Raw genomic sequence first — 103,853 nt, forward strand, 5'->3', positions numbered from 1 at the left:
AACGGCTTACTCTTACGTATATGGTAGGCCAACTTTGTCACCTTTAGACAGTCAGGCTAGCTGTTTCCAGCCTTAATGCTAAGCTAAGCTAACTGACAGTAGCTTCATATTTACAGTATAGACATAAAAGTGTTATGGATCCTGTCATCTAACCCTTGTATAATAACATGATAATTATTTATATGGTACAGACTTCAAAAAGAAAGATCAACTCAATTTCAACTATGTAGTTAACACATTTAGGTTCGTTAGGGCAGTGTGGATGGCCTTTGTTTTAAGCTGATTTAATACACAAAAAACAAAATCAACTGTGGTAATGGAGGTGAGAAAAAAGGCTGTAATGGTTGCTCACACACAGATTGTTGAAATCAAAAGCAGAAGGTAAGAAATTAGATGCAACACTAAGAAAACAAACCGGACAAAAACAAATATTTTGACTACCCATGATGATGAATCATCTCTGAACTCTTCCACATGTTAATCTGAAGTCCAGTGCACTGCACTAATGCATCGTAATGGTAGCAGATGTTCATACACCGGGTCTAACAGGAGGTGTGCTTGTCGGAGAAGAGGCCTAATCCAGAGACACGTGGGACATTAGATCATATCCTGTCGCCCCTTCTTGGCAGGCTGCTCTTCCACTTTTTAATTTATTACTGGGATATTTAGGACAACTCATCTTTCTCTTCCCCAAATGAAAGTTATCTCAGAACATGATTTTTTTAAGCTATGTGTAACATCTTTTATCAATAATCTCCTCGCTGTTATATCCAAAATATACACACCGAATCTATTTGAAGTGACCAGGCCTCCCATCTACAGTCTATAATTATCTCACTTTAATAATGTGGGATTTGGAAAGTTCTTTTGTTGAATCCAGAGGAAAATTGCCCAAGTTATCACAACTCAAACATGTTACACTATAACTGGAAAGACCTGCTACAGTGAGGGGAAAAAAAATCAATTCTCGGGGAAAAAAAATATAAGAAAAAAAGGAAAGAATTTGTGTTTTTGGCTCCCGCTCAGGTCAGAGCTGTCTCTCTTACTCACTCCCTTCCTTTTCACTCTCGCCTGTTCCCCTTCCTTTGCTTTCTCTTAACTTTCCCTCTCCCACTCCCACTCTCTCTCGCTCACATCTGGAGGGTATCTGGTGTGGCTGTGTGACTCCTCGCCTGCTATGGGACAGCCTGTGTTTGGACTGGACGTCAGACTGCATTGTGTTTCAGCAAACGTTGGTCGGACGGGGTAAAGTAGTGGACCAGAACGTTGCTTTTGCAGACTTTGCTGCTGCATGTTTTATGGGCGGCTGTTATGTTATGTAGACTGAGCTGTGAGTGTCATTCATCCGTGCATGGCAATGTGGCATGTGGGTTACAGACAATTCAGACTACTTAACAGTGCAGTAAAGCCACTTCACGACCTCAGCCCAGCTGAGGAAGAGCGTGAAAACAAGATGAGTTTTAAAATGCCTCAGCATCTCTCTGCTAATAAATACTGTTCTCACTTCAAGACTTTATAAGGTAACATGAGAGAGCTGTTGACTTAGTCGAGGCTTTAATGTCCTCTCTGACGCGCTGTGCTGTTTTTATTCCAGCCAGGGTCTACATTATACAATAAGTGCGGTAACAGGCTTTTATTTTTCATTTTCTGTGGGTGTATGCATGCTGCGGTGTAGACTGTGTGTGTTTGTGCTGATGGACATTTGCCTTGAGAGCTGCCTTGAGTGCCCTCTTGGAATACTCCTATCAACATTGGTGGAGATGATTAAAAGGTTTTTTCTCTGGCTTTGCCAAAACACCAGCCTTACATAAACACTGCTGTCCTCATATGCTTGTCAGATAATTGCTAAAGGCTAGATTCACATGATGTTATTTCGTCTCTACCTGAAGATTTTCATATAATTGTTGATTGTTTTTGTGAATGCATGCGTGTGAAATGATTGGAAAGCAAAGATGTTGTTCTTTTCTTTTTTCAAATTAGCCCTTCCACTTGGTGAGGACTGAAGTTTCAGACACAGGAGAGAAGTGACACAGAATCACCTGTCTTTTGTTGGTGACCCGGTGCGTAAACAATGCAAACCCTCCATCAGTTAAAGATATATTCTAGGTACAATGATAAAGTGTTTTTCTATACATCAGCCAGAAATGGCCAAGCACGGATTGCACCAATCAGCCACAACATTAAAACCACTGACAGGTGAAGGAAATGATGACCGTCGATCATTTCGATACAATGCAATGTTTTGCTAACCTCGGTTCCTGGCATTCATGTGGATGCCATTTAACATGAACCACCCATGCAAACACTGCTTAAGACCAAGTACCCTCCTGCATAGCAATGGCCTCCTTAGCAAAGCAATGCGCCACAAAAACTAATAAGTAATTTCCCAAGGAATGTGACAAATGGTGCATTCCATTTATCTCGGAAGTCAGAGGTTTGGACTTGGAATGACTTCACGCCCATGTTGATTGTGTTCCATGGGGCAAGTTGGAAAATGAAGATGTCATTAGCAACACCAATAGGGTGACCATATTTTGATTTCCAAAAAAGAGGACATTCGGCCCGGCCACGAGATAGCCTACTTAAATGATACTCGCAGTTTACTCAAAGATGCCTTATGATTTTTATATATTTAAAGTTTATATGTATGGATAGAAAATTCAGTTATATTACAACATAATATCTCTCAAAGACAGAAATTCAGATAGGCCCCAATAGACAGGGGACACATACACACACTAGAGTGTGGCTACCCGATCTGAGCCCGACCGGACCGAGCCAGTTCGGTCAAAAATGTATAAATTGTATTTGGGCTCGGGTCGGATTCAGTCAGCTTTCAGTGAACATGTAGTGTAAAAATAAATAAAATCCTATTGTCTGTCCTGTTTAGGCTATTCCTTGGGTACTGTTATTTACGTGACAACACCTGAACAGAACACACCCACACATTGGCTGTTTGTTTCTACCTCTCCCCTCGCTGGAAGTCTTGGACCTCCAGCCGTCCGCCTCCGCCTTGATTAAACGCTGAAAATAAAATAAAAGAGGGAGACGGGTTTTTCCTATTTTATCTTATTTTGTTATATTTCTCCCTCTCCTCTCGCTGGAAGCCTCGGACCTCCCGCTGCCCGCTCCTGTCTCAAACACGGAGGTCTCCCTCCAGGCGCACGCCCGGCCTGTTAAATAGCCTTGATTCCACACATAACAACTGTGTGACACAAACTCAGTGCTTTAGTAATTAAATAATGTCGGGCTTGGTTTGGTTTCGGACATAACAAAACAGAATAACATTAAGAATGACTGTCAGGTTCAGACAGAAATATGTGGCGCATGCCACACTCTAACACACACACACACACACACACACACACACACACACACACACACACACACACACACACAAGGAAAACTGGACATTATCATCAATTTATAAACACCCCCCAGACGCCCCGGACAGGTTGTGAAAAGTGGACATGTCCGGGCAAAAGAGGACGGTTGGTCAGCCTAAACACCAACTCAAGCCAAGTTGGCCATTGTACCAATACCAGTTGATAACACTGTAGCAACATGTCCACAGATAGAAGTTGGACAGGTCTGTGTGTTGGACTGCTTTAGTGAGACACAAATAAGACAGATGTGTTAATAAACTGTGTATTACCACCAGGCTTCATGAGCAGAGCAGCCATATTGGATTTTGAGGTTGAGGTTGGTGAGGTTCCTATGACTTTCCAAGTTGGAAATCCGACCTCAGGGAGCTTTCCAGTTGAAATTTCAGACTGGGAACTTGGAAATTCCGACTTTCCAGTACAAATGGAACTCACCAAAAGAGCTCAAGGCATCGACCCGCCCTCCAAATATCCCAGATAGCAATCTGATGGAGCATTCGCTGTATGTGCCAGTGCCCCAACTCACAACCCACAGGACTCAAAGGATCTGCTGCCAACGCTATGATGCCAAATAGCGCAGGACACCCCCAGCAGTTTTGTGTTCATGCATTTACAAATCAGAAGACCCACCCTGGACCAAAGGTTTCTCAGCAGAACATTGCCTTGTAACAAGATGATCAATATTAATCACTTCACCTGTCAGTGGTTTTAATGTTGCAGCTGATGACTGTAGTTACACTGCACATGAAATCATTGCTTGCTGTAAAGGGGCACTACAGTTATATAATACTTGGTTAGGGCACTTGGGAGAAAATGATTATAAGGAGAGGAGAAATATTTTGAATTTTAATCCTCAGTGTGGGTCAAGCTCCAAAAACCCCTGGATCCAACACTTAAGGCTTTCATTATCTGCCTGAACCCGACCCGCCAAGTTCAGCTAGGCTGTAATTTCTCAGCATTCCCCTGGCTCGGATCAGGTCGGGTTGCAGCAATTTCCTTATTTCTATATGAATTAATGAATGGTTAAGTTTCACTTTCACTGCCCTTGGCACGCTGCCGGTCCATCTCCTCAGACAGAGTGTATGTGTCATGTGGTGTGGAGCAGGGTGACCCACCGCAGGAGACTGCTAGCAACAGGAACTCGAATAAAAATCACTTTTTATTCAGAGATGATCAGGAAAAAGCAAACCAGAAGATCACATCACAAAACAAAGAATCAAACAGAGACTGAGCTGAAAACCAGGACTTATATACAACCTAATCTGACGAGGGGATGAAGTGCAGGTGGAGAAACGGGCAGAGAAGCTCAGGTGAGGGGAATACAGTGATTAGGCAGGAGAACAGGCAGGGAGCTCTTTGGTTGGGAAAAACTCTGGAGCAGGGAGGGACTAATGAGACTGATGCAGGGCAGGTGTGTGGATTTCTCCCTCGAGGGAAAGGCAGCACAAGAATATAGGAAAGGGGGGAAACAGAAATCATAAAACCCAGAAAACACAATTCACTTATTAATAGACTCTTTTCAGACGTCTTTCAGTTGCTAGGAAACATTATGGTCGTTCCACTTAGGCCTCCAGTCCAGCCACTACCGCATGGAAATGGCATATGTGAAACGCTGAACTTTAGTCCTCTTGAACTGAAACACACACACAAATTACTTTCATGACCTTTCATGAATGGTAGGTTGTTCCCTTCAACAAGGTACAAACATGATGTCAGAATGGAAAGGGGCTCAATAAGGCTCCAAAATCAGGCTTCATTTTGGCGAGGGAACAACTGGCATGGCTGTTTTTACAGAGGTTCTTTGAACTCTCACCTCAAGTTATCTGAATGAAAATGGATTCTATGAGTACCCCTAAACCTGAGAAGGCTTGTTCCTCATAAATGTTTCCTGACCGTATCCAGTTCTTTCATTTGACCGCTGCAATCTACGCTTTGCGCTGGTTGGTTCTGTAGGAAAGCGGCAGACTTTTATTTTGACATCAAGTTTGTACCTTATCAAGGGAAACAACCTACCATTGAGCAGTGAGGTCCTAAAACTAATTTCGCCATTTCCCACAATGTGTATTCAGTGTTTCATATGCTTTCTTTATGCAGTGGCTGGACCGGAAGTCTGAAGCCCAGTTCAGACCAAAGATTAGCAATGAGATGAGTTGAAACAAACAACAGCTTGCAATGTGCCGTTCTGCAACTTGCTGGTTCACACCAATGCAACTAGATGAGAGGAGTATAGCCCCCTCTGGCCTCCCCTTGGAAATGCCGCTGAGTGGTAGACCATCTCTTGAGGCATGCTGCGAGCGTGGCCTAAGAGTCTGGCAGTTTAATAATATAAAGGTAATGAGATATGTTATTTATACCTACTGAATGAAATCGTGGCTCAATAAGTTGTCTGAAAAATAGAGTAAACCTATAGCTATGTTTCCACCCAAAAGTGATTCGAATCATTGGGAAATGCGCATCAAAAGAAATATTAATCCTGTGTGTTTCCATTAAATGTACGGACTTTGGTGAAAACTACAAACTTGCGCGAGTTTTCCGCAGAACCGGAAACAAAACAAGTCTCACATTCTTCTACGCTTTCTGGCGGTTGGCAACCAGCTTGTAAATGCATTACCGCCTTCCTGACCCGGAGTGTGGATATCACCATGGAGAGAGGTGCACTACGTCAGACTTAATTCGAACATAACTGTTTCCATCCCCCGTTTTGCGAATCAACATTTTTTCGAATCAACCAAAACCCGGCTAAAGCGAATGTATTTTAGTTTGTGTGAATCAGGGGATTTTAATTCGAATTTTGGCGTTTCATCATAATTTTCTGATGTGATACTTCTAGATGCGCATCTAAACAGGCTGATGGAAACATGATTTATAAAACAACTGTCTTCTTCTGTTAGCTGTATATAATGTGTATTTTTCAACTGCAGACAGACTCTCAGGTGTTAAATGTTCAAGTGTCCCAGTAAGTCAGACCCTGAAAATGGAGCCACTAATCAAATCCAGCCATCTCAAAATGTATTTCATGAAAAAAGTAAACTGAAAAAAGGCAATCAGCCACTCAGAGGCCTAATTTTCCTAATTTGTCTGACCCCAATTAACAGTCCGTGCTTTCACTTTGCTGCTCTGACAACAAAATATTGCATTATTTTAACTACGTTTTTAAAAAAACTAATTTTAATTCACCACCATAACTCAGTATGCCAGCTACGTACTAGACTGAAGGAGGTGGACTGCATCATCTGTAACACCTGCATTATGCTGAAACCTTGGGCTTTTGATTGAACACTATGCTGCTGAAATAATAAGAGATTAATGAAACAAACAAGTCAGTGTGTGGTCCTCCTCCTTCAACCAGATAAAAGTTTCAAGGCTACCAACACCAGCACAAAGTTGACAGAGTGTCTGTGTCCCTCCGTATTCTCTGTATCCTTCAGAGCCATAGAAGACATTGTGCAGCTCCCTCTGACTCACGAATGGATCTACGCACAGAAACCTTGCACACTGATTTTGATGCATTTGAGACAAAATGGAAGACACGTTTACAGTTACCTATCTGGCTGTTACCACTCCCTCCCTGTCTTGCATTTGACACTGCAGCTGCATGAAGTGTGCGGTCCACATCCTCCACCTCTTCATCATCATCATCGTCATCGTCCACCTGAATATTACTATCTGACCTGTTGAAAGTGAGCTATCTGAGTTATGATGATGATGATGATGATAATGATGATGATGCCATGTTCCTCTGTCTTGTCCCACTGCCACATTTTCCTCATTGATTCTTGTTCAGTCAGGAGAGACTCATTTTTAAAAAGATTTTTTTTTTTTCATCTGCACATAAGAATGAAAAATGTGAAAAGTTTTTGGCAATTAGACCCCATTGTGATAGTATGATTTCAGGAGGGTGATGAATCTATAGTCAAATAGGGAACCCCCCCGGGGTCTAGATGTTGGTGGTGGTAGATGTGTTAAGGATGCGATGAGAAGAAGATGGAGAAGTGCTGATGATCTTGATGAGTAGAGGAATGGGCCTTTGTTGAGCTCGTCCTGGACTCTGGATACGATGGCTAGACGTGAACAGGGTGGAGGAGGACATGACAATCCTGGCTAAAATGATGGCTGACAGCAGCAGAAGAGAGAGCAGATTTAAAATTTTGCAGCAGCAGCAGCATCCTGATGCAGTAGCATCGTAGCGAAGTTTGAATGGATAACTAGAAGAGTGAACATCAATAGTCAGCAATTAGAGGAAGCAGTGGGAACGGAAGGGAAGGAACTGTGAATGGATGAGCACAAAGAAAGTCTTCCTGATTTTTCTTACGCTGAGCTTCATGTCAAACAGCTCTCTAAAGGCTCTGACGGATGCGAAAAACACTGAAAACTTAACCGAGAACAGACAAGTCTTGGACTCATTGTGCAAACATGATTGACACAACATGAAGTCATATTTACTTTTAGACATGTGACAAATTCGTACAAAAAAACAGACTCAACGGCAAAGGCCTTTACTGAAGATAATCCACCAACCTTGTTTTGAGCAATTTCATGTTGGAACTTATTTCTTTCTATTGTAAACCACGCCTGCCAGCTGTATCACTGCGCAGAAGGAAGTGTGCATCTACTCATGGAAGAGGGACTCATGCACATTAATGGTGTCCTCCTCGGCTAAGCTATAACATTAGCTAGCTCAGTGATGCTAGGTGAGCCAGCAGTGAATGCATGCTTCCTTCTGCATGGTAAAACCCCTGCATGGAAGCACATATTGACGGGGGAAAAGTCTTTGACGCAACACTGGTGTGCCAGGTGCCTTAAATCTTCAGTGTTCAATGAACGTGCCATTGCACAACACTGCACCCAACATATAATTACTCACGAAGTTTCAAAGTATAAAAAAAGTTATTTTAATGGGTAAAAAGTAGCAGATTGTAGCTTTAACAAGGTCTTGTTTCCAAAACAAAACACTCCTGATGTTTTTAACTTCCCCGACCATGTGCTTGTGCAACAGGAGAGCTCAGCAGTGGACATGGCCTTTCCCAAGCATTCCATCCTGCAGGCCCTGAGTGTGCTGCTCTTGGCCTGGGTGTTGGTGCGTTGCCAGGCCCCGATCGCACTGGAGGAAGAGGAGGAGGAAGAGCCACTGAAGGAGACCAACATCGCAACAGTGGTGACGAAATCAGAGCCTTTTGAATGTCCGCCCGAGTGCAGCTGTACAGCAGAGGGGGCAGTGGATTGCGCCGGTGTCGACCTCACAGAGTTTCCCGCTGGGCTGCCGGATAAAACTCGTCAGCTCTCTCTGCAGGTCTGTCGCACATATGCACACACAATGAAACACACATCTACATTTTGTAATTCTGCTCAGGAAAATGTGCAAACTCTTGTCTGCATTGTATTTACTGTCTGTTTTTCATCCTGTGATGCCAGAACAACAAAATCGAGGAGATAACAGTGGAGCACATTTCTCATCTGCATCAGCTGGAGACGCTCAACCTGCAGAACAACTGGCTCACCACGAATGGTAAACACTGTGAAACCAGTTTAACAGCAGGCGTGTGGTGTACAGTAGGGGGGGCAAGGGGCAGATTACAGGCGTGTTGCAAGGTTTTTTTGTGGGACAGACAACAGTGGGTCTTTAAATCTCAAGTCAATTTGGTGCCATTTTAGTTTGATTAGTAGTTTTCATGCCTGTGGGAGTTTTCTAAAGGAAAGATGCTGTGTGATGTGTGTATATGTTGAGTCTGATTCATGTCTTTAGAAGCAAAATGTTATTTTATTTTTTAATTTTTTTTAGCTTTCTGTCAGTTGTTGCCCAATTCAACTGTTCCTATAAGCTTTGCCTCCAGATAACAGCCACATCTAGAAAAGGGAGGGCAATTAATGGAGAAATCAGAGTCATTTTCTTAAGAATGTGGCTGTTATTCAGCGATAGTTCAATAATCTTGCATTTTAAAGGTCCAGTATTTAGGATTTAGGGCAGGGGTCAGCAACCTTAACTATCAAAAGAGCCATCATTTGACCAAAAATAATAATTAAAAAATGAAAATCCAGCCATTATCTACTCACCCATATGCCAAGGGAGGCTCAGGTGAAGTTTTAGAGTCCTCATATTGCTTGCGGAGATCCAAGGGGAGAGGGGGTAGCAGCACAACTCCAGCTAATGGAGGCTTAAGGCGCCCCAGATTCAAACGTCCAAAAACACATAATTGAAACCACAAAATATCTCCATACTGCTCGTCCGAAGTGATCCAAGTGTCCTGAAGCCTCGACATAAAAAGTTGTTTGGAAATATGTCATTTGAACTCTGTTTTTAGCCTCACTGTAGCCTGTAGCTCAAACTGCCTCTCTGTGCACCGCGCTCATGCGTGTGCGCTTGCGCAAGACCGTGAGACATGGGCACCGCGTTCGCTTTCACTGGTCTCGTGCGCAAGCATTAACATGGCAATAACAATCATTTCCCTCCCCTGTTATATGGCGGCTGATCTCGCCCTCTGCTCAGAGGGTAAGGAGCCCCCAGACCTTGTTGTTTTTTGCGGACATTTTTGGTCGCTGTTTTTCTTCTTTGAATTAGCTGCTAACTGCTACCACCTGCTTTTAAAATGTCCCGTGGTGGGTCGCACGCATAACACTTCTGCCCATGAACCCGTCCTGCTGGCTGTCACGTTTATACAGACATTGTTTCATTGCTGTTACTACCTCCGTTCTAGGTCCATAGGTTAGACAACTCTGTCCCACGTTTTGCGATTGTACCTTTTATAAAGAACGATGAGGCGACATAACAGCGCAGTATTCCCGCCTTGGACAGGCAGTGTATCAGCGGCTGCTGTGTTTTCATTACCTTTGAATGAGCCATTTAATGCTACGTGGGGAGTGGGTCCTTGTCTATGGAGTCTACCATGTTGCCCCATGTGTTTCCACAGTAGCCCAGAATGGACATTGCACACTGTTCCTTCAAAAGGCAGAAAGAAAAGCTTTGAACTGTCAAAGATAGCTGTGCTTTATCAGTGTACAAATAACACTGCGAGCAGCTGTAGAAAAGCTACTTTTATGTGAGTTTGAGAGGGTCAGATGACACAATTATTATCCCTATTTCAGATAATCTATGACATCATAACACCTGCAATCACACAAATAATTTGCAGCCTTACACCAGCAGTTAGTGAACCATGCAGCAGACATCTGCCCTCTTGTTCCCACTGACTTCGGTTACTCCTTTGTTTGTCTTAAAGAAAATGTCAAGCCCCAGTTGTAGGTCCGTTACTCACAACAGCATCCAAAACACATGTCAAAAGGCAAAACAGACGTCAGATCTCTTGCTAACATTAGAATGCTCCTACTGTGGCTGAATGCCAGGTAATTATTGTCATTCTGGAGAACAGTGCTGCCAAGATGAACAGACAGCTCGATGGATTTTTGTCTTTCTGGCCAGCTGAGACCACTGCGAGCTTGTGTTCCCTCTGCTTCTCTTTCTTTGCTTCCCATATCATTGTGAATTAAGCATTTAGTTGTAATGGTACCCACTAACAGACCAATATGAGACCAAAATCCTCCATGGGAAAAGATTTTATGTGAGATGTAACGCCATATGGTGAAACTGTGAAGCTGGCAGTAGTGTATATATGAAGAGGAAATGACTAGATGTATTTTACAACAAGCTATAAAACATCTTCTTCAGACTTTTTTCCCATCTGTCTCAAACATAACAGATGGGTGGACTTCAGAACCTGCCGTGTAGTTTGCAGCAGAGTGTTTTGGTCAATGCTTTCTTCTTTACTGAAGTCTTGAGAGGTAGATGCCTAGAGTGTGTTTAAAAAATTCTTTCCATCATTCCCAACTGAGTCTAACGGTTTAGTGTCTATTCAACCGGTTCTCACTCCCAACTCATCAAATACAGACGCATGATCTGTGGCCCTCAGCATCTGACACCAACGTACCTTTTGTGTATGTATGAGACGCACCAGGCATCGCCATTGTTAAATGCTCAGAGCAACTGCATGGGGAGGAGGTTGAAGTGGACGGATGGGTCACTGCATCGGTATTTGACGAGATGGGAGCAAGATGGGGTTGGCTAAACTGACTGAAACTTTTTAAAGTAGTACATTTGTATGTAATTTGCATCTCTAACTGGTGGTTCGCAGGGTCCATTCTGAATGGACCACAAGTGAGGTGCGAACATGTCAGGTTTTTCATGTCACCTTATTTTGAAGATGTTACTTTGAAGTGCCATTTCCTGCTGTAGAGTAACTGACAAGCGGACAGCCTCTTGACAGAGACAGCAAAGTAGCTGGACGACATGGCCGAACATAAAGTATGACGTTGAACATATTAAACTGTGTGGACCTTGAACTAATGACTGCATTATTCCATTTCAAGTCAGATGTTAGAGAGTAGTATCACTTCAGTAATTTGCCATTCCACAGCTAAATCGAGGTAGAGCTTTAAAAAACATCAGCTTGTTTATCAGCTTGTGATTAAATAGAGTAAATAGTTTCACTCTTCAATGTGTTTTTCTCTTTATAGGCCTCGAAGATGAAGGGTTTGAGATGCTTGAAGAGCTGGCTTATTTGTACTTGGCAAATAACAAGGTGAGTCACACACCAGACTTGTTGATTCTCAACGCTGACCCCAAATCTGGCAAATTTATCTTTTCTGCATCCACCTCACAACAATTTTACTCCATTCTTTCCTAATACACTCACACAGAGCCAGCTGGCAGAGAGAGGTGGCAGTCTCCTCTCATACACTCTATGCGAGCTTATGCTTGTAATCACTTCCAGTATGGCTGTGCCAGCTGGTGGGAGCTAAAATGTTACTGACCCTTTTGGACACAGAGCGAGTGAGAGAGAAAGGATGGACAGATTTGCTTGTGCCTTCGCAGGGATGAATAGGCAAACGGGATACAGAAAGAATAGGGGATTTTTAAGTGCTCACTAAGCCTCAAAGACACCCATGCTGCTTTAATCCATAAACCATGTTATAAAGGAGAGAGCTCTAAATGAACATCTAATCTCACCAGTGCTTCTCGGATTTGCTATTTTGTACAATGTGGTGCTGGTAGCAGCAGCAAAAGCAAAGAAAAACTTGCTTGTATGAAGGTACAAAGCTTGACAAAAGCAGTTCTGCGTTGTAGAACAAAAGTTCTCAACAGGAGGTTTGTTGTTGCCTTTTAAAAACACCCACGTGTGCCTGTCACAAAAATTCATGTGAGCATTTCTATGCCACAACTATGGTAATAAGGGTTCTGGATAAATTTGGGCAGCTAAAGGAATAACTCACTCCCCAAATGACCATTTGTGTATCAGTTACTCTGTGTCAGGCTGAATTTGTGAAGACAACTTTGCTTTTCTCACACCCCTCCACTGTAAACCAAGAACAAAAAAAGTTTTATCTCATAATGTCACCAGATGTAAAATCAGGGAATCACAGAAGTCATTAGAATACCATACATCCTCAGAGAACCACGAATCTAACTAGTCCATACCCATTGAGTGCACAGTTGCCCACGTGCAGTTTCACATGGTGTGTGTTTGAGATACAGGTCATAGGAAATTGCAGATTAAATAGTCAGCTGAACCCATTAAGAAGAGCAATGTATTCAGACAGAGTTTTTGTGAATTTGATCGTACGATTGCTTCATTGAAAGTACAGTAGTACCATTGCCAATAGTGGCATAGTTAGTGGGCTAAAACTGTACATTAGTAGTTGGGGTAGCATGTTGAAAGGCAGATAGTTAAAGTGTTTATATGTTGTATTGACTTAAAAGTAGGGTGCACTGGTAGTTCACATGGGAAAGGTGCGGCTAGCCCTTGTTGCAGCGGTGGGGGTTGGAATCCGGCCTTCGTTCATTGCTGCATGTCTTCCTTGCTCTCTCTCTCTCCCATCCTTCCTGTCATGCTTCACTGTCCTGTCAAATATAGACAAAAAATGCCCGCCACCCCCCTCAAAAAAGAGGCATCCTTTTCTACATATCTACCAAGTTTAGTAAAAATCGATATGGCGGTTCGGCCTAGATAAGAAATTAGCTCTCTAGTGCCCCCATTTTGTTTGATGGGGTCAATAATGTAGGGGTCCCCTCAGATTATGTGTGGTCATATGCCTACAAAGTTGCATGGTGATGGGTGAAACCCTTGAGATGTTATACACCTTTATGTGATGAGCCACGCCCTCCGCAATATTCATTGCCTTATAGAAGCTCAGTTTTAGTAAGTTTTCCAACTTTTGCCAAGAGGGAACTTTAGATATTGGTCCCTAGATTATGTTCACCCAGTTTCATGCAGATCGCTCAAACTTCCTAGGAAGACATCGATTTGAAGTGTTTTTCAAAAAATTCAAAATGGCGGAAAATCTACATAACCGGAAGTTATGGGTTCTTGGGGCAAATTTGTTCCTCATGAGGAGAGGCATCTCTGTGCAAAGTTTCATGTCTCTACAACATACGGGGCATGAGATATGCCCATTCAAAGTTTGCAATTTCAATCGGTTGCTATAGCGCCCCCCTTTGGCCAATTGATGTAATATTGCTTCATTCGCATCCTCCCATGACCCTCTACCACGGAACCAAATTTCACATGGATTGACCAAGTCAGTGAGGAGAAAAAAAGGAGTCATTTATCTTGTGTGTTTCACTGAATAAGTGACTCTACAAGCACTGACCTGATGGTGGAGGAGGAAAAGTCAGCAGATCAACAAAGTCATTAGGCTACATCATTTGGGGACCATGATTGTTGTACAATATTTCACAGCAATTCCTCCATCATGATTGAGAGAATTCACTCAGGACGGACTAATCGACCAAACAACCGGTGGACATTGCCATCTCCTCGGCCCTGCTGCGAGTGCACCTACAAATTATATTAAATATTTTGGGGAAGACGTAGCCATGTTTGAAAGCTGCAAACATTGAGTGTTGACAGGACACAGGATGAAAACTGTTGACTCCATGTAAAAATCACATACACTTTGAACACCCAACATCCACCCTGGCCTGGAGATTTTATTTTATTTCCACCTTTGCCTTTGAAAGAACATTCATTATTCGCACATCCACTCAAGGTTGCTTATCAAGAAAACATCTCATTTATAATGCTATTATTTTTCTGATGAAAAATCACATCCTCCCTACATCAATGGAATACAGTTATTATAACAATGTTCTGTTTTTGTGCTTTCAGCTCACCTCGGCACCGAAAGTCCTCCCACCCTCCTTGGTTAGCGCTGATTTTGCTGCTAATCAGCTGACAAGGATCTACCTATACACATTTGGCCAGAAGCCAAAACTGAAGTACGAACGTGTGTGTTTGTGTACATTTACCTCTCGTTCTTGGAATTATGTCCACTTACACATAGCACTGTCCCTTGATCATGGCTCCTAGGTCTGTGTATCTCCATAACAACAAGCTGACTGATGCAGGACTTCCTGATCAAATGTTCAATGGTTCTGATAGCCTGGAGATCCTCACCATGTCCAGCAACTTCCTGCGGGTTGTCCCGAAGAATCTGCCCTCCAGCCTTTACCGTCTCCATCTGAAGGTCCAGCGCCTGTTAAGTTTGCATTTAGATTTTAGGTGGATGATAAACATCTTATTCTTTTCATTTATGAATATTGTGATAGCATAAAGATTGCACTTGTTGTTACAGAGTAACAAGCTAGAGAAAATCCCGGCAGGGGCCTTTGACAACTTGCGAAATCTCAGAGAGCTGTACCTCCAGAACAACCTCCTCAGCAATGAAGGCATGGACAACGAGACTTTCAGGTGGACAAACACCCAGAGCTTAAAAGGACAGTTCACAACAAAATCAAAATACATATTTTTCTTCCTACCTGTAGTGCTGTTTATCAATTTAGTTTGTCACAGTGTGGGTTGCCACGTGTTGGAGATGACTGCCTTCTCTTCAACATAATTGACCTAGATGGCACTCAACACGCCTGAGAACTATATTTGAAAAACAAGCAATGTCTTTTTCCAGAAATCATGACCTGGTTACTCAAGATAATCCACCGACCTTCTTGTGAGCAGTTTCATGTAGGAACTATTTTTTTTACTGCCAAACTACACCCACCAACCATATCACCATGCAGAAGGAAGCGTACATCTACTCATGGACAAGAGGCTCGTGATCGTGACAGCACAACATTATAGCACTCTCCTCAGCTGAGCAGTAACGTTAGCTAGCTCAGTGGTGCTAAGTGAGCTAGCAGTAGATGCACGCTTCTTTCTGCTCTGTGATATAGGTGGCGGGTGAAGTTCGGTAGAGAAAAATAGCTCCGACATGAAGCTATTCACAGCAAGGTCAATGAATGTTCTTGAGTAAGTAAAAGAGACAATGCTGCAACACATTCTCATCCCAACTCATCAAATATCGCTGCTTTATCAGTTGACCTCCACGTTAAAATATGACGCTCTAGGTTCCCGTTCTGCATCAGTTTTGGATGTTAAGGGACAGTGTGTCAATTACCTCCATTGTGTCTTTTAAAATACACTTCTGTTTCCTCAGGAAATGTACAGGTTCTGCTCGTTAGATGCGGCCTTTTTCAAAATAAACTAACAACATAGGTAAAATGCTTCATTTTTAGGTTTATTCCTTTTAGTTTAGGCAACAAAAGCACATGGTTAGGTTTTAAAAAACATCATGGTTTGGCTTAAAATAAGTACGGTTGTTACTTATGTCATGTCGCATCATGTGACATATATTACTAGCGTAGCATGCTAAACGTACTAGCATGCTACGTTGTTATTGAAATAACACCAATGAATTTTGGTTTCACATGGAAGATATAAAGCGGGCTCCTGAGTGAAAGTCCAGGGTTTGTTTGACCCATCAACCTCCCCTCCCACCATCCCTATACTCTTCATACTATGGTAGTTGCTGGTGGCGTGACAAACTGCCTCCCAGTGTGTCTTATTCTGCCATAAAGGGTGCCTCTGTGCCGGCGGTGTCTGAAGCCAACATCCACTGACATAGCTGTGATATTTGACGAGTTGGGTTGTTGCTCGCTGTCTCAACAACTGCTGCCGTCCAGTGCGTATCATGCAGCCATGACCAGCGCTTCTGTGTGTCGGTGTCTGACACTGAGATCAGTGACAAAACAGCAGTATTTGACAAGTTAGGACAAGTATTTGATGAGAATGGGCTTGACATTGCTTTTCAGTTTTATTAATGTTTTTTTTAGTCTCCATTATATTGGAGAGAAGGCAGACATCTCTACGGCCAATATCTTCAACACTCAGCAACTCACACTAAAACAGTCTATTGTTGATAAATAACGCTGGAGGTAAGAGGAAAAATATGTATTTTTGATTTTGGGATAAACTGTTCCTGCAACATATTCTGCCATTCTGATGAAATTTCCAATTGTAAAAGAAACCTTAATTTATGTGTTTTCAAGTGTGTACTTGACAAAGACTATGAATTCTCATGTTGCAGCTTTGGAGAAAAACACAGAACTGATTTGATGTCTCCTTCTCTCCTGGCAGCCAGCTGAGCAGCCTGGAGTGTCTGGACTTGTCAAATAACAACCTGAGTGTCGTTCCCAAGGGTCTGCCTCGCAGTCTGGTGCTGCTACACCTGGAGAAGAACTCCATCCGCAGCATCCCTGGAGACGCTCTTACTTCTGTCCGAAACCTGGAGTACCTGCTGCTCCATAATAACAAGCTCCGCTCCCGCTCCATCCACCCGGCTGCCTTCATGGTACGTCTTTCATTTCATATTCTTTTGGATCTTTTACAGGACAGCTGAACTGTCATAAAACATGCATATTTCAGATTGTATTTTCAAGATTAAAAACAGGCTGGAAGAGATTGTAAGCTGAACTGCTTTGTCATAAGCATCTGACAAGTTTTGACATTTTATGCAAAACATTTTCATTTTCACCAGGGCTTGAAGAAACTACACACTCTCCACATGTACAACAACTTGCTGGAGCGGGTTCCCAGGGGCTTACCTAGGCGGGCCAAGACCCTGATGCTGCTCCACAACTTCATTGCCGAAATTGGCCGTAATGACTTGTCCCTGCTGTACACCCTGACTGAGCTCAACCTCAGCTACAACAAGCTGACCAGCCCCAAGCTGCACCGCGAGGCCTTCAGGAAGATGCGTGCACTGGAAACTCTGGATCTATCAGGGAACAACCTTCATTCCTTCCCCATGGGTCTTCCACGCAGCCTGCAGGTGCTTGAAATCAAGAACAACCAGCTGAACACCATACCAGACGGTGCGCTGACGGGCATGGAGAAGCTACGGAAGCTCATCCTAAGTGAAAACCAGCTGAAATTGAATTCAGTCTACCAGGGAGCCTGGATGGAGCTCGGTGCTCTCACAGTGAGTGGCTGGGGAGTGCAAGATGTTTTGGTCCACTGCAGGAACAAACTGTAACCTGAGCTTTTAAGATCCTTGCGAGGCTTGTGTATGAGATTCTTGAGACTTACAGACTTTGCCAGTACAAATATATAACATTAAGACTGGCAAACAGGATGAAGCGTCATGTGAGTTAGGAGAACAGTAGAGGCAGATTTTCCGAGTTGATGAGCGGTTTGGCACTTTTGAGGCCACAGGAGTACAGGGCACACTAAATCCCAGTTCAGACCAAAGATTTGTGATCAGATGAAACCGTTTTAGAGCATTGCATGGAAAGGTTGCAGTGGTGTGAATTGGCCTGTCTCAGCTCGACTCAACCCACCTGATGGTGTCACCTGTGACCCAGCTTGCCAAGTCAGCAATGTCTGGTTTTAGAACGTAAAGTATGTCGCCTGTTTCAGCTGCCAGTTATCTTGTTGCAAGTTCAGCTCGTCATTCAGTTACAAACTGTCAGTGTTTTCGCTTGCTGTGATATTCTCTGCCGGATGAGCCCCAAGTCCATCTCATTTACATCCCCGTGGCTATTGATACATATGTTTGGCTCCATCCATATGGCGTGTCGTGTATAGAGTTGTTTCTATGGAGATGATACACTGTCTCATCTACTGTAAACTCGCAGGTTTTTGGTGACACATCGAAAATAGTTTCAACTCATCTCGTTGCTAATCTTTAGTCTTAACAGAGCTTAGGAGGATGTGGTAGTATTACAGTAAGTGGAAGTCAAGTAATATATATTTCATTATTCCCCTTGGGCATACTTTGGCATATGAGCAGCAGTGCAGCATGTCCAGGAAGTATCAATAGAAAGTGTACGTATGAGTTTGCAATACTAAACACACTCAGTCAATCACCATCACACAGAGTGCTCAAGTTTGTAGTACTCGTAAAACAGTGAAAGCAAACAGTGGCTAAACTTTAAGTTTTGATATGTTAGGTTCCTGCAGTGGGAAAGGAGATAATGCTGTAATTCCATTGCATGGTGTGGCACAGCTTTACTTCACTTTACTCGTTCTGTTTTTTGGTTTTCCATCAGTAAAAGTTGTGGATAGTACCTGGTACGCTTTTCTGGTACCATCTCAGTCAAGGTTCCAAGTGAGCTGAGTCGATATAAGAGGGTGGAGTTAAAACAAAGCAGGCTACTGATTGGCCAGAGAGAATCGTCACTTGCGCAACTCAGGACATCTTGAGCAAAACCCACCATTTTTAATCGGCAAACTACCACCCAAATTTAAAAAATGTTTGTTTCCTGTGTGAAACCAAAAATCAGTGGAGTTATTTTAATAACAACATAGTGTGCTAGTATGTTTAGCATGCTACGCTAGTGCCGTATGTTACATCACATATGTCCCGTGATGTGACATTAGTAACAACCACACTTTATTTTTCTCAACCTAACTTTGTGCTTTGTTGCATAAACCTAAAAACTAAATGTTTTACCAACGCTGTAAGTTTAGCTTGAAAAAGACTGTCAGCACTGAAAAGAAGAGATGCATTTAACAAGCGTAAATATATATATGCCATCCCCGAATGCCCAAAACTGATGAGGGAGGCTACCTTGCGAGTTATATTTTGATGCGTAGGTCCACTGACAAAGTGACTGTATATGAAAATTTGGGATGAGAATGTGTTGGAAAAGCACCTGGTACCAAAAATGAGTCAAGGCGAGCCACACCATGCAGTGGAAATATGGTATTTGACAGTAGTTTATCACTGAAAATGTTTTGATGTGTTCATTAATCATTGTGCATCTTGTATTTTTAGACACTAGACCTATCTGGCAACCAGCTGTCACACATCCCTTCTGACCTGCCTGAGTCTCTGGAGTACATTTACCTGCAGAGTAACCGCATCTCCAGTGTTCCTGCTTCAGCATTTGAAAACACTCCGAACATCAAAGGCATCTTCCTCCGGTAAGGAACACACAGACTGCTTCTTATCAACCAGGAGGCTGTAGTCATTAAACTCATGTTACTGCTAATTGCCTGTACTTTTCTTTCTGACTGGGTGTTAAACTCTTGTCAACACTCCATTTAACCTCCATGATTGTTTGCACAAGTAGCTGCAGGACCTTGAGGCCTTAACCTGAACGCTGCAACGTCCTCAGGGCTTTGTAGAAATCTAGTGGTTGTCTCCTCACATAACTTTCTTTTCCATTTGGATTGATCTCCACTCAGGAAATGATTGTGCAAGTTTGACTGAAAAATGGCTGCGAGGAAATGCTTTTGTTTATACTGCTCTGCACATCTCTGAGGCACAGCTGCAGGCAGGGAGACATACAGCGGTGTTCTTACTCCCTTTTTCAAAACATAAATTTTACAGTCAGCTCAGAGTGAATTTAGGGCCCCTTTATTGTTGTAGAAGTGTCTGAGGAAAGGTGACATAAAGCTCACAGTCTCTGAAAGGAGCATGTTTAATATATGACAGTAGTGCCTCACATGTTTCGGAACTCGATTCAGAGAGTCCAAATTTAAAGGAATAGTTTGACATTTTGGGAAATATGCTTATTTATCTGTACACTATATGAAGCTACTGCCAGCAGCTGTTTAGCCTAGTTTAACATGAAGACAGGAAACAGCTAGAAAGTGACTAAATTTGCCCACCAACACTCTAAGATCACTCACACGCTGACACTTTGTGCCAGACTATTTCTGGGCCAAGTGTATTGATCTCTTATGGCTGGTGGTAACTTCATAATTACCAGACGGTGGTGTAAATTTTCATCTCTAACTCTTGCCAAGAAAGTGAGTAAAGTGTCTTCCAAAATGTCAAACTACTCATTAACAGTTTTGTAACACTGCAGATGACAAACCTGCAGTGGCCCTGAGAGCTCAATGCAGACTGCAGATTAAGAAAACACATCCAAATAGACACAAGAGATGCAGATGATGTGGTTCTGTTCATCACACCGTGACCTCCAGTATGCACTGGGGCGGTTTGTCACCAAGTGTGAAGCGGTTGGGATCAGAGTCAGCACCTCCAAATCTGAGGCCATTGTTCTCTGCTGGAAACCGGTGGATTGCCCTCTCTGGGTTGGGGGAGAGTTACTGCCTCAAGCAGAGAAGTTCAAGTATCTCAGGGTCTTGTTCACAAGTGAGGGTAGAATCAGGGCTGTTGCAACTGGACCGGCAAACTAGGCAATTGCCTAGGGCCCCAAGCTGGAAGGGGGCCCCCCAGAGACGGCTGACATTGGTCCATATCGATGACAATATGATGGAACGCCTATAGACACTGCAACAACGACAACACGTTGGAATCCCCCCTAATGGGGCCCCCTACTAGCTGCTGCTTGCAAGCGGCTAAGTACGGTGACCAGACGCCCTGCACTGTGTGGGACTGCACAGCATTTCTGCCTCTTTTCACGCGTCACGCAAACTGAGACCATGTCCTGCATGATTGGTTGCCACCCGCGCTAGCATTGTTGGAGTCCCGTAGTACTACGGTGCCTCAGGTACCACTACTGTGGGATAAGTTCAAAGTCCAATCGCAAGAGGGTGAATGTCCATGCGCAATGGTGCATGGACACTCACCCTCTTGCACAAGCAAAACAAATCATTCAGCACGCTATGCAAGTACAGATTTCAACCAGCAGCAGAAACGAAAGTCAAATCCTGCCAGTTGTGGGTTGAACAGGGGTCACAGACGCCATATTCCTGTCAAATACGCCGCAAGATAAGGCTTGCTGGCGACGGGGAAGTCGGGCTCCAGGTCCAATAATTTCCTCTTTGTTGATTTCATGACTGCCCAGAAATACCTGAACAGCCGAGCCGTGGCGGCACACAGGTATGTGGCGTGTCAGAGGAGAAACGAGCCGTTCACATTTCTCTTTTTGTGGCAGGTAATGGTCCACAAACCTCACCGCACTTTAGGGATTGTTCTTTACTTATGAAGGGACTGTTCTTTACTTGTCAGGGTTGATTTTTATTTCATTTATTGATTTTATTTTGATCCCCCCCTATTTAATCACTTATTGATGTCGTTTCTGAAGTATGAATAAGTCAATAAGTAATTTATTCCATTGAAATATCATTGATATATTATAGAAAAGTGATTTATCTTTTCATAAATGACAAAAGGCACATCTGCCTCATTTTTGCTGTGGTATCGTGATACTACTCAGAGCTGTGATACTTTCACTGGTATCGTACTTTCACTGGTATCCCTGGGTAGAATGGAGCGTGAGATGGATCTGCAATCTGGTGCAGGCACTGCGCCAGACTGTTGTGGTGAAAAAGCTTTTGATTTATTGGTCCATCTATGTCCCAACCCTCACCTTTGGTCATAAGCTCTGCGTAGTGACCCTAAACCGTGAGATTGGGGATACAGGCGGCCAGAGTTTGCCTCAGCCTTAGAGATAGGGTAAGGAGCTCAAAGATCTGGAGGGAGCTCAGAGTAGAGCTGCTTCTTTTTGTCAAAAGGAATCAGCTGAGGTGGCTCGGGCATCTGATTAGGATCCTCCTGGGCACGTCCCGCTGGCAGGAGGCCCTGGGGTAGACCCAGAACACGCTGGAGGGATTACATATCTCATGTGGCCTGGGAATGCCTTGGGGTCCCCCAGGAGGAGCTGGAAAGTGTTGCTGGTGAGAGTGATGTCTGGGGTGCTTTGCTTTGCCTGCAGTGCATTGAGTTCTCAGGGCCACTGTACAAACCTGACATTATATTAAACCACTCTAACTCCTCACAACATACTGTCAAGTGTGAAAACTTATGATCAATCTGCCAAATGACAGTCTCAGTGTTGTGTGAATGTGATTTTACCTCATAAAAGTGAACCTTGTGATAAAGTTTTATGCAAATATCCCCAGTGTCCTGGTCTGTCACTAATCAACTAAATTTACTACCGAGCTTCATTTTGCAGAGTAGTGCACTGTGCTATCTAATCTCTCCATCTCCTCTAACTTGTGTGCATTCAGCAAATTTTCCACTTAGGTTTATTCCACATAGTGCAGGCTTATACCCACAGGCACAGCAGCTGAAAGCCACGCTCAGACAGCAGAGTAAAGAGGTTTCGGACGAGCGCTTTCAAGGCTTTTGTTCTGTTTGGCTGTCGGTCTGACCTCAACCTGGCTGCTTTATGGCTCGTGTTTGCAGGCCTTGACCCCTTCCAGGCTGCTGTGCTCTTCGTGTTGTTCGTATCAGCTGCTGCCATGTTTCTTTTCATTTTTTTCCTTCACCAAATCCCCCCACAGCTGGGAGCCTTCAGTCTGAGCCAATTTAGAAGCCGGTGGAATGCTTTGCGTCCATGGGGAAAAGTGGAGGGAGGATTTACTTGTGTATTCATTACTAACTGCACTTGTGTTGCATGTTGGCGACTTGTTAAGAGTTCAACATGCAAGCATTTTCATCGATAGATAAGAGCAGATACAGGTGATTCCAGTATATCAGAAGTGCTTTCATGCTAATAAGTGAGTGAAACACCTTTGAGTGTGTTTGGTCCGCTCAGTGTTACATTAGAGTGGGTGCAGGTCAGTGTAAAACATGTACTCAACAACTACACTGATCCCTGAGAGGAGCAAAGCTGCTGGACACTTCACCTGACAGGTTTGTACCTGCTGTCTGTTAACCATCTCTCCTGCCTTACAGAATTTTTGCCTTTAGTCTCTACAATATGTAATTTTTTGTTGCTGTAGGTCTCTTAATTAAAACAATAGCAGAAGATGGAGCAATGCAGTCAGTTTCGCCTGCTTAGAATTCCAGCAATGTTCATTGTCTCAGGGATTTTATCGGAATCCGAATTATTCACAGAGGTCTCTTACTCTCCAAAACATCAGACCAGGGATCTCATTTATAAAACAGTGCGTAGAATCCATACAAAAAATATATGTACAGACAAAAGCCAAAAATGGCATGCACCAAAAAATATTCAACAGTTTCTACAATCAAGCTTCCACCTCACCATCTGCGTCGCCTATTTCTCGTCTCCAATATGTTTGTAAATATGGGTCAAAGTTTCTTCCATTAAGTCTGTTTTTTATCCCAACCTTTGTGTGGGAAGTTTCAGGCCTTGTTTTGAGTGTACGCAATGTTTAGAAATGAGTGATTTAAACCGCAAATCACCGAATAAAGCAGTTTTACATTAGAATTAGTGTCTCTCTGATGCTGTTGGTCTCACTGTGGAGGGGCTGCTAGCCCAGCTTTGACACTGTTTGGCACAGTAGGAGCTAGGGCAGAGCTGCTGCTAACATTTGCCCACCTTTCATCTCTAAAAAATGAAGATCCAGATGTTCAAGTGGGAGCCAAATTATCCGCAGAGGTCTCTTCCTCTCCAAGACAAACATACCAGGTTATTTGAACCGTAAAAACACTGAATAAAGCAGTTTCACTTTAACCTTTCACGTCATGTTGTTTCTCTGATGCTGTTTAACTCGTTGTGTTGCCCAGCTCCTGCCAGAGGTGGGTAGAGTAGCCAAATGTTATACTCAAGTAAGAGTACTGATACTTTAGAACAATATTACTCAAGTAAAAGTAAAAAGTAGTCATCCAAATAATTACTTGAGTAAGAGTAAAAGAGTATTTGGTGAAAAAACTACTCAAATACTGAGTAACTGTTGAGTAACGTCTGATTTATTTGTAAAATAAGAACATGAACGTAATCAATCAACCAAAAATAATAATCTGCAAATTCATGTATTTTAAACAATACCCCTTTAACTAAAACAAAAATAAATTAAATCTTTACAAACATAACATAAATCAAGGCACAAGAAACACAAATATATTCTTATATACACTGTACAAATATATATAAATATGTAATCATGTACTCAGAGGTGGGTAGAGTAGCCAAATATTGTACTCAAGTAAGAGTATTGTTGCTTTAAAACAATATAACTCAAGTAAAAGTAAAAAGTATTTTGCATTAAAACTACTCTGAAAAGTACAATTTATCCAAAAAGTTACTCAAGTAAATGTAACTGAGTAAATGTAACTAGTTACTACCCACCTCTGGCTCCTGCTAATGCCTGCTCACCTTTTTTCTCTGATAACTTAAGATCTAGACACTCAGGAGGTTTTTAATGGGAGCCAAATTATCCGCAGAGGTCTGTTCCTCAGTCAACAAACAGAAAAGGTGATAAAATCTGGTAAAAACACTGCATAAAACAGTTTCTTTTTAAAATTAGTGTTTCTCTGACACTGTTTGGCACGGCAGGAGCTGGAGCATGTTTGCCCAGCTTTTTTCTCTAAAAACTTAACATCCAAATGTGACATCCTAATAAATGTCCTTTTTATAAGATTAAACTGCACATTTCAGAGTGGCCTTTTGTGACCTGTGTAGTAATGAGTCCTAACTAACACTGAAACTTAAACCTTTAAAAATTGGGAGGAAAAACAAGTGTTGCATTTAAATTTTTGTTCAGTGTTATCAAAAACTACCAAGATCTAAAAGGTGTGTTGTAAAAATATGGCTTTAAACTAGATTAAAAGTCAGTTTTCAGAAACCCAGGAAGCCAAAACCCCAATGCATGTGCACCACTGAAGGTGACTGATCAAATGACATGAAGCGTATCTTATCCTTTTTAGACATTTCAGTACGGAAAAGTTGCACATTATTTCTTTTAAAAGGTCTTCCTTATTCTGATTTACTGTCAAGTGAGGAAAACCATCTCAGAAATACCTCTCTTATTTCTTTTCAGGTTTAACCGCCTGTCTGTGGACGCAGTGGATGAGAGCTCTTTCGCACATCTGTCCAACTTGCAAGTGCTGGACATCGGCACAGGAAACACCGACCTCCCCTTTAAAAAAGAGGAGATGGAGCAGGAAACATAAAACGCACTAAACTGAACTGACATTGGACTGCATTGTGTAAAGGACAGAAAGGGCTTTTAAATGGAAATGAACCTGTGAATGTCATTTCCCAGGTCCATTATTGTATTGAGTGGCATATTTCTGGTGCAGGATACCGGATGAAGTTACTTTAGTTTCCTTTTTTTGGGCTGGTTAGCATATCTTTATATCTGAGCTTTAAATATTTGTTTTGGACTGTTGTCATGCAAAATCTGTCATCTAACTGTGTTTTTGTGCTTCCAAAAAACATATATCCACAGAAATCAATGTGAATTTCCCCGTGTAAATGTTTCAGAATCAATACCAACAATTAAGCAGAGTGAAAAAGGACATGTTGTCCACACTGTGTGCGTCTTTCTCTGCTCCATGTCATTTTGTCGATGGCTGCCTTTTTTCTCAAGCTTAACAAAGGTGATTTTACCAGAAATACTGTGAAACAATTTGAAATTTTAACACCAAAGGTTGCAAGATAAGCAGTTTGCCACTAAAACCAACAAAGCCTCAGTAATCTCAAACTGTGGAATGAAACACTGCAAGTACTCTCAAATAGGTCTGCAATTCAGTGTCATTATAGATCAATCTATCACTTATTTTTTCAACTAATGGATTAATTTGTCTATAAAATGTCAGTATTAACTAAAGCTCAACACAAGCCTGACGCATTTTTTAAAAATTGGATAATTTGTTGGATCAGCAATTGGAAAATCTCATTTTATTTATATTGATTAAAAATGAATAGAAGAATAAAACCACTGAAAAGCTTTTAAGTTACAGTCCTTAAAGGGACAGTTCACCCCAAAGATAAATACACATATTTTTTCCTCTTATTCCTCTTAGATGTCTGCCTTCTCTCCAGTATAATGGAACTAGATGACACTCAGCTTGTGGTGCTCAAAGCGCCCAAAAAATACTTTTGAAAAACTCAACAGCAATGTCTCTTTCCAGAAATAATGACCCAATTACTCAAGATAATCGACAGATCTTGTTGTGAGCAGCTTCATGTAGGAACTATTGTCTTTCTACTGCACTACACCCTCTGACAATATCATTGTACAGAAGGAAGTGTGCATCTACTCATGGATGAGAGGTTCATGCTCGTGACAGCACGAGATGTAAACATTAATGGTGTCCTCCTAAGCTGAGCTGTAATGTTAGCTAGCTCAGTGGTGCTATCTCAAATGTAAGTTTTGGTGCTTTGAGCACCACAAGACGAGCAACGTATTCTTGCATTCTATAACAGTTCCAGTGATATCCTATGAATTAGCCCCTACAGATGACATCACATTCTTAACGTAAAGCTACATAAATAAGGTTAAGTTATGGAGGTTAAGTTTAGGACAAGAAACATGTTGAGGATGTACCGTAAAGTTCACAAAAAGTCCAGCGTCCCAACTTGCATCCTTACAAGACTGCTTGGTCCTGCTTCCTTGTTTACTCCCATCAGCGCATTGGTCACATGATTGCAGGCTTTTAAGATATGTGGAATTGTGATGTGATTTAGGTCCATTACATTGGACAGAATATTCCCCCAGTATCCTCAACACTCAGCAGCTGACAATCTAGATCTATAGATGACATTACAGGTAAGAGAAAAAATCTATATTTTTGATTTGAGGGGTGAGCTGTCCCTTTAAACATTTAAGACATCAAGCCCCGTTTTAGAAACGATGTATAGCCTGCAGTTCTAGCATTAGCCACTCCCTGTATTTGCAGTCTGTAATTGAGTTAGTAGGCACAGTAGCAGTTTTTATTGTTGCTGGCGCAGTATGCTTATTGGAATACAAATTGAGAATCAAAGCACAAGCAAAACGTACTGGGCACATCTAGTTGAACATGAGTTCAATATTTCCGTGTTGGTCGACATTGTCTGTTCTTCCGTGAAAATTCTATCAGTCAATGATTTTGTTGAGTGCGCTCCAAAAGACAGACAGCAGCCACTCATGAGTGTCATTTCCAACAGAAGTCTTGGACGTGTGTTATTAAATTGCACTTGTTGGTACCAACAGTTACCACAGCTGTAGTCAAACTGAGGACTGAAATCTTTAAGGGGACCTTTTATTCTTTTCCTTATTTTCTGTCATATCCTCCTGAGACCCTGTGTCCTCATATGAGGACATCACATTTTGGATTTAATGGACCCTCTACTTCATTCTGCTTAACTTATACCTGTTGTCCTCCTTTGTGGACACTTTTTTTGTGCCACTTAGTGGTAATAAGACAACACTACACTAATCCATGTAAAAACAAAATGGCAGCCATCTCTGCCAAGTCAGTCTGCAGCCGATCTCAACACGAAAGTGGAGAATGTACAAAACCTGATCACATTTTATGGTTGAAACTTTTTTATCTATGATAAATAATGTTTGTAGTTTGATATGCCATACAAATTTGACACTGTTAATTAGAAAGTACTCGTTTAAAGACACTAGGAATTTATCATCATCTTCTTTGAAGGACATTAGGACGTTATTCTTATCTTGTTTGGGGACATTGGGTCTTTATTTTCGTTGACAATGTTTAGTTTTTTTTAATACATATTATAGTGTAGATGACCTGGAATAAACTTATTATCCTGATGTGACTTCAGCTAAATGATCTGGCATGATTCTGGCTGAATTTGGTCATGTGAGGAGAAGCAATTGTTCTCGGAGCTGGTTGTCTGAATAACAGGAAAACAGTAGCTTAAGTGACAGGAAACACCCTTAAATGTGTATTAGCTGTAAAGCTGTAGGTGTGTCAATTAATACTGCTTGTTTGTCGGACACTATAAATTGTCATAATGTACCAAATCAGGTCCAACTAATCCAACATCGCTTGGAGAAATTTAAAAATGCATACATGTCCATATTAAACATTGCCAAAATTTAAAAAAAAAAATTGAGATAAACATATGCAATGGTAATCCCTGTGAACAAAAACCTCAGGCAAACCTCAGACCATTCTGATTATTCAGATTCCTCCGTTTTTTTCTACTTTGGCTACATCATGATGTAAGATTGTGATGGATTTCTTTATATGGTCATCTGCTCCAGGCACGCCACTGCACATATTTTCTTTCTATACACTGCTACATTTAGCTACATGCTAACGTCAGGGAAACATAATATCTTCTGATCAATTTTGCCTTCATTTTGAATTATACCTGCTGGAACATGTTCACTTGCGTTTACAAGCTCTTATTGGTGGTTTTTAAGGGGGAAAAAAATGCAGCAATACTCCTTTACAGCCGTTCCTCAGCTGCAGTGATAGCGCAGAGATGCCAAAATAGGGAAGACTTGGAAATGCTGTCCAATCAGAGCAGACTGGGCTCAAAAAGATAGGTGCGAAAACGGAGCATTTTAGGCAGAGGGTGAATATACGTGCTCCAGCACAGACAGCATGAGGAAAATAAATTGTTTTTTGAACATTAAAGCATGTTTATATGTTCTAGTAGATACCCAGTGTGTGAATATCCGCAGTGTGGGATTAATAAAGTCTTATCTTGATAAAGTCTCATCTTAAAATAGAGGTATGAACCTAAAAATAAGCATAACAGGTCCCCTATAAGGATTCAGTCAAAATTCAGAATCAAAATGATCTCATATAAATTTTCTTTTAGACGACTATTTGAATTGAGGGTACTGGAATCATTGAGGAGGTGGTTAAAGTGGCAGATATACAGCCAGTGAGAAACTGGAGCGACAGCAATAATCGTGAAATATCAGTAGTTCACTTACAGTGTGGATGATTGTGGATGTCATCATCATTTTATGTTTTTTCCTTTTTATGCCTGTGAATGAAATATTCCCAACATAAAAGCAATTTCAACATATCTCAAAGCTTCGATCCATGCTGCTGCTACTTCAGTCCATTTCTGTTTGTTTATGTTTTTTTCTCAAAGATAGCAAGTATTTTTATATGATATGGAAAATACTCATCCTATTACACTCACCATATGTCTATGAATACAGTGTCACTTGCACATAGAGCAGTACAGTATTGTCACATATACAGTCACAGCAATAAATTATTTGAAAAGGCTGGAGAAGAGTGTTTCCTCGCATCCACCTGAATGTTTGATCAATATTTCAGTAGGTTCTCCCATGCAGGGCAGCATCACCGCTCTTTTCTCCTTCATCTCATTCATGCAGCTCGTGCTGATATTATGTCCAATATCATGAAATAAAAGCAAGTTGCACAAAACACCTTAAGGTTTCTCCTTCAGTAATTAATTAAACTTAATTTCTCCTTCGCTGAGGGACTTACACAGTTGCACAGAATCCCTTCAAGGGTTTCCTTAGGAAAAATGTTTGCTTATTTATTGTGTTGAAAGAGATTTTACAGCAGTAAAAGTTTCCATGGAGATTGTTTGTTTGCTTGGACTCAGACTTCTGATGCCTGTTTTCATCTCACAAACTTGGCTTATAGTTAGATAGTGGAAAAAATGGCAGAAGCACAGAAGACAAGAAAACCATACTGGTCAAAGGAGGAAGAGATTAAACTTCTGGAGGACTGCAATCATAGAACGCACAAACTACAGAGTAAATTTGATCCCCAAATAACAGAAAACAATTGTAGGAAGAAACTGCCATGAAAATTAATTCAGTCAAATCTATCAAATAAAATCAGAAGTGTATCCATCGGGTTCTCCTGGTCGCAGAATGCTCTTCTCAGGGTGTGTTCGTTTTGCTCATTTATCACCATAAACTCGGACGTGTTTGGCTGCCAAGGTCTTTTGTGTAATGGTCCGGGAATTCCTTAAGTAAAAGATAAAGATAAGAAGAAAACCATAAATACTTAAGTGGACATTTTAAGGAGACCTTAAGGAGAAGACTTAAGGGTGTTTTGTGCAACCAAGTTTATTTTGCTTTGTGCAACAGGCCCCTGATACGGTAGAGAGTAAAAAACACATCTAAGAATACAAAATGTTTTCTTCCATGAGAGAAATGTCAGCCTGGTTTCTGTGCACAGAGCTGATCAGATGACAATATACATGAAACCTTTTTGACCGGAGTAAACTGGAGCCTTAATGTGATGTGTACCATGAAGAAACTGAACATGTGATCATTCAGGTTCAAGGGATAAAGGTTCTGATTTAGCTATAATTTCAGTTGCAGACATATGTGACATTGGCAAACTTGTTTATTTCTGTTTTCATTTATAGCCGTTACGTTCAAAGATGCTGTGCTTAAGTTATAAGCATCATTGTTTCATTTTATGTATGTGACATGGGGGTTTCTACCCAGAAGGTTTTGTAAACAACAATTATGATTCAGTCTATATGTGTGCACATACCTTCTCCCTTTGTTTATGTGATACACCACTATGCCTTGTACAATAAATGCTGCATTCACTAGACTGAGTGTAATTAAACACAGAAAAGTATGAGCTTACGCAGAAAAGCGTATGTCCTGCAGTGGCTGACTTTTAAAAGCTAGAGCCAATCAAAATGCGGGACACTGTCTTAACTGGGGGACAAAAGAAAAAAATGCTTTGCACACATAAAGCAGGACACCTGGCCACCCACGCACAAGTGCCAGCTAACTTAATATTCGCCCCTGATCGTTCCATTTTCTTTATCCTAAGATAATAGTAGCAAGACTAATACTGTCATAACCATAACATGAATAAAAAACATTTGCTTTAGGATTAGTTTTGGAACATGAGACTGATTCATGAGATGACGGTGTAGAGATGGACCTATGTTACTTATTATGTAGTTAAGGACTGTTCTGAATATATCAGAGGAGAGGGCTGCCTAAGGTATGACTTTGTTTTTTTTGTTTTTTTATCTTTATTCTCCCCCGAGCTACAAATATTGTCCCTTGAGCCTCCCTGTGTGACTGGGAAAAAATGCACGATCCTCCCTTCTGCATTTTTTAAAAAAAATATCCACACAAAATGTAGGTTTTGAGGGTTATCATCACAAGCAAAAATCCTCCTTGTAAATCGCATCATCACACAAGATGTGTGTGCACTGCAGCAGAATATGGGTGCATGACAGCCACCCGTCACAAAACCAACAAAATTTAATAAGCCCACACATCACGTATACACACACATCACAGTGCACACACAGCTGGCCTTGGCAACATGTGCATATAATGACTGTTTTTCCAAATAAATTGTACAGAGGAGTAGGAGCAGCAGAACCAGAATAATATCAGTAACTTGGTAGAGCTGCCATTGTTAGATTTTAAAAACATACACTTTGAAGTTTGAAATTTAAAAGTTGAAAACGAAACACTGGAGTTGCACAGTTGTCACTCTTGTCTTGTATGCTGATGTTGTTTCTGGCTGTGATAAATGGTGTAATTTTGGCAATTTTCAAAAATTACAAGCCTTTCAAACGTATTGGCAGGTCAAGGGATTCAGAGGGTAATTAAAGAAAATACAAAATACAACCATTTAAAGTTGCATGTCCCTCCCCTGAGCTCCATTCCCCCCATTCATAAGTACTGAACAGTCCCTTCAACAGAACACTTGTTACAGTAGTCTAATTAAGTTGCTTGAGAAAGGGCCAAATGTCAAGCTCAGCGAAAACAACAAAATTACCTTGTGACATTTTTCTTATATAATAATTCCTATAATAGTCCTTTGAATGCAAAGCTACACACTACACCACCTACACATGACGCACAGTGATGATGAGTCATAAGTGTAAATCTTCTGCTTACTACAGAGCAACTATTGAATGTTTATTATATGCCTCACAATAGAATTGTGACAGCGTAATCACTTCACAGTCAGTATGGGCAGGAATATTGTCAAAGGATCCCAGCCTGACCTTGAGCTGATTGACGTCAGTCTTGTAAATATAGAATATTCAGATCTTGTTTGATTAATTGCAAATAGCAGCAAAATTACCAACTCGCTTCCGCGAACCAGTCAAGCTTCTCTCAGAGTTTACATCCATGTCGGTAAAAACATGGATGCTTCCCACACATCTTCCCCCCGACAGCAGCATAGCAGATCTATACAATCAGCACAGTTTCCAGATGAGTTACCAATTCAGTATCTGACCTAATGTCTCCCCTTCTGTTGTGATGCTGAGTAACGTCCAGAAAAGTGCTTTTGCAGAACATGATGATGTCACAGTGAAGCTGACCATTGACCTTTTCGATATTAAATGTCATCACTTAGTCGTTATATCCTTTTAGACATTTGTGTGAAATTTTGACATAATTAGTGTATGAATTCTTGAGTTATGGGTAAAAATGTGTTCTGTGAGGTCACGGTGACCTCTGACCTTTGACCATTTGTACCAAATTCAAAGAAATTCCCTGGAGGCCTTCTTAAAATATTGCATTCATGAGAATGGGACGGATGCAAGGTCACAGTGACCTTGACCTTTGACCACCAAAATCTTATTAGTTCATCCTTAAGTTGCAGTGGATGTTTGTGCCAAATTTAAAGAAATTCCCTCGAATCCCTCCCTTCTTGAAATATTGCAATCATGAGAATGGGACTGATGCAAGGTCACATTGACCTTATCTCAAGGCAACTGAATTCAACACAACTGGACTTAGTTTTGAAAACTAAACTAAGTCCAGTTGCGTTGGATTCAATTGCCTTGAGATAACTATGACCTGGATAAATGAGAACATCCACAGGCATGTCAGAGTGACCTTGACCTTTGACCACCAAAATCTAATCAGTTTATCAATGAGTCCAAGTGGACATTTGTGCCAAATTTAAAGAAATTCCCCTGAGGCTTTCTTAAAATATTGCATTTAAGAGAATGGGACGGATGCAAGGTCACAATGACCTCTGACCTTTGACCACCAAATTCTTATTAGTTCATCCTTAAGTTGCAGTGGATGTTTGTGCCAAATTTAAAGAAATTCCCTCAAGACATTCCAAAAATATTGTATTTATGAGAATGAGACGGATGCAAGGTCACATTGACCTCTGACCTTTGACCACCAAACTCTTGTTAGTTCATCCTTCAGTCAAAGTGGATGTTTGTGTCAAATTTGAAAAATGAGACGGATGGATGGAAGGACAACCCAAAAACATAATGCCTCTGGCAATAGCTACCCCCGGTGCAGAGGCATAAAATCCCACCTGACCAACAAACCAGGAAAACTCAGTTCATGATGAATTACCAGTGTTTTTTTAGGCTGTTCAAGTGCCAGGAAAGTTTAATTAAATCAAATGCTCCTGAGGCTGTTCAAACAAATCTCTACACGTATTACAGTTCTAACATGTCCACGCGGGAGGGTAAAGTTTCTGATCTTTGTCTTCAGTCCTGTCCTCCCTGTCATCCCGTCAGCCTACGTAGCACCACCAGCTTTGTTAAGGCAAAATAAACAATTTGGGCATTTCACTTTGCCTCCTGATCATGTAGTTCAAGCCGGACACTTGCAGTCCTGTCTTGTCTCTTATATGACACAAACAGCTGGTTGCTTGAAGTAGTATAAAATATAATCAACACTTGTCTTAGTCACATGTTGCACACAGACAAAATAAAATCACAAATGCTATAAAATAGATATCAAATAGAAATCAGTTCATCAGTGTGAGCACTCACACCTCTAATCACAGTCCAGTTCAGGTGTGAGCTCACACTGTAGGTTCACACCAAGGACGAGTTTTATGAATGGAAACAAACAAACAAATCCTTTTGGTGTCTTAAACTCCACTGTCAGTGTGATACTTGTCCGGTCTTACAGAAAGCATTCCCCTGCTATACAGTTTCCCCCCTGTGAGGCTTCCCTCTTCAGGACAGAGTTTTGACCTGACAATAAACTGAGAGATGAAGACGAGCCTGGCCGTGCTGTCCTCCCGCCTGCATAAGTATCTTTTGCTCCGAGGATGTGATCAGCACATCCGCACAGATGATCCGTCAGACTGCAGGAGGAGGCTATACGTTGGTCTCCAGGCCATTCATGTCAATGGTGCAGTGTTCTTTGCTCTTCTTCAGGTGCCTCGGGGGGATCGGAGGCTTCTTCCTCTCTGAAGGCGGCCGGACGCCCTCCTCCAGCTGCATCAGCCGCGCCACGTCCGAGGGGACGAGCTTGTGTTTGACCCCTGAAGAAGGGGGCCGGTAGTTGCCGTTGTTGTTGTGACAGTTCATCAGAGGCGGGGTGTTCATCACGGGTTTGGGCTCACAGATCAAAGGCACCTGGGGGCCAGCAGAGTCACAGGAAGAAAATTAAAGGTTCAGCGTGTAAGATGTATTGATGACAGTGGTTCCTTTTTTAAAAAAATATTTTTTGGGGCATATTTTAGCCTTTATTTGATAGGACAGACAAGTGTGGAAGGGGGAGAGAGAGAGGGAGTGACATGCAGCAAAGGGCCACAGGCTGGAGTCAAACCCGGGCCGCTGCGGCAACAGCCTTGTACATGGGGCGTCTGCTCTACCACTAAGCCACCAACGCCCCAATGGCAGTGGTTCCTAACCTTTGTTCTTATAGGATCCTTTTTCTATCATGGAGTAAACTGACGACCCCTGACTAACTGACATATTTGATGGATATTTCATATTATATTAAATACATAACAATCACAGTACAGAACAACTGAGAAACTGCCAAATAATGAACTCACTGGATGAAGTTTGAGCAGATTATTTCCTGTACATATGAGATCAGAGATGAATTTTCCTGATATTTTATGGAACTTTTTATTCAAAATCTAGAAGACCTCGTGACCCCATGAAGATCAAGCTTTGGTGACCCCTAGTGGGGGTCAGGACCCCCAGGTTGAGAATCAGTGATTTAGGAGGATTTAGTGGCATATAGCAGTGAGGACTGTAAATTGCAACCAGCTGCATATTCTCTTGGTAAAAATTCCTTCTGACTTCATTGTTTAGGAGGTTTCTACTGGGAACTGAGGTCTCTTCCTCTCAAAAACAAACGGACCAGGTGATTTAAACCATTAAAAACACTGAATAAAGAAGCTTCATGTTACAAATCGCTCTTTATCATGTTGGAGACAGGCAGCACGCTCACCACATGCTAATGTGCGCTCAACTTTTTTCTCTGATAACTTTTTTTTTTTTTTACCAGGAACAGGAGGTCTCCTCCTCTCCAAAACAGGACCAGGTGGTTACCTATCGCATTGTATTTGGGTATGAAAGTCCACTGACAAAGCGGCAATGTTCGACAAGTTGGGATGAGAACACAGTGGTGTTTCTTTGATGCTGTTTGGCAGGTTGGAGACAGGTGGTACTCCCAACACCTGCTCACCTTTTTCTCTGATAATTGATTGATGATGATTTTTACCAGGAGACAAATTATCCGCAGAGGTCTCATCCTCTCCAAAACATACAGACCCAGTGATTTAAACTGGTAAAAAACACTGAATGAAACAGTTTCACATTACACATCAGTGTTTTTTTTTTACGCTGCTTGTTGCAGATGAGCTTTTAACTACAGCGACTGCCACAAAAACGTGATCGGCCCTGTTTAGAGCCAGTGTTTGGTTTATCTGTTCTGGGCTACTGTAGAAACATGGTGATCTCTGTAGATGAGGACCAGCTCCCTATGTAGTAGCTTAGATCGGGCCCAAAAAATCCAGCCCGACCCCACCTGAGCCCGTGCATGTTCTGTCTGAGCTGGGCCCATCCCTTTAACTGTAATTATGAGCCTGAGCCCGGTTTGTACCCGACATTTTTTTCAAGGATACGAACGTGGACATTGAAGGCTGACTTTCGTCTTGATTTCCATGGCAAGCCTTCGTCATGTGCCTCTTAAGTGTCGAGGTGCCCATCTTTTTCCTGTCATATACCAGCATTGGGCTGGACTTGGTACACTCGACAAAGCCGACACACATGTTGTCACCGTTGACAACTCACATGTGCATGGCCAGTGGCGCCATCAAGGGGGTGCCGCGCCCACGGATCGGGTCGGGTTCGGGCTCGAGCATAGAATCTAAGTCCTACTATGTAGATATAAACATCTCATTTTAAGATAATCAGGTGATTATACACTAAAGAAAATAACTTATATTCCATTTCTACCAGTATATCCCCCTAAATCGTACATACTGGTCCTTTAAGAAGGGGAAGAAAAAAATGAAAGGAGGATGGAAAGAAAACAACATATTGAAAAGGAGCCACTCAGCCAGTTTTGTATTCTTTTCCTCATAATAAATGTTTTTTTCCAATGATATTTCAGAGGTGTATAATTTATCATCACAGTAATTACAGAGAAACTCATCCTTCCCTCCTAAATGTCTGCTATTATGTTTCGCAAAAGCTCTAACATTTAAAGAAACAGAAAAATAGCGTCATGTGGTTTTCGGTTTCAGGAAGTAGTATTGACAGCACACAGGGGGACCAGCCTTTGATCGTAACAGCTCGATCAATAAAAGCAGCCCTTGCCATGTTTTTATAATACCCTTTAAAACTGCCTGTGTGTAATGCTGCCGCAGTTGTACACGTCTCACGATTAGTTTTATCGATTTCTGTAGTGAATGAAGCCGTGTTTAGAACTCACCCCATCTCCCTCTTTCATGAAGTCTTTCCTGCAGATGTGTGCCATGATGCCTGTAGCCAAAGCATCTCCCATGACATTCACCATGGTGCGGAATCTGTCTCTGTAGGAGGGGAAGACATGTGAGGGAGAAAAGAAACTGAAATATTTTGGCCAAATGAAGAAGAGATAAAGATGATGGGCCTCATGTGTTCTCGCTCTGTTATGATTAGTTTGGATCGTACGATTACTTACAGTGCCCAGTCTACTGCAATGATGAGAGTGATGTCATCAGTTGGCAAACCGACAGATGTTAGCACTATCACCATGGTAACCAGTCCAGCTTGTGGGATCCCTGCTGCACCGATACTGGCTGCAGTGGCTGTGATACTGGAGGTTTAGAGAGAAACCTGATGTCACTGAACAAACATAAACATTAAGAAATGAAAGGCAAGTAAACAAGTGAAGAAAAAGTTCCTGCAGGATGTCTCAAGTCTCAAGGATGTGTTGTTTTCAGTCCTTTATTTTTTTCACTAAAGCAGAGCCGCTGCTGGCTGTGTAGGTGCCTTGAGTGTAACTGCTGTTGTTTTGCTCACACGGAACAAAAGAGAAGTCAAAAACATTTTTTAAACTTTGTACATATGTTCAGAAGAGCTACAGTATAGAACAGGCATCTGTCAGCAGCTGCTGGAGACTGGAGAGTTCTGCATTGATGACAGTAAGACCTTTTAGATGTTCCTGTCCCAGTCTTCAGTTTTGAAGAACTTTGATCATCAGAGGCAGCTGGCTGTATTAACAACTGTAACCTAAAAGTGAGTCGAGCTGGTGCTGCACAGTGTTTACTGAACCATTAACAGTGCAACTCAAACTGCGTTGTGTCTGAGAGGGCCTCAACTGTGACAGTTAATGTGATATACATAATTATGATTAATGATGCTGCTTCGGTGCCCCTCCAGCACTTGCCCTACGCATATCACGTGCTGTGCGTGCCCGTAGCTGGAGCGCTGCACGAATGGCATATCTCCACCCCTCTTTCTGAATGTCTGTCCATCTATTTTACTCTCTGATGGAATTATATAGAAAAAACAAAAGCAAGAACCGCATCACTGAAATCAGGCAGCCAACACACCTGCTCTTCTACCCACACGTTACTTTCCACTGTCGCCTCCTCTTTGTAGGTCCAGTCTCACTGGTCTAACTCTGCTTTGGACAGATTTCCAGCAGCTGAGGCCCTGAGATGAGCCCGGCCGATCACAACTGTTTATCCAATATAGGGCGTATTTGAAACAAAGACCGTAAAGAGGAGCAGCTTTGAGACATTTTTGAAAACAACCAAGACAGCTGCAGCTGATGTGGAGCTGTCTGTTGACGAGCAGAAACAAATAGATACTTCAAATGTTACACGGCATTAAAATCCTTTCAACGTGAGCTATTGTTGTGTGGATCCATTTGTTTCTACTGTGCAAGATATTTCTCAGATCCAGAACCCAATCCACTAGGTACTGGGGTGTGTGTGTCCTTTTTTTCTTGTTTTTTACTTTTTTTATAAGTGACTTTCTGTTGAGGCCACTACTGCACAAGTACTCAACGAAGTGGACGGTATATTTTTGTTAAAAATAAAAGAACTGCACTTAGAGTGTCTCTTGAGAAAAAAAGATGTGTTTGCTGTACTTCAGACAGGATTTGGCAAAAGTTAACTACACCAACTCATGATATACCAGCTCATCTCTGCAGGCTCTTTACATTTGTCCATCGCTTTGTGCCATGTCCTGCCCTAATGTGCTGTGACTGCCATCTACACTAGGCAGACCTGATCACTGGTTGTTCAGTGCAATGTAATCTAATAATCTAATAAAGAATAATCATACAAATTTCTACAAATGAGTTGTACCTTGTATGATTTCATGTGACAAACAACTTGTTGGATTGATTATTTAAAATATTTGAAGGGCCCTCAGTTGTCATTTGAGTGGTGATGTTCAGGCTTTTCACACAAATTTTCTTGTCTGTTTCCTACAAAAAGCAATGCACCCAAATTCATACATCCCATTTATTCTGAAAGGCTGTTATCACGTGACCAATGCACTGTAAACAAGGAAGCAGCCCTGAGCGCTTGTCAGGAGGCAGGTCAGGGTGGAGGATGGGTCACAAAAACCCAGGACTTTCCCCTGGAGTTGTGTGTTTGGATCCATACGAACTTTTTTAAGGTACGTCCTCACGTTCTTTTCCTAAACCTAACCATAGTTACTTTACTTATCTAAACCTAGCCTCCATGACTTTATGGTAATTACATGACTGTACATTGAACCAGGTGGGAGTGGAATCAAACGCACAACTTTACCAGTCTTTACTGGTCAAAAGGTAGGTTCGGTACACAGACAGATCAGTGAGGGCAAACAAATCCAATAGGTATGAGGCAGAGGTAGAGTCACTCGAGGCCAAATCCAAAAAAACAAGAAGAGGACACTGGGAAACAAAAGGCTGGAACACTTGACACACAAGGAGTTACGATGAACTGGCACTGAGAGAACAAGACACACTATAAATACTCTGGTGAGGGTGCTGCTTTTGGGTCCAAATTACACTCGTGACAGAGGGGAAGGATAATGAGACACAGGTGAGGCTAATCAGGGCAGAACAATCAGACACAGGTGAAGTCATCAAAAGGGAGGGAAAACACACACTGTAAAGAATTGCTGTAAATTTACAACAAGATTTCAACAGTATTAAGGTGTTTTTTAAAAATACAGTGCTTTACTGTTAATATTAAAGAAAATCTGTTAAATCACAGTCCATTCACTGTTTTTTAAGAGAACTGTAATGTATTCCTAAAATATGGCACTTTACCGTTAAAGTATCTTAACTAACACTATCATGCAGTATTTTGGGAAGAGCATTTTCTGAGCTGCACATGTGAAGCTAGATACCCACCATTCCTGATCCATCCCCATCTTACTAATTATTTGGTGAGTATAGCAATTTTATTTGATTGTTTTATATTATATATTTATATTATTGCTTTATTTGATTTGATTTGTTTTGTTTGCATTGATGATTACTGCATGTGCACATTATACTATAGAAGGATTTACCAGCAAGCTAAATTTTCAAAGATGATTAATCAAACAACACAAGGAGGAGCACATTTTAATTTCTAATAAGTTAACATGTGCTGACACCTGCATTTTGCCAGTGAATTCATGAAACTTTATGCCTTGTGTAAACATTTTACCATCTGTGTAAGTCACTTCAACAGTTGAATTAGGCTAATATTATGCAAGACTACAGTGCATGCTAATTATTGTGTGTCACAGTGCAGATTCAAATAAAGACAAGATTATTTTCAAGATAATTATTGGATGACAAATTAAGTACTGAAGAATATTTGCTTTGCTGTAACCGTGACTGTTTCTCCACCTTGTGTTGAGCAAGGGACTGTTCATTTGTATTTAGATTGATTTTTGACACATTTCTCTGATATTGCAGATGCAGTAGATGACTTTACTGCTGCCCTACTGATCATAGTAAGTAGCATACTTGCATGTTCATCACATGACACAATTAATCAGTTAATTTTTCAGATATCAAACACTAAAATAAGCAACTATCAGGTGGACTGGCAAAAGGAGCTATTTTTTTTCTTTCTTGCTTCACAGTTTTACAACTGTTGTTTACCGTATATTGAACCACAACAGTCAAGTCTGTTCGGCTTGCAATGATGTTTTCTTGTCAGATCTGTGGACATCAGTCTAGCACCTCAGTGGCCTATTTGAGACATATGAAAATTGACAACAATATACCCAATTTAGTACTGCAGTGTTGTATGCCTAATTGCCAAATGACCTTTCGAAAATGTACAGGTCTAAAAGCACATCTATACAGAAAACACAAGAAATGTGTGATTGAGCCCAGATTGAATATTTCAGTGGACCTGATATGCCATGTTGACTTCTGCACTGCCAAATGTGATTCCTTGACTGAGTTCTATTCTCATCTTAAAGGGCACATCAAAGAAGGACGGACAGCTGCATGTCCTTTTAAGCAATTGATAAGGCATTTACTGTGATATCTACAAAACACAAAGACAGTGGAGAGGGAAATGTGATAGAGTCTATCATTGCAATTCTGCCATTCTTTCTCTGATGTTGTGTTCTGTTTCTGAAACTACATATAAACTGTTTGGATGTTTCAGGTTGGAATATTATGGTTGGCTGTCTGTCTCTCTCTCTCACACACACACACACACACACACATGCAGACACACACAAACTCACACACACACCACACACACACACACACACGGCTACCTATAGGCTGGATTGAGAAACCTGGTGTCTTCGAGTGAGCCGTAACTCTCAATGTTCTTGGACTTCCACACTAACAGTAACTACAGTTTTGTAACATGTACTGTATAGTGATGTTCATTATACTGTTATTTTTTTATTTGAACTGTTTTGCACAGACATTATATTTATACACACACACACCACACACACCACACACATACACACACACACACACACACGGCTACCTATAGGCTGGATTGAGAAATCTGGTGTCTTCGAGTGAGCCGTAACTCTACTGCCAATGTTCTTGGACTTCCACACTAACAGTAACTTGTAACAAGTACTGTATAGTGATGTTCATCATAGTGTTATTTTTATATTTGAACTGTTTTGCACAGACATTTAATTTAACATGCAATTGTTCTGCATGTTTTTGTTTTTGCATGTCAACTACATTCAAATAAAAAGTGAAGTGCAATAAGAAGCTGTGAAGCTTTTTCTCTTACATTGTAATTACAGGATTGAAAAATCAGTAGGTTAATTTTATTATGGTTTTAATATGACAAACAGAGATTTTGTGAAACCTACAATCAGTGACGTCTATTAACATGTTTTTCTTAACAAAAGTGCCTTTAATTGTATGCAATCGTATGACTATTCATGTCTTAATTTAGTTTTTTTTAAATAGTTTATTAAAATGTATAAATAATACAAACTAAATAGCCATTTAATTGTAAAATACTGTGAAAGTAATTTTAAAAACCAGTTCATACTGTATTTTTCATGAACAGTACAAAACTGTAAATTGAGTGACAGTAAAGAGATGTTAATTTTACAGTAACACAATGGCAACCCAGCTGCCAGTTGTTTACTGTTTTTTTACAGGAAAATTTCCAACAGTGCACAGGGACAGGAAGTGAAGTGATCTGAAACCAGAGATGTGAGTTTGAAAGTAAAACAGGAAACAGTATGAATGAATGAAATAAAAACTTGAGCTGTGACGAGACATGCTATTTTCTAACTGCCGTGGGACGAATGAACATGTAAGAGACTGTCCATTTTTTGATTAAAATCACTGTTTTCGGCATCTTCGATTGTCTTTTTAGAAGACATCCTGTGAAGTTACCTCTCTCTGACTCTTATTTCTCTGACCGTTGTCTCTCGTCTCATCACATCTCTCCAGTGTGTGTATATCTCACTCACTCATGTCACAATGCTTATCAGAATGCACAGATTTGATTGGCTGAGTAGCATCATGTGTGATACTACTCAGTCTGTCTGTGACTCTCCTGGTCTGCCAATCCGGTTCAATAAATGCTGCACAAGTTGACATAGAAACGCTCCATCAAAATTTAATAATTCTCAATAATTTACTGCTTATAGGTCTGAGTCTGGGTAGGACAACCTCTGGGTCTGGACCTGTGGGATGCAGAGGGATGGGAGGTTAACAAGGGGGACACATTTTGGCCATTATGCCAACAATAAGGTTGCTGCCACCCCTCAAAACCCTTAATGGTTAAGGGGAAATTCCTGCAACACAATCCACATACTGGTCTTTTTTGGTATTGGACGTCAGCTGCCAGGGTTTCCTAACTGGTTTCAAATATAATTCAACCCTCCTTTAGTGCCACCGTCCTCACAGGCTGAGCTGAGCTGCCCTACTTTCTCTGTGGGCAGCAGCAGACAGCTGGTAGGAGGTTTTGATGAACGTTTGTCGCAGTTACTGATTATGAGAATTTGATGGACACATTCATCGAGGACACTGATTTAATTAATCAAGTGTCTTATTCTCAATTTGTTCATAGGATGGAATCAAAAGACTTCTGTCTCCATAGCAACTGTCTGACCACATATTGATTAGAGGCATCCACTCCGGTGTTTAAAGAGATGAGTGCAGAGCAGTAGAGACTGTGTGGAGAGTGAACGACATGTTAGTGAACATCTGATATCTGCAGATCCAGAGGTTGAGGATGAGATGATCCCACCGCTCATCACAGCGTGATGGTGAGAGATGGTGTGGGAGAGCGTGGGGGGGTGGGGTCAGAGGTCCAGCAGTGGCGTGACTCGGATATGGCAGTTTATCGAGGCCACATGGCTCTTTCCAGAGAGAGATAAGCGGATAGTTTCAATCTACAGTTGCTGTATGGAATTATATAGAAAAACATACAATGGCAAAGAAAGGAGATGCTGACGACTGACAACAAAACACAAAATCATTTCCTTTCTTAACGTTACTAATTTATGACACTGCTCTTTACAGGTGCATATAAAATTATACTTTTGGAAGTCAACTATCACAACACAACAGTAAAAGATTTTTCTTGAATATTCCAGCCACGCCAGAGACCTCATATGCTCCATCAGTATTCATGCCACAGATTCATCGCAATAGTGTTTTCCTCACTGTTTAAACATTAACACATTTTCTGTGTGTGTCTTGGTTATAACATCTACTGTGAAGATCAGAGACAAGAGATACTAGACTAGAAGTTTTATAATAATTCCTTGGTTTTTCAAACTTTCTTACGTGCAGGACGTGTCCTCAATACTGAGGACAGGGTGAAACACATGAGGGTCACTATTTGCTTTACACTTAAAGAACAATGGAGCCTGCCTTCATCTTGTATTGCTGGCACGTTGTAATGCTTCTGACTGCAGATTATTGTTTTCGCACTGTTCCAATTATACATGTGCGTTCTTTAATCTGCACTTCTACCTCGCTATTCCATCTGATCTGTAATGAGTTGTATGAGGACATAATTGCAGCACACAGGAAGCCAGGACAGTTGGTAATGACGCTTAATGCCACAACTCAGTGGGTACAGGACAGTGCACAGTACAGTTCAACACTCCAGGAAAGTCTCTCCACAAAGTCTTTAACAGCCTGGCTGGCCCAACAGTACGAACCTGGCCAGGAAGCAGGTGAGTGGGTGGTGATGTTAGCCCGGACACATGCACAGTAACAGGTAATGGTGACATGTAGGAGCAAGCAGGAGATGCAGTTGTGGAGGTAGAAGATCCGCAACTAGTGAGGTACTCAGTCCAAGCAGATGAACCAGTAGGGGACAGGAAGAAGGTAGATCAAGGCGGAGGATCGAGAAGCCAGCAGGTGAGTACTCACAGGATGCCCATACAATGGCGAGTGTTGCCACACACAGTGAAAGTCTTTGGACCACAGGGAACCACAGGTAATTGGACTGGAACACTCACACTGTAGCGTCGTCATCAGATGGAAACCCCAAACAGTCAAAGGCAAACAATCAAGGATGCAGAAGCAGATCTTATGGTCGGGGACAGAAGACTGGTGCATTTAACAGGAATCAGATGAGGCAGGCAGGGTCAGCAATAGAGTGCTGGAGAGTCTTGCATGAGCGGCGAAAAACCACCACATTCTCACTCTGACCTCATCACATACTGATGTTTGGTCATGGATTTTCCACATCCAGACATGACATGCAAGGTACCCTGGGTCCGTTGGTTGCTGAAGTTCTGGGACACCATGTCATTTTCAGTCTGTTACATGCATTGTGTGTTTTCAAAATATCCTTTCGTTTCACGGGTCACGTGATTCCCGCGGGATTCCCACGGGATGGGAATCAGTTTCACTATTCTTCATGTGATTGGGAAGGGATGAGAAAAAAGCCAACGGGAGCGGGTGGGACTGGGTATCATAATTAGGCCTGTCGCGATATGCGATAAGTCGGTTAATTGCACGGTAAATTAAAAGGGATTAATTGCCATATTCATGCGTGTTTGTTTTCCTCGTCTCTCTCCACCAAAGAGACTGGACGACAAGAGTGTTCACTTCCGTGCATCGTCTGGCAACCAGGTGAGTTGGTTCATTAGCGTAATGAACGGAGGGAAAGGTCTTGTCATCGAGCGTCTTTGTCTCTGTGGGGGAGGCGGGGCTATGGGCTACACACACACACAGTGCGATCTTCGTGAGGGGGAGACGAGGTGGAGAAAGACAGGGAACTTGTTCCTAAACCAAACACAACGGCCACTGTGTGGGAGTGTTTTGGATTTAAACCAAATGACAGAGGGCAGCCCAGTAATGTGGACGAGCCGGTGTGCCGGGTTTGTTCTAAAACCATCTCAACAAAAAGAGTGAATACGACCAAGTTACCTGCACACCTGCCACAACAGTAACATGCTGCTCTAACACTGATGCTTCAGTATTAATAATCTAATGATGCCATACAGTACAGGCCAAAAGTTTGGACACACCTTCTCATTCAATGCGTTTTCTTTATTTTCATGACTATTTACATTGTAGATTCTCACTGAAGGCATCAAAACTATGAATGAACACATGTGGAGTTATGTACTTAACAAAAAAGGTGAAATAACTGAAAACATGTTTTATATTCTAGTTTCTTCAAAATAGCCACCCTTTGCTCTGATTACTGCTTTGCACACTCTTGGCATTCTCTCCATGAGCTTCAAGAGGTAGTCACCTGAAATGGTTTCCACTTCACAGGTGTGCCTTATCAGGGTTAATTAGTGGAATTTCTTGCTTTATCAATGGGGTTGGGACCATCAGTTGTGTTGTGCAGAAGTCAGGTTAATACACAGCCGACAGCCCTATTGGACAACTGTTAAAATTCATATTATGGCAAGAACCAATCAGCTAACTAAAGAAAACGAGTGGCCATCATTACTTTAAGAAATGAAGGTCAGTCAGTCCGGAAAATTGCAAAAACTTTAAATGTGTCCCCAAGTGGAGTCGCAAAAACCATCAAGCGCTACAACGAAACTGGCACACATGAGGACCGACCCAGGAAAGGAAGACCAAGAGTCACCTCTGCTTCTGAGGATAAGTTCATCCGAGTCACCAGCCTCAGAAATCGCAAGTTAACAGCAGCTCAGATCAGAGACCAGATGAATGCCACACAGAGTTCTAGCAGCAGACCCATCTCTAGAACAACTGTTAAGAGGAGACTGCGCAAATCAGGCCTTCATGGTCAAATAGCTGCTAGGAAACCACTGCTAAGGAGAGGCAACAAGCAGAAGAGATTTGTTTGGGCCAAGAAACACAAGGAATGGACATTAGACCAGTGGAAATCTGTGCTTTGGTCTGATGAGTCCAAATTTGAGATCTTTGGTTCCAACCGCCGTGTCTTTGTGAGACGCAGAAAAGGTGAACGGATGGATTCCACATGCCTGGTTCCCACTGTGAAGCATGGAGGAGGAGGTGTGATGGTGTGGGGTGTTTTGCTGGTGACACTGTTGGGGATTTATTCAAAATTGAAGGCACACTGAACCAGCATGGCTACCACAGCATCCTGCAGCGACATGCCATCCCATCCGGTTTGCGTTTAGTTGGACGATCATTTATTTTTCAACAGGACAATGACCCCAAACACACCTCCAGGCTGTGTAAGGGCTATTTGACCAAGAAGGAGAGTGATGGAGTGCTGCGGCAGATGACCTGGCCTCCACAGTCACCGGACCTGAACCCAGTCAAGATGGTTTGGGGTGAGCTGGACCGCAGAGTGAAGGCAAAGGGGCCAACAAGTGCTAAACACCTCTGGGAACTCCTTCAAGACTGTTGGAAAACCATTTCAGGTGACTACCTCTTGAAGCTCATGGAGAGAATGCCAAGAGTGTGCAAAGCAGTAATCAGAGCAAAGGGTGGCTATTTTGAAGAAACTAGAATATAAAACATGTTTTCAGTTATTTCACCTTTTTTTGTTAAGTACATAACTCCACATGTGTTCATTCATAGTTTTGATGCCTTCAGTGAGAATCTACAATGTAAATAGTCATGAAAATAAAGAAAACGCATTGAATGAGAAGGTGTGTCCAAACTTTTGGCCTGTACTGTATATAATAATATCAGTCAGAGGAACCAAACACTACTTCTACTGCAATACTTTAACTACATTTTTCTCTCTCAGAACTGGTTCTTATGACGTGTTGTCTGACCACATCAGAAATCAAATGTGTTTGTCATTCTGAACAGCTTCAAGGTGGAGTGAGAGTTAAAATAATTAGGCAATAAACATCAAAACACAACATTAGATGTCATATTTGGGTTTATAGTCAAATAAGGTAGGCATTGTGTGATCCATGTACTATAGATATTTATTTATTTTTTTACTGTAACTGAAACACCACATGGGAGCGGGATGGGACGGTAGTCATTCTTGTGGGACTGGGATGGGATGGGATTATTTTTGTGGGAGTGGGATGGGACGGGACTGAAAATCCACTCCCGTGTCACCCTCTACTTTGCATACAAATTCAAAATAAACTACGTCAGTGCAACTCTGCAAATTGATGGGGTTTTTTTCTTCAGCAACAAATGCACGTGGTTACATTTAGCCAACACAAGCACATGGTTGGGTTTAGGCAACAAAGGCATGTGGTTAGGTTTAGGAAACAAGAACAGGGTCTGACTTTACAATCTCACAGGAAGCGAACACTGGCCTCCCATCACCTCTCCCGCCTTCCCTACTCAGACTTCCACCACTTTAACTTTCATTGTTGTCGTACCACGTTTCCCCGTGATGGCTTTGTCACTGACCAAGAACCGGTTTTTGACAAATTCAGAGTGAGACCATTTGCAAAGAACAATCTGGCAAAGAGTCTCTGCACGGCTGGGGTATATATACTGGTTGTTTGTAATCAGGAACAGGTGAATGGAGTTGCCTTGATGCGGTGGAGTGACTGATGCTGAGGAGAAAATCAGGTTGAATGGAAAACTACTGAATGGGAACTGGGTGCAGAAATGAGCAGGTGACTAGAAATGCGGAACTGTGACAAAACCACTCCAAGCAGAGGAGGAATCTCCGAGAATACCATATTGATGTATTAGTGAGAAATACCTGCTTTTCAGCACTGAAGAAATTAAAAATTAATGAATCCTTTATCTGTCACATGAAATCATACAAGGTACAGCTGCAGTGAAATGTAATCCTGTCAGTTCCCTCAACTCATGCGCTGTAATTTAGACCTTTTTGCCTCTTCTTACATTGTAGACTGTTGCTCCATGTTTCTAGACTAGTTTCAGTGTTTGTGTTTATGCCATCCCAGAATGGGCCATCAATGTCAAAGAGATTAATAACTGGATCCAAGACACCTAAAGGCATCAGTATGCTGTCTGAAATCCTCTCCCCCCTCCACCCACACCTCCCCTTGGACTTGGCAGGACTGAGTCTGACAATTTTGGGACTTTCTGAAACTGATAACCCAGCAATCACACCCAACCAACTTGTGATTGGCTAAGTGTGCTGAAGACAGAGAGCAGGCGGGATTCATACTTCTCTCTCGAGCACTCTATTTCATTCCTCACATAACCATTTCCAACAGAGTGTAACACCATGGATGTCTTCAGGGAAAGACTGTCTGAAACTGTGTTGTTAGCACCATTTCTACAATGCATCGTGCCTTGCACTTCTTTAATTAGTGTGTTTCTATACATGGAAACAATCCTGAGGCATGCTGAAACTTGAAGTCAGGGTTCGTGTAACTGGAGTGAAAAAGGTTGGGATGCATCATCTATTCCAGCTCTCTCTACTTAAAGCCTTGAAACTGTATACTGTTATCACACTTTCATTCCAGGGATGTTTATCTGATCCTGGCTTCAGGAATAACATGCTCTCAATTCTAATGCGCCTACCTTACTGTGATTTCCCACTGAAGACAATTTGACTGCATAAGGTAAGATATTTATCAATTTCAATTTCTTCTTCCTGCCTCTTTTGAGATATAATCAGTATAATCAGCCATCCTCTTCCTGCGAATCTGTATCTATGGTGTGCCTGCTGATACTTTCTCTACTTCCAGGCACAATTCTTGATTAGAGTGACCCTATTTTAGAGTTTTCTTAGCTGCAATATGTTGGCCTGAAGTATATTAAACAACCCAGTTGCCAGAATAAATGTCACTGTTGTACATTGCTGTAAATTATGGATACATCACATTTGTATGTTATTATGTGGAGGATACTTTAAACTTGACTGTTTCTTTACATTTCCTTACTGTGGTCAACATGTGGTTTTGTTTTGGCACAAAAACGACTTAGTTATGGTTAGGATAAGATCATGTTTTGGCTTAAAACACCCATATTATGTGGCACAAAAGCCACTGGAAACGCCATGATGTGTTACAAAAAAAAAGAAAGTTCAGTGGCACAAAAGCTGCTGAAAATGCTGTGATGCCTCCTTAAAAAAGATACCCATGTTTGGCGACACGAATGCTGCCAGAAACACCGTGATGTGACACTAAAAAACACCAACATTTAGTGGTGCAAACACCATTGGAAATGCTGACAATGCACCACTAAAAATCACCCACATTTGGTGGCACAAAAGTCGCTGAAAACGCTGTGATGTGTCATTAGAAAATTACCCATGTTTGGTGGCACAAATGCTGCTGGAAACGTTGCTGGAAATACTGTAATGTGTTGCTAAAATACACCCAGGTCTGGTGGCATAAACACCTCCAGAAATGCTGCAATGTCTCAGAAATGAACAACCAGTTATGTTTGTTGGTCTCGAACAGTGGTTTGTTGCTTGGCAGGCGTCTTACCCAGGTGTCACTAGAAACCTTGATATGATTCATTTGAAACATACAAATGTAATGTATCTGTGGTTTGCAAAAACCGATAATGCCAACATTTACTTTTGGTGAATCATAGGTCAAACTGCTAATCAAAAGCCTCTGATATGTTTACTGTGATTTCTTGGATTGCTTCCTAGCAATTTCCGGCTCTCCTGCACCTGATTGGATACTGGGCATTCTCACCCTTGTTTAATTTATTTGTGTTTTGACGGCATATTTAGAGAAGACTCAAAAATTGTTCTTTGATGTTCAGCAGTGTGTCCAAAACATTAAGGAAAATCAGATCCATCATCAGTCTTTACTTTCCTGCTTTGCTTGCGTGTCAACTGGTGACAGTTCTCTTACTACATCTGTGCTGCAACTAATCAGGTCAGAAAATCACAGAAAACACAAATTAAAGAGGATTTTTTCAAAGCCATACAGTCTGCATGATGTATTTCTGCCATACAGTATAAAGGATTTATCATGGTTGATATCATTGCTTTAAAATCCCAATAATGTCTTTCCCATGTTAATGAGCTTAGATGCACAGATGGCACCGTCCACTGACCTGATGGTGATGATCTGGCCAAAGTCCAGCTCGTAATTGTTAACTTGTGCGATGAATATTGCTGCCACAGCCTCATAGAGAGCGGTGCCATCCATGTTGATGGTGGCGCCCACGGGAAGCACAAAACGGATGATGCGGCGGTCAATGTGGTTGTTCTCTAAGAGGCACTTGAAGGTTATAGGCAATGTTGCAGAGCTGAGGGAGACAGAGAACAAGACAATGAGCTCAGAATGTTGAAAGGTCAGGCAAAAAAAAAAAGAATTTGTTACATAACCACCTCCTAATTTCTCCTGAGCATCAGTGTAAACAAGTGAAACAAAGAGCTGAAACTCTGATGAACAAGAAGAGACGCAGTAATGTTTGCGATAAAAGGACTGATTTCACAAAGTCTAATGAACCATGCCAAAGTTTTTGTGTGCTTGGACAATTTAAAATCACATAACTAAGCATTGCTGAGCAGCATTTTCCAAAGCACGCTGCTGTGTTTTAGATTTTCACTTTCTCGCTTTCCTACCTTCCAGGCAGCCACTGGTTTCCATTCATTTCTGTAAAATTAAACCATTCTGAAATCTGCCACAGTCAACACAATGTCTGCTAATGTGAGGCAAGCTAAAACGCTGACACTGTCAGTTTTTATTGAGGAACTCTATCCCAAAATATCAACAACATGTGCATGCACACGCACACATGGATAGGTGCCAGTCTAATCAAATGCGTGGAATGCTCCTTTAAATTCCCATCTCTTCCCACACACACCAGATGTTTTCTGATCTCCCAGAGTCCCTCTGAGGCTGTTCATGGTAACGTCTCAGTAAATGGAGAGGAAGGAAAGGATAAGTTGCGTTAGGACTCAGGGATATATCATTTTGATCCACACATGAGAAACTAATAACAAGTCGCTGATCTTTTTACAAGAGATCAACATAAACAAAAAATAAGTTCGAGGTCCAGTGTGTGGGAGTTAGAGGGGTACACTGGCAAGACTGGAATATAATGTAAAAAGTATGGTCTTTTTTGTGTCAATGCAGCTGAAAATAGGATTTGTAGTGTTTTTTGTTACCTTAGAACAGTGGTTCCCAACTGGTGGGTCATGGGTCCATTCTGAATGGACCGCAAGTGACTCGCATTTGTGTCAGTTGTTAAAAACACACTTTATTTTGAAGGATTATGAATTTCCAGCACAGAGCCTTTATTTTGAAGTGCCACATGCTGCTGTCGAGTGAGTAAATGAAGGATAGCTACTTAACCTGAGACAGTAAACCAGCTCGGCAACATGGCAAGTATGATGCTGAATTTATTAAACTGTGTGGACCCTAAGGAGAAATCTGGACCCCCTTGGGTTTTTGTGATAACACACATTATTATTGCAATATTCAACTTGGTTTATGTAAAAAGTTATGAATTAATTTGTAATTGACGGTATCAGTATGTTGTGCGCACTTAGTTCATAATAAAGAAAAAAACTCTACCTAAATAATGTAATTTGATTTAGTTTGATTTAAAAAAACCTTCGCGAACCTATTTGTCGCCATTTGTGCGAAGGAATTATAAGTGTGTGACACATGACATCATCTTACATTATTCCCCGTTTAATTGGATGTGTTATTGGTGCTTTGATGAATTTTAAAAAGTTCAAAATGAATTCTTTAATCATTTGGTTAATGAATATTTCATGAGTGATAGTTGGTTGTCAATTGTTCTTTGATATTAGTAAATAAAAACAAACATTTATGTCATGATAAGAGTGATAACACACATTATAGAGGCTATTATGCACAGACATAGATACAGGTGTGTCTTGAGGTTTTGGCTTTGACCCTTTGGTGTACCTTGTGCACAAAACCTTTGAAAGCCACTGATCTACTGTTCATAGGGAGCAGGTCCTTAGCTGTGGAGATCGCCATGTTTCTAAGGCCAGAAATCTGAGACTTCTGCGGATAATTCAGCTCCCGGTAAAAACCTCCTGAACAATGAACACTGAAGGAATTCTAACCGGGAGAAGTTTCAGCTGGTTGCAAAGTGCAATCTTCACCACTAGATGCCGCTAAATCTCCCTAAATCTTATACAAGGTTCTTTTAATTGAGTTTGTTCACTCTGCGGTTATTTCCCTCACCTGGAAGAGGTTGCCAGGGCGATGAGCAAGGCTTGCAGGATTCCCCGTATGTAGACGATGGGGCTCTTTTTGGTGATGAAGAAGTACATCGCAGGCAGGATGAACAAACCATGCAACACCAGACCAAAGACCACAGTGACAGCATAGAAACCCAGCTTCTTTCCCATTGCTGACGGATCGCTCATCTCCAGGATTTTACCGGCCACCAGGAACACGATGCCAAATGGGAAGTACCTGTCAGGGCAAGGAGAAAAGACAGGTTTCAGCTCAGCCTAGGAAGACGTGTCATGAGCACAAGCCTCTTGTCCATGACTAGATACATGTGGACAAGCAGCCCAGGTAGACTTAATTTTCACTGATCAGACAACAACATGTGAAGTCGTTCACAGTCAGGAGGTCAGTGGGAACACAGCTGGGCTGCAGTCGAGGAAATGGAATACATTTATTTTCTGGGACGCTGCCAAGATATGGAAGCAGTTTTGGACTAGCAGAGTGATTCAAGTAAACATGACCTGAACACTTAGTCTGGACCTCTGTGGGGGGTCCGGGGAAGGATTTTTTTTTTTTTTTAACTAGTTTAGAGACCTGCATTTATTCATTTTTTAAGGGCTGTTATGGGGACGTTGAGCTTCACATTGGTGTACATTTAAAATTATTTTCAGGCCTCGACGTTGAAGCCCTGACAACATGACCAGACGACACTGATGCCTGTAACCATAGTAACTGACTCCTGCCTGCATGAGGGGGACGGAGGGGGAGAGACGCTGTGCTGCTGACTGAGTTTACTCTGAGCAGCAAGTCACTAAAAGGGTCAGACAAATTGCCAAGTCCAACAAAAAAGGTGACAAGTTGTGTTTGTCACACAAGATTAAGTGGTTATATGAGCTCATGGTTCATATTATATCAATGCTCCCTCTGGGTCTGTTCTTTATGTGGTAGCTGGTCCGACAGCACATGCTTGTTAGTGCGTATGAGTTTGTGTGCGTGTGTGTCACTGGCGTTATTTTTTTCCCCAAGAGAGTTCCACCTGGTCTCACCCTACTGCACTGTAGTTGACAAGCACTTACCCTAACCAAGACCTCTTTGACCCAGCTGCTGCTGACGTCAACACGTCACCATAATGAGTACTAGCCAATCACAGCACAGTAGGATGGGACAAGGTGAAACATTCTTGGGAAAAAAAAACTCTGCATCCAACTTCGCAACCTCCCGCTACTGTGGACTGTGGGCCATCATCCTGGAAGTGTAATGCCAGCCCGTTTTCATTCCAAGGTCATCAAATACCACCACCGTCAGTGATTTCGGCAACAGACAGCAATACCAAAAGCCACCTTTCACGGTGGTATGATACCCTGCCAGGTGGTGTCAGTTTGTCATGTGGCTGGACGGAACTTTTCGTGGTGTTATGATACGCCACCGGACGGCACCTGTTGTGGCAGTATGGCATACAAACAGGCGGCAAAACCATGGAAACCATGGACTTTCACCCGGGAGCCCAGTATTCACTTCCTTTATCAGTGTAGAGCCAAATCATGATGCTATTTTCTAAACCTAACCACCTGCTTTTGTTGATGTCCTTGCGCTGGCTGTGGCGTAGCAGCAGGAGGCCAGACGTGGAAGCATAATTAGCACGTAACATATAGATGTGAAAGTCCACTGACAATGCAGGGATACTTGACGAACATGTAGGTAACGCCTGCTTACCGGTTCACCTCCAAGGTTAACACCATTAGCTCCATCAGCCCTGTTGGTAGCATTGTTCATGCCTTTAGCACTGTTAGCTGTTAGTGGGTCAGTCACCTCCATGTTAAAGTCCATGTGCAGGCAATTCTAATGCAGACTCTGAATTAGGGATGCACCGATATATCGGCTGAACATCGGTATCAGCCAATATTCACATTGTTGACTGCCACTGTCCTATAGGCAAATAAGATGACATTTACTGGTGGCAGTGGGCGGTGTTTTTCCCAGTGTTGTGCAACAGTTTTGTGCAAGCTAAAAGCAGGGGTCCAGACTAATGACATCCCATCACCCTGTACAACAGAAAACGTGACTGGGATGAACAAGGACACAGTATTGATAGTGAACAACTGGGGGAGGGGGGCATCTCTGTGACCTGGGCTTATGTCATTTGTGGTCATACTTCACTACAGCTATGGGGAAAACCTAACCCAGGTTTAATGTCTTCTCACCATACGCTGCATACACTGTATAAAATAACGGACATAGCCATCATGACAGCTATTGCTTTGTAGGCTCCCATTTCTAACCTCTAGTTCAGCTCTTGGCCGTCACCATCTTGGTTTTTTGGAGCCAGAAGTGACGCTGTTTGGATGTGAGATTGGAGCCTCATAGACTGCAGTGACACCTCGCAGATGGCCTGTCACTCAAAGTGGCCATGTAAACCTGGCTTCTTAAAGTAAAACGGTTTCTTTTAATGCATCATTACCATATAACAATGGCAACAATTCTTAGGACGGCCTCATTCAGGCTCTGGCAGAAGTTCACCAAGGCGCTGCCATTTGGCCCCATCCTCCCCAACATAATACCTGTGAAAACACAGAGCACAATATTTAAAACAATGGATGAAAGCTTTTTAATTTTCAAAGATAAATTCTACTTGAAGCCAAAACACAAGTCAGAGAAGAATGATGCAGGGTTTTACCCATGGTGGCTGAAAAAATAACAATCCCCAGGACATTCATTCCATCGCTTGTTCCTTCCCGAATGCGTATGAGCACATCAGGGGGTGGAGTCAGGTCAAGGGCGAAGTTCTGGATGTCGGTACCATTATCGTCCTGGATACCGTAGATGAGCGCTCGTCGCGTGGTGGACTCTGATTGACTCACCGTAGGCTTGGGCTTCACAATGTACTCACTATTTGTCCGATACTGTTGCCAGGGAATAGAAACAGAAGCAGAAGAAGACTTCTAATAAAAGCTACGTCTTTGTGTTGGAGTCACGTCTGTGTGTGTTTGTGATGTCAAAGGTCTCACCTGCTGAAATGTGGCTTGGACCAGATTAGCTGGGAACATGTTGCTGCAAGGAAAAGATACACAGGAATTAAAACACTGGTTGACCAATAAGGAAGCAAGCAAAACTTAGATGCTCTATGCTTTTGGGAGTTTTTTCCCATCAATGTAAGAAGTAATAATATCGGTATACTTGTCCTCTGTGTATAATCAGATCCTTCTTCACTACAAAGCTGAAGAGAACTCAGATGTTTCGGAGGTTCTTGCTTTGAAATGGCAATGAAATGGCAGTGAGTCATAGTCAGCAAGATCCAAATATAACATTGCAGCGTTTTGGACAAGCTGATATAACACAGAGCCTGCAGGAGTGAACAGAGCAGCTCTCATGCTGTAACCTCATTCCATGAGAGGAGTTATTCAGAATTATTCACTTTAATACAAAAAAAACAAGATGAAAAACAACATATACAAAATGAGGTTATTCTATTGTGTCTCTGCAATTCAATACGATCCAGTGATTTTTTAACCTCCTGTGTAAACAAACCAAATCATGCTGAAATACTTTGTTTTCATATTGGTGTGTTTGACTGCAGCTGTGCAACACGGCGCCAACTTAGCAGCCGTGACCTCGCATAATGTTTCTGGTGTATTTAGAACAATACTTTCTCATTTTTATGGTACTGAGCAAGAGACAGGGTTCATTTGACTGAAACAAACTGAGGTTTTTTAAACTGTTCAGTCTGATTTATTGAACCATAACGAAAACCTTTCACTAATCTTAACAAATCACCTTTAGTTCTCCAACCTGAAGTTTAACGTTTATCCCACAAAACCGTGGAGCTGCTCTCCAAAAACTCATTTAAAAACCATCTGCACTTCACCCACCAGACGCTCGGCTGTTTTGAGAAGTGCATATAATATGATAAGCTAGATAAGGTCTGACGATCGTGGCCCACACAGACCATTTGATCTCCTGATTTTATTAAAACAACAAAATAGAGGCTAATTGCACACAAACGTGTGATGACTCAAAAATGAACTGTGGATCACTTACAAGAGCCACTCAGGAAAACACTGTTTATAACAGAACACCTGAAATGTAGGTGTTTTATTTAAAGCAGGGTGATGTAACACGCTTATCTTCTTATACATTTAGGGCACTATTTTAGTGCACGGTCTCAAGTGCATTTAGGGTGAGGCCAGCTCCTCTTTGCTAGTTTAACAGCACATAATCTGGGTGCAGGGGGCAAAGGGGTTGTATTTAGACCCTTAATTAACCGTTTTAAACATGGATTTCTTGTGCTGCATTCAGATGCCTTTCACACGCGGCAAGCCTTTAAAATATCTCAACAAACTGGTTTGGTTTCTACAGAAAACAGAAAAAGGCAATGAGCGTTATTAGAAAAGAGTTATGAGAAAATTATCAAAAAATTCTATATTTACAATTGTGTGACAGAAAATGAATAATTTATAAATAATATAAATAATTTATAGCACATTTTTCCAGGTAATTTTCTTGGTTAGTTTTTTTTGTTTGTTTTTGTTTTGTTTTGTTTTTTTTACTTTTCTTTGTTGCTTATTTTCAGGTAATTTTGTTGTTAATTCTTTTCTTCTTTTTTTAAAAAAACTTTTTTGTTGCTTTTTTTCTGGTAATTTTTCTTTTTTTACTTTTCTTTTTTGCTTGTTTTCATGTAATTTTCCTTTTTTAACTTTTCTTTGTTGTTGTTTATTTTTGCTTTTTTTTAGGTAATTTATTGTTTGATTTTGTTTTGTTTTTTACAGTAATTTTTGGGCTTGTTTTTGGGTAATTCCTTAGTTAATAGTTAATTATTAATAACTCACAATATTTTCTTTTTTTTTTTAAATCAAGCCAATTTGCTCAGATTTTAAAGGATTAATCACTGATGTATTTTGGGAGTAACATGAATTCAACCAATTGGAGCGACATTTCTTTATATCTCTATGTGGCCAGTGTTGGGGTTGGCAATTTGGAATATAAGTTGGAATATATCTCTTCATAAAGAATTGAAATTTGTTTCTCCACATCTGACCCATCCCCTGAGGGAGCGGTGAGCAGCAGCGGTGTTGCGCTCGGGAATCATGTGGCGATCTAACCCCCAAATCCAACCCCTGATGCTGAGTGCAAGCAGGGAGGCAATGGGTCCCATTTTTATAGTCTTTGGTATGACCCAGCCGGGGATTGAACGCACGACCTTCCAGTCAGCGGACACTCTACCGCTAGGCCAATGAGCTGGTCATATTCTCTACTTGTGCTACAAAAGACACTATGTAGTATGTAAGAGTAATACAATGAAATACCCTATTTCTAAAATACAAACAAATCATAAAATGCTCACAGTAATCTTAATCACATTTCAATTCGTATTTAAACCACATACACTGGATTTCATAAAAGTAGAAATGAAACATCACAATATAACCTATTTCTTAAGATTCCCAACCACAAAATATTCTGTGACCTTAATCACAGCAACGATGTTAATACAAGAATCCAAATCCCTTGTCGTCTTGTGTTGACTAACTTGTATCCATGTTGAAGTATCTGGATAAAACTGACTGAAAACATCAGAACCACAAAAGAGCTCGAACTTAAATGCAGCACAGATCTTTCTTTACTGTTAAAGTAGCAGTCTACATTCAATAACTCTATCAGCATCCAAGGTTTCATTTCACTAAAGAAAAGCTGAGACAACAATGGTTTCTTTGAAAACACTTGCTGACTTTGAAGAGAATCTGCGCCCATGCTCATCAGATCCGGTAAGATAAAAAGAGCTGTTGAGACTGTGAAGGATAGATTACATAACCTGTGACCTTGTTTTTGTAAAGAAAGATGAATAGCAAAGTGATGCTGGGGTGAGCGGGTGTCCTGTCTCTCAAACTTTCCACCCAGTCTCGCCACCACACAAAAAATGTCTTAAGAAATGTCAATAATTGGTAATAAAAACATAATAGTATCCTCTGGTAGCCAAAATAACCTGGCCCAGAATCGGCCTGAACTCTGCATGCCAGATGAAATTAGCTGGGCCACGTTCAGTCGTCTGACTCGGCTGAGACTTAGCATGAATGATGCCCCAGAATAGGGTCAGATCAGCTGGCCTGATTCCGGTTGCCAACACTGCCATCACTGGGATAGCATCCCATAGAAAACAAAAAAGTCATGGTATCACATGTCGTGGAAAAAGTTTTGGTGTGTGCACTTTTCCTGTAAAGCATATAGACATAGACTGGCTCCCTACATTGGCACACATTCATCAAAATATGAGAACGCCTGACTAAGGAATTTTGTTTCTAACACTTTAAAATTGCCAGTTTAGCTGTTAAGTTTCCAAAATGTTTTTCTCCTGGGCAGAAATTTCTCCTTATTTGGCTGTATTCTGAACATCTCTCAGCACATCATGCAGGTGAGGTCAGGACTTCATAAAAAGGTAGCAACCAGGTACCAGAATATGAGCAGCATGCATCCAAGAGGACATGTCTCCGGGAAATTACGTTATTTCCTACTTATTGTGAACAGCATATATGTTTTGAGGGAACGTAATGCTGAGCAAATTATGTTTGCTTTTTTCACATTGACGAAATGTTACCGTGTCTGGCAAATCGCAAAAATGTTGTTACCGAGCAAATGAGCAAAATGTTTACTAACAACGTATTTCCACCAAAATCGTTGCTCAAACTGAACCAAGGTCTAATTGTTGTCTAAACCAGTGGTTCCCAACTGGTGGGCCATGAACCAAAAGTGTTTCACAGGCCCATTCTGAATGGACCTCAACTGACTCGGAAATGTGTCAAGCTTGTTAAAAAATACACGTTATCTTACTGTCTTACTATATAATGATGAAAACTCTGTCTGTCTGTGTGTCTGTTCCACGTTTTTCTCCTCACTGACTTGGTCAATCCATGTGAAATTTGGCACAGTGGTAGAGGGTCATGGGAGGATGCGAATGAAGCAATATTACATCAATTGGCCAAAGGGGGGCGCTATAGCAACCGATTGAAATTGCAAACTTTGAATGGGCATATCTCATGCCTCGTATGTCATAGAGACATGAAACTTTGCACAGAGATGCCTCTCCTCATGAGGAACGAGGAACAAACAAATGCCCCAAGAACCCATAACTTCCGGTTATATAGATTTTCCGCCATTTTAAATTTTTTTGAAAAACACTTCAAATGGATCTCTTCCTAGGAAGTTTGAGCGATCTGCATGAAACAGGGTGAACATAATCTAGGGACCAATATCTAAAGTTCCCTCTTGGCAAAAGTTGGAAAACTTACTAAAACTGAGCTTCTATAAGGCAATGAATATTGTGGAAAGTGTGTTTAACACACCGGAGAAAACGGCCGGCAACAAAGCAACGCCTCTTGCATTTTTGAAAAGGACACGCCCTCCCGGAAATGTGCGCTCCCCCTTTTCTCGTCCACAAGGAAACAAAGACAGAGAGCTTGAAAATGGATGCCAAGAGATTTAACTCTGTTTTATCAAACATGTGCTCCCTCCACAAGATTGTGGAAATGAAGGACTTACAGCCACTTTGTTTAAAACTTTTAACGCAGTCAGACTTACGAGCAAAAGAGTTCAGCGAGCCACCGAAGGACCGCCCTGCAGATTTACTATTGATTCTGCAACGTAGGGAGTTTTTTTAATCTCTGACATCCGCCCATCTAAACACAGAATCAGGGAGAAAGACATCAGTCTCTAGCTAAGCAAAGCGTCTAAAGACTGACTTGTGAGTCTACTCCATTATTGATCCCATCAAACAAAATGGGGGCGCTGGAGAGCTAATTTCTTATCTAGGTCTAACCGCCATATGGATTTTTACTAAGCTTGGTAGATATGTAGAACAGGACGCCTCAAGGTGACTGGAGAAATTTAACTCTAATTGGCAACTGCGTGGCGCTATAACAACAGAAAAATGCTTAAAATGTGGCCTAATGTTTGTTTGTTTTTCTAATTTTTGGTATGACTAAGTCATGGTATGGTATGCTGTACATAATCAGAGAAACTGTCAGCGTGTCATTCTGTCAGTCAGTCATTCTGTCTGTCCCACGTTTTTCAAAAACTCTGTCTGAATACATTGCTCTTCTTAATGGGTTCAGTTGACTATTTAATCTGCAATTTCCTATGACCTGTATCCCAAACACACACCATGTGAAACTGTACGTGGGCAACTGTGCACTCAATGGTATGGACTATTTTTAAGTACACTGAATTTCCAGCACAGAGCTCTTACTTTGATGTACTTTTTCCTGCTGTAGAGTGAATGACTAATCAACAGGTACTTGACAAAGACAGAAAATTAGCTTGAGGACATGGCCAAAGACAAGTATGATGCTGAATATTTTCAACTGTGGGAGCTCAGACTAATGACTCAGGAGAAATCTGGCCCCAAACCTAAGACAGGAGTCTCAACACCAACCCACTTCTGGTGTCAAGGTCCTGCACTGTGTACTGCCACCATTCTCCTTAACTACCTCCTTGTGTAGGCTACAAGGGACATAAATGTAGTGTTTCGTTACCCGACAGAAATGTTGTCTCTGAGCATTATCCAGTCAGCAATTACGCTGCCACAACAACATAAATAAGAAAGCAGTTTAGTAAGATACAAACATAATTCCTAGGAGATGGGGTTGAAGAAGAAGCTACGAAAATCATGGACACAGTTCCGATACAACGCAAATACACAAAATGCTAAGCGAACACAGCTGAGATTGGTACTTCCTGCATACTGTAGCATACCTTTAATGTAGCTGTAGCACAGTTATAATCTATTTGACCACCAGTATCATTTGTCACTTGTGGGAATTCATTCAGGCCAGGGCTCAATTACGCTTCCAAGCTGCACTAATCAGTGTTTTAATATCAAATTGGATAGATGGATAAAGCCTAAGACCCAAAGATCAGACATGAGCTGCTGCTAATGTTATTTTTCTTTTTGTGCTCAGCTCTCCATAACACTTGAAAACGTACATTTTGAAGCAGTCCCTCTGTGAGGCTTTATTCTGACTGCATTCTTAAGGTCACCTGCTGATCCATTCAGCCTGCCCACACTGTGCTGTGTGATTAATGGCCTGGACTCAAACTCACCCTATCATTTCCACCAACAGCATGATATCAAATGCTTGGATTAGACCTGCAGAGGCGTAGTGTATGACAGGTGACTGTTAATAGTCCTGTTTACTGATGCTGGGGTCTGAGAAACGCAGTCGCATGTCCTATTAAAGAAGATTAAATGTTTTTAGTCAACAATGAAGTCATCCCAGAATACGGGAACTGAAAAGCTTAAGACGACCAATGTTTTTAATCCTGTCTCAGGATTTGTGGCAAATCCAAACAGTCTGAAGAAGGAGGGTGCTGTGAAGAAGATGTCCACTCCACTCCACTGAGGTGTTATTACTACAAATTGCTTTTATGTGAACAAAAGAGGTATGAGATGGACAGTCTTTCCTTCCATTTAGTTCAGACTAGAATAAGATAATATATCACCCCCCTTTGTACAGCCTGAACCAAGTAGTAGAAGAGCTGCCTATGATGCTATGTCAAAAGGATAGGCATCATAAACTTGAGCTTTAGCTTATTTCTTTTCTTTTAATTCCATGATTTATTGTTATTTATTCCTTTTTATGAGCATTTCTTTTGGAGAATTGCTAATAAGGCCCAAAATAAATCGCTACTTCAACTTTTGTAACCAGTTGCCTGATATTCTTGTGCCTTCATGTACAAAGTATAAAACAACCTAATAAAAAGAACAGAATCTTGTCATGTTCTTGTTCCCAGGTCGCTCTCAGTGTCTCTTTGTGATGTACAGGGCACCTTTGAGTGTATTTATGTGACCCACAGCTCAAACACATTGTAACATGTGGTTAATGTTGTCAAACGATAGCAGTTAGGGACTGTTAGTGACTTATGAGGGGGGAGGGGATGGTGCAAAAAAGGCAAGGCATGTCAAATAATATTTAAAGCTCTGCGGAGGAACTCATGGTTTTTATTTTGGCATGGGAAAGGGGCGTATAAATTTAGATGGTTGTATTTTGCATTTATTTTACCACAAACTGCCAAAATTACACCATTTATCCCCTTCTGTAGAATTCACCACCACACCACATAAAAAATGCCACCACATTGTCAGCCCTCAAAGACTCTCAAACCCCACACAAACAAGTTGTATTTCTCCATTTGACTCTTCTCAATTTAAGTCTTTTGTTTTATTGTCTTCAATAAAGAATTTACTGTGTTTATCCTTCACTATGTAAAGCGTCTTTGACTCCAAAAGATGCTATGTAAGTGTGAGTATTGGTGGCACATTATGTGAGATGAATGCTTCCGTCAGAAAAAAACAACAACAACAACAAACAAATCTGAAATTTAAACAGTTATATTTTATTGATGACACTTTATTCTACGTGGCTAAAAAATAATAAGTTAGCACGAACTCATCAGCATGAACTACGATAGTGAAAACCCGAGGCTTTTTTTTAACTCCAGAATTTTGTCTTCAACCTTTAACTTTAAAGCTTTAAAGGATAAGTTTTTAAAAATCTCATTTAGGGTGGAGGGAAAGTCATACATTTCCACCAGTCACTCAAGTTGTGTTACGATAAAATGACACTGACTTTGGGTTTCACATTCACTACGTCAGTCGCTCTCAGTGTCATGTATTGCTTGGATGGGTTTACACTGGAATTGGTTGAAAGCCTGGGCCCTATTTCAGAAAGCAGGCTCAACAAACTCTGAGCTTAATCCCGATCTCTGAGTTGACTGAGCCTGAGCTGAGAAAGTTTTCGGTTCCAGAACAGCTGATCAGAATTAACTCAATCATCTCTGAGTATGTTCAGCCTGAGGGAAGCACGTTCACGGCGAGCACCCAGACCCATCATCAATGGAGTGTGACATGATTTTCAATGGCAGAAAGCAGAGTTAAAAGCAGAGCCACTTATTTCATCCAAAACTGAATCTGAGACTTTAATGACTGCGAATGAAGACTTCGAAAAATGAAAAAAAAAAAAATCTAATGTGGCAGCTGCAGCTAAACAGTGTGAGGTAGGATGGGAAAAAGACTGCGTGAATGTGAAGTGACCTTATGTAAAATGATGCATTAATGCATGTCTAACATACAGAAAATATAGAAACATTTTTATATCTTAATATTGTTCATATATTTAATATAATTTGCTGTATCCTCTTATTCAGCTGTAATCTGATGGGGCCCAAACACACTTGGCAGCAACTCAAAATCAGACTGGTAAAAATTTTGCTTATACTTATGTCATTCTTCCAGTATTAGGCTGAGGTTAATTGAATTGCTAAATTGCCGTGAAATGACTTCCGCTTCACATAATCTGGTGTGAGTCCCTTAAATGCAGGTAATAACACCTGGAATCTTTGAATATATGAAAAGTATTCATACATCATTGCAAAATGTATCCGCTTAGATTAATTTCTTACTAACACGACAAACCTGCAGTTCTGTGGAATGCCTCTTTTGTGATCCTTTCTGATTTATGCCCGGGGAAAACCACAAAAACGGGCAAAAGTCTTTTTAGAGCCAGAGTCACTTTTCTTAGGGTGTCTTGCTGATGTGTTCAGTGCCTGCGATGTTATAAAGAAAACTGCCGCTGCCGAAGAATCAAAGGGCAAGGCATAAAATTTGCTCTGATGATAATGCAAATCCACGATGTGTAATACTTGATATATGTGTGTGGAACAGATTGTTAAGATAAATGAAAGAGTGTGAGGTGAAATTGTATCTTTCATCCAAACAGGGTCTAATCACCTTCTCCTGATGCAACAGCCCCTAAATAATTGTGCCTCAACGTCCACAACTTTTGTGGTGGTACTTAATACATTGCATGATGCTCTTATTTTGAAAGGTTGGTAACAGGAAGTAGTTCAAGTGGAAACTCTGTGTCTTGTCATGTCGGATGAGCAGAGGCGTGATCAATAAAAATGTGGTTCAGTATTAAAGCAGCTCAACATTACACTCGATATCTGTTGCAGTAAATCCTTAATGCACAACATGACAACTTTATTCACAAAAGGACACACCATGTCTGTTCTTCCTGCTACATGCTCATCAGGCGATCAGCCTCAGGCTTAGATGAAGCACGGAGTATATTGCCGTAGTAACTGACTCAGGGTTACGCTGAGCTGGCTTCACTATTCCTGCTTTCTGAAATAGGGCTCTGGTGTGTGTCATAAAGATGCTATTGGCTGCCTTTAGCGTCAATATCACACACTTAGGGGTGTGACAAGAGTTGGTATTTGACACCCTGGGGATGAGAATGGACTATATTCATATTATAACATGGAGCAGTAGGAAAGTAAAACACTAGTGAGCTCCCAAACGTGTTCATTGTTGATGGTCATGCAGAACTGGGAATATAACTAACTAACAGCACTCAAACAACAGAATATCATGTTGTATGTGTCATGTTTGTCACAGTTTGACTCTCTGTCCCTCCACTTCAGACACATTTCTAATTCAGTAACTCAAACCAATGCCATTTTCAGTGTGGACTTCCCCTCCTTTCCCCGTCTTCTGACTACCACACCCACCCACACACCTGTTCCCACTTCCCTAATCAGATCTGCCTGTCTCACCTGTTCCCACTTTCCCTCCTCAGCCCTGCAGTTTACAGCCAGCTGGAGCCTATCCCAGCTGACACTGGGCGAGAGGCAGGGTTCACCCTGGACAGGTCGCCAGATTATCACAGGGCTGACACATAGAGACAGACAACCATTCACACTCACATTCACATGTATGGACAATTTAAAGTCACCAATTAACCTGCATGTCTTTGGATTGTGGGAGGAAGCTGGAGTACCCAGAGAAAACCACACATAACAAGAAATACATACATATGAAGAGCATAAAATGGGATTTCTTTTTCTCTGTGGTTACAAAAAGTTCGTCAGCCGAAGAGAGGGAAGTTTGTCCTTTTTTTGTATTTCATTATCACAGAATAATATAAACTACCTCCATTTTACATGTTCTGATATTGTAACATCTAGTCCCTGAGTATAGTTATGTTTTTCTGTCTCTGTGCATTTTTGGTTACTTCCTGTTTTATTTTGTATTTTCCTCTCATTCCAGATCCTCACCTCCTGTCCTCCTGTGTTTCCCTGCCTTGTGTGATTACCTGCCCCGCCCTGATTAGTGTCACCTGTGTCTCATTAGCCCACCTTCCCTTGTGTATTTAGTCTGTGTGCATCCCTTTGTCTCTGCCAGTTTGTCTTTTCAGTTCTCTGTAAGTGTCCCAGCCTTGTTCCCAGTGTTAGTCTCGTGAGTGTATGATCTAGTTCTGTTTTTTGGACCCTGCCTCTGCCTTGTCTGACTGCCTTCCTGTGTACCGAACCTGCCTTCTCATTAAAGACTTTTGATTTGAACTGAACCTGAGTTGAGTCCTGCTCTTGAGTCCTATCAGTTCAACCTTAACAGATATGGATGGTGGCAGACTGCACGTAAAAGCTTGTGTTGCAACAACACAGTGAAGAAGAGCACTTGTTGTGAGTTTGTTCCTGCCTTCTGTTACCTGAACCATAAATTCAATCTGGGCCTGAATCTGCCTGACCTCCTCCCTGATTCACAGGCTTATGAGTCTCTACCTTCAGACTCTGGATTCCCTCACCTGCACCTTGGTGGATTTATTTGCCTGTAGGCCTTCCCAGTTTCAACCCTCGCCTGCTCATGATTCTGTAAGCTCTTGTAGCCTTCTATTTTTTCCAGTAAAGCCCTGACCTGTCTCAGTCTGCATTTGGGTCCTATCCCTTGTGAACCTGCTTAATGTTGTTTTCCACATTACAGTGTTGAGCTACACCAGTGCTACTGTGCTGTGTGGAATCTCAGGACACTGTTCTGCAAATATCAGAGGACATTATCAAGGGAACAAACATGCTGTGTACAGATTATATGGGGTGTTTTTTTTGTATTATTTTTTCTGGCTCGTATTTAAATGGCTCCTAGGGCCACTGAGTGGAAAATCACAAGGAGTACACAGTACACAGAGTATTCAGAGGAAAAAAATCATACAACCAAAAAGGCTTCATGCTTTCCTACTGTCTGTTTAAATTAATTGCATTTTTGGATGATATTTACACATTATCTTCATAGTCTCTATGTTTATGTACACCGATGAGCCAAAGCATTCAAACCACTGACAGGTGAAGTGAATAACTTTGATTATTTTGTTCCAATGCATTGTTCTATTGGGAAACCTTTGGTTCTGGCATTCATGTGGATACCACCTGACATGTTCCACCCACTCAAACACTGTTGCAGACCAAGTACCCCACCCTCATGGCAACAGTACTCCCCAATGGCAGTGGCCCCCCAGCACTACAAACACTGTTTAGAAATGTCCTGTGGAGCATGACATAAAGCTCAAGGTGTCGACCTGGCTTCTCAATTTCCCAGGTCCCAATCTGCTCAAGGATTCTTGTGATACCGGTACCCCAGATGTACCCTAATCCAAGGTGGCCCCTCCTTGGATCGGACTTGGTTCTGACCTGTCGAGGCATGGACACAGGATCTCTGGGAGTCTCCTGTGGTGTCTGGCACCAGTGTGTTGGCGGCAGATCCATTTAGTCCAGTGGGTTGTGAGGTGGGTTAATGGCACGTGCCACAGATGCTCATTCAAATTGGGATCTGGGGAATTTGGAGGCCAGGTTGACACTTTGAGGTCTTTGTCACATTCCTTGGGCCATTCCTGAGCCATGTTTGCAGTGTGGCATGGCACATTATCCTGCTGGGGGGCCACTGCCATTGGGGAGTACTGTTGCCATGAGGGGGGGGTACTTTGTCTGCAACGGTGTTTGAGTGGGTGGAACATGTCAGGTGGTATCCACATGAATGCCAGAACCAAAGGTTTCCCAGCAGAACAATGCACTGGAACAAAATAATCAGTTATTCACTTCACCTGTCAGTGGTTTGAATGTTTTCTATGATACACAAAAGTGCCAGGGCCCAATGGTACCACCAAAACACAGAAAGTTGTAACTCTAGTCCAATCTACCCAAAGTTTCACATGACCATATTGAGCTTGTTTAGGCCTGGTATTAACATATGTTTTGGTGATCTGAACACAAGTGGACAGCTGAGACACATCGTTGTTCACACCTGTGCCTGTCATGAGTCTCCAGCTGACCACTTGTTATTACGTCCACACTTTTGCTGGCCCTTCTGTAGCATGGTTGCTAGTCATCTCATTGGGTGTTTCAGTACCACTGGAGATATCGCTGTCCACAGAATTCAACACCTCACCTTCCATAGGCCAAAACCAGGGATGGTCATGCAACACTTCATCCAACTCGACATAAAATGGGTAAGTTGTGGAACCTTTTACGTTCTGTCACCAAAACAAGCATCAGGTCTTGCACCAATGATGTAGTCCTTGTCGGAAAGATACCAAGAGATATGTGTTCAAATGCATCCCAGACCACCTCATCAAGTGGTTTGACTGATTGGATCACAATGCATCTTGGTGGTCATTTAGACATGTAAGCACTGTCAACTTGTGATTGGGTCACTCAAGACACACGTTAATACCAGGTCTAATCAGGCTCACTGAGTCAAAGTCACAAAATTTGCAATATGTATAATATAAAAGGTAAAAGCCATACACAGTGTGTGCCTTTAACAGGGATCCACAGCCACGTCAACCGGCGTCCCACTGGTGCCTTTGACAAAGGCACAATGGCAAGTCTCCTACTGTTTGCACCTGCTTTTTCCCATTTTCTATTTCCACTATTACATGATTGAATGTGCCTATTTTGTATCATGGTAACCTACTGCCTGCTTAGAGGGACTGATTGCCTGACAGCTCATGGTCCTCACTGGCCCCACTTGAGCAGGTGATGGCTCTCTGTCTGGAGTCTTCTGTGTCCCCCAGTTTAACCTGATGAAGGTCAGTAAAGTATAGTGTCTAGTAGTCTAGTCTGGACATCGTGAGGCATCCTAGACGTGGCTTTGATTGTCCTTTACAATGACACACTACAAGGGATAAAACGTTCAATTGTTTTGCGCGACACTTTTTGCTATTTAAGATCCAATTTGACGCTGTAGGACTGCCACGATGGACCAGTAGCCCCACAAACTGACGGGCTACAATCAGGCTGATAGCATGTAGTCTGAACCCAGAATAACTCCACTTGAACATTTTGACATTCTTAAATGTCAGTATATACAAGGTGTGTCTGTCTATGTCTGGGTATTTTATTTTTGTACACAAGTGTCTTTAAAAAGAGATTTCAATCTCACCATGAGTCCCTGTTCAAATAAAGGATTAAATAAAAATAGCTAAATGCCACTCTAGATCAGCCTCCTGATACCTCCTCCCCTTGTCGTCCTGTATGTCACTCTCTTCAGAATTCAGCTCTATACATCACCTTACAACACAAATCCTCATCAGCACAGAAATAATCTGTGCGCAGCCATCACTGGGTGTTATTCCTGAGGACGGCGACTCACCGCAGCCCTCCTAAGCCCTATTTGTTCTCTGCTAATCATGCTCTCCTGATGTGCACAAATAACTTAACAGTGCCTGTACTGAAGCCACTCAGTAATGGAACACTTGACTTTTGCTGCAGAGAGATTTCCTTACAGACAACTGAACAGCATGTGCTCCACTTGCACTATTTCAGTCTGTCCAAAAAGTTAATACAATAAATGGCCTGAGGTGAGGTTCACTCACATGTTAGAATCATGACCTCAGTTGTTTATGGTGTGCACATGTAGTCAAATGAATGTAACGGCGGTCTTACCGGATGAGGTCCAGCAGAGCATCAGCAGAACTCATGATTGGCTTGCCGCTGTCCTCAGAGTCCTCCTTCTGTGCCGCACCACCCGGGTGGATGATGGAGACCATGATGATTCCCACTACCACGGCCACAAAGGTGGTCCACAGGTAATAAGACACTGTGATCAGACCGAGCCGACTGGAGCACTTGGCGTCAAGGGCTGCCAGTCCGGACATCAAACTGGAAGTGGATACATCTGAGTTAGATTGATGGTTGGTGCTTTGTATCCATAAAGCCATGTTACAGCAAATGATCAGTGCAATCAGTAAGGAACTAATTCTTTCCTATGCTCCTTACTTTACAGTCAAGTCACGTGAATAAACACTGGCATTGTACATTTCATACATATCACATTACATTTCTGAGCTGACTTTGTCATTAGGAGGTGAAGGGAATGGTTGATTGTGTGACACCTAGGCAAGACCACTGCAAACCACTGGTTGAGACCAAGAAACAAGAAGAAAGTAGCGAGTCACAGGCAGCATTTCCAGACGTAATCGTGCCACCAAAAGCAGGTGTTTTTGAGCAAGGCATTGGCAGAGGCGTTTCTAGCTGTGACTGTACTGTCAAATGTGTTTTTTAGTGAGACATCAGTGGCATGTCCAGATTGTGCCATGTTTGTGCCACCACAGCCAAAACAAGATATTTTCTTAAAAATAACCAAGTGGTTTTTGTGCCTAAACATAACCACACATGAACCAGCATGTTAGAAATGTAAATAAAATGTAAAGTTTCAACATATCTGCTACTTAATAACGTACACATGTTACACATATGTGGTTTGTATTCTTATGTTGCACTTTGACATTCCACTTGTATTGAGGTGTAAAACAATCTATCTTCAAAATGTTAACTTCTCAGCAGCTTAGTAACAAAGGATTTCCGAGTGAAGCCAATGCATTTAGAAATGGTTTTATGAGGCTCAAACCTCAGACGATATTTTTAACCTTTAGAGGAGTAAGTAATCCTTCAATCTGTCTGAAGACTTCAAATGTAAAACTTCAGTCCATCTACAATTTTTGCTCATTTCACTAGATGGTGTTTGCTCAGTTTCACAGAACTGTTCAAATGTATTCTCAAACCTTGTGGTGAGACTGTTTTGCAAACTACAACAAAAGTTAACTTAAAACCTAATTTGAACATACACATACACATAGATGTAAGGCCCTCAACACATCCTTTAAATCAAGCAACAAAACAAACTGTTTGTCCATGTCCTCTAGAATGAGACATAGAGGGATTTTCTGATCTGACATTACTATTGGCAGGACAACATCTGTGACAACATGTTAGTAAAAACTAAGTGTCTATAGCTGTCACGATTGCAGCTATTACTCTTAGTTCTGGTGCACAACTTGACAATGGCGTTAGTCCTGAACGTGGTGCTGAATGGATTGATCGATTTCCCTCTTAGAAAACATGACACAAAGTATACTGATTTTTGCTCTTAGAAAAAAAATGATTCTACTAATCTGTGAACATGGCTAATGAAAATGAATATTTCACTAATATCCTTGCTTGGATTCATCCATGCACACTACGGTTAACATGCTCTAATGTGTTTTTTATTATTATCACATCAAAATACAGAAATGTGGAACAGCTAGAGCCTCTTGTAATTTTGCTTCTTACACCGCTGGTGGACTTGTTTGACCGTGAGAACACAGCCTCCCTCTTTCCGTCCTTTAATCACCTTTTTGAAAAGATCCAAAAATCTGTTCAATCCAAGTGTTTCATTATGTGGAAAAGTAGGAACCTTTCTCTTCTGACCAGAAATGTGCTTTTCTTTTGGGTATGCATCTCAACACCAACCTTACAAACTGTTGACTAGTTGGTTTGTATACAACGTATTCATGACAACCCACAAACAGGCAAGAGGCCCTGTGTTGCAAATTGTGGTAAAAATCCCAAATGAGATGTATATTCCTAACGGGCTGTATACATGCCCAAATAATGCTCTCAAAACCTGAATAATACCCACATATCTTAATCGGAAAATGCTTAATTGGGAAAAAGGCGTAATTTGGAAAATATGTCATATTCTGAACAATTGTGGAATATTAGTTTGCATGTAAATGTAGCCACTGTTTCATTACGTGATGCAGATAAATCAGTAAACTCAGTGGAGTGGATGGACTTAAAGGTGTGGACCTTGGCCATGCGTTATTAGTAGTTTATTGTAGCTACTCTTTTCTTTGTGAGTATGTTTGAGGTTTGACATGATACACTGTCTGTTGGCTCAAATTAATAACAGAAATCACAGTTGAAGGTACCTGATTATTAGACAAGGTAGCTAAGCTGACATGTTGAAAATCATTTCAGTAACACACATCATCTTTCAACACAAAAGACAAAATTTAGTCAACCCACATGAACAAATCTCCAGAGACCTGTTCTACGAGGTCAGTTCAGCTTACCCAGGATATCTTTTTGTTACTTGGCTTGACTAAACCTTTAATATTAAAGCCAACACAACTGTCACACAAATGCTGGCACTCATCATACACAGCATGTTTCATCAGGAGTCATTGGAGATATGAAACTACATACAAAGTAAAACGAGATTCTTTTTCATAAATATTATTGTGCCAGTTCCTTGCTGCCTTTGTCTCTGTGGCATTGCGCTGAGGATGTCTAATACAATTGGTCTTCAGAGGAGACGAATTCAAAAGGTCTAGAATGCTGCTTCGAATCTATTCAGTAAGTCATGTGAATTATTCACATGGAGATAAGGTAAAATGTTTTGTCAAGCATTAAACTCATGTCTGCATGTTAAATGTATGCATCAATAACCAGTAACCACCAGAGGATCCACCAGTAACCACACAGACTGCATTTTAATCACAGCCAGCTGCCGTCACATCAGTGTTAGTGCTGCTTGTTGGATTCCTCTTGTGAATATAAAGATGCTTAATCCCCCGCTGCTTTCACTCAGGGACACTATGCAACACACACACCCTTGTACTTCTATACTTGTGAGGACACTCATTGACACAATACGTTCCCTAAACATCACAACTGACTAACTCTTACAGGAATACATTTCTTTCAAGCACACACTCTTGATGTCTTGATGTCTTTCAGCATTATTACTTTACACCTCAAAGTGCTATCATCATCACCAACAACATTAACTATTGCCGCATCTTAAGAGCTCTCTCCTTTTTTTCCCCTTCTTGAATCCACTCATTGCACTCAATCACATGCTGTGAAATGATGGCTGTCACTTTTTACTCAGAGGCCCAATCTCAGTACACCCCTTGCCCCTAAAGCCGGATTTATACTTCTGCTTCAAATTGGTGAAGGTTACCTACACCATAACCTACACTGGCCTGTAGCCTGTAGCCTGACATGCACCTTCCCTAAAATATAACTACGTGTCACAGCAACACATTCCCACTCTGACCTCGTCACATATTGACGTTTTGGTCATGGACTTCCCACGTCCACATATGATGTGCAAGGTACCCTGGGTATGTTGGTTGTTCACATTCTGGGACACCGCGTCAAGTTACACGCATTTTCTTCTTCTTTTACATAGTCTCTTTTTTAAAAAAGAACACACTAAGTCGGTGCAACACTGCGAATTAATGTTTTTTCCTTCAACGACAAACACACATGGTTGGGTTTAGGCAAGAAAAACACGTGGTTAAGAACAGGGTTTGGCTTTAAAATGTTACGGGACACAAACACCGCTCTCTCGGGTGAAAGTCGGTGTTTGTTGGACCCATCCACCACCCTAAGGACTTTTGCCTTGCCCTGCTGCGTACCCCATGGCTGGGCAGCATTAAACTATAATGGTAACGGACCTCATATCATGCAAAAATTAAAGGACACCTGTTTTCGTTGGTTTCTGACGCAGCAAGTCACTGCCCAAGCGCCAGATTTCGACAACTCTGGAGTGAGACTGGGCTTGTCACAGTGACACAAACCTCCTTTCTATTTTTCTAAGCTTAAACCATTTCCCTCAGTGGAAATGAAGCTTGTACTTTTATTTCACAGATAAGAAACAATAAATTGTGACAACAATAAAGCCCCCACAAAATAACTATTCAAGTCTTGTGTGTGATTTATCCTATGGGGATTTATACTTTGGAATTTATCCTGGCTTCAAATAAGTAGAGGAAATCTCTGCTAGTCACTAGGTTAATATATACAATATAAAATGCCATAGGCTTGTGCTAATAATGTTAGCAGGTTGTATTTAGAATTTAAATGTTGACCTGTAATCATAGATTTGAATTCTCCAACAGGTGTGCCTTCTACTTCAGAGGGAGAAGTCTTAACATGCACAGTCACAACTTTGTAAAAGTAACTGCCTACCTTAACGTTAATTTGTCCCTCAAGTGAGGAGGCACAACTTGGCTGCTCAGGGCATAAAGTGGACGGAACAGGGATGGCAACACTTGATTGGTGATTGTGGAGGTGGGTGTTGTCAGTAGTCAGCTGCAGGGGAGAGCTGCAGGGGGGATTGCTCATGAGAGTAGTACCAGGTGAGTTGATTAACATAGCTGCTGCTGATTTGTCCTGATTACATCTCTTCCTCTTTCATGCAGTACTGTGCTGACCCTTGGAGGACTGTGGCCCAGACCAAGGAGAAGGACACTGCCTGAGTTTTTGCTTTAAGACTGAAATGACTGGAGAGAGTAAAAGTAAAAGTAGTGAGAGTAAAAGCCAATTCAGATCACTCTCATGTGGCGTTTCGCCTCGCTATGAGTGTGTTATTGGTTTTTCCATGCTGTGTCTCTTGGATGCCTGCAGCTTTCAGTCTGGCACCTAGTCGCAACCCTTAAAGCTCTGACCTCAGCAGAACTCTGTGGGGGTTCACGCACATAAACATCCCGAACACAACATATAGGAAGAAAATTAGACTACAGACGAGGGTAGAGTCTCTGCAGAAAAATACACCACCTCACACTTCTAGTGGGTCATCAGGGATGTTTGAGAGGGACTAGTTCTGTATAAGTCTAAAAGTTGTTTTGTTTTGTTTTGTTTTGTTTTGTTTTGGGAAAACCCTGCATAATAGAGTTTTAGGTCAGGCAATGGCTTAACTTGCAAAATGATGGGTATTTATTTGGTGAAAGTAATGACGCATAAATTGCTTTACTTCCACTCAATATCTGCACATCCTGTTAGTGTGTCTGCTCTCTCAAGGCCTAAAAGGCACACAGTGCCTAAATTATGTATTCTAGGATAGGCAGTAATGAATTTGAATGAATAATGTGTTGGTTCCAATTAGATTTTGTTTTGTTTTCTCACTTAATTTTTGAAGAGGTGACAGCCCTAAATGCAATAAACTAATTTACGTGAGTAATCTGCTTCAAATATGCATAACTTGACCCTATTATGTTTACGAATCCAGAGACGAGTGACAAAATATTAAACATTTAAATGGCTTTTTATTGCACTTCCCATCTCCTTGCTTGTTGTTTGACTACAGACCCACACACACAAAACTCACACCAGAGAATTAGTGGCAACTGTTGAGTCACCTCATGTCACCTGTGTCTCAGCCAAAGAGTTGCACTTAAACACAACACAAAGACTACAGCCAACAGCTAACTACCACGTACGTTCTGCGCCTGCACGAGAGGAAATAAGTCACATGGGTTTTGCAACTGCCCCGGCCCTTTAGGAGACTCGCGGCAATCCTTAGTCTATCCATTCCAGTGAGGAAAGTGAACATGCAACTCAGTCTCACACACAAATCATTGAAATCCAGCACTGGGTCAGTGACTTGCGGCATCAGACACTGACAAAAAATTCATCCCTTAATGTCGGTATGATATGCGGCTGGTTGCCATTATAGTTTAATGGCACTTAGTGGCATCAGAGGACACGAACAAAATTGAGTGAAGAAGTGTATTTTGAAAGAAGACAGAACGTCAACATCCAGTGCACCCAATGTACGAGGTCGAAGTGAGAATGTATTGGAACATGAGTGCAGGTTATTATCAACTCTTTTGCCAAGTGAATACTGGACCTAGTTTTCACAAGCCACATATCTTCCAAATATTCTGACACTAAAATGGCATTTTATGGCATATCAGGAGAAAATTAACTTTGTTCAAGACCTGTCTCTGTCTCAGCAACACACTCCCATGAGATCTGACAACACAGAATCTGGAGGACACAATGTCAAGCTCAGTCGCTTTCCAACCTGCCTCCACCCCAGCTCCTCCTTTTTATGCTGTGTCTGACGTATCAGTGTCATCTCTGTTTGTTACTGATGCGCCCTTTGTTCTGTTCACGGAGGTCTTTGTTGCTGCTCTCTCTGCCTTAAGGCTTTCTATGTAGGTGCATGGAAGGGCAGAGAGGTGTGCTCTCTCCACCTTAAGCTTTCTGCGTAGGCCCTAGGAGAGGAAAAGAGGCCCTAGAACAGAGCCCTATCACCAAATACAATGCTGCAAATGGGAATAAAGTTTTCTTTTACTCAGGTGGTGTTGACTGAAATGGTGTTGTGTTATTTTGAATTGGCTCTCATCCATTCACATGTCGTTTACTACACTTTAAACGAGGTGGGGGGGGGGAGCGGGAGAGGAGCCCATACCCAGTTAGGAGACTGGTAGTGTAACCATTTCATACCATTACCATAATTGTTTTGTTATAGAGCATCTGTGTCTGTATGTGTCATTCACAAAAGGGAAACTGGAAGACCAACAGGAAGGATTCAAGAGACTAGTTAGCCAGTTAGCACATTAACAACACAACCTGATGATAAAAGGATATTTAACATGGCATCTCAAGCCATGGCAGTTTCTGCTAAACAGCTCAATAAGTAAAAAAGTAATCTTTTATTTGTTTTGATCTCACAGCCACTTGACTTTAGTTGTTTGTGTGCTTTCTTCACTTTTGATTCTCCTCTCATGAACTGAGCTGAGCTCACAATCAGAGTGAATTCTCTCACTCACAGGCTCTGTTGCTGATTCCATGTACTGAATTGGCTGAAAAACAGCCAACAGGGAATTTGAGCCAATTGGAGGCAATTGGAGGCAATTGGAGCCAACTGTGTGGGAAACACCACAAAAACTACGGCAACAGACACTCACCAACAGCCCGACATTAACCTGTGTCTGGCCACCAGCTTGGTGTGTCAGGGCCCTCAGCATTCTCACAGTTCCTAAGCATACAACTTCCACTCCACCCTGCTGTGAGTCTACAGTATAAGTAGATACACTTACATACCGTAATACCTCACAGAATATGTTCCTGCAAACTCCTAATATGTTAAGCAAATGAGTGGGTTCAAGCTGTGAGGACTGTATAGTACCTTGACACGACGAGTGGCAGAATCAGCATCTTCAGCATCCTCATCAGCAGCTCTCCGGGAAACTGGAAGTACTTCACCTCCTGTCAGGACGAGAAAAGAAGAAATGATGGTCACAGGTAATTTCAGGGAACAGGCATTAGAGAGATTGTGAAAAGGAACTAGATGTTATTCAAAAAAATAATGACTGGGAGCAAGACATTGTTAGGATGTCTGGGGTGCTGCCGGATCTCTCTGACTACAGCATTATGAAGAGCAAAGAATCAATTTAGGCCCATGCCTTGGTAAGAAAATGAGAAAAGCTGAATCATCTCTTGAAGCTGAAGTCTTCAAAAAGCTACTGGACCTTTTTTCTTTATTTTTTGCAGATAAAGACGTCATACGGGTATTATTTGTTAAATTAATCTTGTGAATGTAAGGATCGCTGCCATCTACTGCATTCACACAGGCACAATACACATTTGCATTCATTACACATATACAGTGAGTATTAAAACAGAGCTGAGGCAGCTATTTTGATAATCTTTCCCAGTGTAGCTAATATGTATTTTTCATTTTCCTTGTCAGCATAACACAAAGAGATGCCTTCCTTTTTCCACACAGTAGAGATGAGTCTTTCTTATGGTCTGTCTTTTTTACAGGACTTGGCTGTGGTCATTAAAAGTAAGACTGAAACTGGATTTGTACTTGTGCGTAACTATGACAATTAAAGTGGCGCTGTTTGGCCTGGGCATCCAAGGCTTCAGTCCCAAATATTTTATGAAAAGCCCCAGGTTGTATTTATCATTTTTAAAAATAAGAATACGCCTAATAATACTAATCTTAAAAAGCCCTGATCTAATAATGTGTCATCTTATACATGCATTAAAGGGAGAGCACACCAATAATCAGTTTAATGTTGCAGCTGATAAAGGTGGAGCACATTTTAAATGCTTATTTTACTGTGGGTAGTTTCATCTAAAATTATAACAAAAACAATGAAGTTTTATGGTACGGTTTCAAAGTAAACTAAAGCAGACCAATAAATGTAGTGGAGTAAAAAGTACAATATTTCCCTCTGAGTTGTAGTGGAGTAGGAGTGTAAAGTAGCATAAAATGGAAATACTAAAGTACAAGCATCTCAAACTCTAAATTCTAATAACAGTTGCAAAGTATTCTGTTCCTTCTCAGTACTAAGTGCTACTTATATGTTTAACACCACAATACATAATTTATCTGGAAAAAAAAGAATAAAAATCATTTTTAAGGGTAAATGCCAGAGGAAAGTACTGTAGATTTCTTTTTGCCACTTGGGTGCAGAGGACTCAGATCGACAAGCTGAAAATCAAGATATATTTTCTGCTCATGAAGATGATATGGCTAATGAGTTAGCAAACAGTTGTCTGTTTACACATCCAGCAGACACAGAGCAACATTTATTTGGGGTCGTGTTTATGGCCACCTGACAAATACCTTCTTCTTTCTTTCTTTATTTGGATCCCCATTAGCACCAACGTAAGCATTGGCTGTCCTTTCTGGGGTCCACACATGAAGTCATACACACATATACACATATACACATATACACACTAACACATAAACACAACAAAAAAACAGCTTATCTTTGGTTTTATCTGGATTAACATTAAGTATAGAAAAGAAAAGAAATGATTTGTTTCCTTTTAACAAACATGAAGCCAAACACAAAGTTATAAATCAATCACATTTTCTTAAGGATTCATAGCAGACTTGATTTTTGATCATCACACAAATAAATAGTATATAAATCCTTGTCTGACTGACCTTGAATTGCATATATATCCATGCTGTGTTTTCACACATTTAATTCCTAGAAAACAGGATATTAAAATAAAAACTCTCATTCTCTTCCAAGGGGGATTTCTACTATGACCCAACTTTACATTTGATTCTTATGACATTTCATAATATACAGTTCGCTGATAGTTCCTGAAATGTTTGGACATACTGTTTTAACAACATTTTGGACTGATCCTTAATATTCTCTTAAATAAAATCCACTGGTAATGAATTCCACCTGACTGTGCTCTGTACACAAGCTGTCGTCTGCACCATACTTGTTTTTGCCTTAGGCAGCATGAACCTTGTTTCTGTTGCATATCATATCTTATAATTGCGTTGAGCAAAGAATGATCTTTTACATAATGTCCTTGGTGGTCATATCAGTAGTATATTTCTGACTAAAGGCGGATCTCTGCCTTACAGCTGGCCATGTCACTCTGGCTACTATTCTAAATAGTCTTGTGTTAATGCTCCTTTTGGCTCCAATTCAGGGGCGAAAATCCCATTTCATAGTTGGGGGAGACAATAAAGAGTAAAATTTTAGAGAATGATTCCAGGGGGGGACAAGGAAAAAAAGTTGTAGCCTGTCTTTTATACAGCATCTTTTACCGCAATTTGATGCTTTAATCTAAACTATAAATAAAACTAAACGTTTCCTGCAATTAAACTGGTAAACTGGTTTATAAACAGTGTGCTGTGAGATCTGCCACTGTGCACCTCACAACCGTGCGTAATAGTCGCACGTAATGACCGCTCCTCGTCTGCACGTCTTTGATGTTTGTCTCACTGACAGGAGGAGAGCCTACAGACAGGTACCCATACGAGCTGCTCCGCCACAACCGTGTGTAGGAAAGAGTGTGGGATATACCACTACTAGGAATGGGAGGGGGGGACTAAATCTTTTAAGATTTAAATAGCACATTATTGCGCTTTTATAATGAGCACCGCTTACATTGTGCTTTCAGTAAAGACTACTGCATTGTTCAAAAATTATTAATTGTGTCTCAAATGATTCTAGGGGGGTACAGCTTTACTGAAGGGGGAGTCATGTCCCCCCTGTCCCCCCCGAGATTTCCACCCCTGCTCCAATTATTACAGAAGCTGAGAAAGGCTGTGCTTGCAAACAAAGCTCGTTAATCTATGTCAGTTCTTGAGAAAACAAGATGACTTATCATGAGTAAATGACTTTTATTTTCTCAAGATCACTGGATAATGATAGAGAAGAAAAAACGAGTGTCAGGTTCATTTAATCACACCTGATTTCAGCTTTCAAGATCACTGTCATGACTGTTGTGGAGAGTTCTTAAATAACATGGACTGATCTGAATATTCTAACAAAAAGACATGATATTTTTGACTGTGTTAGATTTTGATTAATGTACAGTTTGATGTGTTGATCTGTAAGGGGTACTTCTTGATCTGACATTTTCTGCTTAAATCAGCTGCTGCAGTGATCAGGACACCATCTAGGTATGCTTGCATGGCACTCCTGGTTTCTGATCAACTTTATAAGTCTAAAACAAAACAAACATTGTTTTTTTCATGATAATGTGTTGATTATCTTGTTATCTTGAGATAAAAGCTTGTTTTCGCATGATTACGGGTTGTTTATCTTCGGATAAAACCCTGTTTTCTCGAGATAGCAGGTTAATTATCTTGTTAAAATAAAAAGCCTGTTTTCTCGAAAGAGCAGCTGAATTATCTTGTAATCTCGAGATAAAAGCTTGTTTTCTCAAGATGATGAAGTAATTAACTTGTGATCTCAACACAACAACATTAAAAAAATTGCAAGCATAACGGTTTTTGTCCTCTGTAGATTTAAATTCCAGCAACACCATAATGTGTTCCAGTTGGTTTCTAATATTGTCTGCCAATACGAGGAGTTAAAACTGACCTTTTTTTTGCTGAAAACAGCTGCCAGCTGCTAGAAAATTGAATTTGTGAACCATAATAAGGAGTAAAAATGGCCCAAATCCTCTGAGCTGAGCAGAAGTGCAGAGTGATTCATAGCAACACTGATATAAAAATGTTGATTAATTGATAACCCTGATTGATTTGATGATTGCACATAAATAAAAAGCTACAAGGAAAACCTTCCCATTATGCATTATATAACAAAATGAGTGATACAAAACACAATACAAACTGATGTAGTATGATATGCCCATCTAGTTAGTAAGTTGGTTAGAAAATAAAAGGTCATAGAGCTGTAACAGTATTCACTTAATGCCATTAAAATGTCATTTATTTGTCAGAAAACAGAAGCACCACGCATGTGCTTTGAAACTTTTTAAAGATGATAATTAGATTGTATTTTTGTCACAGGCTAAAGGTGAAATGGGCTAAACATTGGGTCTCTGAAGTGGAGCTCAGATGTCAAAATTCTGTCAGGAAAGATATTAATTGCATGGTTCATATGACCTCTCTGCATTTGCCAGAGAAAGTCAACAGCATGTATTACACACATAAAGTAATTTTCTTGTTTTCAGTCCACCACGGCACCACTATCTGCTTTTCATGCTACATATAAAGTATGTGATTGAGGCTACCAGCTTTATAGACTAAAACATGGGGCAGCTCTGAGAGACTGAAAATGTTGCCTTGAATAAATATTTCCAAATAATTGATTATTAACAATAATAACATGTCTTCTGGGCCCCCGTTGACAGCAGCATCACCAGACGACATTCGTGATCTCATTCTGTGTCATGACCACAGCCAGTCAGCTGTCTCTCCCTTGTGCTTCCTTGTGTCCCCACTAGTCCTGTGTATTTAGTGTCCCCATTTTGCCTCTATGTGGGCGTGTGTGTGTTTGTCATGTTTCTGTCTTGCCATCTATCTGTGGACCCTGTTCTCCAGCACACCTGTCTGGAATCAACAAATCAAACCCAGCTCCTCTCCCACTCATTGCCAGATTATCTCAACTCTGTGGTAGCTTTGCTCAGGCCAAGTTTTAGTAATCTTAGTAAGTATTCCTTGTTTATTCCTTCTTGTTTCCCAAGTTTAATGCTCGTTTGTTTGTCCCTGTTCTGCTTGTCTGATGCCAGCCAACTTTCCTGCTTGCCAACCTGCTCTCCCTTGTTTCCTCTACCTGCCACCCTGCCGCTCTCCTGTCCAACCCATCTGCATCAACAGTAACACTCTAATAAACCCGTTGGCCTTTACCTGCATCCCAGTCTGTATCCTGCAATTTGGTCCTCCTTACTAAAATCATAACATCCTGTGCTTACGTCATAATCAATGCTTGTTTTCGCAAAAACACTGTCAGCAGATGAGCAAAGTTTTCCGCCTTAAAAACCTGCCTTATCTAATGGGGAAAAATAGCTTGGTTAGGAAAATAATCAAGAAAATATCAGGCCACTCAAATGGCCTTATATAATGTGTGATTAAGCAAAATATGAAGCAATTTTTAAATTGTTATTAAAGCTCCTACAAGGAACTTTCATTTTGAGTTGATTTTGGCGACCCTGTGGACAAAAGCGGTTGTGTTTTCCTGGAATGAAGCCTACATTTCCCATGAGCTCTAGCACATATTGTCGTAAAGACGCTTACCTGGCTCGCGCATGTGTTTGTTTTGGGGATGAATGAAACAACATGACGGGAAAACTTTGCCCCCACTCCACCTCCTCCTCCTCCTACTGTAAGCACCACCGGCGAGCACTTCCACGGCTTCTTGGACTGAGTATGGAGCAGTGCCTCACCTCTTTATTTCTCGGCACTCGCTGGACCCTGTTGACACCTGGCTGGTACCTGTCGTCGGCCTGGATGAGGTGTTCCAGCCCCATGGCCCCTGCTCTCCTCGTCCCCACTGGCGCGGGGTGAATCTGCGCAACCTGCAGCCTCTGTGTGTGGCTCCCCAGACAGCTAACGCTGTGGACCCGCCGACTCCTGCCAGGATTGGGCTGGTAAATGCTAGATTACTAGCGAACAAAACGTTTATCCTGAAGGATTTCCTGACTTCCCGAGGATTGGATTTTCTCTGTGTGACTGAGACGTGGCTGACTGTTGGTGAGTCCAGTGCTTTCACAGAACTTTTACCTGACAATTGCTACTATTTTAACTCCCTGCGGACGTCGGGTCGAGGAGGAGGAATAGCGACTATTTACAAGAGTCACGTGTAAGGTGACGTGTGCCGTATATTGTTTCGTCCTGGAAGCGACCTGCGACGGACCTGGAGATAGTTTCCTAAAGGTGTGGATATACACTATATTTGCTATATTTGCTGCTGTAGGTCATGCACAGACATCAGCAGAAATGAGAGACTTTTGCATATCCAGTTAAAAGTTCCTTGTAGCGGCTTTATGTATGTTCACCTGAGTATTATACAAAGGGGTTTTACATACATTTTATCTGATGCAAAACCCAAAAATCATCATCATATCGTATGACAAACAGACTTGTTGATCATACAAGAAACCCTTTCCCACTGATTCCAAGACTTTCCCAAGAAAGAGAAAGTGAAATCTGAACTCCGTTACTCAGAAGGTTGTGTGCTGTCCCAGAGACTTGTATTGTTACTTGTATTATCTGTTCCAATGAGGTGGAAAAATATGGTGGCTGACAAGGCCAAATGATGTTACAACAGCCCCAGAACATTTCCAGACAAGAGAGTATGGGTGTATTCCAGATTGCATACTTTTTTTCCACATTTGGAACTGCAGATGTCCTTACAAAGTTCATACTCTAGCATGCAGTATGCACACAGTCGGGACATACTAACTCGTCATAACAATGCACCCTGAACTTTGACCTTCTGGTTCATACAGTACAGGCCAAAAGTTTGGACACACCTTCTCATTCAATGCGTTTCTTTATTTTCATGACTATTTACATTGTAGATTCTCACTGAAGGCATCAAAACTATGAATGAACACATGTGGAGTTATGTACTTAACAAAAAAAGGTGAAATAACTGAAAACATGTTTTATATTCTAGTTTCTTCAAAATAGCCACCCTTTGCTCTGATTACTGCTTTGCACACTCTTGGCATTCTCTCCATGAGCTTCAAGAGGTAGTCACCTGAAATGGTTTTCCAACAGTCTTGAAGGAGTTCCCAGAGGTGTTTAGCACTTGTTGGCCCCTTTGCCTTCACTCTGCGGTCCAGCTCACCCCAAACCATCTCGATTGGGTTCAGGTCTGGTGACTGTGGAGGCCAGGTCATCTGCCGCAGCACTCCATCACTCTCCTTCTTGGTCAAATAGCCCTTACACAGCCTGGAGGTGTGTTTGGGGTCATTGTCCTGTTGAAAAATAAATGATCGTCCAACTAAATGCAAACCGGATGAGATGGCATATCGCTGCAGGATGCTGTGGTAGCCATGTTGGTTCAGTGTGCCTTCAATTTTGAATAAATCCCCAACAGTGTCACCAGCAAAACACCCCCACACCATCACACCTCCTCCTCCTCCATGCTTCACAGTGGGAACCAGGCATGTGGAATCCATCTGTTCACCTTTTCTGCGTCTCACAAAGACACGGCGGTTGGAACCAAAGATCTCAAATTTGGACTCATCAGACCAAAGCACAGATTTCCACTGGTCTAATGTCCATTCCTTGTGTTTCTTGGCCCAAACAAATCTCTTCTGCTTGTTGCCTCTCCTTAGCAGTGGTTTCCTAGCAGCTATTTGACCATGAAGGCCTGATTCGCGCAGTCTCCTCTTAACAGTTGTTCTAGAGATGGGTCTGCTGCTAGAACTCTGTGTGGCATTCATCTGGTCTCTGATCTGAGCTGCTGTTAACTTGCGATTTCTGAGGCTGGTGACTCGGATGAACTTATCCTCAGAAGCAGAGGTGACTCTTGGTCTTCCTTTCCTGGGTCGGTCCTCATGTGTGCCAGTTTCATGTAGCGCTTGATGGTTTACTCCACTTGGGGACACATTTAAAGTTTTGCAATTTTCCGGACTGACTGACCTTCATTTCTTAAAGTAATGATGGTCACTGGTTTTTCTTTAGTTAGCTGATTGGTTCTTGCCATAATATGAATTTTAACAGTTGTCCAATAGGGCTGTCGGCTGTGTATTAACCTGACTTCTGCACAACACAACTGATGGTCCCAACCCCATTGATAAAGCAAGAAATTCCACTAATTAACCCTGATAAGGCACACCTGTGAAGTGGAAACCATTTCAGGTGACTACCTCTTGAAGCTCATGGAGAGAATGCCAAGAGTGTGCAAAGCAGTAATCAGAGCAAAGGGTGGCTATTTTGAAGAAACTAGAATATAAAACATGTTTTCAGTTATTTCACCTTTTGTTGTTAAGTACATAACTCCACATGTGTTCATTCATAGTTTTGATGCCTTCAGTGAGAATCTACAATGTAAATAGTCATGAAAATAAAGAAAACACATTGAATGAGAAGGTGTGTCCAAACTTTTGGCCTGTACTGTATATCCATTACCTTACACCATGTTTGTCTGAGACAGAGGTCAACCTATAGCGCTCTGCTGTTGTTACTTTGCAATGTGTGTAGTTTTAACCTTTCAGCAATAACTGCATACATAGTAGATTCTAACATATATTGTCTACAACAAAATTACATCTCTATTTCCCTGTCATTGTTATTTTAAAGTTACGTCATCTTGTTGTTGGTTATCTTTATGATTATTTTGTTCATTTCAACAACTAATATTCATGTTGTTCCTATTGGACTAGTCATCAGTCACATTAATGTGCTGTCATCCATCATTGCGGCTTCTATCAGCTGTCAACAAGCTGTCAAGCTGTCATCTGCCACTCAGCTGACATGACATATCTTTCACTGTGCGGAGGAATGTGGGTCAGAATAGCCAGAAAAGCATGTTGGCTTGCAAATTGCAAAATGTGATCTGATGTAGTGAGACATCCTGGTATTTTTGGCATACTGCATCTGACATATTGTGTATTGAGACATTCTTACACATTAAATAGTAGGGTGGTATGGGTGTTGGAACACGCAGACTGTTTTTGAAGCAGGAAGAAACGTTTAGTAAATAAATTACGTAAAAAAAGTACATGTCCTTTTTAATATTTGGCCTTAAAGCAACAGATTTATGTAGCTTCCCCTAGAGCAGTGGTTCCCAACTGGTCCACCCACAGTGTTCAGAGTTCTGCTTAGTCATTAGCTCAAGGTCCACACAATTTAATATATTCAGCGTCATACTTGTGTTTGTCCACGTTGAAGAGCTAGTTTGTTGTCTGTCGAGTGGCAAGTGTTGGTCAAGTGTTAGTCGCTCACTCTACAGCAGGAAACAGCATTTCAAAATTAAAGCCCTGTGCCAGAAATCTGCTGTACGTCAAAACAAAGTGTGTTCTTTTACATTTGCAAGTAACTCGTGGTCCATTCAGAATGGACCCGTGACCCACTTCCCTAGAAGCCTGGACAGTCTCTGTTGTTTTGACGGGATATGCAGCATTTTTCTGTTGCATTTGTCTTTAGGGTTTGTGTGTTTTTGACTTTGCAGTTTCTATTTGCTATCTGTTTTTGCTGTTAAATTTGTTTTGGCTTTTTGCAGCATGTTTTTCATTTGCAGCATGTCTCTGCTGGTGTATTTGTTTTTGATTTTTGTAAGTTTTTGACTGAGCATTGTTTCTGAAACTGTAGTACATTTCTCCTAAAGGAAATTCTGGCTGCTGAAGCATGTTCGCTCTATTCGGCCACCATAGAGGATAGTTACAGATAGAAAAGAGAGCCGCAGCTAAACACATGAGTAAACCTAATTTGAAAAGAATAGGAGCACAGTCATAAAATAACACAGATAAACCTCCAGTGTCATGTTTTTAAGGCCTGAGAGTTTTGGGTGACAGTTTGGCAGAGGAGTTAAGATCTCACAGGCTTTTTGTGTATTTGTTTCGGGCTTAACGCTGGCTTGTATCCAGAGCAGCAGTGAACAGCTGTTCTCTATCAGCTGTGTTGTTCCATCCCCCTGCAGCCAGACCTCATATCTCCACTCGGTCAAACTGATCAAGAAAAAGTTTCTTCCCTCTCAACTCATATTCCTGGTCATGGTGTGGTTTAGAATATCTGCCACAGAAGTCAGTGTTTGATCCTGCACTTTAATTGTTCTCCACACACACTTGTTGGGAGTTAATAGGGGGAGATGGAGACTGGGTTCACAGATGAGTGAGTAAATATGCCGCATAACAATTTGTACATATTTTAATATTCTCCCGAGGTAGGAATAAGTGAATAGTTTGGTGTGGGATCATTAGTTATTTAGATGTTAATTTGTTTTTGCTCTCCCTTGATGAAGATTGAGATGTGGGTGTTGCAATATTTTCATCAACAATTACTAAAAATTAGAGAAGGTGCAAAAGGTCTAACTCTTTTCTTCACCACGTTGAGCCATGTGATTCAGGCTTTATTTTGGATAATTCTGAAAATTACTCACTGGCATAATAGACACACACAAAAGGCTCATGGTGCAGCATTGGTGACATGACCGCTTCTGTATGAAAGGATTTGTGATTGTGACTCACAGTGCACTGAAGGTTCATCAGAGCATCACAACTCTCATTTTTTCTTTTGTAAGTGCACAATTGTGGTGGAAATCCTCCATAATCAGCCCATACTTGTTAAGCAGCAGAACAAAAATCACTCATCAGCAGCCTTACCCTGTCTCTGAGAAATCACCTCTTTATACAAGTAATTTGCAACTGCAATTACACTCTGAAAGACATGTCACTCTAATTATGTTTGTTGTCAGCGTAATTAGAGAAGGTTTTTAAAGGGGACCTATTATGCACATTTTAAGGTTCACACTTGTAGTTACATTTAAAATACTTTGTTTTCCTCGTGCTGTGCTGGAACACTTGTATTCACCCTCTGGCTGACACACCCTGTTTTACCATGTCTCTTAATGCCCCCCTTCCAAAAAAGCCCAGTCTGCTCTGACTGGCCAGTGTTTCCAGGTCTTCCCTATGTATCTACACTGTCATTGCAGCAGAAGTAACTGTAACTGTACGTTCAAACCAGAAGCTTCTAAAGAGGCAAAGTCTCTCGCGGACACAAGATTTGTGGCAGCTTTGGTCGCTCTAGTCGCTCATCAGTGTAGTTGCTGCTTGCTGTTGTCCAGTCAAAAAGCTCATAGTTGGCCTACAGAAAGTTATGATTGGTCAATGAAAACAGAAAATGTATGTCATCCCATTCAAAGCAAGCAAGGAAGACTTGCATGCAACATCGCAACATGAGCCTGCAATTTTCTCCTCTATCACTAACATTACACACTTTAAAACTCACCAGACAACCAACTACCTCTGTGACATTGTTCCAAGCCTCATTCATTTTATTTCGGTCTCTGTAACCGAACAGCGACACATTATAAAGAACTTCTCAATATCCATTGCCAGAACAAGTGTGCTGTAGGAACCAAAGTTACATGGCTTGTTCTCTGGGACCCACTTCATCGAAGCACATTAGCATTCCGATTGGTTGTCACCGAACCGTGTCAAAGTTCATTACCATAAAGTTAAACAAGTTTTAACTCCCCTCCAGACTGCTCCGGTTGCCCATGAATAATCATCGATAAAAGCTTGTAAACCAAAGTCTTAACAAATGAACATGTTCCAGCAGAAATATGATCTGAAATAAGGATGAAATTAACAACATCAGCAACCAAGATTACATGTTTCCCTGACATTAGCATGTAGTTACATGTAGCATGTCATGTAAACACTTTCAGCAAAGTGCCTGGAGCAAATGACTTTATAAAGAAATCTGTCACGAGTTGAAAAAAGTTGGAACGTTGCATTTACCTCATTGTTTGAAACTTTGGCCATGTTTAATATGAATATCCAACGTTATAACGTACTGGTAGATAAAAGCATAATGGGTCCCCTTTACTCAAAATATTGCCAAGTTGTAAATTGTTCATACAAAACATATTTACAGAATGTTCACTGACAACATATTTCATTTGTTTTCCTATAAAATGGCTCTCGCCAAACCCTGGAGACCTCCTTACAACAATGTGGTACAAAAACTTCTTATATTTCCTCTTTAACATTGAGTGAAACATACTTGGCAAAACAAATTAAATGTAATACAAAATGTAAGGTAGACAGGGTAATGTGATCACCTGTGAATTACTTCATAAAAGAGTTATTGCTCCAGCTTATGTGTCATCATAAGAGGCTGTAATCAATACTTTTATATTAACAATGGATCATATGATGACTTGAATGTGAAATGGGTAACTCACGGTGATAAACACACAGAGAATTATCACCCCACTCTGCTGTTCCCCTCGACTCTTCAAGTGTTACTGAGACTTTTATCTCATTGTTGAGTTTTACAGCCTGTAGTTTTAGTATTTTGGTGCCCTCTTACTGCTCCCATGGTGTTGTTTTTGGGCTGTAGCATGCAGCTGTCTCCATTTAAAAAGCTCTAAAACCCCACAGTGCATTACATGCCCAGCAGTAAACAGTAGAAAGACACAGTTAGGAACTAGCTGGTGAACATAGAGGAGCATTTAGCAGCTAAAAAGGCAGCTATTTTCTCATTATCTCCTGAGTAGCTAATGGGGAGTGAAAAGGGACTAAATAACAGACTTATAGTCAGGTAAACAAGCACATTCTGATGTTATTCCGTATCTGCTACATGTGTAAATGTATGCTAATGAGTTAGCCATAACAACTTTACAAGATGATATATGTCAGTGCTGTGTTTACAATTTGCCCTCAAGTGCCCAGAAAATCAATTATCATAGGTTTAAGCACACGGACAAATCATGTTAGCAGAACTGCTCGTGGCTAAAAGCAAACTGTACACAGAGAGGCACTTATAGATCAGACAGAACTGTGTGGGTGTATACATGTAACATGAAGGCCTTGGAGAAAGGTTTGCTGACACTGTCTCATAGAATTAAATCAAATGACTGTTAAGTTTGAGAAAAAACATCATGTTTATGCTCATGTAAACAGTCATTATTATTCATATAGCCCATTTAAAAACAACAGGAGTTGAACCAAAGAACTAGTCAAGGCAGATAGGTTAGGATTTATTAGGATTAACATAATTAAAGAAGTAAAAGGTGCATGAAAGGCAGTGATAAATAATGCAATGCAATTAAATAATAATAAAGAGAAAAAAACGACGCACATGATGAAAGCAAAAGCAATGTAAAGAAGGATAATTAAAATTAAAAAGCGGTATAGAGGATGTTAAAAACCTCAGACTGAGCTAAGAGAAAGTGAAAAAAGACGCATCTTTAATTGTGATTTACATTTTTAAGTGGTGGAACAGGACTTAATGTGGGATAGGAGGCTATTACAGAGCCTGGGAGCAGCAGCAGAGAAAGCTCAAAGGTTGTGAGGCTGATCTGAGGAACCAAGAGGGAGAATGGAGTTAGCAGGTTGGTAATCTTCTGTGGAGATTATAAATTTAAGGCTTTAAAAACAAAAAGCAGGATTTTCAAATCACGCATGTGACAGGTAGCCAATGCAGATGAGCCAGAACAGGCGTGATATCTTGTCATCACTTTGTTCCAGTTTAAAGTCTTGCAGCTGATTTTTGAACCATTTGGAGTCTAGAAAGAGATGAGTGGGCCACTGAATAACTGTTTCCAGGTCCTGATAAGATCAAATCAGCTTTAATTTGGTAAAGATTATAAGCTGATAAAAACTGCTCTTCATAACACAACTGACTTGTTTCTTAAAATTCAATGAAGTGTCCAAGAAGACACCAAGATTTCTGACGTTACTAGGCAGGTTTGCAGATAGGGGCCCAAGCACATTAGTTAGGCTGCTGATGGAGCTAAGAGGGCCAAAGATGATCACCTCGATTTGTTTTCATGTAGTTGGAGGAAGTTCCTTGCCATCTGACATTTAATGGCATTTAAACAGTGAGAGAGGTTTTCCAGTGAGCAGGCACTGTCAGGTGTAACTGGTAAATAAAACTGTGTATCGTCGGCATAACAAAAACTGAATATGTGTGAACGGAACATGCCGTGGGTAAAAGCTGGGAGAGAGCTCATAGGGAAGGTTATTGTGAGGGTTACTCCTGCAGCCACTGGAGCAGAGGTACTTAACTGTTTTTCAGCCAACGACCCTGTACAAGATAGAGGATATACTGGGACTCTCCTCGTGTATGTCCCTTGGAAAAAATTTGACGTAGCCGAGAAATTGTACATTTACTCATGGACAAGAGGCTCATACTTGTGACTGTGCGATATGTGAACATTAATGGCAACCTCCTTGGCTGAACTGTAATGTTAGCTAGCTCAGTGGTGCTAGGTGAGTTAGCAGTAGATGTTTCCTTCTGTGCAGTGATACAGTCCGCGGGTGTAGTTCGGTAGAGAGAAAATAGTTCCTACAGGAAACCACTTGAAACGAAGTCTGTGGATTATCATGATTTCAGGAAGGAGACACTGCTGCTGAGTTTTTCAAATGTATTTTTGGTGCTTCGAGTACCACAAGACAAGTGAAACCCAGTTCCATTATACTGGAGAGAAGGCAGGTCCATCAAGGTCCATCCCTTGAACCATGAACCATCCCTTGACATATATCTTTCATACATTGTTACATGTCCTTTGTAGTCCTGCAGCTAGCAACACATAAGACTCTGAAGTCCAAAGTCAAGCTAAGTAAGTCCTAAGGCTAGTCCAAGCCCTGAAGCAATGCTAAGCTAACTTTCCTCCATTAATCTGAGGTATCATCTCTTACCAAACTTAAAGCCTGCAACTGTCACAAACACTGTAGCTGTATTATATTATTATATTATCTCTATCTTATATCTTATTATTATAAAAACTAGGATTAGGTAAGATCTGTCCGTCTAAACCTACAGTAGAAAATCTTTGTTATTCACCGAGGTGGGATGAGGAAGAGGCAACCATGATGGACACGATGCTGAGACACCAGTACAGTATCAGTATCATGGTTACATCTCAAAGTTGTGTATTGTATGCAGCTGATGGGAGTGAGAGTGAGGTTGCAATGTCAGGGGAGATGGGAGGACGGTGGATTGAGGGGCTGCAGGGCAAGGCCGGTGCATAATGACAGCTAAAGAGCTTTTCTGTTGGGCATTAAGCAGAGAGAGCTTAGTTTGCTGTATAAGAGCAGGATCAGCACTCACACACAGCCAGCAGAGAAGGTTTGTCTCTGCTCTGCTCATCTTGCACTCATGCGTATGGGTCGGTTGGTGTGTATTGGTCTGTGTGTGTGTGTGTGTGTGTGTGTGTGTGTGTGTGTGTGTGTGTGTGTGTGTGTGTGTGTTGTGCAAGTGCAGCTGTTTTCAAAGGACCAGTCAACAGGGCAGCCACTGTGTGACAGGTTTTATCAGCCAAGTGTGACACAAAATGAGGCAGTTCAATACACTCAGGAGTTTTGCTGCTACAACCTTACCTGGTCTAGTATGACCAACAGCTTATGGCAACTAGTAAATGGAATTGCACTTGTGAAGCACCTTTCTAGCTTTTTCAAACACTCAAGGTGCTTTAATGCATTCACACACAATTCAGTGGTGTCCAAGGCTACAATACAAAGTGCCACCTGCTACTCAGTTACATTAAACATTCATATGCATTCACACACGGACGACAAATTCTTGATTAAGTGAAGTCATATGGAGCTGCTTTTGAAAACAGCAAATCTACATCATATAATGGGTTTACAAACTCTAAGGATGCTTTCAGACCTAGAGTTCGTTTGCTTTGGTCTGAATCTGGGATTAATTTTGTCACAAAGTTCATGGACTATATCGTGGACTATATTGCTGTCATTGTTCATTTTAGTCAAACCATACAGTTTGAAAACGAGGCGCGGCTCCAACTAGAAAACAATGTTTTGATGCATTGGATGTGCTGAATGTGCATATTAAGGCAGTACAGGAGGAGGTGCACATTAATAATCCTCCAGGACTGTAACATGCTCATGTTTAACCTAAACAATGTGTCATGTGACTGCAGTTGGTTTGGCACCAGAGTTCGTTTGTAAATGGACCGAGACCACCGCCTCAAGAAGGTCTCAGTCTGGTTGTTTTGGTGCACACCTGAGTGCTATTGCTGTGTTCACACCTGCCCAAACGAACCGCAAACGTTAACGAAAGTTAAGTTGGATTGAACCAAACAGGGCAGGTGTGAAAGCACCCTTACACAACTCATTCAGTATAATATATAAAAATATATAATTATAAAGTTTCATTTATCCAGTATCATGCTCAGTACTTCCCAAAAATTTCTGCTAAAACCTTGCCAGTTAAAACAGACAAGTACTGCGCTTGTGCTATTTATGTGGAAGTGTTTTTAATGTGACTGTTTTAGCAAACATGCATGTGTTTGGAAAGTACTGAGCATATCACTGGATGAATGAGACTTGGATTATACTGAATCAGTTGTGTGTGAGTTTGTAAACAGATGTTTTGATATAGTTTTGCTGACCTAAATTCATGCAGAATGTTTGCCCATTTTGGGTTCTCCGTATTAGTAGTAGTATTCCTTTAGTAAAATTTACCTAAATATTGCTTTAAGTAAGGTTTTGGCCTTCTCTTTATTATCTCACAGTTGTGACTCAACTCCACTAGTGGGAGGCTAGCTTAAGTCAAACCACAAATACTGCTGCTGCTTATGTAATCTGTGTTATAAATCTCTGACAGACTTCATACTGCCCATGCAACACCTGGAGCGTTTAAATAGCAACCGAATAAAGAAAATCAGACAGAATTTTGGGTCAATCGTATGGTTATTTTTTGATAGGGGTACGGTGAAGCTGTGAGCCCATTTAGCCCCATCTTACCACTGACCCCGAGTAAACCATCCACTGATGAAAACTATGAGATGGAGTTAACAGCCCAGATCAAATAAATCCAGTAAGTAGACTTTGAGTCATGATTATTTTGTCAACCTACTACATAAAGGTTTGTCTCCCGCCTTACCTCTCCCCTGTCGCTGTTGTGCTCCCTGGGAGAGGTAAGCGACGTTGCTCTTGTAGTAATTTCCGTGTTTTAGTGCCGTAAAGCTGTTTATAAATTAATTTTATGCTGACATATTCTTGTGTCACTTAATTTGTGTGGGGGCTCGAGTTAAAATGGTTGTAATTGATGGAGGGTTTTATTTTTACCTCTTGCTGTTGGAACTGTCAGGAATAAAAGGAGGTCGCTTCCAAAGATATCCACAGTCTGGGCCTCTTCTTATCAACACAATGCAGACATCACTAGAGTCCACTGGCTGCATATCTCTCTCATGTAAGCACTACTCAGATTGGGCAGCTCATTGGTAGAAATAGGTAGAAACGTGAGGTCATCAGCAGGCAGTTGTATTTGGTTACTCCTCTCATTCTCTACACCTGCCATCCACAAACCATCCACCAAACGCCCTGAGACACTCTCTCCAGTCCTGGGTTTTATCCAAGTATCCCTCCTTAACTTCTCTATCACCGATCACTTGACCTAGAAATCAAACAAGACCTGCCAACTTGAAGAACATCACAATTCCTTAAATGTGCCTGGAGGAGTCGAGGAGAGAGGAGGCTTCCAGAGGAGAGGATACACAAGTGCAGCCTATACTGAAGTGTTATTGCTACACGGAAATAAATGTTTCTCCCCCAGCTCTGCAGCTGGTGTAATTTACCACAGGACAAGCACCACTTCACAAATGTAAGAGCTCACAGTTACAATTTATTTCATAAGTGTATGATAATTATTTAAGGTGGACAAAGGCCGTGTGTTGGTTAAAAAAAATGAAGCTGTTTGAAGTATTCTAGGGCATTACAAATACATTCCACAGCTGTAATGTAATGCAACTTATTATAGGGACTGATGATCCCATCTCTCCTCTGCATCTCAGCTGAGCCTCTGCTCACCTGGCATTCCCTCCCACCTACACACCTGTTGCCAGGTTCAAAGGTGGCCTGTCTGGCCACCCACCCCCTCACCTCCATCTCATTCACTCGTCAGCCACTCTACACACATACCAGTTCACCTCCTTTTGTTCCTGGTTAGATCATCGCTTGCTGCATGCGGTTTCCCTTTCGCCAGTCACGCGTCTACCTGTTACCTGCCTACTTGTCTTCATTTTTATACAATAAACCATTGAGCTGCACCATTCTGTCCATTTCATCTGTGTCTGTGTCCGTCCTCTGCTTCCTGCACCTCTGACAGTGACAGCTTGAACAAAAGTCTTGAATTATTGAGAAGAGTGACTGAACTTTACTTTGTCTGTTACCTTTCTCCCACTGAAAGCATATACAAAGTTCCCTACTGTGAACAGGGTACGATATTTCTGACAGCTGCAAAAAGAAATATTGTTTAAAAACACAGGACCAAAACAACCCTCAACACCATTACTGCTCTCACAGCCTTTGTGCAAATGACCGGTTCAGGTGGAACACAGCGCCTAATGATACAAACAAATGTATTCTGGTTGCAGAGGAAGAACATTTCTGTACTTCTCTAATGGAAACACCTTCCAGCTTGTTATTTTGGTCCTTTTCTACAAGTTTGGAATTGTTCCGACTGAGTTGTGCACTGCAGGAATCTCTTATGACATTTAGTTTTTAGGCTTTAGCTGCTGCAAACACAGTATGTAGATGTGCTCTCACACAATAATAGTTATGGTATGATCTTGCAATTGCCACATTTCAAGTACTATATAAGCCTGTGTAACATATTCCCAAAGGAGACCGCTGTGATCTGAGAAAACAATATGTGCTTGGGGATTACAAATACAAATTTATCAAAGAATCTGCTGGGTATAAAAAAAGCTACCATTTGTTGCATTATGGGTAATGTAGGATCCAGAATTTTTGGAGCTTAAGCCACATCAGGGACCAAAATGTTGCTACATTAATTTGGGCTCTTTGTCAAATCTGTTTCTTAAAGGTCACCCAATGACTTTGTCATGCAAGAAACCTGGGTGTGTTGGTTGTTGATATTCCGGAAAGCTGTGTCAGTTTCTGCCTTTTACATGAATTGTCTGTTTTCAAAATACACTTTTGTATTGTACAGTTTCCATACAGTTTCTTTCAAAATAAACGCACTACATTGGTACAACACCGCAAATGGACTTTATTTTCCTTTAACAACACAACACAAGTGGTTAAATTTTGCCTACTCACGCACAAGGTTGGGTTTAGGCAACAAAAGCACGTGGTTGACTTTAGGAAAAAAAGAACAGGCCTGGCCTCCCGGGTGAAAGTCGGTGGTTGTTGGACCCATCCACCACCAGCACCATACATGGCCTTTCGTCACCTTAACTTGCGTTGTTGTCCCGCTGCATTTCCCCCTGACACCACCAAGCAATAACAGCAACCAGCCATGTATCATGCAGACGTGAAGGATGGCTTTTTTTGTCGGTGTCTGACGCCGGAAGTCACTGACCAAGCGCCAGTTTTCAGAGACTTTGTAATAAGACTGGGTTGAAATGGTTGTCTGTTGTCTATAAAATTTAGCTACCAAAGTAAAGAACAAATACATCTCCAGTTTTTTTTTTTAAGTGGTTGGAAACATTTTAAGTTGTAATGTACAAACTGCACATATATTTTCATGCACTGCACACACAGACATAGAAATAACCTATATAACAGACTCAGCGTCACCTTTGTAAGGTAAATGTGTAAAGTCTAGTTTAATATAAAGTAACAGCTGCAGAATGTTGCGTGCATAAAAACCTTATTACAACCCATATTTCCATTTATTGTTTGGCTGCAATGTCTAGTGGCCGTACTAATTATGAGGGGAGCAAAGGAGGAAGTCAGGTGATGCAAGGAGGAAGTAAGATAAGATTTAGGGTCTGGCCATGAGTAATGCAAATGGCCCAACTCGAGGGGCGGCACCAAGCATGCATTTGTAAATATCACTGCACGCAATTGGATAACACTACGACCAATCAGAACAATACACAGGGTGATGTATACGCTTAGCTGCCAGCGAAGCTAACTGGTAGATTAGACTCTTGCCGTATCCGGTCGGCAAAACCGCAAAAACGTCTTTCTTGCAAAGGAAAGATTCAAGCGCTGTCTTCTGTTCCTCTTTTAGAGAAACAGCCAAGTCTAACTCGTTCATTGTAGCACCCAGAGCCGTTTCAAACAACTGGTGTTCATCCGTAGCCATCTTGCAATGTTTACTGACTGATTCTGGACTTCATCGTCACACTGCTGTCGTCATCTGTTTAGCTCGCCTCTGGCCCGCCTATATCAGATACACCAGAGTGATTGGTGCAGCTCGGTTTCATGGGCATAGGTAATGAGCATCATTACTGATTGCCAGAGTGACTCGCTGAGCAAATTCAAATTGTGCTCTTGCGAGAACTCTGGCTTTCCAGGGTAACAAAATAATGTGCAAAGGTAACATATCCGCAGTTTGCAGAAACATACAATGACAACATTTATTCTTGCAATTTTGTTTTAGAATAAAATGTTGTCTTTATTTTTTTATTTTTTACTTATTTGTTTATTTGAAGGGACAGAGCATATTAATAGACATTTCTGTAAATATGCCAGATTTAGCCAAAGGCTAATTTTCATCCGTTGTCCCTGGCCAGGTGTTACAAAGGCTCCCTGAAATAAAACAAAGTGAACTATGTTGAGGGAACAAACATCAGTCTTATCTTAAAGCACCGATCAGTAAACTACAACTAATTAAAATTGATTAGTGTGTGAACAACAAGTAATAATGACATTGCTAAATTAACATACAATTGACAACAAGACAACATAAGACAGCCTTAAATTAATACAGAACACAAGGGACAAAACGAACTTCACAGCAAGCAAATAAACATGCAGGCAAGAAAGCAGTTAAAAACATGTATGCAAGACAGTACGTAGTTAAGACATAAGCAAGCCAACCCTCAGCGCAGCATGCTGGTTAGACATCAGTCAGAACCAGAGTGACTAGCCCAGAGTGCATACAAAACAGCACTTACGCACGAACAGGGTACAACATAAAAGATATTTCACATTGGACAAGCCACACATAGAACAAGACATAGGGACCAAATAACCATCAGGTAGCAGCAGCTGACAGAATTTTCAGTGCTGACAAATTTGGTTACTAATTAGCCACTGTTTTAAATGAGATTTAAATATCACATATGTCCCGACATCCCTAATATGTGTTGGGATGTTGTTCTATTCTCGGGAGGCTTTAACAGAAAATGCTGACTGACTAAAGGAGCTTTTCTTTAGTGGAACAACACAGTCCCCTCTTGAAACCCTCCTTGTGATTTGATTTGATTTGATTTGTACTTGTTCTAATCTTAACAAAAGATCGGAGAGGAGGAGAAGCTAAGATATGTATAATTTTGAACAGAAGACATATATTTACATACTTAATCATGCATTCCCAATTCAGAAGGCCATATTTCTTTAGGATTGTACAGTGGTGGTGTTGTTTTGGCTTTTTATCTAAGATCTTTATCGTCTGTTTATACAATAACTGCAGTGGCTTGAGTGTAGTGTAACTGCCTTGCGACCAGCTTGTTAGACAGTAATTCATGTGAGAAAGGATCATTGAGTGCATGTACGGCTTGGCTGCTTCAGTTGACATAGAATTGCGTATGAACCTGAAATTTACAAGACTTGCTTTGACCCGTTGACATACTTTTTAACCTGTGCCCTGAAATTAAGGTTGGAATCTAAAAAGATGCCAAGGTACTTGAATTCTTTTACCATCTGCAGTCGCTCTCCAGATATACAAATATCCGGATCTACACAAGTGTCATTATTATTTGTAAAGTACATGCCTACTGTTTAATTTTAATTGGACAAACATTTAATTGGAGACAACACTGACTAAGCCATGTTGTAATTTCGACCATTTTCTTTGTGAGCTTGGTCGCAACTTCTGCTTTCGTGGTGCCATGTACATATACCACTGTATCATCGGCATACATCTGTACATGAGCATCAGAACACATAGATGGCAGTTCATTTATATATATACAAAACAAAAGAGGACCCAGTATGGATTCCTGTGGGACACAGTAAAATGTACAGGTGTACCTAATAAAATAGCAATTTAGTGTGTGTAACATATTAAATACCCATCGCTGTAATGTGTCTGTCTTTTTCACTGCCTAATAAATCATTATTGTCCTCTTTCTGTGTGCAGGGAGCAGCTCTGAGACAACTGGTTTGAGTTGTTTCTGTTTAGTTATAATTCACTCTCAAATGGACCTGTTGCCTCCTCACTGCTTAAACAGTCCCTACTTCTTACTGAACATAGATAAAAACAGAAACACTGTGTCATGTCGACAAAATAATGTCAAAATGTTGTACATTACATTTCAATATTCAGTCATGCTTTTATCAGTGAAATATTGCAGTTTCTGTTATGTTTCCCACTCTGGTGTGACTCTGCAGACCCTCCTAATACTATAATCCAGACTTGTGTCATAGACTCATCCATACATTTCTACTCAGTGTGTTCTTGTCTGGAAACGGTTCACTGTGTATACATACATTGCATAGTGTTTAATGAGTATTCCTTTTAAAGGTAAACTCCGTCTGCTTTCTCATCAGGGTTTAACAGTGACTCAGCTATAGGCCAAGATTAATAATATTAATTGAAAGAATTAGTTCTGTTTTCTAGAAATGGTGTTGTTTAAGGTACTTATCCATAGTTAATGTAATATTTTCAGCACTTTACCTTGCCATCAAACAGCCCTTTGCAACAAGGAAGGAAAGCCTTTACACCGCTCTCTTAAAATCCACCAGACAAAAACATTTTTAATAATATTAATAATTATTATTTTACCTCACACAACACAGAAGTTGCTGGTCGACTGCTGCCTCAATAGTTTGTTTGTATTATTGTGTGACTTTCCACAGCAGTACATTGTTTAGCTTCTGTGCAGGTTAGGGGGTTAAAGGAGTATTGCTAATTTGGAGGATCAATAACACACAGTTCTACAGAGGGCTTGACACATTCGGCGAGTTAAGGGGTTTATATGAAGCAATGTCATCATGCACAAACGTATGTCGGGTCATGAGGGAAAACTTTTTTAGAGGGGGAAGGGAAAATAGCATTTTTACACTAAAACATACACAGTTTGACCAAAATTTGATTGCTCACATTTGAATACAAAAGAAACATGACTGGAAAGCTACAGAATGATATAAAAACCTAAAAAGATAGTGGACCCACCCTTTAATTTGGACTAATTCTTTAACATTTTTCTGCTACACTGTGTACGTTCTCCTCAGAAATATGTCATGTTTAATCTTATCTCACTTCACTAATGCTGGGCACACACACACACACACACACACACACACACACACACACACACACACACACACTCTTCCCTCTCCGCTCTCCACACAGAGGGATCAGGCCTCTATAAAGTGTCTGAAAACATAAAGGTCTTTGCCTCCTGTGTACCTTGTCATCACACAGACAGGCACTCTTATTTGATGTTCAATTAGAGAAAGCATTTGATTGATTGGATTGTAATCCCCTATTGTGAGAGTAAAGGAGCCAAGGGGTTATTTTTAGGGCCTATTTGAGAATATGACGGAGCTTTAGTCAGAGGGGTGATGGGAAAGAAAGGGCTGCATTTTGTTTATGGAGCCCCTCCATAAAGCTGTTTGGCTGTATTAAGAGCGATGTGCTGGAGCTGTGTCGTGTATTAACTTCAGTGTATTTACAGTAAGCTTGTGGGTTTGTTTTTAGCCTGGATTTGTGCATTGATGTTTTCACACACACACACACACACACACACACACACACACACACACACACACATTTCCACATAAAAACACCAATTAGAGCCAATTTCAGCTTGTGTCAACATTGGACTTACCCTATATGTCAGAGTTATGCCACTTAACCAACAAGCTAATGATGCTTGTAAGAGCATAATGATTTGAGAGGTCTGTGCTATGGTACAAAGCAACAATAACACACGGGTATGTTTGGAAAATAAAGTTTGCCAGTGTTATGTTCATTGACTGGATTGTAAAGCTTATTTTACACTTGTGGATGAACTCACAACTCAGAGCTTATTACTTAAGTAAACACACTAATACATCAATTAAAAAATACTCAGTTATGGGTAAAAGTCCTGCAACTAACAACCAATTTAAGTAAAATAAGTATTATCAGTAAAATGCACTTGAAATATCAAAAGTAAAAATACTTATTTTGCAGACAAATGGTTGCTGTGACTGATATGATGTTATTACATGACAGTCTTTGATTCATATTGATGCATCAGTGTTAGAAGAGCATGTCACTGTTAATGTCCTGATACACCAAGCTAGCAGTCCGCAGGCAGTCAATGCCGGGCCATTGGCTAGCATCCGTGGCCCTTGTTGCTGCGGTGTGTCCCACACCGTTGGCCCTTGTCTGTGCTAGTCAGTTTTTATTCCACCAATTCAGCATGGTGAATCGATGTCTGTGACTTCAAAGCCCATCAGTAAATGAAGTCACTCTGATTTTCAGTTCAGCTCAGTGCACAAGAAAAGAAATTAAAGTGAGGAAAGTAAACATCCAGAGGGAGTGAGACCAAAACAAACTTATTCCATAAAATAAGATTACTTTTCTTTAGCCATAGCAACAATGTTTTGTGATAATTTGTGTCACTGTTCACTGGCGCACAATAAATAGTCCGTGTTATTTCAATATTGGATTGTGTTGTTAATAGGCTAACAGGCCAACTAGCATCAAAACGGTCTTCCAGACCAATGCCGTCTGCTGGTGTGAAGAGTTATGCAGGCACAGAATGTACGTGCTGGTTGGCCATCGGTTGAAGTCTTTGTGGTGTGTTAATGCAACTTTTTGGCCGAGAAACGCCAATCTCATGCAACGCAGCAAGGGGTTTTTGTCAGCACTAGTTCTCTGAAGTCAGTTAGGTGTGTCTGGGCCTTTACAGGCATCAATTACAGTGCAGTGTATGGGGTGAGGTTGGGTGAGCTGTGGCAACAGCATATGTGCCTCTCTGATGTTTCCTCCTCGTCCTTTCATGACCAAAATAAACAAGGGAAATATTGGCAATAATGCATTATTATAAACTGTACAGGTGTAACGTTACAGACCTCTGCTGTCAAACAAACTTCTACCTGCCACAGAGCTTTCAAACAAATCTTTATTGACAATTGTCTAGAGCAAGGAAAGCCCACAGACTGCACAGTTTGAGCACATAAATCATGAGCTTTGGCTTAACAATGACAGTCCAGTGTTTCACGGCCTAGATAAATCTAGACCCCCCCCCCCCCCCAAAAAAAAAAAATGAGGTCAAAGGTCATCTGTGTAAACAGCTTAGCAATCAGTTAAGACTTATATTTATGTTTAGTGAAGGTGACAATCTCTTGATCTCTTGTAGTTGTAGTAATTATGACTGGAGCAAAAGAGGATGTCGGGTGAGGTAGTATAAAGAGCAACTACTCCTCTATGTAGAGAGGAGGTTAGTGTGGTTTAATGGGCTAAACAAACATAGGACTTTGTGACTGGGTCAGACTGACTGTTCTCCTAATCAAATCTAACAGGCAGGAGCACTAATTCGGGAAACAATGTGGGTCATATTGGAGGGTAGGAACATTTGACCTTTGTGGTCGTATATGGATTAGTGGACATGTTGGATAAATCTGAGGGGTTGTGAAAGGATAAACAGGGTAGGATGGAAGAGAAAAACGTTTTGCAACACAAATCTATATTCAGTTCTTTTTGGATTTTTTTCTAATTTCTCTTTGTTAGTGAAATATTGAAGACTTTGACCTATAAGGGACTTAAACACATACTGAAATAAAACTATGTGAGAAGTTTAGAGGGAAAATATCTCTGTTGGAACAAGAGGTCCTCAAAAAGGGCTTATAATTTTAGCAAGCTAATGTGTCTTTTCTTTAAAATCTTGCTGTTAAATAAATGCAGTGTAGTTATAAGTACAGTATTTCCTTTAAGTAAATTTTAAAGTAGCATAAAGTGGAAAAACAAGTAAAATACAAGTACTTCAGAAAGTACAGCAAATATAGTAATTGAGTGACTTCACAGTATTTATTTACTTTCCATCACTGCAAAATTATAATAGATAATGATTTGAAAAGTAATAGTAGACATGAAATCTGGCAAAGGGCTAAAACATCCAGATAATGACTAAAAACTACAGAGGCCATCATGTCCTGGTGTCAGTGTGAAATTGTAGGGGAAAATGCAGTTCAGTAAAGCAGGAAAATAAATGAGGAGAAGCACTTAGTGTAATGCTCCACATAGAAAAGATCCCCATCTTCTGCCTGCATGACGTCACACTGGGTCAGGGGGCGGAGACAGACTGACCTGCTCTGTGAGGCGCCGTGTCCTCAGGAAGAATCCCAAAAGACAGCCAATGACCACAGCCAGCACCGACATGATGAGGAGCCCATTCTGTTTGCAAACGTTCTTCACCCTCACCCACACTGCGTCCAAAGCCACGGCCATCGTGAGTCAGCTGTCCTGCGTCCTACCAGCAACCCATAAATGTACCCAAGCCAAAGCTTAAAATCCAGCTGTGGTGATGAAAACACAACCAACAAAGAAAAAACTCCAGGACTGGATGGGATGTGAAATATCCAATTCTCTGTGATGTTTTAAAGCACCATCAGGCTCAGCATCCCTCTCGTCCTCTCACTGTAGCAATCTGCACTAAGCTCAGAAGATCCTCTCACTTTCCAGGCATCCCCTCCCACCCTGCTCCACCCATCAGCCGCTCTGTGTGAGCCGCCCCACCGCCAGGGGGATGGAACAGCTGGCAACCGTGTCCCTGGGGGTTAACATTCCCAATCCTGTTAGTGCGCTACTGTATTAAACAGGTCTGAGGCTGGATTAAAGATACATGAACAATTTGATGAAGGTTAGCAGAGCAGGTCGACCTCACAGAACAATGTCTGAAAAACTATAAAACAGCATGTGATGGTTAATGAACTGCACACACACTTCATGTTGATGATGAGGTCATCGTTGGGCTCTGTTACACTGCAATATGACATGCAACTATGTATGCAACTATGTAGATGTGAGAATCATAACGTATCACATGCGTAGCTTTGTCATTGCTTATTTGGATCCACATTAACTATTGCATTTAAAGTAAATGTTCCACTTGAATTTAGCCATGTTTTTATGGGTAGGGACAAACCAGCAGATAGTTTTCATCCCTCAAATGCATTTTAGCATCTTTCAGCTCATTGTTTTGGTGCTACAGCCAACACCTTTGCTGTATTAGCTCACTCTCACCACTGTCATCAACATTGTTTCCAGCAGCAGGAAGCTGTTATGAGTAATAACCTCACCATACACTACCTGCCCAGCACCAACCCTCAAACAGACACAGGTAGCAACTAGCTGGCAAACAGCAGGGGAGCATTTAGCAGCGAAAGAGACACACTCACAAGCAACTAACTCTTCATTTGGAGGTAGTTAATGAGCATCAACTGGCTGGTGACTATATGCAGCTCCTATCCTCACAGTCCTCACTCTCCAACAACACATTCTCACTCCGACCTGCCTTTTGCCAGGCCGCCATTGTAAATAAGAATTTGTTCTTAATGACTTGCCTGGTTAAATAAAGGTTAAATAAATAATAAATATTGACATTTTGGTCATAGACTTTCCATGTCCACATACAACGTGCAAGGTACCCTAGGTGCGTTGGCTGTTGACGTTCTGGGACACCATGTCAAGTTCTGCCTGTTAC

The 103,853-nt window shown here is 41.2% G+C and overlaps 2 protein-coding genes across 2 annotated transcripts; one reads left to right on the forward strand and one right to left on the reverse strand.

Moving 5' to 3' along the window:
* Positions 1–1,053: 1,053 nt before the first annotated feature.
* Positions 1,054–29,525, forward strand: podn (podocan). Its single transcript, XM_049587579.1, has 12 exons — positions 1,054–1,245; positions 1,981–2,060; positions 8,380–8,673; positions 8,796–8,889; positions 11,889–11,953; positions 14,540–14,649; positions 14,741–14,897; positions 15,006–15,121; positions 16,844–17,057; positions 17,244–17,687; positions 19,485–19,633; positions 25,355–29,525. Exons 3-12 carry the CDS (start codon positions 8,398–8,400, stop codon positions 25,485–25,487), a joined length of 1,758 nt encoding a protein of 585 aa, XP_049443536.1. The 5' UTR covers positions 1,054–1,245; positions 1,981–2,060; positions 8,380–8,397; the 3' UTR covers positions 25,488–29,525.
* Positions 29,526–33,441: 3,916 nt separating this feature from the next.
* On the reverse strand, positions 33,442–102,598 carry slc1a7b (solute carrier family 1 member 7b). Its single transcript, XM_049587038.1, has 11 exons — positions 102,458–102,598; positions 76,478–76,557; positions 69,172–69,387; positions 55,419–55,461; positions 55,088–55,313; positions 54,872–54,971; positions 52,423–52,656; positions 50,309–50,503; positions 37,160–37,294; positions 36,929–37,028; positions 33,442–34,611 (listed from the first exon to the last, which is right to left on the reverse strand). Exons 1-11 carry the CDS (start codon positions 102,596–102,598, stop codon positions 34,351–34,353), a joined length of 1,731 nt encoding a protein of 576 aa, XP_049442995.1. The 3' UTR covers positions 33,442–34,350.
* Between the last annotated feature and the right edge of the window lie 1,255 nt (positions 102,599–103,853).

This window comes from Epinephelus fuscoguttatus, linkage group LG10, assembly GCF_011397635.1.
Source record: "Epinephelus fuscoguttatus linkage group LG10, E.fuscoguttatus.final_Chr_v1".
NCBI lineage: Eukaryota > Metazoa > Chordata > Actinopteri > Perciformes > Serranidae > Epinephelus > Epinephelus fuscoguttatus.

Excerpts from the sequence above, each read along its gene's own strand:
- podn (XM_049587579.1), top strand. The coding sequence starts at position 8,398 with ATGGCCTTTCCCAAGCATTCCATCCTGCAGGCCCTGAGTGTGCTGCTC. Across the intron at positions 8,890-11,888 it reads CAACTGGCTCACCACGAATG|GCCTCGAAGATGAAGGGTTT; the intron begins GTAAACACTGTG and ends TTCTCTTTATAG. Across the intron at positions 17,688-19,484 it reads TGGAGCTCGGTGCTCTCACA|ACACTAGACCTATCTGGCAA; the intron begins GTGAGTGGCTGG and ends TTGTATTTTTAG.
- slc1a7b (XM_049587038.1), bottom strand. The coding sequence starts at position 102,598 with ATGGCCGTGGCTTTGGACGCAGTGTGGGTGAGGGTGAAGAACGTTTGC. Across the intron at positions 55,314-55,418 it reads TCCAAGCCACATTTCAGCAG|TATCGGACAAATAGTGAGTA; the intron begins GTGAGACCTTTG and ends CCCTGGCAACAG. Across the intron at positions 37,295-50,308 it reads GGCCAGATCATCACCATCAG|TATCACAGCCACTGCAGCCA; the intron begins GTCAGTGGACGG and ends CTAAACCTCCAG.